This window comes from Calypte anna, chromosome 2 (genome assembly GCF_003957555.1).
Source record: "Calypte anna isolate BGI_N300 chromosome 2, bCalAnn1_v1.p, whole genome shotgun sequence".
Lineage (NCBI taxonomy): Eukaryota > Metazoa > Chordata > Aves > Apodiformes > Trochilidae > Calypte > Calypte anna.
This window is the reverse complement of record NC_044245.1, coordinates 125,885,983-126,030,161: the sequence shown is the minus strand read 5'-3', so window position 1 is coordinate 126,030,161 and position 144,179 is coordinate 125,885,983. Positions and strand designations below refer to the sequence as shown.

General features: G+C 38.6%; 5 protein-coding genes across 7 annotated transcripts; 2 read left to right on the top strand and 3 right to left on the bottom strand.

Moving 5' to 3' along the window:
- Window positions 1-1,888: 1,888 nt before the first annotated feature.
- CALB1 (calbindin 1) lies at window positions 1,889-19,697 on the top strand. The gene is made up of 11 exons (XM_030445191.1): window positions 1,889-2,080; window positions 2,403-2,479; window positions 7,090-7,164; window positions 11,901-11,984; window positions 12,073-12,129; window positions 15,082-15,159; window positions 17,123-17,178; window positions 17,275-17,314; window positions 17,414-17,467; window positions 17,602-17,673; window positions 18,630-19,697. Exons 1-11 carry the CDS (start codon window positions 1,999-2,001, stop codon window positions 18,741-18,743), a joined length of 789 nt encoding a protein of 262 aa, XP_030301051.1. The 5' UTR covers window positions 1,889-1,998; the 3' UTR covers window positions 18,744-19,697.
- Window positions 19,698-25,480: 5,783 nt separating this feature from the next.
- Window positions 25,481-39,738, bottom strand: DECR1 (2,4-dienoyl-CoA reductase 1). Its single transcript, XM_030446133.1, has 10 exons — window positions 39,658-39,738; window positions 35,966-36,168; window positions 34,940-34,997; window positions 34,736-34,822; window positions 32,873-33,020; window positions 30,274-30,373; window positions 28,963-29,035; window positions 26,972-27,118; window positions 26,589-26,651; window positions 25,481-26,491 (listed from the first exon to the last, which is right to left on the bottom strand). Exons 1-10 carry the CDS (start codon window positions 39,721-39,723, stop codon window positions 26,432-26,434), a joined length of 1,005 nt encoding a protein of 334 aa, XP_030301993.1. The 5' UTR covers window positions 39,724-39,738; the 3' UTR covers window positions 25,481-26,431.
- Window positions 39,739-42,538: 2,800 nt separating this feature from the next.
- Window positions 42,539-64,131, top strand: NBN (nibrin). 3 transcript variants are annotated; one of them, XM_030446000.1, is made up of 17 exons: window positions 42,573-42,745; window positions 43,573-44,023; window positions 44,389-44,522; window positions 45,622-45,755; window positions 47,086-47,204; window positions 48,219-48,322; window positions 49,385-49,502; window positions 49,748-49,938; window positions 51,018-51,118; window positions 52,364-52,505; window positions 52,947-53,210; window positions 53,477-53,948; window positions 55,548-55,619; window positions 56,920-57,075; window positions 58,089-58,202; window positions 59,180-59,229; window positions 63,235-63,604. In XM_030446000.1, the coding sequence occupies exons 4-17, from the start codon at window positions 45,659-45,661 to the stop codon at window positions 63,263-63,265; spliced, it is 2,031 nt and encodes a 676-aa protein (XP_030301860.1). In that variant the 5' UTR covers window positions 42,573-42,745; window positions 43,573-44,023; window positions 44,389-44,522; window positions 45,622-45,658; the 3' UTR covers window positions 63,266-63,604. The 3 variants fall into 3 exon arrangements, with proteins under 3 accessions (XP_030301858.1, XP_030301860.1, XP_030301859.1); XM_030445998.1 differs by lacking the exon at window positions 43,573-44,023 and having other exon boundaries at window positions 42,539-42,745; window positions 47,045-47,204; window positions 63,235-64,131; XM_030445999.1 differs by lacking the exon at window positions 43,573-44,023 and having other exon boundaries at window positions 47,045-47,204; window positions 53,477-53,945; window positions 63,235-63,603.
- Window positions 64,132-71,918: 7,787 nt separating this feature from the next.
- Window positions 71,919-86,586, bottom strand: OSGIN2 (oxidative stress induced growth inhibitor family member 2). The gene is made up of 6 exons (XM_030446407.1): window positions 86,388-86,586; window positions 83,231-83,385; window positions 78,704-78,840; window positions 76,582-76,773; window positions 76,207-76,298; window positions 71,919-74,252 (listed from the first exon to the last, which is right to left on the bottom strand). Exons 1-6 carry the CDS (start codon window positions 86,429-86,431, stop codon window positions 73,205-73,207), a joined length of 1,668 nt encoding a protein of 555 aa, XP_030302267.1. The 5' UTR covers window positions 86,432-86,586; the 3' UTR covers window positions 71,919-73,204.
- A 37,792-nt stretch (window positions 86,587-124,378) lies between these two features.
- Window positions 124,379-143,353, bottom strand: LOC103529311 (Y+L amino acid transporter 2). Its single transcript, XM_008494732.2, has 11 exons — window positions 143,229-143,353; window positions 140,669-140,742; window positions 136,770-137,287; window positions 133,732-133,857; window positions 131,045-131,189; window positions 129,976-130,099; window positions 129,126-129,229; window positions 128,694-128,790; window positions 127,187-127,336; window positions 125,317-125,500; window positions 124,379-124,711 (listed from the first exon to the last, which is right to left on the bottom strand). Exons 3-11 carry the CDS (start codon window positions 137,269-137,271, stop codon window positions 124,620-124,622), a joined length of 1,524 nt encoding a protein of 507 aa, XP_008492954.2. The 5' UTR covers window positions 137,272-137,287; window positions 140,669-140,742; window positions 143,229-143,353; the 3' UTR covers window positions 124,379-124,619.
- Between the last annotated feature and the right edge of the window lie 826 nt (window positions 143,354-144,179).

The window sequence follows — 144,179 nt, the reverse complement described above, 5'->3', positions numbered from 1 at the left end:
CAGGAGTAGACTGAAGTCTAGCACCCTGAGAAAGCCATTCCCCCAAAAATAAGTTCCTTGATGGGAAATTGCCCAGCCATGATTTTTAAATTTCTTTTTTACATAGTGAAACACGAAGTGTGATTGTAAAGAGATATTTTAAATTTCTTCACTCCTTTTGCAAGTGTCTAGTGGTATCTGTGGCTGTAAAACTGTCTTGAACATTAGTCTTCACTAATTATTAGTATTAGTCTTCACTAATACAGATATTTTGAACGGAAGTGATGCATAATCATATTCTTGTGTCTTTCATCTTAGCTGCTGCTTTGTTCAGCAGCTCAGAAAACACAGACCAATGGGATGTATCTCTTGAAGAACTCACAGTCAAATAGAAGTAACAGAATGAGAGAAAGCTGCACATGACAGGTGGAGAAATAGGAGAATGGAAAGATGGAGGGAATCAAGTGTAAGGTTTCATGATTAGTTAATTGCTATGCCCACATCTCGTTCCATAATGCATACAAGATTTCAGCCACTCAGTCTACTGAAATCCCTCTCAGGACATGTCAGCCTTTAACTAAGTATCCACCTCTCATCCTACTGAGTTATCCATCTCTCCTGGCATTTTGCTGTCTTCTGTTCTGCGTTATTCCATCATTTGTTTTTAATCTTCATGCTATACACGAATCTAACCTACTATTTATTGTCCTACCGTTGCTTATGTCACTTAACATGCAGAAATTCCCAGGTTTCCCAAGTGTTCTCATCCCCTATCCTTACTATACTACCTACTGTATCTGGCAATGTCCTGTTAGCCAACCATCTTGGCTACCAAACCCTGCTAACTCAGTGTAGCATCTGGGTAGTGCTGATGAAAGGAGAAAGACAGTTACAGTGTTTCAGTGTACCCAGGTAACCTAATGACTAAAACAACCCATCCTAAAAGGGGCTTAGTCATTATTACTAGTACAATAGTACAACACCACGGTACTCTATGTCAAAAGGAGTTTATTTGATAAGCTGTGCTGTCCCCTCCCACCAACCCACTACTATAGGTGGGCAAGTCTCCAGTGCTGGTCTACCAAAAACATTCTTGCCCACTCAGAAGTGACTGTGATAGTATCCCTCACACCTCCACACTGGGAAAGAAAGCACTTATTAGTGAAGTGTTCCATATTTACATGCTGGGATGAAATTACCTGCTAGGTCACTATATTTAAATTTACCATGCCTTTTCCCATGCTCTCTCAATATGGGTAGCTAAGTATTCCATGACATCTCAGATGGAATCTTGGTTTAAAGGGTTGCAGCACTTCAGAGATAAAAGTCTGTGTTGAGCTATCTTGCAGGTCTGGTTTGGGGACAGAGCAGTGAAAAACGGTGTAACCAAAGCTGATTTCATCTACCCCACATGGTGTCCCACATGACTTTTTTGTACTGGGACACTCTGCAGTGCCAGTAACCATGCACTGACATTCAGAACCCTTTCCCAGATGGAAACCCGACGGATAAACTGGGAGACTGTGCTTGCCCTCTGTCCGTCATGTCTCATGGGTACGCTGTCCCATAGCTCGGGACCCGCGACAATTCACGGCTCATACAGCAATGCTCCCCGTGCTCGGGGGCCTCCACCCGGTACCAGCAGATCCCTCACTTCGACCCACACCTAGAGGCTACTGTCCCGGCTGGGCTCCACCCCGAGACAGGCAAAGGTGCCGCCGGACTGGCCGCAGCCTCCGTGCCGCCGGCAGAAGACCCCGGCCCCCCCGCGCAAGGGCGGGGAGGCCGCGCCAGGGCCCGCGAAGACGGAGGGCAGGGCCGGGGGGAGTGGCCGGCCCGGCCCGGCCCCATAAATAGCCCTCGGCGGGGTGGTGGCGGGAGGAGCCGTCGGAACCGTCGCCGCCGTCGCCGCCGCCGTCGCCGCCGTCGCCGTCGCTTCGCCGGCCGCGGGCAGAGTCAGCACCGCGGACAGCGCCCGCCGCCCCTCCGCCGCCCCCCGCCGCGCCCCGCGCCCCCAGCATGACGGCGGAGACCCACCTGCAGGGCGTGGAGATCTCGGCCGCCCAGTTCTTCGAGATCTGGCACCACTACGATTCCGACGGTGACTCTTTGCCCATCCCGGGGCGGCGGGGGCGCGGGGGGCGGAGGGGGGTGCAAGACCGAGGGAGGCTGGGGGGGGGAACCCCACCGCTCCCCACCCGAAAAGCAGCCCCGGCTCCGCTCCGCTCCGCGCCCTCCGCCTCGCAGCCTCGGGGCGCAGATCGGGAGCCGTCAGGGGCTGAGGTCGGTGCCAGGTGACCCCGGTTTGCAGGAGACGCTCGGCGGGAGCGAGCAGACGGGTCGGAGGCATCCCCTGGCAGCGCTGAAGAGCGGAGAGAGTTTGGAGGGAGCGATGACCACAACCGTAACTCTTTCTGTTGTAGGCAATGGGTACATGGATGGGAAGGAGCTACAAAACTTCATCCAGGAGCTGCAGCAGGCACGGAAGAAGGCAGGCTTGGTAGGTTAATGTTTCGTCCCACTTTTCCATCTTCTCCAGGGAAGAAGAGTTTTCTTGATCAAACTACAATGCCCCGGTTCCTTCAGTTCTCTCTTGCCCCCACACAGGTTCAGGCACTCGCTTCACCAGGCAAAGGGAAGTAGCTCGGTTAGAAATTAGCAGGTTGCAAATGAAATAAATCATCTGGTTTGGTAAGATGAGGCCAGGGTCCACCTCCCTGGAGAGCAGGTCCTGCTCACATCTTGCCAGGCTATGATCTGATGCTCTTACAGTGCTCAAAAAGAAAAGAAATGCATGGAAACTATCCTTCGTCTTGGATGTGACCTTACCCCATTGCAATTAATCTTACCCAATCCAGGCATGTACTGACACTGAAAAAGGAAAAAAAAAAAAAAAAAGAAAAAAAAAAAAGAAAAAAGAGAAAAGGAAAACCAGCACTTTTTCAAGTTAGTTGGATGTTGTTTGTTGTTTTAATTTCATACCGAATGGGCAGTATGGGCTGAAATGCATTCCTGCCCCTTGGTGGTCAGTAAATAGATCTGCAGATGAGCTCTACTCACTTTTTGCCCTTCACTGGGAGTAGGAGTACCAGATCCTGGTAGTTTAAATTGCTCAGAGAGACAGCAAAGTTTTTGTCAGTGCTGTAAAACTAATTCCATGCATGAGTTATTAAAGCACTTATTATAAATTTCCTCCAAACTAAACCCCTTAGAGAGAGGAAAAAAAAAAAAAAAAGGCAGAAAAAGGAAGGGAGCAAAGAAAGAGAAAGAATTGAAAGAATCACTGTAAAGAGTTACATAGAAGCAAACTTTTCTAAAAATTAAATTGCCTTTTAACAGGCTGCTTAGTGTAAAACTCAACTATATAACCTAAGTAAGTCTGCTTAAATCAATTTATGCTAAAAGGCTTCTAAAGTACCAGAACAACTGAAGTTATAATTTAACTGGATGGCATGTATGTATTGGGGGAAATAAATTACTACCTCATATAAGAATACCTCCAAATTGAGCAATAGCTTGTCAATAATCACCTTTACTTTAAAAGTTTCTGTATAATATAGAAACAAATGAAAAAAAAAATAATATGCAGTTTAATTTATAGCATGGAAAGTTATATCCTGTAATGTGCATGACTGTAAACTTCACACATCTGAAAATCTGCCTCCCAGCAATGCCTTTAATGTTACTGTAATCTTCGTACCAGTTAACTCTCCTTATTGCCGTTGATGTAGACACTCATTTGCATGAGTGTAAGTTTAAACTAAAATTTAAAACCTAATCAAATAAGAAAGAACCCTACTAGATAATTGGGTATGTTTTGTAGAGGGAAAAAGTATCTTTTCTCTTTTTTTCACAGAAATTATTAAATACAATTTTAATACCTTTCAAATACTGCAACAGAATAAATCTCTCCTCTATATTGAAATGCAGTGAACTTAAGTACCTCCATTACAATAAGGATATTAAAACCAGCATATATTTAGTACCACTGGTATTCTCAGCAGAAATGCTTATATATTATTCAGTATGTAAAAAGTTAATTAGATACTCTAGGAAAAAATATTAGTACGTAAAAAGTTAATTAGACACTCAAGAAAAAAATATTTATCATTCTAAGATCAGGTTCTTCTTTCTCTCAAAGCAAGTATGCATATGCTCTTGAAAACAGAGCCTGCTCAACGTAACAAAAAAGCCTTTCAGGTTTATTATTTTGTTCTACAAATTCCATAATTACGTTTTGGTTTTTTTAATAACCTCTGCCTATATCTAACACTATATTTTAAAAATGCCCAGGTATTACTTAGTTTTCCTTTCCCATTTCTCTCATTCAAACCTACTTTTGGAGTGTTTTGCTGAAAACAGCAATCTACAAGTAGCAACATCAAATTCAATACTTGATCCATTGTCTCTGCCATTGGTAGGTATTACCTTCACCCCTGAAGTCTTTTTCTGGAGTATGTATATATGTCATCTTAGCTTTAAAATCTAAGCTGATGCTTGGATGTGAAGGCTCGTTTGCCGAACAATCATCTCATTAGTTCGTGTCTTGTCACACAGGATACTAATTCAGTATCTTTGAATTTCTATTCTTTTGCCAGAAGGGACACATTGAAAAACTAGTGTAGGTTATATGTAATTTTCTCATCTGTCCTTCTTTTAACACCCCGAAGGTTCTTTGTCATCATTAACTTATGCATTTCAGGTCATTCTCCTGCTCACTATTTTTGAAATATTCAATTATGCATTCTTCATAGCTGGGTTTTACATCAGTCATGCCATATGCATTAAAGAATCACATTGATTCTGTCATTGAATAGGATGGTTTAGCATTTCCAATATTCTACCCAACTACAGAACTGTTCTAATTATGTTCTAATTCTAATCCTTTTATTAATCCTCTCGGTAAGCCTGTGCTTTCACAGTTGCTTTTTCTCAGACAGAGCAGTAGCTCACAGCCTGATTCACGCTACCCCCAACGGGTGGATGTATATTTGCAGGTTTTAGGGCTTGGTCTTTTCTTTGGTAACACTATGTCTTTTTGCTTCATGCATTATGAGAGAAAGGGCATTGATCTACTATACTTCCAGATGTGTTGAAAGACCTGCCTCTTTTTAAAAGAAAAAAAGCTACATAAGTATATAAAAATAGCTTCCTTTTATTGTTCCCCCACATTTTTGCAATACCTTCTCAACTGCCAAAAGAAACCATAGGGTGTAAGTGACTAAAACAAATGTTGATACAAGAGGTGGATCTAAGCAGAGTTATTCCACACCAGTTTCTCCCTTTCTCTGCATATATAGACAATGATAATATTTCTCCACAATAATATATGATTACTAGATGTCATGTAGACGCAGTCATGTGTTTCTCTAGTGTCATAAATCCTTACATTTTCAAATCATATAGAAAAAAAGCTATTTTTTTCTACTTTTTTTGTGTCTCAGGTTTTAAAAGGGAAGACTGAGATGTAGAGGGCTAATTTCTTATTTTCAGACATTGAACACTGCATTTCTCTCCAGTTTAGGACTAGACTTAGGCAATGTTTTTGTTTGAAAACATTTATTTAAATAATGGAACTCTAATAAATTATTGAGCAGTTCAAAAGCCGGTGATGTGAAAACACAAAAAAACCCCTTTTTGTGAATAGCATACTGGAGGACAAGCATCCTGGTTTTGCTTAACTCGTAATCATCTCTGCCTCGTTCAGTGCCTGGGCACTGCTTGGCACTTCTGAGGCTGCTACTGGAAAAATTAGTAAAATATTTAACTAGGACTAATTAAAAGCCAGGCATCTGAACTCTCCATTCTATCTGCTAAGCAAACTTGTCCCTACTTTGGGATCTCTAGATGAAAGGTGACATTGAAGTGCATTGTATTAATAACCACATCTCTAATTAAAGCCATGGCAAATTACTAACCTGCCATGGATGACTTTGACAGAAATAGGATACTAGGCCATGATTGGATCAGCTACAAGGAAGTGACATTTTAGTTAGCTTTGGTGATTGAAATTTGGGACAAACTACGATGGAGTCTGTGCAGTTGAGATTCCCTGTGTCTCCTGTAAAAGAATAATTTAGGTCCTATATAATCAGCTCTCTTAAAGTAACTAAACCTTTAATTTCCAGAGACTTCTGTATTTTCACCTGTTACCATAGAACTGTTAATTGTTTTAACAGAACTGTGATTCTTGCTGCACGGTTTTTCTAGCTCATAATTATAAGAAACACAAAGAAAGCTCAGAAAGTTCTATCAGTATTGAAAGGCTGATGGCAGCTCATGTCAAAGGAAGGCAAGTCAAGTTGAAAGGTGAAATCAAACATTTAAATTTTCACCTCAAGGCTGGCACCTTTGCTGTATACTAAAGCAAGGATAGGCTTTGGAGAACAGTTGTATAGCAAGGACCATAATTCATTTGAAGAAGACTTATACTGGCTTTACTCTTTCAGATTTAAGGTACCATTCAAAGATTTATCCCTCCTAAATCTGCCTCTCTACATTTCAGCAATGGCATTTTAACTCTGTTTCTGTGATAACTAGATACTAAGCAGTGAAAAATATGATATCATAATGAGATCTTTAGGGCTAAAATAGTATCCACTGTTCAGGAAACATCCACTCAAAGCTGTGAAAAGGCTATTTTAGTGTTCAAATCTATTATACTGAAATTTTCCTTATTTTGAATGATTTTGCACTGCCCTCAAGTTACTAATCTAAAAATGAAAACGAAGAAAATTGACTAATAATTGCCTATGAACTTCACTGTCATCCTCTTAAATGAAGGAGCTGTTCTACACATCTTCCAACACATCTGTCTTTATAGGTTTTTTTCATTCTGTAAACTAAAATAGGAGTTCTAAGTATTTAGATGCCAATCATTCACACTGACTCCAATATAATTCCCTAGGAAGTAAAATTTCTCACAACTGCATTATTCATGATTTTTAGAAAAACCTCCAATTTCATTTAAACTTGAGGAATCTACCTGCAGCAAACATGAGTACTTCATCAAATCTGGTAAATTATTTGGCCACTAATACAACATTCAAGTTACTTTACATATACTTCTCTGTAACTTATAGTAATGATTCTCTCATTGTAACTTTGTAGGATTTAACACCCGAAATGAAAGCTTTCGTGGATCAATATGGAAAGACTACTGATGGAAAAATAGGAATAGTTGAGGTAAGACATTGGTTCTATAACAAAAGACTGAAATATTAACCCGTAGAAAATACATTTAATACAGAACAATGCAAGCATAATATGTAGATATTTTGGATTTTTAGTTACACAGAAAATGTCTTTCTCTCTTAAGTTCTTTAGTATTTTTTTCCAGTAAAGAGATTTTTCTCGTAACAAGTAAGGTGTTCCTTACCCCTCTCTTGACATTTCAGTACACTTCATTTAACTTTGCCTGCTTTATTCAGTACATCAACAGCAATTTAGATTTCCTACAAAGAAGCTAGAAGCTCTGTTTTAGATATTTAAGTTGTGAAAGAGAAATGTTACTTATTTCTACCTATAATGTCGAACTAACGTTCTGTCACCATTCCTACAGTAAGGATAACAAACAAGTGAACTCAACTGGGAAATCACTGTATGTGGTTTATTCTAAAAAAATACATATATGGGAGAGCAGGTTAATCATGTTAAATTTAAACAAAATGTTAACAAGAGTTCTCATCCAGCTTGTGAAATAGTAGGATTTCTTATTAATTCCTTTCCTGAACTTTAACAGCACGTCAGGCAAAAAATTCCTTTATTGCTTACTCCCACTTTCTAAAGGGGGCAAAGATAACCAACCCCTTTTACATAGGCAACAGCTCAGCAGCTGTATAATTTAGAGAACTTTCAGGTAAGGGAGGAATCATGGTGTTTTCTCTCACTTTCATTATTCTGTGCTGCAAGTCAAAAAGGAGAGTTTGTTGGGTTACAGCTTGAGAAGGGTCTTTTTCAAGCCTAGATCTGAGACTCATGTATGTCACTCTGAGTGCAGTGAGACTGCAGTTTTATTATTAAATGCTGTTATATATATATTTTCTTCTGATAATAAGAAGTCTGACCTGGAGAGCTAATTAAGAAACAATAGCTGGAAACAAGCCAGGTCTGCAAAATTTCTACAGTGACCAACTTTGGGTCAGTAGCTAAATTTAAAATAGAGGACTAAAGAGGATCTCTAAAAGTCAATCAGAAGTGTCATTACTGATATAATAGGTCATTTCAGGGTAGCCTTTTTTTCTGTGTCATGTGTATAAATTGCATATACTTGTTTAAATGCGTATAAAGCTACAATTAAATTACCATGGACTTATGAACTATTTGTTTCACTTGCAGCTATAACTTATTTTATAAAAATGCATCTTTTGACAATAGTTAGCACTGATCAAATAGTTCTGCACTTAAAAAGTACTAGCCTTTATTTGGGCTAATGAACTGTTTGGACTAGCAAAAGTATATTAATTTGGTATTGAAGAATTCCATTTAAGTTAGTTGTATTGAGCATGTGTAGTAGCAAGCACTGGATGCAAGAAGAATGTGCAGAGAGCCTGAAAAAGAATGAGTTTCTTTGCATAGGGAAGATAACTCAAAGTTTTATCTTTCAAATGGTATTTTTGGTTCTGCTATTGACCGGTGAGTAAAGGGGATCAGATCTGATAGAGCCCGATATGGTGCAGTTCTCACCACCCCCAGTGAAGTGCCAGGCATGCTCAGCATCCGTGGAAGCCCCTGAATAGTGACTCTTATACTCAGTTCAGTGACTGAAGGGACTTTATGCCTTAATATAGCAGTTTTCTCACTCAATTGCTGTATTTTATTCCACTTACATCAGCATGAAGCTTGATTTGGAAACTGCTGATGGGACTCAGATAGAATGTGGTGTGCGTGCAGAGCAGTACGATATTAAAGTTGGTATTTGGACTTGATTCTCCTTCCTTAGAAATAAAAATGCCCAGCAATTCCAGATTGTTCCCATTCACATAGTGCACCAAATAGTTTTTTCTGAAAAAATGTATGAATGTTGTTTAAAAAGAAATAATGTAAAGCCATTCAGATTCTTATCCATCATAATGAATACCTTAGCAGCTGATGGAAAACACCCCAGTGAACAATTTGGTTTCAGGAAAGGTTTGTTGGCGGAGATCAAGAGGAGGCCCGGGTGGCTTCACAGATAAAGGAGTGGATTTTCTGCTCAGATTAAGTTTTCAGTTCTGTCTGTGCACATTGCACTTAGCTCCCTACCTTTCATCCAGCTAAAGGCAAGAGTCTGACCAGGCCACTTACTTGTCTCGTGTAAGGGACCTTTCTCTCACCCTTTGTATTCATTCATTCATTCACTAAGACATGGATGTGAGTTTTTGAAACTCAGGACTGCAATCATTCCACATTCAAATTATTTGAAGCTTACTGCTGCTGTAAAAATAACTTCTTATTAGCCTAAAATTCTTTGTACTCCCATTTTCTATTACAGGATTTTTTAGAGAAAATTCGCTGTGTTAGGTGAAAGGAATTTTAAATGCCGTTAAATATCAACAGAATTTACTTAGAGAATGATTTCTAGAAAACAGTTCTGATAATGTTTTAAGTACTGAGACTATTTTTTCTGCTAGGCAACTTATAAAGACACACCTCAGCCTGCAGCTGAGCAGAGAGGAGTCCAGCCAGTCTCAGGCTTTGTGGTTATCCTCTATTATTCACAATGTGGAAATAGCCAAAATATGCTTTCTCACAGCTTTTCTCATATAAAAGCTCACAGAAAACCTCACTAAACTGCTATTGCTGCCATACACAAACTTGTAGTGGTCTGCACTCTTATACAAAGAAGCTCACAAAGTCCCCCTGTGCTTATCCTCTTAAAGAAGTCATCATTAGAAACAGCATCGGGTTTACATCTTTCCTCTCTGTAGTGATATAACAGAGACTGGGAAGTCAAGCCAGTTTCCACACAATCTCCTCATCCCTTAGTAATGCAGAGCTTACCACAAAAAGCAATGTAATGCTATTTGAGGCAGGAGCTTGGAGGACTGGACTTACCTGTAGCAATATTGTTTCTATTATGAGAACTGAAAGACTTCTTTGTCAGCAGCCTGAGCTGGTGCTGGGTACTGAGCTACTACATCTTTGTAAGGTAAAAGCCTCTGCTTTCCCTTAAGTCTTTCAAAGGATGAGACATACAGCTTAAAATAAGGTAATTTTCTTCTAGAGGAAATTACTAAAAGTTATTATTTACATTTACCTTCACACCTTGTACTATTTTTACAGTGCCCTTGCAAAATTCACCAGAGACAGATGTAGAGGTCCCATGAATGACGTCTTATTTATTATTTCCACACATGTAAACCCTCGCTTATTGTCATAATCAGTCCCTTCCCCTGAACTCTGCTTATTATTATAATCAGTTTTTCCATTCAACATTTGTTGTTGAGTAGGAATGTTGATTTACTCTAAAAATCAAAGTACCCATGACAGGGAGGTGTTTTTCCACAAAACCCTACTAAAGTAATACACATTTAGCTATTGCATACATATGAACACATACTTACTCACACATGTATTTATACTTGGATGGCTTTTGAAAGCTGATGACAAATATAGTGTTTTTAAGTTGATCAGTTTGGCGTTTAGCCATTTAGCAAAAGCACTCAGAACACTCTGAAGAGCCAGACAGTCTGTCATCGGCTGCTCCATTTATGTAAGGAAAGTGTTCTGATGTGTTTTATCTGTTTTACCAATGTTTAAAGGATATATCTGATGCCATGCACAGATAATTTTGGAGAAACAAGAGATCTGTTTCCGTACCCCTTGTTGTGCCTGTAGGGTGAGAGGCAGAGATGATCTCATCCTCGGTGCTGCTGGAACTCAGTAAAAAAGCCTGAACAATTAGGCAGTAGCACTGAAATAGGCAGAACAAGGGATCTGAGAGCATGAAATTAATGCAGAAAACCAAAAACTTTAATCCAAATTTTAAGATGGGGCTCCAGGAAGTCTGCAGATGTCATTTTTCATAAAAGAATGCGGCTAAGAAATCTAGTAAGCACAGCTGGTCTATTCTTCAAGTGAAAAGTTTTCTTTAATCAAAACACATTTCATACACTTTGAGGACAGAAAAAATATTGGGCTTTTGTTAAAAACAAATCCTGATTTTACATTAAATTAGACAGCATATTCTCAATCTTCTACATTTGTCACTTGCCAAAATTGAGTTATAGTAAATGAACATTTTTGATAATCAGTACAATAATGTCTGATTTTAAAAAAGCCTTTTGTAGAGCAGAGGCATTGGAGGAACCACCCCAGATTTTGCACAGCTAAAATTCCTTTTAATTTTTTTCTGGTATTTATAGCTCTTATTGAGCATATCTCTGCGTCTGACAAATGATCCATTGGTTGCTATCCCCTTACTCTTTCCATTTTCTTTTTTTCTCCTGTTTTTTCCATATAATTTCCTGTTTACCTTACACACATGTTCTTCATGTCAGTGTACCTCTCTCCTCTTCCTCACTATCTGTGCATACTCTATTTTCCTCACTTTCTTAATTTATGGTCCTTCATTCTGATTCTATAAACATCCTTGCATTACGCTTTTCCTTCATGCTGATTCCAAGGTTTTCACCACAGAACCTAACTCTGCATGGGTGATTTTTTTTCCCTTTCCCCAGCTGTCCCTTCAGTAAAGTGCTGTCTCACTCCCTTTCTCAAACCTCAGTTTTGTTTGCCCTTGATAAGAAAAAGTTGCAAGCCCAAAGCCTTTTAGAGACATCTTCCAAACCTTTCAACTCACAGGATGAAGATTCGTATGGGACCACAATACTCACAACGAATGAAGAATTTCATACTCTTTTAAGACGTTCTTTTGCAGGCTCAGCTGGACTAATGAAGAGTCAAAGTTCAAAGTCAATCTTCCTTAAATTCTGTTACAGCTTGCTCAGGTATTACCAACGGAGGAGAATTTCCTGTTGTTCTTCAGGTGCCAGCAGCTAAAGTCAAGCGAAGACTTCATGCAGGTACAGTATGAAAAGTTGCATTTTGTAAAATCATCCAAGGCCTGTTTGTCATGAATGTATCATTAAAGCATTCACATTCTGATTGCAGACATGGAGAAAATATGACAGTGACCACAGTGGCTTCATTGATTCTGAGGAGCTTAAGGTAAACCAATACCCGTGAGTATGAATGATGTGAGAACAGGCATTGGACTGCAGCCTGTGCTGCTATCTGCTTCTTCAGATACCCACCCATGCATGTTTTTGCATTTCAAACCTGACTGAAAAGCAATATGGTTAGCTGATGTTTTTATCACCAGTAGATTATTTGAAGTGAAACTCTAATCCAATCAATGTTTTTTAAAGCGTGTTATTGATTCAGATCAATGTTTGTCTCAAGTGGCTTAAGATAGCGGGTACTCTAGGTTAGAAGAAAGATTAAGATAGCAAGACAGGCCTCTGAAAGTTATCTGGTTCTTTTTTTAATTACTATTTTAGGGAAGAGAGCTTCTTTGTCAGCTTTATCCTAAGGTATCACTACCATTAATCACTATGCTGCTGGACAGACCATGCTCTCAGGTATTATGTCACCCTGCAGTTTCTGCTGTAATACTGTTCAGCTAACACAGCTGGAATTGTGTTGCCTCTGCTTGGTTAACTTAGTGGGATTTTGGTATCAGCACTAACATGCACAAATAAGAGCAGAAAAGAGCAGCCATCTCAGCCTTTCAGAATTAAAGAATCTTAAAACTAGTCATAAAAATAACAGAAATTCATAGATACTGAATCATAGTGTCACAGATTCACAGAGTGGTTGGAAGGGACCTCTGGAAGTCATCTGGTCCCAAACATCTGCCCAAGCAAGGCCATGCCCAGGACCATGTCTAGATTGTTTCTGAGTATCTCCAAGGATGAAGACTCCACAACCTTTCTGGGAGACCTGTGCTAGTGGCTGGATCACAGGGAAAAAGTGTTTCCTGATGTTCAGAGGGAGCCTCCTGTGTTTCAGTTTGTGCCCACTGCCTCTTGTCCTGTCACTGGGCACCAGCCTGATTCCATCCTCTTTACACACTCCCTTTTAGTATGTGTATTGACGAGGTTGTTGAAGTGCCTTTGAGCCATCTCTTCTCCATGTTGAACAGTCCCAGCTCTTTCAGGCCTTCCTCATACGAGATGCTTATATACTGCAGACTCTGAGTACAAAGGTACTATTTTTCCACAGTTCAGTTGTGCCTGATACATTACTGTAGCTTCAAATTCAGAGGTATCAAAACAATTCATAGCAAGAGAAAGACCTAATAGTATTTGGACAATCTAATTTGGACTATATTGTCCATATGTAGTAGCTTAAGGAAGAACTACACAAGCTTTATTAAGCACCAGGAGATGAAACTGTCTGAAATCCTTTTAGTTCTTCTTTTGAGAAGAGGAATCCATATCAGACAATTCACATCCTTTTTCCTTTTCCCTTCATCTTTCGGTTTGGTATGTGTGTGACATTTGCCAAGGATCCTACCTCAAGGTAACCATCAGCCAAGCAAGCCCTGGCTGGTTGCAACAGGTTGGTGTATCTGAAGTTGGCAGGACCAAGAGGGGGCCATGCCCATAGCACTTGAGATCTCTCCAGCTGTTAGACAATGTCTTAAGGACTGTAGCTAGCTGCTATTATTTAAAATAGTGTTAAAAAGGTAAGGCTGATTGAGGACCAGCTGAAGAATTTTAGGGAACTGGGTCCCTAATGGACCTATCTCTCTTGTGCTGCAAGATTCTGGCTGCCTCAGAGAAGGAGGTCATTTTAACTTGTAGAAAATAAGACACAAATGTCCAGTTTTATTTTTAGACCAGTATTTCCTGACAAGCCCAAACATTTAAAGTAGTTGCTATGTGAGAAGTACACCCACTTACAACTTTGTAAGAGAAATTTAAGCAGGAAATCAGGGAAACTTTCTAAGAATAGTAACAGTAGTGGAATACTTTGCCAAAGGAGTATTTAGGAAAGGTTTGGCAATAGCCAGAAACTCAGGAAGTTTAGGTGTAGACGATCTTGCCTTGAGACAGAGATGGACTGAACATCCTTTCAGTGCCCTTTCCAGTTCTATCTACCATGAAATCACACAACCTTACACGTCTCCATAATGTCCCTTTACAGTTTTGAAGCATGTTCTTTGTATACAAGCTACCAGGAAGGTCTTGCAGCACAGAGGGGGCCCGACTGGATGAGCTAGAGTTGATATTTGTCATCTGCCTATTGACGTGGTTGCATTCAAATTCAAGAATATCATCTATACACAAATAGATTTTCTTAGGAGCTACTTCTTTTTCTATCTTGAAATGTATCCCAAAATTCCATCAAGATAATGACATTTCAACTGGTGACAGTAATTAGGCACTTCATTGAGCACTGACAGGCATGTAGACATGTCAGGTCTTGCACTGTGTGTGTTTAATTGATGTCTTTCTTTTTTAATGCCACAGAACTTTTGTACAAAAGCTTAAACCGACGAATGAGTGGAAACAATTCTACTTTTTAGGATAAAAAGGGCTCCTGTTTAAAGTCATGTGACACTATATTAAATTCTCATTCAAAAAACCTAATGAAACTGGCTGCACACATTTAAAATAGAAGGTGGGAAGGAGCAACATAGGTTAACATTCACTTCTAGAACCAGGCACTGCCACAGGCAAGGAGAAAACTTAATCATTGATTGTTTTCTGTAAAATTGTTCCTATGTTGGAAGAAGTGATTAGGCATCCAAGTTTTCAAGGTGACTCAAGGTTAATTAGTTTAGTTTACTGATAGAGGTGATTAGGAAGCAGTAGACTTGAAAGCTAAACTATTTTTTCCAAATTCACAACAAATGGCATACAGTGCTAAAAGTTTTATGAGTCACTTTTTCCGAATAAAAACTGTGCAGAATACTTGAGCTGATAGAAGAAAACTATTATATTCTTAGCTGTTAATTACTACTTCTTTTCATACTTACTTGGAACTTCAGCAGTAAATACTAAACTGGTAGGAAAATAGTATTTCCCATTGCTTTAATCAGAAGGTAGTAAGTCAAGCATTTTATACTGCAGATAAAAACTAACCTATTCCTCTTCCATTTGTTTTTAACAGAGCTTCTTGAAAGATTTATTACAGAAAGCAAATAAGCAGATCGAAGACTCAAAGCTAACAGAGTACACAGAAATAATGGTAAGATTATTTAGAGGCATATTTTAACAAGACAGGATTAATCCCAACACTGTTGCTTTTAGCCACTGGTGGGATTCAAATGACTTGGAGCCCCACTAGGCCCTAGTCAGGGTAAATATGTGATCGGAACAGAAAGACAACTGCTGCATCTAGTACTGCAAGTACTTTTTTTTAATTTTTTTTTTTTTTTTTAATAAATAAAAATCCTTAGGTTGCTCCTTCCATCCCACAGTTATGGTGCTTCACAGCAGGGACCACTGCTGGCTTCTGAGTGGATGTTTCAAAAGACTCAGAAATTCTGTCTTCTGTAAATGCATGGCACAAAATTTTTTGTTTTTTCCAGCTTGGTTTCATCCTAAATATTTTTAGCAACCAAAAAGTGTGAGGTAAACCCACTAGGCCTCAAACCAGCCTGAGAATGGCAAATCAAAACTTGTGTGTCTCCTGGAAAAAGTCTGCTGGTTTGTTGTACCAGTACACCTAGAATGTTGTACCATTTACCTAGAATTGCTGCTGAATTCACTGAATTTAATTTGTACATTTTTCATTCAGGAAGCTTTTGGGCCTTTAGATTACTGTGGTCCAAGTTTTGGCCTCTGCAGCAATACACAATGACAAAAAATTAATAGTAATAAGAAAATATATTTAAGGTCAACTCATAATCTTCTCAGAAAGCAGCAGACTAATAGAAAACTTATAGCCCTGAGCAGCTGCAGGCAGGCACAGCCACCCATCAAAATCCAGAATATGTTGACTTCACAGCTGCCACTGCTCACCTCCCCCAGAAACAAATCTCCTTTCAAGGGAAATGCATGTGAGGCAGATGCTGTTATAGAAACAAAAGAAGTGTTAAAAAGAACCAGGGTGTTACGTAGAAAAAAAAATGTTTATAGAATTGGTCTCTTTTCTGGTCTCCTTTGTCATTTATCATGTATTAACTGAGTGGAATTGAGTCTTTTTTCCATGGAATTAATTCTGCCTTTAAAAGAATCTGCACATATTTCAGTAGAGGATATCACCTTCCCTCTTATGTAAAAACTACATCTAAAATTACTGTGACTGAAAGTGATGGGATGGTGTGTCAGTGGTAGTGTTTTCAGTACAATGTCTAACAACATTTTGTACAGTTTGCTGCTTTTGTGAATCTTTTATACAGCAAAGGCAAAAGAATACCTGAAAATAGAAAAATGGGATTATAAAGACATAAATACTGCTCATCTTCATCTACTTCTAATAATAAGTTGCTTGTGCCTCTCAGGCACCAGAAGCTCATCCTTTCAAGGCCTCAAAGAAAAACAAATTACTACAACAGAGTGATAAATATTATTAGAAATAGCATTTACTCATTTTGTCAAGTTACATTAACATATTTATTCCTATAATTTAATTTCCCACCTTCAACAAAATGCGATCATCTACAGCATCTGCCTACTCTTTCCCTGTAATTTATCACAGAAGCAGAAATTATCCTTACTTAAATATTTAGACCCAGTAGCCAATTGAATGAAATGTCTATTGTTTTCTGTCTAAGGAATCAAATGTCTGGGATTCTACTGAACTTCACCTGACTGTTGTTGCACCTTTAAGATAGAGAATAATGATGCTACTGTCAGATCATGACATGAAGTCAAAAGTAAAATGTTGTGTGTCAACATTCTTCTCATTTATAAATAATTACATGCACGTTTCTCATAGGGGACATTTATCACTGTAGTAAGGTTAAGACCTACCTTACAGTAGGTTAATCAGAATTGTTCACTTGGCTTCTTATCAGGCTTTTTCAGTACAATTAGTTACTACAAATTAGTTCTGCACTAGTTTAAATGAATGTACCACACAGCAGCTCTGACAGATTAAAACCTGGGTCCATTATTTCAGCATGAAATAAAGGCTAAGTGTCATTGTATTTAAGGTTTAAAAAAAAATCTTTTGATTACTAATGTAAAGTTATGTATTCTTTCAGCTCAGGATGTTTGATGCAAACAATGATGGAAAGTTGGAGCTTACTGAACTGGCCAGGTAAATCTTCTGTCTCTATTCTCAACAAATACCATGTACCAGTTACTGTTATGGAAACAATTAAATATTTTTCACTTTGTTTTTTTCTCTCCAAAGACTACTCCCTGTACAGGAAAATTTTCTTATTAAATTTCAGGTATGAATATTCACATTCTTAGGGTAATGTGTTACCACCACACATAACTGGTGTCATTAATGGGAGTTTTTTTGGTGTTTTTTTTCTGTTTGCATTTAGGGTGTCAAAATGTGTGCAAAAGAATTCAATAAAGCCTTTGAGATGTATGATCAAGTAAGTCCTAAAAAAATTATTAACTGCATAGTTTGATAGCACTTATTTCCTGAACTTGTGGAAAACTAGCTATAACCTCTAAAATTAAAAAAAAAAAAAAAATGTTTACTATTATCTTTCCTGTTATTTTTCAGGATGGCAATGGCTATATAGATGAAAATGAACTTGATGCACTACTGAAGGATCTCTGTGAAAAGAACAAAAAGGTAATCCTAGGGGGTTTCTTTTCTCCCCTTAGAGATTAGATTTAATTTGGATTTCAAGGACACTTCAATCCATCCAATTAAGATAAATATAGATCTTCTAAATCGTAATTCCTTAAGTGAAAGTACAACTAGAAGTCTTGGCAGAAACCATGGCAGTGTAAATCCTGAATTAGGAGAGTTGTGATTACATAGTGACACTGTCAAACACTTGCTTCTGAGACATCAGCCATCAGCTGTCTAACATGGGGCTGTAACATGGGTAACACACAAATACAGGAATGATATTTGCAGTGTCACTATTACAGAAGCTGATAATTTTTTAATTATTATTATTAATTTCATTTTCTGCAATTGGAAGCAAACTTGTTGTACTCAGCGCTGGTGAGGCCACACCTTGAGTACCGTGTCCAGTTCTGGGCCCCTCAGTTTAGGAAGGATATTGAGGTCCTGGAGCAGGTCCAAAGGAGGGCAACCAGGCTGGTGACGGGACTTGAGCACAGACCCTATGAGGAGAGGCTGAGGGAGCTGGGGCTGTTCAGCCTAAAGAAGAGGCAGCTCAGGGGAGACCTCATAACTCTCTACAACTACCTGAAAGGAGGTTGTAGCCAAGTGGGGGTTGGTCTCTTTTGCCAGACGACTTTCAACAAGACAAGAGGGCATGGTCTTAAGTTGTGCAAGGGGAAGTTTAGGTTAGATATTAGAAAGAATTTCTTTACGGAGAGAGTGATCAGGCATTGGAATGGGCTGCCCACTGAAGTAGTGGACTCTCCGTCCCTGGAGATATTTAAAAAGAGACTGGATGTGGCACTCAGTGCCATAGTCTAGCAACCGCAACGGTGGTTCAAGGGTTGGACTTGATGATCTTTGAGGTCCCTTCCAACCCAGCCAATTCTATGATTCTATGATTCTATGATGCTGATAATGGGGTTATAAAACATTATCTGTTCTTTACATAGGAATTAGACATTAACAACCTTGCAACATACAAGAAAAGCATCATGGCCTTGTCTGATGGAGGAAAGCTTTACCGAGCAGAACTGGCTCTCATTCTCTGTGCTGAGGAAAACTAGAACTCTTCTATCATGTCCACTTAACTAGTGATGTATTCTATCTACACAATAACTGTGCACTATAAGGGAGTAGGCTGTATTTTTAAACTGCATATAGAAATTAGCCAGGATGTGTGGCACATTCCTTTCAGTTTGTTTCTATACTGTTTGTAATGTACAGTTTTTGTAACAATAAGATTGATAAAGAGAATGTCTATGTTTGGGCCAGTCTGTATATTCAAAAAGAAACTAAAATATGTCAGGATTGGTTTTCATTCTTTTTTTGTTTTGTTTTCCTTTTTTTTTTTCTTTCACAAACATGGATGGAAAAAATTAAACCTGCTGACCTGATTGCCATGGTCATCATATCCTTTGACACTTGCAACATTTCTTGTTGAACAAAACAAAAAGGTCTACAGATATCTTTCCCCATTACAATTAAAGGTTGTGGGGTTTTAATGCAAAACATGAGTTCAGATTAAATATGACCTAGGTCTGAAATGGGAAGATATTGGCGTGTCTGATTTCTGAAATTTACCAAGGTACAAAGAAATATTTTCAATTGTCAAACCACCCATTTACAGATCTGTGCTCTGCAGTTTTTCGATTACTCTTCTCATTATGAACTCATAGCACATAGATGAAGCATTTATCAGAGATCTCCATGCAGTAGTTAACAAAAATTTAGTGGTTTCAGTCTAGCTGTTTAACTTTACTGAATTTAAACATGGGCACTTCAGAAATAAATGCCTTTAATCTGTCTTGGAATCCTGGCTAAGTGACAGGTAGTATAGGTATTACACAGATTAACATATGATATTATAAGTGTACCTTTCATGACTATTGCTGTGTCAGAGACTATGACAATCCATTTTCTAAACTATTTTCACATTTTGCAGGTTATAATTATTCTAGTAAATTGCTGTTTTTACATCATATTCTGTGTAATCTATAATTAAATTTAATATCCTAAGTTTGTTGGTGTCTAGTTTGTCTATTTCCCGGATTCTTTTTTCTGTACCATATTAGGACAAAACTATTAACTTTAAAAAAATGTGCCTCCTTGGATCTTACACTAACTGATCTATAATAATAGTATTAAAATTTAACATTAAATTCAGCCTTTATACCAATTTAGAACTTTAGTTCACATTGTGGGCTCTGCTTTCTATTTTCCTAGAGAGGTATTTTTTAAATGGGCTCCGCTTTCTATTTTCCCAGAGAGGTATTTTTAAAATGGAAAATGTCTTGCATCTTTATTTTTACACCTGGATCCCTTTCTGTTTTACACCTGGATCCCTTTCTGTTTTATACCTGCTTTATGCCAGACAACTCCATGAATGTCCAGGCCATTGCTCCCAGATGGACCTGGTGTAGGAAGGAAATTGGACTGAGTCTTAAAGTAAATAAACCTATGCTGCCTCCATGTACACCTGTTTCAAAAGCAATTCCAGGTTAGCAGATTGGTAATGAGAAAATTACAATTTCTCAGATGCATCTGTGTGTCTTATTTAACAAGCAAAAGTAAATGCATTTTATTTGAAACATGTCTCAAATAATCAAGCTCAGATCATTCAAAATTATTTACTAAACTTCCACTGAAATGAATCCTTGAATCCCTTAGGTGAACTTGGGCAACTAAATACCATTTCAGGAATAGCCTAATGGCCTTGAGATCTCTCCAGTCTGAGCCTTGGAAAGTTAAGGTGTAGATGGTGCCGAATGGGGTCTTACTGAAAAAAACCACAAAAAAATTCACAGTAAGATTAAGTTAGCTCTTTCTCACTGCTTTACTCCCACTCAGCGCACAGTGATTTAACTTCTGACTTGCTTGTTCTCCTCTTTTCTCTATGCAATGTGAAATACAATTGTGTATGTGAAGTGAAGGAACAGTGAATCTACCTATCAGTACAATAAATGATTGATATTGTTCATACTGTGCACTTGAAACCCTGGATTTTGCCTTATTTTAACAACTTAGAAGTGTAAAGAAAAAAACCAAAAGCTTGGGTGTAAAAATGTGATGTGACCATTTGGTAAAAATTATTGCAGTGGAAGATAAAGCATCTAAAGTGTTTTGACAAAGAGTCATCACAGAAACTGGAATAAATATGAAAACAGAAAAACAGAAACTTCCTAAATATGAGTAAAGGTACCTGTCACAAGTCTGCTCTGAAGCCACCATTCTACTCCTGCTGCTGCCTACCAGCTGGCTCTGAAGCAGGGCAAGGAGAAGAAAGAAAGTCTCAGACACTCACAGGCAAAATGTTTCCTGCACTTATATCTCAGAAATAAATTTGGATTAAAAGACAGCAATTTACAAACCTGTTTTAGCAAAGGTGTCTATCATGTCAGTGCAAAGCAAAGTGCAGTAAATATGAGTGAGTCAAAACTGCAGTAAAAATTCTAGGTTTTAAAAACCATAAAACACTCCTGGGCAGAGCTCTTAAAAACATCAGGGGTGGGCAGAACAAAACTTGGAATAACAGGAGAGGTGATGATAGGGAAGACTGCAAGCTTCTTCTGACAGACATAAGGTGACCAAAAAAATAAAATCTTGTTGTGCACAAATATGAATTACATGAGGTAGTGCAGGTATGCCAGATTCCTGCTAAACAGAGAAAATGACATGTAGCTACCTGAAATACATTTCACTCAAGCTAATAGTTTTACTGTCTCAAAATATGTATTTTATTCATATATTCAAATAAGCACTCAAGCTGTGAAATGCTCCAAACCTTACAGATTACAAACAAGTATGCTGTAAAAAATGGTAGCCCCTTCCCATATTAGTATGTACAGATTAAAATTTAACACAGTATGTGGTATTCAAATAAAGTGATTTTCTATTAATTTAAAATACAAATATTTTACTACTAGTAGTACTAAATAACCACACACATGCAACAAAAAAACAAAAAACAAAAAAACCCAAACAAAACCCAAACCAAACCAAGCAAAAAACAAATAAATTAATAAGACAAAAGCAAAAGACCAAACAAGGCAGTAACTATTAGGCCCTTCAAAAAACTTAGGTACCAGAAATGCAGTGTTTGCTGATAAGATATAAACCCTTATCAATTACCAGGGGAGGCTGAGTTTGGGCCTGCTTCTGGCTGTGCCCAGAAGCCCATCAGTACACCCCAGGGGCCTCATTGCAGGTCACTCACAACACCCTCCTGGCAGCTATGATACAAACCACACCCCGTTATAGAGAATATCACACAATTTTCACCAATGATTAAATCAAGATCAAGCATGGGCCCTGTAAGGAGCAATTTGGCTTCTGTTCATTGCTGCACTGTTCAGTCCTGGAACTGTTCATCCAGGGTATCACAGCAGCAGTGTAATCCCCCATTTACAACTTAGTTATGCATCTTTGTAAAGATTACTCTCACAAGCTTAAGAAATTTGAAAAGAGCATCTTCAATGTACATATGTCAAATACAGATCAGGATGGTGACAGCATGCAGTGCTTTTAGGTAAAATGAACCTAGTTTCACCAAATGCTCACATGCTGCTGCTAAACTCTGCTTAAACTGGGATTAAGTCTTTGTTTCATGAGATGTTTGCTTTTTCTGATTAATTTTCATTTGGCATCTTGTGCATTTATACTAAGCCCTCATCATAATCATGATTATAGATGGCATGCTGAAATGCACACCTACTTGTGTCTATGAGGAGGCTCAGAAGCTGTATTTAGGCATCCAAATCTCTGTGGCCTGATTTCCTGAAATGCTGAGCATCTTCAAACCCCTCTGAACTTGTTCTGCATCAGCTAAAAGCAGGCCAACACACTGAAATCCCAAAGATCATTTTCTTTTACTGCATATTAAACTATGAAAAGAAAGATTGCAGGTTTTACTTCAGTTAAAGTGGGGTTACATATTTAGCAGCTACAACACAAGACAGAGTTAGATAAAGGTATAAACTTCCTTGAAATTCAGTCTCTTTACTTACAGGTTATCAGCATGTGAAAAAAACCTACAGACAAATGAGCAGTTCATGTGCCAATAAACTTGGAAGCCAGCATGGACATGTAGGAAACCACAGTCCCCTCAAATCACACTATCTTCTGCTTATAAAGCAGATTATGGAATAGTTAGGTAATAGGAATATTCCCAGTGGTAACTGAAATATTCAAGAGGGAATTCCCAGAAATAGGAGAAGCAAAGATTGACAACAGTTCTGTTATCACAGTGAAAGGGTAATAAAACTGATTTCTCTCATTTGCAACCTGAAATGATTTTTATAACTTGGTTATAAGCCTCTACTATAATACACTTTTTACAGCGCAGAATTGATCTAAGAAATGTTAAATGTAATAGATAGAAAGACAATAAATCATCAACTGCAACAAAAAGGGCAATTTCAAGATTTAATCAAGCAGACAAGACCTACTTTGAAGTGGAAAACGAAGAACAAATCCTCCTTTGTGAGTGTCCTGAAGTTGATTTCATAGAATTGGTAACACCTTTGGGTCATGCAGAAGTAATTTCAAAAAAAGGTAATTAGATTCCAGGAACATTTTCCTTGTGATCTATGAAAATTAAAAATGCCTCTGCAACCCTACCAACTCCTTTTGCAGTCTCCAGTGTATACAATCATCTTTTCTGACTCATTCCCCCACTTTCTTGTTCCTCCAGTGTCATATCCATAAAATTATGATGGAAAGCAAAAGCTTCTTCATGCTTCCCTTTCCATGGTGGCTCCCTGACAACCTGAGGTATCATTGTCAGAATAATTATGTCAGTGTGCTTAACAGAGATACTATCTCCTACCATTTTTGCTACATTTGGAATGAAGTAGCTGTGACAACTTTGCTTTATGTCAGATGCATAGAATGTTTATAGATTGGGCACCTCTTGGGACCTAGGGATATTTTATGCCTCTCTCAGGACAGTCTCTTCTTCGTGGGCATTTAGTTATAGGTTATTTTGGGATTTCCAGGCCAGATATGGTCTGGGTTAGGTAAGCTACTTTCTCTTGTACTTTTCCATGTTGCTCCTTTAGTAACAAAAAATCCAGTTGTATCTAAAAACAAACTTAAAATGTTCAAGATTAATCTCTTCATAGTAATATTCCTCTCCTTTACCTAACAAATCTAACTTTTAATGAAGGAAATTAATCCAAGCCAAACTATTCCACTCTTCTGCAAAAGTGGGCAGCCACATCAGAGTTAAGTATTTTCACTTAAAATTAAGTCTGTTATTTGGAACTGTATTATTTAAAAATATATTTTATTATATATTATATAAGCCACCCAGTAACATGTAAGTTTTAAAAACATTCCATTCCTAAAAGCTGTATACATCTTGTCAAGAATATTCAGAATGTGAAAACAACCATAGTTTGAAACTTCCATAGTTTGAAAAGGATGTCATTGGTATAGGTAAGATAAAATAGATTCCATTTTTATTATAGGTGTTCATTAAATTTAAAATGTGCTTTCTAGTTCCAAGACATATGAATATGCCAAATAAAAAACACAGGCTTTAAAAATGTTTTGTTGTCACTTTATATTTAATAATTCATTCAGCTATAGACAGTAAATGGGTAAAGATGTTTCAAAAGCAATACCTGTTTCTGCAAGTGATAAAAGTTCTGTTATTGAATAAATAAATACCCAACAACTATTTACAAAAAAGACTTTGAGAGACCTCCCTTCAATATTCTGACCTTATCAAATAAATAAAAAATCCCAACCCTTAAAGGCCACGTTCCAGTAATTGCTGATGGTTCAGAAAAGAGCTCCAATCTCTGAAAAGTTCTCTATGAATTAAATTGTGTCCTTCCTAAATCTCCAGATCTGAAAAGTAAAGCAAAGAAAGAAAGACAAGAATATATATTTTTTTAATTTTAGGTCAAGAGGCAGTATTCATTGTAAAGTCTGAAATCCCTTGAAATTATTTTAAGTGCTTTTGCATAGAGATCCACTGCTTTTTGCTGTGGAAGAGAAACAGTTCTGAACAGAGCTCTGAAAAGTTTACTATCTAAACAAAGGACATATAGAAGAAAAGCAGCATAATAGTGGTTGAATCAAAGAGTAGTGCATCTGTGTGTTTAAAGCCACATAATGGATTTCTGGCATTTATGATGTCAGTAGGCATTACCTCAAAGCAATGCAGTACCTATTATTACTAGATGATCTCTAAGTAACCTAACCTAAGACATTCTATGATAGATTGATTCATTCTATTGTGGAAATATTTGGGAAAAAAAATTGTAGTGGGCTAGACTTATTCCCCTTTCCTATCCTGCCCTCCCTCAAAAAAAAAAAAAAGCTTTCATTGCCTGAAGAAATACATTAATTAGTAGGTAGAATTCTTTAAAAAAAACTGTTATATTAAAAAAAAAAAAAAGCATTGTTCCTATTATTTCATATGCAGAGAGATGGATTAAGAGATTAAGAGATTGTGGTACCAAACATCATGTCTGAGCCCAAAAGCCAAGTACAGACTTGATCCCAGTTTAATGTTGAGACTGGGAATGTGCCTTTTTATCTTTTCCACGTGTCCCACTCAGGACCTATGTCTTGTGAGTCAGGAATATGCCAGTCTTCCTGCTTCAGATTACCAGTTCCTGAGGGAATGGTGCAAAGAGTATCTGCCCTGCTGCTCAGATGCAACAGAAATGCTCTAAGGTCACACGAAGGCTGTGATACTGTTGGAGACTGAACATGGTTATCTTCCATCCCAGCTGAATACTTTCACCTTGTGACAAACTTTCCTGTAGCAAAAGCCAAACACACACAGGGATGCAAGAGACCAGCAGGAACTTGGTTTTATTGATAGTCCATCTCCAGAAGATACCCTACTAAATACCACAGAGAAATACTTCATCATACCACAGCTCACAAACACATCTTTGAATAATGCCATCTTAACACTTTAGCACCAATTTGTGAATGCAAATGAAACCTAAGGATTTCTGTCTCAGACAACGAGGTTTCAATGCTTTCAGTCCCCATTTAATGATGTCCTTTACTAGTTTTAAGTAAATCCATTTTCACAGAGACACTCCCCTAGTGGCACATTAACAGCAAATGATTTTTAGCTTCTCATTTTCAAAAACATTAAGTTAACCATGACAAAGACCAAGCTCCTTAGGAAGGCACTGCTAGTCCTTAAATGTCATTTTTAAAGTTCAGCGTAAGTTAATTAAAAGACTGGAAATGTCAGCAAAAGATAAGACCAAGATGGTTTTGTTTTTCAAGATTCTGCAAGTAACCACAGGAGATAAATCCTATGTCAGCATATGTAGGCCTGATAACTTGAAAATGTATTATTTGCAAGGTTAGTACTACTATTAGGCTTAGTTTCTAAGATTTTCCTCAGATTAAAAATTATACTCAGCTATGACAGTTTTGAAAAGCTACTGGAATTACAATATTATGAGACATATCTGAGAAACAAACAAAAAAAATATTCTGAAACTTGAAAAGCAAATGTAGACCATGTTATGGATATATAAGACATAATATAAAGAATAATAGCATTTCAGTGAAGAATTGTTGCTCACTATTGACAACAAATTACACTGCAGACAAGAAAAACACATACTATATTTGAAATGTAGCAATTTCAAAATATTTTATTGAAATCAGCATAAGAAGTAGTTTAAAGGCTACTTCTCCATTGGTTATTTCTAAATATTAATGAAAAAGTAGTGGTTCATTTCCAAAGATCTCCACCACAGAGACACCTACTTCAAGAGCCTTTTGTTTTTCTAATCATTGCTTCCATCATATCCCACTGCTCTTTGGTAACCTAATAAAAGAAAAGAGTGTTTTGTTAGCATTCCATGTAATGATTATACATCTAGGTTTTTGTTTGAATGGAAAATAGCAAGCAAGTAGTTTAATACCTTCTTCAAATCATTGAATTCTCCTGCCATAGAAACATATTCTCCACCATCCATTCTAATAACCTAGAAAAAACATCAGCAGTAGATGTAATAATAGCATGTTTTCTGTAGCATTTCCTTGTTAGGTACTGTTTAAGTACTTTTTATTTATTTGGATCCAGAAAACTCAATGTCCAAAATAATGTATTTAATAAATTTAAAAAGTTCTTTTTAAAGGTACTAACTACCATGCATTAAAATTAAAAGGGTAATGATGCTTGTAAATAATTCACAAGTAACAGTTTTTGTTTCATTTCTGAAATCAGGGCTTTAAAAAGTAACAGCAAAACTCAGACCACCATACCATAAAATTAATTGTATAAATAAGATTAGCCAAAACTCACTGCTCCATTAACCCAGCTTGCATAGTCACTGCAGAAATAGGCAGCAAGATTTGAAATTTCTTCTACAGTTCCCAGACGGCCACAAGGAATCCTCTCAATAATTTTCTTCTCAAATGCACCTGTTGGGTCAAGGCGACTAAAAGCACCCTGAGATTTAAGAAAAATATTAGGGGAAAAAAATTAACTATATCAGAAATTAAAACCTAGTAAGATTGACTCTGCATAAGTAATACAAGAGATGGACATTTGTCAGCAGGATGAAAAAGAAGTAGAGAGCAGAAAATAGTATTTATTCCTGTTACACTGATACACATCTGCTGAGGGTGATAAACTGGAATTTAACATGTTTAGGATTGTCACCCACCATCTACCTATGAAAAAAAACAAAAGGAGTTAATAACTTTGCTTCCCAAACACCCTTGATAAACATCTGAGCAAATAAACAAGACTGAAAATTGCTGCAGGGTCAGGTGAGAGGAACAAGGAAACAGAAGCAGGAAAGCAACAGAAAATTATACATGGCACAGAGTAAGCTAACCTGAAAAATAAATAAATCAATAAAAATCAAGTTTGATTAAAATGCACCAACAGCTAGGACTCAACTAAGTCACTGGAAGTTTTAGTACTTGAATAGCTTATGATGGCATGAGAAAAAGAAAAGGGGTTTTTTTGTTCTTCCTGGTTCCTCCACAAGGAAACAGTATCCTCAGGCAAAATCAGAAAAGAATTAGTAACATTTACGTTAACATTATGAAGTAGTAAGAGTTAAAGCACACTGTAATTTATGTAACTATGGCTGTATTCCCACTATTTAAGTATTTTATTGCCATGCTTTTAAATGCCAGTTTATAAGCTTGTACTCTTTCCTTTTTCTACCACAACTTAGAACAGCATTTTTTAAAGACATGAAGTCTTTAGCCTCTGGGACAGAAAGCTTTGATTTTGCAACACGCTGTTTAAAGGAAAGCTGGTCAGCCTTTTTATGCTTTGAGGGATATTTTAACTTGGAACCAGTATGACAAATTAAATATTTTATTAAAAAACAGTAATTACCCTAAGTGGGATACATGCTGTTAGTTTAAATCAGAAAGATTAATGGAATGTAGCGATATTGACACTGAAAACAGTTAACTTGCCAAAAATTATGAGAAGCTATAAATCAACCCAATGTAGCCACATGATATAGTGGATACCAAAAGTTTGTATCAATTTAAAAAGGAACAGGACAAACTGATGGAAGACTAAAGTTCATCAGGATGATTACAATATGAAGAGATAACAACGGTATCAAACTCCCTGTGCCTGGAGATATAAAAAAAAAAATCATAAAATGTTTTGTTTCTACTCTTGCCTAAAAATCCACAAGAAAAAAGGCCTGGAAGACTTGCAGTCTGATCCTGTAATGTTTCAGTGTTCTTCTAACCCTGCTGGTACTGCCACTTTTTTTTTTTTTTTTATATAGTCAAAAAAGGTAAAAGTGAGTTGGTTCAGTGTAGCATCTGCTGTTAACCAGAAGAAAGAAAAAATTAAAAAAAATCTGCACCCCTAACCTCAAAACAACAGCAAATCCACTGTGAAACATTTTACATGTAGTAGTAAGACCATTATTAGCTGTAACAGTTCACAATTTTAATAGTTTGATTCAATGTGAAACTGATTCTCCTCTCTCATCCTGCTGGACTGCTTTCTCTTTTCTTCCTGTTTCAGGTGGTCCAGTCCTCCTTTTCAGTCATATCAAAGCTTCTTTGCTGTTTTTTCTCCTTCTAGTTTTGTGATTTTCAACAAAACTAGTGAGATTCTGTTCTCATATACCTAAAGAGATTGTGAAATGTTGGAACTGATGAGATGTTTTGTTCAAAAACTAGGAGACCAGGCAGAAATAGGCACTTTCACTCCAACAAGTGTTATGTACAGTTGATAAGAACTAACATTAAGTATTTTAATATATTATTTCTTTGCAACACTAAAAAAAAGGTTTTCATGCTGTGTACCTTTGTTTTTATTGGACCTGGTTGAATCACATTGAATCTCATGCCATATTTACCCCATTCAGCCGCAAGAGACCTAAAATTCATTAATATAATGCATCAATATTTTAAACACAGTATTTAATAATCCTATTCAGAAAAAAAAAAGCACAATTGAATCAAATGTGTAAATATTAGAATTTTACTGAAATAAGCATTTCTACTTAAGGGTTTTAGGATTTTTTGTTCTTAAAAACACTTCAGAGAAGAAAAAACATCATGTTCACAATCAGAGAAATACTGAATTAATAGATGCATCATAGTTAAAGATAGATTCAGGAGCAATTCCTCCCACCTCACAAATTATACAGGTGATTTTGGCACTTAAATGCCTCAACATAGGCCTCAACCTATGCCTAACATAGGTTAGGCCACCATCTTTCTCTGGTAATTCAGACTACCACAAATACACATTTCTAACATTTTCAACATAGGTCTCATTTGATGTTTTGAAATAACAGAGAAGTTACATTCTAAAATGGGACCATCTGAATAATTTTTGCTTTATGGCAACATTTTCTCTGCATAAGCAGTACTTCAGGTAGAGATACAGTGAATGAATTAGCTGGGTCATGAAGTCTTTGGGGAGTACACACTTCAGCTGCAGCTCCAAAGAACAGAAATCAAGACCATCGCTCATTCCCTCAATTTTTTAGGATAAAAGGCTTCTACTTACTAAAAGGCTTCCAAAATATTCAATTTCTTCTGCAGAGAAAGATCTATTGGCTATTAAGGACTGTCCCATAGCTAATAATGGTAGAAATCCTTTTGTTTACTGACTAACATGGATACACCACGATACTGTTCTGAATTAAATGTAACTGCAGACTTAATTTAAAATACTGATAGGAAGCATGTTCATTATGAAATTAGACAGGTATATAGCAAAAGAACACTCCACCCAGATATCTTTTTCCTGAGACATAAGAAAGTCACTATAGCTCTCCAACAGTTCTCCTGTTAACTGTCTTGAAATGATGGCTTGCACGTAAGAATGCAAAAGAACCTGAGCAGTGAAACTCTGCAGTTGAAACTTCAGAACTTGCTATTGCCAAAAGTAGTTCCATTTGTCCTTAGTCACAATAATAACACTTAATACTTCCTTCTGTAAAAAGCTATCAGCATACTTTTTTCTTGCCAAGATATTGGAGGCTCGAAGGCTCTTTATGATATAATGGAACAGGAGAACTATACCAACTAGCTTCATTTTTATAGCCCAATTACCCTATCTCAAGGATGTGAAAAGCAGAATACACATTGTGCTTTATTACTCACTTGCACATTGCTTCTACGCCAGCTTTGGCAGAGGCACTTGGCAACACAAATCCTGAACCGCTTTCTGCATAAATTGTTGTAATAGCAAGGAATGCTGCTCCTGGAAGGTGCAAAAACATTTTTTAAAAACCCACACAAAACCAACACAAAACTGCACAAAGATCAAATTCTGAACTTACGGTACAAAGTAACCTCAATGGTACAGGAGTTTGCAAAGATAATTTGAAAAGGTATTTTTTTCAAAATAGTTACAAGCTTTGCTTTCCAACCTTTTTAATTCAGTTCCCTCTTTTCCATGAATGATGAGTTGCTCCATTAAGTGTAAACGACTCCTAATTAGGCTCCAAAAGATAATGTGCAAATCAGTCTAACTGAGTGAAAGCACAAGATCTTTCAGTCTTAGAAGCTGTCCCAGCCTCGTAGTCACTGAACAGGTAATTTGCCCTAATTTTATTAATTCCTGACTCAAAAAAAAAAAAAAATTAGAATTAACAACTAGGTTTGACATAATCTTAAAGTGGCATAGTTTAGGGGTTTGAGTTAAAAGTTTATGCAGGAAAAGATGTTTTTTTGAAGAAGCTTTTCTGCAGTAGAAGTTATGACAAGATATAGCTGCATAAATTTTCCCAGTTATTATCGCAAAAAAACTGTACTACAAAAAGACCATTTTCTATGTTAAAAAATACTGAAGATTCAGCAAAAATGTTATGGAAAATAATTCAAACTGTAACTGTTGGATCTTTCTTTTATAGAAGGCTGTAAATGGCTTTAAAGTGGAAGAGGTAGATTTAAGGCTAGACATTAGGAAAAAATTCTTCATTATAAGGGTGCTGAGACTCTGGAACAGGTTGCCCAGGGAAGCTGTGGATGTCCCCTCCCTGGAAGTGTTCAAGGCCACACTGAGTGGAGCTTTGAGCAGCCTGTTCCAGTGCCAGGTGTCCCTGCCCATGGCAGGGGGGGTTGGAACTATATGACCTGTAAGGTCCCCTCTAACCCAAACTATTTTATGATATGGTATGAACTTACTGTAACTGGGAAATGGAGGACAAGGGACAATGGTTCACTACTTACGCCACAGTAACTAAAATAACTGTTCTACATATTGTACTTTAAAAATAATTTAATTAGAAGAGCTACCTAAGGGATCTTTCTAAAACAATGTATCTTAGAGATATAATGTACTTGATGATGAAGCAGAGACGCAGCTCAAAATTACAGTAATGTTACACAAGAGAAACTAAAGAGAACCATAAACAAGCACTGACAGAAAGGCCAGCAGATATCCAGAAACAATGAACCTTATTTTTAAAAACGTAGTCTGCAGTTAGAGACTTCAAAAAGAAAAAAAACACACAGGCAAAACCCACAGAACTACTGTGAAGTTATCTAGAGCTGATTGTTATTGTTAATTATGGATTTCACAGAATTAAACCAGACATTTTTCAATAGAGATGAGCTGGGTAAATGTAACACAGAAGCACCACTGGTAAATTTACACCTCTGAAGTATACTTCAGTTCATAAACCATTTTTATTTCCTAGGGCTTTATTCATTAAAATGACAATATGTAGCAAATTAATTCATCTTATTTTATAAACCTTTAGCATATAATAAATAATGCACTAAGAGATTACAAATCCCTTTCAAATACTAGTACCAACAGTCTTAAAGCAGAGTACTTTTCCTATTTACTAGACTAGGTTTAATGTAGGTCATGCTACAGATTTAAAGGATACACCAATCAAAACCATAGCATACCACACCACTTTAAAATGCTATTTGAGATAATTCTGATTTAAAAAATTAATCTCAATGTTTTTCAATGCATAACTAGGAGAATGTAAAATGAAAGCATTTCTTTGGATATAATATATCATACAGCACATAAGGGAATATCTTATCTTTCTTTTAAAGACAACAATCTGGTAAAATAAATCTTTGGCTAAATAGTGTATCAAAGAATTCCCATATTGTTAAAGTAAAGCCAAAATATTTTGATTAAACTCCTACATAGTCTAGAATGAAGAATTACACCTGCAAAAAAGAAAACCAATTAGTGATTTCAATTTCTAAACTTTTTTTCTGACTATCTCAAAGGTATCTCTATAGCACTATTAGTCGAACACCACAACTGTGAATTTTATTTAAGTGTAGGAGGAAAATTAAAAATTACATCCTGACCTGCTGTTCATTTAAGTAAATATATGTTCAATTGCTCAATGAAACCAGCATAGATTCAAAAGCCTCAAGTGAAGTAACAGCATATTTTAAACAAAGCCATATTTTCTATATTTTTTAAAATGTTTTACTATCAGTACAAACTGTAATCATATTTTTATATTCAATCTCATGGCCTCTGGGTCCAATTTTAAGGGCAGATTCTACAATGAAGTAATTGCTATTCATTTCTACTGTGTCATATTTAAGTATGGCTTTACTCAAAAAAAAAAAAAAAAGTTTCTTTCTAGAAAAGACAGAGTTAAAAACTGTGTTTCTTTTCAAACTCTCAAAACTAGCCATAATAATAGTAAGGCAAGGAAAATAAAAATTTTGCATCACAGTATGGGCTCAGTTGCCATTTATCTTAAACTTAAGATACCTTTTTGAACCTTAATGAGCTCCTTTCCAATCTCCAGAGTTACAAAAGCAGTACCATTAAGCACAATATCAGTTATTGTTTTCCATGCGTTAACAGAAAGTCGCTCAGAGGGGGAAATAAAGTTTCCAGCTGCATTGTTTATGACAACCTGAAACACAGGAAGAAAAATCTAACTAAAATCAATTCTTCCTAAGAGAGAAGCCAGGTATTTGCAAGGAACTTTTTAGTATTTTCAGGCAGAAAAGTAAAAATACCATCAGATGAGGTGGGGAGGAGGGGGCTGGGGATGGTGAGAGAGAGAAAATAATCCATCAGCAATTCTAACACTTTAAAAATCATAACAGAAAACAAGCTGCATTTCAACACTGCTGTAGTTACTGATCTGGTACTGAGGAAGTCTAAATGTAGAGGGTGACTTAAGTCACTATTTTTCCATAGTATCTCAGGTGCCTCATAAGCTTGTCCCTACAAAGTTCCAAGGTCAAATACCATATTTAGCTTAATGGATTCAAGAGAATAAAAGCAAATGAATTTCATGTAATCTGATGATTTAAATCTGGATTATCTGACTATTGCATAACAGGAAGTCTAATCAGCCATGACAAAGACAGTGTTATGATTTAGTGAACTGCAAGCAAACTTTTCTTTTGCACAGACCTTTCACTTATTAGTCTTTCTACCATCAATAATTAGGCAGAGAATACTTCCAATATTTCATCTGCTCAGCCCTTTAATATAGCAAGTCAGATGTATTTTTTTAGGAGACTACACATCACATAAGCATTTTTTAAACCAAGACTTATGTGGTTAGATCTTGGGTATTTAACAATATACAATATTGAAGCAACAAAATGGTGTACTAGCTGTGGAGTGGCACCTAGGTTTGTATAAGTATGCACAGAAAACAATTTTTGTTCTGAAGGACTTCTGGGCTCAATTAAGACATTAGACCTTTCAATAGCAAAACACAGCACAGCAGATACTGCATGAATACAAAACAAAATAAACCAGCTGCAACTTATACATAGAGATGGCAAACACAGTTTAAAGGCCTCCCTACAGTCTGAAGAAAACAAAATCCAAGCACCTCAAGATACTGAGCAGGTTAATGGAATCACTGAATTAATATGGCAAAGACACAGTAATGAAACTAGTGAACTGCATGATACCATTTTTGAGGTATGCAGATATATACAACTGCTAAAACAATGCACATGAGAACAAAATCATTGCTTTCTGTTGCTTAGAATCCAGGTTGTCTCTCTAATGATCAAATCAGGGTTTGGTGCCCATCAGTGTTCAGACTCCACCAGACCACAGTCTGATGTTAAAGGCCCTATTAAAAAAACAGATACTTTGCCTGACCAAAGATTTTTTTCTTGGTTTTATTAGAACTTAAGTTTTCAAGCTGAAACTTTTTTTGTGTATTTCAATATTCTAAGCAAGAACCAAAGAAGATGTTTATGATTACTTCCAGTAAGACATTCTATTAATAAGCAGCAGGTGTAACATGGTACCAACACAGGTAGGTTAGCTTTTCAGGAAGATTTAAGAGCAATATTCTGTTAACTTCAGTAATTCAAAGTATTCCATTATAATTATCCCACTGTTTACAAAAAAATTATAGTTCTTGCAGTAAGGACAACAACATTTTGTCTATTTGGCCACTAAGTACTTTAAGAACCACAGAAAAATAGTAACCAGTCTAACTGTAAATACCATCTTACCTTGAACTACTGCCACTTTTGGCTAGTGTCTCTTCAGATTCCATTAACTTTCTATCAGATATTTTCTTCGTACCTACTATGCAAAGTATTTTCAGTAATGAAGACTGAAGTTCTTTCCTTTCCCTAGACCACTTACATCAGGATGTCCTGCCACTTGGATTGTTTCAGCAACAGCATTCTTAACTGAAACTGGATCTCTCACATCACACTGGATGGCATGAACCTATATAATAATGAAGAAGCAGCTGTAATACTTCAAAAGTGTATCACTCAAATTAAACAAGACTGCAGAAGCACATAAATGTATAAAAATCCTATAACCATTTAAAGTATAGCTTACCTTATGTCCTGTTTTAGAAGAAACTTCTTCTGCTGTTCCTTTCAAAACATCAAGCTTCCTAGAAGTAAGTACACAACACCCCTACATTTCAATTAAATGTAACCAGATTAATATAAATAAAATCAGATTAAATAAAACCAGATTAAATAAAACCAGATTTCTCTTTCTAAGCAAATATGAGCTAAAACTTAAGATGCGTGTACGCACATGTGCATGTTGCTGATTTTCATGAAAACTGAGCTTTAATATAAAAACTGCCATTTAGTTACTAACTTGCTGGAAAAAACTTTAACTTCTGGTTAGTGCTACTTCAAAGCAACTCAGAAGTGACTACAGGAAGAGATGAACTAATCAAATATGAAAAGGTAGAAAAAATATTTTCATTCTGAGTACATAATCATAGCAAACTTAGTTTTGGCTACTACTCTACCAGTACTTTAGAAGGGACATGAGTATTCTGAATAAACATCCCAACCACTGTCTAGATGAATGTCACATCATTTTTGGTTATTTTGATTAAAAATGAGACTGTTTTTCTGGTCTTTACTATAGTACTACTTATGAGAACTGTAGAAAGACAACTAAAGGGAAATCAGGTGTGTTTTTAAAGTAATAAGAGTTAAGAGAAATGGCTTTAATTCTTTAGTGCAGATCAGAACTGTATGAAGAATGTCTGCAATAATTTAAATTTTTTAGTAATGGCCATTTCATTTTTTTGTCCTCTTTTAGGCTTTATTTGAATTTACATCTAATAGTCAGGCTTGTTTATTTTGCTGAGGCATTTCAGGAAATACATTTAATTTCTTTTTTCCTAGTGCTAGTTATAGCATAGGACATCTGCAAATAAATCTGCAGGTTTCTGGTATTTGCAATATGACATAATTTAAAAATGCACAGAAATAGAATATATATATTTATCCAGGTTATGAAGAAGAAAGCAAGACACATTATGAAGAAGAAAACCAATATATTCAGTACTCAGTACTAAATGAAAGCTCTAAAACATCTTCATTAATTAATATTTACCGGCTTGCTATAACACACGTGGCACCTAAACTGGACAAAGCTGTTGTCATCCCTTTGCCAAGCCCAGTACCTCCTCCAGTTATAAAGGCCACTTTCCCTTGAAAGGAATTTGCTGGCAACATCACTTTTTGAACAGGTGAAAAGAATGAAGCTTGTGGGGCTTTGTTGTCCTGATGCAGCACATTTGGCCCACGGCTGAAAAACTGGAAAAAAAAAATTACTTTTTTTCCCATTTCTGTATACAGGACTGTTACACAAGATTAGATTTAGTTAGGACAGCAGAGGTAACAACCACAACCACCTCGTTACAAGCAATGTAAGAATTATTAGATTGCACTGTACTAAAACATATGGACCTTCACATTTAGACTAATGCTAGACTACGGAATCATAGAATCATAGAATTGGCTGGGTTGGAAGGGACCTCAGAGATCATCAAGTCCAACCCTTGATCCACTACTGCTGCAGTTACCAGACCATGGCACTGAGTGCCACATCCAGTCTCTTTTTAAATATCTCCAGGGATGGAGAATCCACTACTTCCCTGGGCAGCCCATTCCAATGCCTGATCACCCTCTCAGTAAAGAAATTCTTTCTAATGTCCAACCTAAATCTCCCCCAGCACAACTTAAGAACGTGCCCTGTTGTCTTGCTGAGAGTTGCCTGGGAAAAGAGACCAACCCCCACCTGGCTACACCCTCCTTTCAGGGAGTTGTAGAGAGTGATGAGGTCTCCCCTGAGCCTCCTCTTCTCCAGGCTGAACAGCCCCAGCTCCCTCAGCCTCTCCTCATAGGATCTGTGCTCGAGTCCCTTCACCAGCCTGGTTGCCCTCCTTTGGACCTGCTCCAGGACCTCGATGTTCCATTCCAACTAGAGAACTACTAGAAAAAGTGATTTTATCATGACTTTTGTTATTCTGAAAGTTAGTTGTTCTTATAAATGTCACTTATCTCTCTACCAAACAGCTACAAACTCCCGGCAGGATGTGGATCTCAGTTTCATATAGGTACTGTAATTCAGATATTAAATTTAGAAATTCAGAAATTAAATTTACTCCTTTAAATCCATGTGATTTTGAGATTACACATGTATATATTTACAAACTCCAAAGATGCAGTAGTAGCTTCAAGACTTTGATTCTTCACTACTGAAGAATGAGATGGAATCAAACTCCATGAGACCTGCCTCAATCACTGTGGGAGCTATGCAAACCAAGACCATCTCCTGAACAAAATTGTGCAAGGTTTGGTTACTTGTGTAACACTCTGCCCCAGAAGAAATACTATGTATTGAAACTGAGGCCTTGATGAACCAGTTCTTGCTAAAAGACATGGTTGGTACATGTTTAAAAACATACATGAAGAAAGAAGACAATCCAGTGCTGCATCTACTGATCCACATTAATAAGAAAGTATCTCCTTAATGCACCGGAAATTTGTGATGCCAGCAAGAAAGTTGCAGCAAAAATATGCAAGAGGTATTTCTAGAATCCTAAACCACTAAACTCAGCCCCTAAATTAAATACTGAGTTAAATGCTCTGCAAATTCAGAAATCCCTAAACATTTAAAATACTAAAATTACCTCAACCTGAAGCTGCAAAACTTCAAAGTGTGACAAAACTGGACTATTTTAATTTTTTTTTCTACAAAAAATTACATGAATACAAGTTATAATTATTTTCTCTAATAGTAATTTGCACTTGAGCCTATAATGTCTTTATTTGAATACAAAAAACTCTGGTATAATTTTAAGAATGGCAGAATGGTTACTCTTGTATGGTGTTGCAAATGATTACCTGCAATTGTTCAACAGGTTGGCATGAAGATGATTATTTTAAAATAGTAAAAATATTACACCTTACTGTTGTATGTACTAACATTTCAACATTACTACCATGTACTACATTTTCAACATTAGACGTCAATGTTAGTAGGAGCTGAATAATCTGTACATGCCACAGCTATCACAGAGATGAGGATTTCACAGAGCTTAAAGCTGGCTTGAGAAAACATAAATGTGAATCTCTGTGGTAATGTATTTTTGCATATGAGTAACACAGTTTAAAACAGAGATAATAATTAAAGAACTACACTGCCAATTTACTGGAGAGTCTGTTAGAAAACAAAAACAAAAAAACACAAAGATAGAATTATGACAAAAGTAAAGTAATTAAGCAAGTCCTATAGCATTAAAGTGTTAACATCAAATATGCACTCTGAAAATTCTTTCTGGGACTTGGACTCTTCGTCTACAACTTTTCACAGAGATAAAAATAAGCCAAAAGTAGTTCTGAGGAAGGCAAGTAGTTCTAATGAATAATATTATAATATTTTTCTGAAACAGCAAAATTCTACAACTCAGATCTGCTGTTAAGTATCTGTAGAATACTGATTTTTTTTTGTTGGTTGGGTTTTTTTTGTTTTGTTTTTCTTTTTATTCTCCCAATGAAAATAGTATTTGCATATTTTCAGAGTACCAGAATACTACTAAGCGCCGAGGAAACAAATGCTTGAATATTCTCTTTTGGTTCTTAGTAGTCCCCTAGTTATTTCGTCTCTCTTCAGGTATACAGAGAGATAGAAGGGCCCCCTCTGGAGAACTTCAGCTCACAGCAGGCTGGAAATCACGCCGGCATTTGGACGCCCTCCCGTGAAAGGAGGAGATAAGCAGTGGCAGCACCGACGCAGTTTGAGTCTCCCTGCTGGGGTTCTGCTAGGGAGGGAAACAGCCCCACTCCTCTTGATCAACTCTACAGAAACCGTGTCAGTTGCCTTCCTCCAGCTCGGGGGAAGATGATGAGGAAGCAGGTGACAGAAGGGGCAGGCAGGAAGACTGCACCAAGGCTCATTAAGTACTGTAGGAATATCAAGCAGGCCGTAAAGTTGGGATAATTCAGCAATCTTTTCATGAGAGTGTCATCTCATTACTCAGTTTAACCATTTAACCACCACTTAAGGCCAAGGTTTTAAGTTAAAAATCAGGTGTAAAGAGGGATATAAAGAAGCCAGGGAACAAGGATTTAAAAAACAAACCCAAAGCTTGATCAAACCGTAAAATAACCCAACCCCAGGAGGTGGGAGTGAATCATGAAATTACTGCAGAAAGCCCTCCTGGATGCACCCAACTTTACACTGGTAAGAAGGAAACGCTGTGTGCAGAACTCACTAGAGATGTACTCCAGCAGCACCCACAAGGATCAGCCCTGTCACTGCTTGGACGGCAACATTCAAACCACTTTACCTGCACTGCATAACTTTGCTACTGGGATCAAAGGGCGATACCGATGGCCCCAGTACTGAAATGGGATTTATCCAGCGGTAGGGCAGTGGTCACAGAACCAGGGCTCCAGCGCGGAGAGGGCGTGGGTGGCACCGGGCGCTGGGGAGAACCGGGGGGGCTGTCCCCGCCCTCGGGGCATTTCCCAGCTGTTTCCCCAAACCCCAGCAACGGGAGCTCCACTCAAGCCTGGGCCGCTCTTCGACACCCAGAGGGCGAGAGGGTTTTCCCCGTGGCTGCGGGAGGGAACCGGTGAGGCTGCCGGGGGTATTCGGTCCGGCGGGCTGCACCGCCCCGCAGGGACCCGCCCTGAGCTCTGACACGACAAGGGCACCCAGGCAGCCCCGGGGGAGGATGTCACGGAGCAGCCCCGCGCCGACGGCCTTCAACCCCACCACAGCAGGCAGCGCCTTACCCGCCCGGTGCCGGAGAAGCGGAGAGCTGCACTGCCACAGCGGCCCAGCCGCACAGCCACCGCCATCTTCCCCCGCCGAGCGTGCGTGAGGGCGGTCGGCGGGACGTGCGCCTGCTCCCTGCCGCGGAACAGAGCCCGCCCAGGGGCGGGAAGAGGTCCGACCGCCCGGTCCACCTGTGCTGCCCGGGCCGGCGGGGAAAGAGGGGTCTGGAGAGTTCATTTGGCCATGAGGAATGTCAGGTAGGACGGTAGCTGTGGGAGCCCACGGATTCGAAAAATTTGCAAATTCTGAGGAAAAAGAGAGCACAGGGACTAATCTGCGCGGTGACAAAACTCGGGATGAAAGACAATAAACGTATCAGTGCGTCTGTACTATCAGCTTTTAAATTAGGAATTTAGGAGAAACCTAATACTATGGGACTTCAGAGGCATCAAAATAAAAATCCTAAGGCACAGTCATGAGCCTCCTGTACAAAAATGGTCAAACAAGTCCAAGACGAATTTTAAGGAAAATAGTGTTGGTGCTCTTGTTCCTTGATCTAGTAACATGTAAAAAATGTACTTATTTGTCCTGCTTACCGTCCAACAGCCATTGAAGCAATAGTGCCACCCCGCCAAGCAGTGGTTGCCACGGTATCATTACAGCTGCATGTCAAATATCTGGAAGGTATTAATAAACCACTTTGAGATTTAGATGGTAAGATTTTATTCAAATCGGTAAATTTAAGACACACTGAGTATCAAGAAGCATAATCTGAGCAAGCAAAAGAAAATTGGAGAAAGAAAGGGAGTATCTCTTGAATTTAAGAGATGTTTCAAACAAATATTACAGAATTTAGAAACCTTCATTGGAATGAGGCTAACAAGAGGAAACAAACTTCAAAAGCGAACTTTTTGTGCACTGGAAGATACAAATGTGCCAAACAGCACATGATTCTCTGAGAGGATCATTATTTTGTCACAATGAAAGTGACGGGGAAGACATGATTTCAGATATCTGAAAATTTCAGAAATTGTTTTTCTGAAAATTTCAGAAAATGTTTTTCATCAGCTTTCATAGATGAGGTGCAATTCTTATGCCAGACTTGTTATTTTTTTTTTATTTTTGGGAATAAGAAAGTGGTCTCCCAGCCTAGGAATCAGAAAAATTTTTAAAAATGCAATAACATTTTCATGTCTCCCCATCTGAAAACTTAATTGAAGGTTGACTGCCTATATCATAGAAGGAAAATTAATCTGCCTAATAGGCTATTACTCCACTTCATAAATCCTACTTCAGTTTGGATGATGCTGATTTACAAATTTAGGAAGAGCTTAAAAATAGCTTACCTGAAATATTAAATCATCTGATCTCTTATGTAAGCTAAGTCAGGTTTACAGTGTAGAAAATACCTGATTTTTAAACTGTTGTGCAGCATGAGAAGCTGTAAGACTAATATTTGTAGAGAAAAAAGTAAGTGAAAACCATATGATCTGGAAAAGCACGATCATTTCAGCTCCACGGGTTTTCCATTTCTAAAACATTTTAACTGGAGGTATCTTCAAAAGCTTTCGCTGTTTTTCCAAAGACAAAGGGCAAGCAGTTACCACTATTCATGACTCGAGAAGAAAGCCGATTGCCCAGCAGGAAATTTACATTCCAGCTGCGGGTGGATGCTGATGTAAGGGTTAATATAAAATGCCTGCTAGTAGTTGTCTAGGGGTCACATTGACCTGATAGAAGCTCACACAGAATACTTGTTTAATAGAAGCTAAGAAATTGTTTAGGTAATCATCACCTTGTAAGGGAAATATATGTGCTAAACTGATAACTATAGCAACCTTTAGATAAGAAAAACGTCTAGTCAGCTTGTCTGAAGACTGAAGAAACACGCATGCCCGGAGAAGAGGTGAAAAAATTAACCCAGAGAAGGACCTTTGCTTCATTTTTACTTCATCCCTACGACCACCAGCAGGAGACACTACGAAACCGCAGGAGGGTTTATGAAAATGATCTCTTGAGACTAATTTTAATAACGAAGCGGGACTAGGCGATGCATATGTATCGGCGTATTGCGAAAGCTAATGAGTATGTAAAACTTCAGTGTTAATGACAAAAGCCTAATTGCGAGATCGGTGCGCTATCCCCTCTTGCGCCCAGCGCTGAATAAACATACCCCTCTCTATAACTTTCCAAGTTGTAGAGTTGTTTTCCGCAAGTCAATGTGATCATGGACATCAGGAATTTGATGCCCCTGCTCCCTCTGAGCTGTAGCACAAGGAGAAATGGGTATTTCGAGCTATACCTCCAATGTTCGTGACTGGAGTCGCGGGGTTAGGGCTTCCCCACAGCTGTTCTCTGTGGCTGCTTTCCAGAGCACTCAGTGTAAGACTGTAGCAAGTCTATGGTAACCTTCCGAATGGCCTCTAAACTCCTGGGCGCGAGTTTCTTTCTTTTTATCAAAAAGCTAAAGAGATGAATCTGTGTAACATTTCCTGTTCTCCGTGCAATGCAAGGGATATTATCCCGCTGTGAAGGGCAGGGTAGAAGGACACAGCTGTTGAGCTGGATGGGCCTCCTCGGGCCCCACTGTCCCCGCTCAGCTTTACTTGGGGGCTCCACCCGCAACCTGCCCCCGGGCCCAGCAGCGCCGCCTCTGCCTGGCCTGGGGCTCTCAGTCCCGGCCTGAGCTGTCACGGGGCTTGGAGGGACAGCTTCGAGTGCGCTGCCACGCTGTCCCGGGCGGAGGGCAGGTTCAAGAGGGCCGGTCCCGGCTCTCGCCAGCCCCATGTGGGGCGCCGAGGCCGGGCAGGCCCCGGATCTCCCCGCTGCAGATGCGCGCTGCGACCGGCTGCACGGCCTCCCCGTGACCGGCAGGCGGCGCTCCCCGGCCCTTCCCCTCGCACGGCGCGGCCTGGGCGTGGGCGCGGGCCTGGCCCGGGTCTGGCGGGCGGGGGGGCGGCGGCGGCAGCAGCAGCGGTGGAACCAGCGAGGGGGTTTCCCTTCCCGGCCTGGCCCCGGCTCTCCGGGGGACGCTGTGAGGAGCCCCACTGAGGTGCCTCTCGCCGCCCTCCAGGATGTGGAAGCTGGTGCCCGCCTCAGGAGAAGGTGAGGGAGCGCAGACCCCACCGCCGCTCGGGAGAGACTGGGCCTGGTCACCGCGGGCCCTTCTCCGGCCCAGCCTGCGCCTGCGCGGAGCCCTGGGGCTGGCGCCCGGCTTCGGGCTCGCATCCCGCCCTCGGTCTCGCGTCCCGGCGCTGGCCGAGAGACCGAAAGTTGCCGGTCCGGCCGTACCCCCGCACGCTTAGGGTGCCGGCGGCGGGAGCGGGGCTCTCCAGGCGGGATTGTCAGTGTGTGCTCCCCGGGCGAAGCTGCCTTGGCCCGGTGTGGGCAAGATGAGACAAGTCCTCGTCGGTCTGGTTGCTCGTCCGGGGCTGAGGCTCCATTTTTCCCTCGAGCACTTCGTACCGCAGCTTCTGTCAAACATAATGTGAGGCTTTTCTCTTTGCGAACCCCGGGGGGGTGCGGAGCGGTGCGCAGGCAGGCGGTGAAGCCGCTCACAGGGAGCCGCTTCCGCGTAGCACTGAGGCAGAAGTAGCCTCGGGAGAGTCTCTCCTTTCAGAAAAGATTTCAGAAATTTTATAATAAAATAAAAATTAGGACCAAGTGTTGAACTCAGCATCATGTTGTTGCTTGGATGCAGAGTTTTGATACTGAATTATCAGTGTACTTTTGCTTGGATGCAGAGTTTTGATACTGAATTATCAGTGTACTGTTTGCTTATCCACAGGAGCTTTGGCAATTTGATAACTTTGATAATTGGTATTATATATCATATCGTATCATATCCACTTTTCTTCTTGACTTAAGGTGTTTTCTGTATGATGACCATTCCTATCACAGCTGAGTCTGATCTATATTTCTTTATGCATTAGGAGTGAATTTTGGATGTTCAGTTATTACCTAGTGACAACAGTACCTGATCCTATTGAAATGGACTGAGTGATCTCTGACTGCCAGGAAATCTCTGTAGCAAGAGCCAAAGCACTGGTATTGTGAAAAGTATTCTGCCCAGTGTTGAGAATGAGTATTTAAAATGTCATTATTGATGCATTTCTGTCAAGAAACATTTCTGGTTCTCTTGACCAGTAGGTAGCACACCCTTTGGACGTAGTCAAGACATCAGCTGAAAAGCCACCAATACACTCTAAATCGTGGATATTAAGAATGAGCTAAAGCATAGGTCAGAGACTGACCTATCAGTTTCATTACATTGTGAATCCTCCAACATTCATGAGGAGGATACTTGGCTCTGAACCTGCTAAGAAGTTATATAAATAAATTATGTACCCTTAGACCCAGTGTTTTGGAAAACCATCTTATGTTGTAAGTATTTTTCTGTATGTAACAATCTTCAACAAGTATTATAAGAGGAAAGTTGAGAAGCAAAGCATTAGTAAAAATACTATGTCCCTGAAAAGAAATGCTAGCACTTTGCTTTGTTTTGCTTTGTAACTGCTTTGTTTGTCATAAAAAGTGTCGGTTTGTGATGGGCAAAGCAAGGGAAAGGGGAAGAGAGAGATTTCCTCTGTAAACTTAATGCAGAATTCTAGTCAGTCTAATAAATATGCATGACAAAGTTGAATTTCAGTCCCATTACAAACTTGGATGTTTCTAAGTGCTTTGAATATTTTGGCATTTTTTGTAAACTGATAGTTTTATGTCTTTTGGTTTGGTTTTGTTTTCTTCAGGAGAGCCTTACCGGCTTCTGAGTGGTACAGAGTATGTTGTTGGTCGCAAAAACTCTGCAATTTTAATTCAGGATGATCAGTCCATTAGTCGAAGTCATGCTGTCCTCATAGTAAGTTGTCCTGAAACAACCACTGTAAGTATCCAGAATTTTATTGAATTATCAGTATGCATATACTGATATGTGTGGATAATTCAGTCTGCCATGACCATACCTATTTTGCTCTGTTTTCTGTCAAACCATTGATCATCTGCCTTTTCTTAATCTTGACTGGTGTTTTTTTCCTCAGGGTTGCTTGCCTGTGTTGCAAAATTTAGCAGCATAATTCTGCTGGTCCAAGTTCCTTTTTAATCACACAGTGAAAATTCATTAGTAATTTCTCTTAAAGTAATCATAGCAGAAATATTACACAGTTAAATGTCATTACATGGACAAGTTTTAGCTCTCATTTCTGAAATGTGCTTCAGTTGTCTGCAGTCAGACTTAGTTTGTAAGTTCCACACCCTTAATTCTGTATTTGCTTGGGGAACTGAAAATGAAAACATCCCAAGTAGAATAAGCATGCAGCAATTTACTGTCACTTGTGTGTTGAAATGTTTACAGACATTTCAAAGCCAGTCAGCAGAATTTTCATTTATGTAACCCTATATATATATATATATATATATGCTTGAAATTAAATATATAAAATGTATTTGTCCTTTTAATACTGCAAATAGCATAAAACTGAGGGGGAAACCAAGTCATTAAGACAGGCTGTGTCAGTGTTCTCACTGGCTTACAAGCCATTTGGGATATGTGACAGTGTCTATTCTAGAGGCACATTGGTGCCACCATGCTCTGCAGTTTGTGGAAGGAACAGAGAAGGTGACTTGGGTACCTGTGGCAAGGTTGAATGGTAAGTAAAAACATCCACAGTAAAACTCAGAGCTTTGCTAATTTTCATTACCAGAGGCTTTGGGGGGCAGTGAATGTCTTTCACAGCCTTCAGAAAGACTGTGAGAAGTTTAGCTTCAGAAGTCCTGAAGCTAAAAATGATGTCTTTCATTCCTGCACAGTGAAAACCTAAAGATTTTTTTGCCCATAGCCATCCTCATTGCCCAGTCTTTATTTAGGATGGTGTTTTATGGGCTTTTTCTTATTTATCTCCTTCTTTGATCCATAATGGTAGTCACTAATGGTAGTGAACTCGCATTCTGATAAACCATAATGGCTTATTTATGTTTGTTTTCAGACAGTCCCTGTATTAACAGTAAGAGATACATCTAAGTATGGTACCTTTGTTAATGGATCAAAACTTGATGGCACTTCAGTGTCTTTGCAGTCTGGTGACAGAATCAACTTTGGAGTCTTTGAGAGCAAGTTTAGGTAAGTGCTTTAATTGTGAAATACCAAGCAGAAAATAGCAGTTTTTTACAACAGTATTTTAGAATATCATACAGCTCAGCAAGGCATACTGCAATTTTGAGTTTTTAGAAAGCAAAGGTGATGAGTAGTGTATCTGCTTCTGCAATAGTTTTCCATTACATATTTTTATAAATCACTTATTTTGACACTAAGATATTAAAGTTGTCCACAGTGAAGCACTGGCATTTTAGAAGACGACGTATCATGGATCATGCACAGAGAGAGTTGTCAGGCTATCTTAGGTGAAGAACAAAATCCTAAAATATAAATTGCAGTGAAGATGGGAGGAAAGTATAGGGTTGGGAGAGAGCTTATGTGAGCCCTTGGTAGCTGTAATAGTGTAAGGAGAAAAGAACTGAGGTAGCTGGAAAAGGTATTGTGCAGCATTAGGCACTGAATTTATGTTGCTGTGGTGTGTTCTCTTTAGTGAACCCACCTTCCAGATTTTTCAAATTTAGCATGTTATCCAGTGCTGTTTGTTTGAAACACTGCTTGAAGTGACAGGCAAATAGAACAAATTCTCATGACCATTCAAGCAACCAGAAGCTGGCTTTGTCTCTTAAAATTTGGCTCAGTTTTGTCACTGCTTCTGGAGTCACTTGATAGAAAACATGGCATTCCCTTCCACTTATTACAGTAAATGATACTTCGTATTTTAGATAAGCATACCTGAAATGTGGTAAAGGAATTGTAAGACAAGGGCAGATACATCATGACTGTGGTACCAGAAAGACTGTCTCTAAAATTCTTTCTCCTTAGCAGACTAAAACAAGTCAAATAGCAGAATTTGATATGCTGTAATTTCATATGGAAAAATGCAAATATAAATAGGCTTATGGTCCAAGGTGACAGCAATGTAAGGAAAAAGTTACTTGAACTTACGTTCTACAACACTTATGTTTTTTAAAATACTAATCTGTGAACTGTTATGTTGAGCATACTTGTGCCTTTGAAAGCCCACACTCAATTTCTTCTGATATTTACTGACCCTGCAGTATTTTTGAAGCACTAATGCTGTGTGATGCCTGTGATAGACCCAAAAGTCCTTAGCAACATCAAGTCAAAATGTTATACTTTCTGAATAAAAAACATCAATGTTCACTTTTCTCAGGAAATCTTTATTTTGATCTGAGTAAAATTGTGAGTCTCTTTTTTCCTTTGGATTTCTTTGAGACAAAAGCATAGTTAAGTCACCTCTGTTCATCGTAGTAATTGGCTGAAATAAATCCTCTTTTACTTGTGCTTTGCAGAGTAGAGTATGAACCTTTGGTTGTCTGCTCCTCGTGTTTAGATGTAGCTCAGAAAACTGCTTTAAATCAAGCCATCCAGCAGCTTGGAGGCCTTGTGGTGAATGAATGGACAAAAGACTGTACTCACCTTGTAATGGTAACAGTAAAAGTTACTGTTAAGGTATGTTGAACTTTTTCATATTGATGGCATTCCTTTGCAGTTTTCCTATAAATGCAAATTCAATTCTAGATCTGCTCAAGGTTTTTCTCTATACAGCTGTGAAGTCAAGTCTTCCCTTTTCCAAGTTTAGAGGTGATGATGATAGGAGATTGGAGGGAAAGAGAATGAAAAGAGCCAATTTTAAGACTGTTACTAATTTGAATCACTTCCCTTATACATTTTCATAACTTTGGTCAAGACAACAGTTAAAGGTTGGCTGTTAGAAGCAAAGCTATCTTGGTTTTCATTAGCAAAAATCGATATTGTACTTTTTGTTTGTGTGATTTTTTCCACATCCAAGATCTTAAAAAACTAATATCAGTTTAGTCTAATTTCATCTTGTCCTGGAACAGGTAATTTTCTGGAACAGAGGTAATTTTCTTCTAAGCAACTAGAATGGCACTATGTTTTGAATTTAGTATGGGATTTGGTACGAAGAGTGTTGCTAGTGCATTGATGTTTTTAGCTCTTGCTAAGGAATCAAGGACTTTTCAACTTCCCAGGTTTTCCTAGTGCATGGATGCACAAGAAGCTGGGAGTGCAGCTAGAGCAATGGGTCTGAACTGGCCAATGAAGTATTCCAAATCATGTAACATCATGCTCTGTATGTAGATAACTAACTGGCTGGAAAGTCGTTCTGTGTTCCCAGATTACAGTTTTGGGATTTTTCTCTCCTGCAGAATTGTTAGTCAGGGATGGGATGGGCATTGGTCAGCGAGTGGTGAATGGTTGGACCATGCATCATTTGTTTGTATGTTGTATTATTAGTAGGATTACTGTTTTTTTCCCAATTATTAAATTGTTTTTATGTCAACCCAGAAGTGTCTTTGCTTTTACTTTTCCTATTCTCTACCCCGTTCCCTGGGCTGCAGATGAGAGTGAGTCAGCTGCTCATTTTTTTAACCCTGACAGGTTAAAATCATGACACTGGTAAACTTTTGCCACCCATTAAATATAGCTTTTGTGTCTTTTCAGACTATATGTGCTTTGATTTGTGGTCGACCAATTATAAAACCAGAGTTTTTTATTGAATTAACCAAAGCTATTCAATCCAGGCAACAGTTGCCAAATCATAAAAGGTAGGTATTACATTTTAGATTCACAGAATTAAATTTCTAAGAGTTAAAATACCACATGGCTATGAATTTATCTGATCTTATTTGACAGAATGGTATTTCTAGAATTTTATTTGTGGAAGAATGCTTAATATGACACACTTTATTATTCATACAATTTTGTTTCCCTCACCCCTAGAGCTATAAAATGAGCTTTTGGAATTGACTATATGCTAGGAGATGTTGCTGGCTCTAAATAGGAACTGGATTTGTTGACAGGTTTGAGGCAACATTTGAAATCTTCTGGGAGATGATAAATTAAAATAGAATTATATTTTTTGTAAAAGAAATTGCCAAGCTGATTTCATTATGTAGACATATTTTCTCAGTATGCAATTACTGAATTTACTGTAAACTTCAGTCAGAAAAGAGTTAGCCTGCCAGCTAGTTGTGTTCCCTGAGACAGCAGGGGTTTTTAATTATGTTTTAAGAGATGAAATAAGTGTATTTAGCTTCTGTACTGTGAAATGAGGAGAGGGGAGCTTTTGAATATGAATAAAGCTCCCACACACACCCTGGCTGTAAAGCATCCACCGGTGGTGCAATTACTCTGAGGGTGACAGAGCACTGGAACAGGCTGCCCAGGGAGGTTGTGGAGCCTCCTTCCCTGGAGACACTCAAAACCCACCTCTTCTGAGGTCTCTTCCAACCCCTAATTTCTGTGATTCTGTGAGACTAATGTGTATTAGCTTCCACTGTATGCAAATAAAATTCTCATTGTTTCCATGGCAAAATGAACTTGAAAAGGGAATTTTTACTGTGTAATAAATAAGTACTGCAGAATATCACTTTCGGTTATTTTGTCTGAAGAAAAGTGTAAATTAGCCCCATTATTGTATGTGAGAATGGCATCTGAGCCTGTGTTGCTAGTGTTTTTTACCTTGAAAAGAGACAATTCTGGTTTGTTTGGATTTTATTTTTGGTTGGGTTTTTTTGTTTGGGTTGGGTTTTTTTTTGTATGACTGACTGGTGAATTCACTGACCAGTGAATCTGAATTTTGTAACTTCTATTTTCTGTTCTTGCAGCTTTTATCCTCCAGTTGATGAGCCTTCCATTTGCACTGAAAAACTGGATTTATCTGAGCATCAGGAGAGGAGAAAGATATTCAGTGGGAAAACTTTTGTATTTCTAACTGCCAAGCAGGTAATCAGGCTTTAAATTGCAAAAATATTGCAGAGGTAGCTAAGTAGAGTATCATTCTGGGTTCATCAGTAAAGAAGGATTTCTGTGCATTTATATCTTACAACAAAGGGGAACAAACAGGAAACGTGTATTGGTGTACCAGTGATAAGTATTAATGCTGATAGTTCATTGTGTTAATACTAATAAACTGACTGTATTTTAAGATTCTTTTTTTAATTTTTTTTTTAATTGTCATTATCTACTAGCACAAGAAACTAGGTCCAGCAGTTGTTCTTGGAGGAGGGGAAGCAAAGTTGATGACAGAAGGCAAAAAAGAAACATCTTTGTTAGTTTCTCCTGAAGTCTGTGTTGTTGATGTGGGCTTGACAGACTCTCAAATACCAGGATGTGACTCCGTGAGAAACTGGGCTGATTCCATTCTGACCATCTTGCAAAGGTGCTGTGTTGTTCTCTTGTACAGCAGTAGGGTAACCGCAAGATTTCTGCAGTGATTTTAGTCATGGTATTTGTGTAAATATTTAAGCAATAAGATGCTTATATGGAGGGCATTTTCTTCACCACTTGAAGGCATTTAGTAACTAAAATTTCAAGAAGCAGGAAAGAAAGGACTTGGCACTTCTGTGAAGATTTGATGAGTTTTTTACTTGGTTTTGTGTTTGGTTTTGGGTTTTTTTCCTTTTTTGGAGGATCCAGCAATTCTACAATAATTCATCGTAATGATGCTGTTTTGAAATTACAGACAGCAAGTGTTTTTTCTTCTATTTACAAGACATTAAAAATTAATATATTATAAGAATGGGAAATGAATATGATTTTTCAATAAATATATGTATTTATTTCAAGGTGAAAGGCACTTTGAGATTGTACGGTTCATCGCTGTCTTACTATTTGCACACAATTTTTTTGAAGAGAAGCTTCTGTTTATCAGCTTTTGGTAGTTTTTGTTTGAGAGGACAGACTGTGTGTTTTATGTATGCTAGGGTTTTCATTATGCAATTTAATTAAAACAGTGAAAGAAAAAATCCCAACCCTCAACCTGACACCTAAACCTTATTCCTCTGAATCTTCCTGCTAAATAGAGAAAACTGTATTTGATCTCTTCTCATGTCTGTAGGACAGAAGAGGTGTGTGTGTCTGTGTGCCTGACTAACTTGTAGGAAGTGCCTGAATATTTTTAAGTCATTTTTCCATTCAGACACATTTTTGAATTAGAAGCAGAGCACAGCTGGTTAAGTGCCCAGAAATCAGGTGGAGAGAGATACATTGGCCAGATTACAGGGATTCAACAGTGGCTATAGCAGCAGGAAATGTGGAAGCTCATACCTATAGGATGGGGTATAATGTTGGATAATCAAACTGATTTACTTTGTTGTGAAAATTGTAGTTTTTGAAAGGGTAAATGGAACGGTTTGTACTTTGTCATGACTGTGCCCCTTTGGCTGTTCATCGTGGAATCTGAGAACGAGAAACGTTTATTTTTCTGTGTGTGTCTTAATTTTATTTGTATATTAACAGCAAGGATCTCAGGGCTATTCCTGAGGCAGAAATTGGATTGGCAGTTATCTTCATGTCTACAGAAAAATACTGCAACCCTCAAAATCAGCCTGGCAGCAAAGGTAATTGGAAGAAGGGTAGGAAGAAATTAACATTAAAGCAGCAGCATTTCTTTTTGTACAGGGGAATCAAGGGCTAATGTTCTTATGTTTTGTGTTGCAAGACCACTAAAACAGAATTGGACTGTATGCAAGTCTGAAGAGGTAATTGTTTTTTAATTGTCTTGCAGTAAACTGCATTGAAAAATACAATTTAATAATTATATCAATTTTAAAGGCTTGGTTTTATTTTGTGAAAAAAAGAATTTGATCTAGGAAAGTTCAACTGCCTGTTAATAAAAAGTCGCTTGTCTCTACTTACTAAAAAATGTATTTTGAAGAGAGAAAGCTATGTGGTAGTGGCAGATCTCTGAAAAATATTGTGCCTGACTAGTATTCTTGTATGAATAACTTATATATGATTAGTTGTTTATCCAGTTAGTTTAGAAAACACTGCAAAATAAATTGATTTTCATATTAAATTTAAAGATATTGACCCTGTAGATTTCTAAATAAATCAGAAAGACTGATTCTTGTTTCCATTTTGAATTATTCAATTGGATTATAATCAGATATTTTTAATGAATTGTATAAAAGGACTGTATATCAGGCTTTTAAAAGTAACTGTGTTTACAGTTTATGTGCTAAGAAGGAACAAATGCTATTGTTCAGGAGTTATAAAAAAATAGATATTAGTATCCTTTGACTTGGAGAAGACTATATATAGAAGACTATGAAGACAAGTGAAAGGGTGGACAGTATAAAAAAATGCATGTGGTCTTCTTTCTGTTTTACAGAAAAATAACTAAGTAGGGAACAGCAAACACTGTTTTGAGGCAATCCCCTGACAGTGGGGATTATGAGAAATTTGCTATAGAAAATGTGTATTCTAAGGTTTTTTTGATAGCAAATACTGCTTCTTTGTTAATGGAAATAATCCCAAACATAATAATCCCATGATAGAGATCATCACAAAGCTATAAATATGTGCTCTGATAGGTTTGCATATTGCATGGTCTATTAATTACATTATGTCCATATTAAATTCTATCAGCAAAATTCCACGAGTTAAGATTCAGAATCCCAGAATGTGGTCTTTTAGAACAGTTTTTTTCTAAGAAGTCTGTCTATATTTTTTATTAACATTGAATTAAGATCATTTTACAATAAGATCATCAAATTAATTACTGTTGGGTGAGAATATATGCGAAGAAACACACATTATTATTTTTTTTTATTAACCTCTTCTTCTCTATCTTGATCTTGCAGCTCCAACTAAAAATACTCCTGCACCAGCTGCTTTAGGGCGAGCAATTTCTCAGAGTTTTGGTGTGGATGAAACCATAATGCCAGCTGATGCAGATAACAGCACAGCATATGTAGCTGATACAGAAATAGGAGAGCAGACATGGTAAAGTATTCATGGACTTAGTTTCTAAGCTAATATTTACAAATAAAGCAATTATATTGCAGAGGAACTGTATCGTTTTCATGGACAAAGATATGCAGTGTTTGAAATGGCAGTCATTGAAATGTTGTCGTTTGTCTGCAGTGAGAGAAGTTCTCTTTTTGAGTGGTAGATTAACAGGCAACATCACAGGACTTCAGTTAAGATACAAATGTAGATACTGCATATCTGAATTGACTGTCTTAACTATTAAAAATTTGTAAGCTCTTTCACAATTACAAAAACATAGTTATAGTGGATTTTGTGATTTGTTTTCGGTACATCTACATTGCTCATAAGTATGTTCAAAGTACAGATACAGCTTTTTTAAAAAGTGATATTCTGCAGTGTATGTCTGTGGTAACTTTGTGTCTTTGCTTAATTTTTTTTTTCTCTTTGATGTAGTATGGAGATAGAGAATACTCCTCAGATGGACAGAAGAGGGAAAGTGGCTCTCCAGGATACAACTGCTCTGAAGAAAAACTCTAGCACAAGTGGCAGTGTAAATGCAGGGACATCAGTATCTAGAATAAACAGAACACCTGGGTTTAGTCAAGAAAGTCATCCTGTCTCAACATCCAAATTTTCAGAAGCTGTGAAGCATAGTGAGACCTCCTCACGTCACCAGTCCAACTCAATTACAAATTACTTCCAGGTAGCCAGAAAAAGGTACATCAAAATATTCTTGACACTACTTTTCTAATTGTGATGGTACTGTTTCTGGAAAATAGTTGTACGTTTAATTCAAATCATACTTAAAAAGGTAATTTTTAGTTCATCATCCTAGAATGGCAAACTTTTCCTCAAGGGTACTTAAATTCAAATTTCAGAATGCAGTTACTAAACCCCAGGAAGCTTTTATTTTGTGGGTGTAGCTAGTCCTATTCAAAAATACTTTTGTAATTTGTTTATTTTGTAATTACTTTCTGGCTAAGGGAAAGAACTGGAGAAGAGGAAACATCTGTACCAAAAGCAGCAAAACTGGAGAAAAAGTCATTGCCTGTTTCCAAATGCACTGAACCCACAGCTTCATCACTGTGGGACACTGGAGCAGAACAGCATCAAAAGGAAAATAATGTCCCAGACCCAAACCCAAATTCTGCATTAGAAGACTCAGGTACAGAGTTTACAAGGGAATGTGGCAAAGCAGCAAGTCATAGAACAGACACTAAAATTATTTCTAGTGAAAAGCATGCATCAAAGAAGAGAAAAGAGTTTGATGACTTATCTGAAGATACAGAGGCACTAGAAATTGTGTTTGGAAGCAGAGACCTAGACTGGGAAGATCAAATGACAGATCATGACCAGGAAGCTCAAGGAAATACACGAAAAAAAAGATGTTTGGAAGCCAAAGGAAGCAGAGTTCAAGAAGTAAATGTAAAGCAGAGAGAAGAGAATAAAATGGTAGTAAGTTACATTCTTTCTCAGGTGCCTGATTTGAAATGGATAACTGTGTTAGAAGGATGCACATAGCTTCTTTAAGGATGAGGCTGCCTGCATACCAGAAGTGGCTTTGTAAAGTTTGTTTGCCCCAACCTCTTAAATCACTCTGAGCTAAAATTTGATATGATGTACCTACTACAGGTGAACATTGTAGTGTTATACCTCTCTAATTTTTTTCCCTTCTTCAAGACATTGTTTCTTTGTGAATTGAAAGCTGCTTGCAATCTGAAAGCTTTCCTCTCTTTTTGCTTAAAGTACTATGGATAGAACAGCAGAATATATCTATCCTTGATCTAAGAGTAACGTGATACTGCAAGTTGTGTTAATTATCATGTTTATCCTTTTACTAAAGTAATTCCCAGTTGTATTATCTTTATGTAACAAGTTCTCTGAAGAAACCCTTAGCTGACCTTGTCTATTGAAAACCACAGCAAAACTGTTATTTTATCAGATGTGCACTTAAAGATTTTTGCTGACAAGAACTCTCTTAATAGTTTAATAGTGACCTATTTGGGGTTAGTGTGTTGGGGTTTTGGTAGCAGGGGGTGGGAGATAAACGGGGGTGGCTCTTGTGAGAAGTTGCTGGAAGTTCTCCTGGCTCAGCCAAGGCTGAACCCATTAGGGAAGCTGGATGGGCCTCTGTGAGAAGCATATTTAAGAAGGGGAAAACAAAACCAAAGGCAGAAAGGCTGGAGAGGGGAGGAGAGGGGAGGAGGGAGGAGGGAAGAGCGGGGGAGAAGGGGGCTGAGCAGAAATTTCCCCACATCTTGTGGTTAGATCACTTTTGTATAAATTTGTAAATACTTCATTATTTCCCTTTTCATCACTGCTGTTTTGTGAAAGCTCTGTAGTTCAGTTTTTAACCTGTAAGTCTCTCTCCCTTATTCTCTCTCCTTTCACTGTAGGGGAGGGGAGAGGGTTAATAGAGTGCACCTATCACCTATCATTTGTTTAATTGCCAGGCCACTCTTAGACTGTGACACTATTTTATTCTGGTAAATTATGTTTCCAGTAGAATACAAACAAGGGAGTCTTCATGATAAAGCTCCACGACCATATTTGTTACCTATACTTTTAAGTTGAGATGCATATTGTGTATCTAGCAAGACAAAATGTGAGTAACTGACTACAGGGTGCATAAAACTCACCTGATTTTTTTATATCTTTCTTTTTTTTCATCCACTGAAAATAATTTATGAAAGGCAAATTAGGTTTTAAACTTTAGGAGGAAAGCAACCTACAGAATACTTACCTGTCTTAGTGACAAAATGTCCTTTCTGTGTACCTGTATATGTAACTTCTGATTATAAAAAATAGCATTTTCAGTTTCAAAAGTTTTTACAGTATTTTTGAGAGTCTGACAGGACTTTGAAGACAGGAGCAAAACTTTCTACTGATACAAAGTCATATGAATTTAAAAGCCCGATGCAGTTTCTTTTCTGTCTAAATATTTTTATTGATTTTTAAATACTTATTCCACTGTAAAGAACAGAAAATAATTTCCTCTAGTTATATTTGCATTTAATTTCAATGTTACATTTTAAATAATTTTTAATTAAATAGAATGAAGAGGAACTTGAATCTATTCAAACTTCAGAAAGGAAGAGAGAGATCAAGCAAGAATCTCCAGTCTTGGTAAGAAGTTAATTTTAAGTTTGAATAGCAAACTTGGGGAAGCATTAAGAAATTGAATCAGAATTTTGCATTTAAGAACATAGTATTTGCAGATCCTATTTCCAAGTAAAGGAGGTTTTGAATATTGTACTCTTTAAGATGATAATAGGTAAATTTGAGTAGTGCAATTCTATTTACTGGTTGTGAAAAGGCAGAAGTGGAGTTCATCTGCACACTTGTGTAATGGCACTTGGGTGGATACTTAAGATGACCAAAACTATAGAAACCTCATGTGATTCTGTTAGCCCTACAACATCATAACAGACACAGCCAGATGCTGAAAACTGCAAGCACCACAGCTTCTGTGAGAGCATCATGGTCACAGCAAAGAGAAGAGAAGGCCTTGAGGGGCAGAATGACACAGGAGACCCTCCAGGGGCAGCAGCCATTGAGGAAGAGCCCCATCCCCAGCTAACTTCCCAATTCATAGTGAAGAGTGATGCTTATGGTATGGAGTACTTCTGTTGGCCAGCTTGAGTCAGCTGTCCTGGGTTTCATTGCTCCTAGCACCTGGCTAGCTCAGAACTGCAAGGGACCCTCACCACTGTGGAAACCCACATCCTGTGGATGGCCACAAGCTAAAACCATGTGTCTTACCAACTTTGTTCTCTCAGAATCATGTGCTGCAGTCTGCTCAAAAATTGCAACTTCCCTAAACAGAAAATTGATTTTGTAGCAAAACTAGGATGCTCATGTATAAAAAAAGTTTTTTCATTGATCAGAAGATGAAGTTTACAGCCCTAAAGTTGGCCTGAATGGTAAATGTGCAGGCTAGAGTTGAGCTGAAGATGTTCAACTTTGTCTTCCTTGGAGTCTGCTGGAGTTTCTGTTAGAGTAAGCATTCTTAGTTAAATTAGTTCAGGTAAGAAACAAGGTGGACGGGAGGAAAGATGCAGTATTTAGATAGTACCTTTTGTTTTCTTACTTGAAGCTTTATTTTGAAATAAAATCCTAGTGAAAATGAGTTACACTGACTTAATTACTGCAGTTCTTAAAGATCCTATTTTTCCAACAGATGTAAATATGTGATAAATAAATTAGCTGAACTTCCACTTCTAGTGGTAACATATAAGGAGGCCAAGAAGTACATCTGTCTTCCTGGCTTCCAGCATTGCTACTGCTTCTCTCTCCTCAACCTTTTGGAGTCCTAACTTTTGCTTCAGATGTGCTCATGATAATTTCTCTGAAGCTTATGCTGTCAGGTATGCTGTGTGTCTCTCTATACATTTGAAGTGTTGCTTCCTTTTTCTTCCCACATAAGAACAGCAATAAACTTGAAGATGACTCCAGCAATCTTCCTAGCAGACTTCTGTTGACTGAGTTTAGATCACTGGTTGTCAGCCACCCAAGACAGAACAGTGAGTTTACAGAAAATACGAGCTACAAGGGGAAGAAAAATTTCAAAATGTTCCAAAAGGTTAGTGTGTATTTGAAATGGTCACAAGATGGCAATGTATCAAAATAATAAAAAGTATTCTTTAAGGTTGTAGAAATATCTTATGAAAGATTTATTTTAAATTGATAGTAATTACAGAAAGAAACAATTTAAGTATGTATTATACTATTAACAAATAGTTTGCTAATTGATTGAATTACCAGGCTGAAAAAGGCTTAACTCATGCTAGAGAGTTTACCTACTTGAACTCTGTTCTAAGCTGTTGCTTGGTATAAGTTGTTAAGTGATGCCTACCATAACTTCTGGTTCTGCCTCCAACAGATAGCAATTTGACTTCTCCAAAGACCTATATAAAAAACATAGGCTAATTCAGAATCTTGCATTTTATCTTAACAAATCTTTGGTTTCTAAATAGAACTAAATCCAGTATCTTAAAAGTAAGATTATTGCTTGCTTGGGTTCAGTAGATAATTCCAAGAAGATTCTTAGTGTTCAATGTAAAAACACCATTTAAGCTAATAGAAAAAATATTTTTTTAATATATATGGTTTAAGATTACTATTAATGCATTTCAGTAAAATATTATATAGAGAATGTGAGTAATATAATGCAACTTCCAGCTTTCCAGGATTATGCTCTCATATTTAGATAACATTTTAAGTTTCTGATAATATTATCTTTTCTGCCACTGTAAAAGTTTCTTATGCATTCTGTTGATAGAATAGAATCTCAGTAAAAATCAGGTTATAATGTTTTCAAAACCCATTTAACTTACTGTCGTATTAATTCAGCATGTGTAACGAGTCAGCTATGTTTTTTTATTTTTGTAAAAGGAGGGAGTTAACAGTTTTCTGTAAATGCTTTTTTCACTTCATTGTCTTTAAAATATAGTCTCTGATAAATGTTATTCAGAGAAAGAAACACCAGCTTTCTTCTGTAATACCTGAACATAATTTCTGAATTAGTTAAAACAAAGCCTTTACTTGCAGTGTTCTTGCCTTGTATGGTAATTGGAAGAGTTTATTGTCTGACAGGTAGCTTATCCAGGGGCTGGACAACTTCCATACATTATTGGGGGATCAGATCTGGTTGCTCACCATGCTAAAAAGAATTCAGAGCTAGAAGACTGGTTAAGGCAAGAAATGGAGGTATGGAATTATTTATGTTAAAGTTGACCAAACAAAATTTGACTTACATAAATGGTCATACCAACCAGTGGTCATTACAGAAATACTTCAGATTTATTTGGTCTAAAATAAAACCTCTGTTAGCTGTCACTCATGTTCATAGAACATCCATAGTGGAAAAGTTACTGAAAGTAATAGGTCAGTGGTAAAGCTCATTTTTGGTTGATTATTTTGTTTCATTTTATATGCAACATTTATATAATCAGAAATATGAAAAAATCATAACCTAAAAGAGAATGGTTTGGCTTGGGTTTTTTTTCATAAGCAAAATAAGCATTATAGAAACTTGTTACTTTTAAAAATATGAAGAGGAGCTGGGAAGAACTTTTATGTAATTAGATGTGTTCCAGTTGCTATACAGTACAATTGGTATTCTGCACTTAAAACAGAAAACACCGAATTTTGTTGGAGTTTACTAAAGAGAGTAAGAATAAAACTAGTGGGTTTTTTATTATAAAAGTCTTCACCTTATATAAAGTTCTAAAAAATACTTTATTTTGTCATACATTTCTGTTGCACTTTAATTTTCCAGCAGTTTCTTTAAAAATATTTACTGGTGTGTCATACTCAGTTTCCACATCCTGGTCAAGATCCTTCAAGATTACTACAACACTTTTGATCTCTTATTTCTTTAATCCTCATCTTTAGATAATGCTAACTAGAATTCTCTTTACATTTCTTTAGTGGTGTTTAAAGACAAAGTTATTTCTAATAGAAAGTTGTACCTTGCACAAACTAATTTATTCCATTAGTTGGGAGCAATAGTTAAACTGAGTAGTGAAATGTGTTATCTAAGGTGAATATGCACTCAGTGGAGTACTTAGAAAAAGCTTACTTCTTCAGGAAAAAACTGTGTTAATGCAGGATTATATTGGTCTTCTAGGTTGTTCATTAGCTTCATCCTTAACATCAAATATTCTATAAACTTATTTTCTCAGGAACAGAATCGCCATGCAAGAGAAGAATCACTTGCTGATGATCTCTTCAGGTAAGAGCTTTATCTTTGCACTTACAAAATGTGGTTTTTTTGCACTGCATCCGTTTTTTGAAGAGATTTCAATTTTGTAAAAGAATTCCTCGAGTATTCTTTTCAAAATTTCATGTGTGGAATACACCCCAAATGACTCATCAACTATTCAGAAGGTTTTTTTATGCTTTAAGCTTTCAATTTAATTCACACTTGCTACAATTTTTTATTAAGAACATTCTCAAATAATGTTGCTCTTTTGATCTTTGATCCTAAGTGAAGCACTTGAACTCCCAAGAAGAAATGATGAGAGTCTAATTTTTTTCATTCTGGCCACAGCACTTGTCTGTCCCTGTACAGTCACTTGAGGGAGCTAAAACAACAGAATACTAGTTCTGTGAAAAGGTGATTGACAAGGCTGCTTACTATCTTTCTGGTCTATGAAGTAAGGATTCCCAGAATGTAAATCAAAAATTAAAAAAAAAAAATTAAAAAAAATATCCTTAAGCATGGTCCCTTTGTGTACCCTATCTTTGAGACCTTAAGCTGCTTTCAAGCCAAATAATAATGAAAAGATCTCCTGCCTTTTTTTACTTGTTAACAATCTTCCTGAATGCCTTACCATCTTTCCAGTTTTCAGACTGAGAAGAAGAGGCCTTTTTACACCAAACATTCTGTTCTCCTGGCAGTGTAGTAGAGTCACTCATTCTGTCTTAATCAGTGGTTATGTCAATGGAGTTCAAGTGATTTCTTTGGCTGGTTCACCTTGGCTGTTTGCAATTACTTTTTACCATAACTCATTATATTTGCCTGTAAAATACAGTCTCTTTCAGCAGTTTTCTTTCAGTAAGTCTCACTTCAGATGTCTGTTGCTTTTCTTGATCTCTCATCTCAAGAGAATCATCCTATACATTTCATTTCCTATCTTATTACTGTATTACTAATTTAATTATTTAATTTAACTTTCTAGTTAAAAAACAGTACTAAAGCAAGTTTGCCAGTTTCTGCAGATGTAAAAACTGGGTACAGCCTTCAAGTACATGTCAGTTCTGAAGACACTTATCAAAACATGGTGCAGGTTTGATTGCTGTCCTATACTATTAACTGGTTCAAAATAATCTTGATTAATTTTATCCTTCCAAAACACGGTAGTGGAAACTTATATGCAAATTATCTATTCATGCTTAGAAAACTTTTTACCTCCAATTTGTTTTGCATAGTTGCACTTACAGAAGTTTCCACTGACAAAAATATTAAAACCACACAATTTCATGTTCAGTAGTTCGTAATTTACTTCTAATTTGGTCCATAATCCTGGGTAAAACTACTTGGCATAATATTAAGAGCTGCAGTTTCCCATGAAAATTGCATTTGAAGATGCCATTAGAAAGCATCCTGGAGTACACCAAGGTAAATAGCTTGAAAGAAAAGCTGTGCCCTGAGCTGCTGCTGAGTGCAAACTGAGGCAGAGGAGGAAGGGAAGGCATATCAGACTGTCTGTAGGACTGGAGATAAAGGGGTTATGTTCAGTACTGGCCCTTTGTATCCTTCACTCCCTGCTCCCAGCAAGGTCTTTTGTTTCTTTGTGCATTCACTCACAGTAGTGGAATCAGTGGAACCATTTCAGGCCACGGGCACTGTACAGTTTGCTTTTTCTGATAATGTTTGATTTCTTTCTGTCTGGAAAACATCATCCAGGCTTCATTTAATAGGGAAAATGGCTGGAGGTGAGGTGGGGGAGATTACATAAAAAGATGTTCATGACTTTCAGTCATCTCCATAGACCTCTTATAGACAGTAACAAACAGGGTTGAAGCTGTTTTGGTGTCTTGATGGCAGGTTTTTGTCATGCATCATCCCCTTCTCCTGTCTGCCTATTTTTGTTCCCTGTCCTTCCTCCCACCCCCAAAAAAGGATTTGGGTTTCAGGACATAATTGAGTGTTACAGCTCATGTGTTACAATGCTGCAGCAGTAAATTCCAAAAAATCCTTTGAGATTTAAAGTAAAGATCTCATTTTCTTTGGGAAAGACTTATCTTCATAGTTATTATGTGAAGAAACAAGCTGTTTGACTTCTCAGCTACCATGCATTTGGCTTACACTGAGGTACAACATTTAGGTAGAAAAATTTGTGTGGTGCAAAAGGATGTTTTAGTCCAAAACAGTATCAAAGAAACATGATACGTATGTTCATATGCACTAAGAGTACTTCAGAAAGAGCTTGCACTATTAGCAGTTGATAAGAGAACATTTCTTTCAAAGGGTACACATTTCATTTTTGCCTGAAGTCCCAACTGTGTAGCAACAGCAATGACTTCTAATGCCTTTCTAGCTATGTGGTGATGTAATTTGGCTCACAAGTTGTCACATTTTCCTGCCTAAGCAAATAAAGTCTTGATGAATGAGAACAGAATTAGTGGAAATAAAACTGCCTGATCATTCAGTTGTGTCCATAAGTTATTAATGCATGAATACAAAACACATCAGAATTTCAGAGAAGTGACTCAGAATTATGGGAGATGAAGCACAAATGGAGAGAAAGAGAAGGCAAAGGGGTAGCAATGTCAAGCTGTGTCAGTATAAGGATATTTCAGTAAACCAGGTAATGATTTGGTATATCATTTAACTGCTTGGTATATTTGGCAGTCTGGTTAAGTTCCCACTGACTGGAAAAGGGAAATGTAACCCCAGTTTTTAGAAAAAGTTTAAAAAGGAAGACATGGGGAACTATAAATAGTGCCTGACAGATTTGTGATGAGGTTACAGCATTGGTGGAACAGGGAAGAGCAGATGATGTCACCTACCTGGACTGGTGCAAAGCATTTGGCACTGTCCTGCAAAGCATCCTCCTGCTGTCTAAAGTGGAGAGAGATGGATTTGACAGATGGACCACTTGGTAGATAAGGAAATGGTTGGATGGCTGCATGCAAAGAGTTGAGGTCAATGTCTTCTTCATGTCCAAATGGAGATGAGTGACCTTCCTCAGGAGTCAGCACTGGGACCACTGCCATTTAACATCTTTGCTGGTTACATGGGCAGTGGAATTGAGTGCACCCTCAGCAAGTTCTCATGATGACACCAATCTGTGTGGTGGGGTCACCATGCAGGAGGTAAAGGATGCCATTCAGAGGGACATTTACAGAGTTGAGAGGTAGGCCTATGCAAACTGGATGAAGTTCAACAAGGACAAGTGCAACTTCCTGCACCCTGGGTCGTGGCAATCCCAAGCAAAAGTACAGGCTGGGTAGAGGAATGGATTGAGAACAGCCCTGAGGAAAAGGACTTGGGGGTGGATGTTGGTGAGAAGATCAGCATGAGCTGGCAATGTGTGCTTGCAGCTAAGGAAGCCAACCATATTCTGGGCTACATCAAAAGAAGTGTGGCGAGCAGGTTATTCCCCCTCTGCTCCTCTCTCGTGAGAGCCCACCTGGAATACTGTGTCCAGTTCTGGAGCCCCCAGCACAAGAAGGACATGGAGATGTTGGACCAAGTCCAGAGGAGAGCCACAAAGATTATCAGAGGGCTGGAGCAGTCTTCTTGTGAAGAAAGGCATTCCATTATTTTATATCCAGAAGGTAGATGTAAAATACTGAAAATCTACTGGGAGCTAAGTAAAGAGGGAACATAAGGCAAGGAACTGTTTTCTGTGGGAATAGGAAGCAGCCAGAAGGGTTTTGTTTGAATGAGTTGCAGCCTTTTTTGTTCATCTGTTTTTGGTTTTGTTTGGGAGGAACCTAACATGATACATTAAAGGCCTGGAGAAGCTTGCTCATGTATCAAATTTGAAGTTTTTAAGTAGCTAGGAAGTCAGTGAAAATGGTAGTCAAGGTGAGCTCTAGTTCATGCCCATCTTTTAGCTTATGCATCCCTCAAATTGTAGCACCAGGAGTTAATTACAAACTGCAGGCAGGGAAAGGGCTGAGCTCTCACCAGTTGCTTGCTAGGAATGTATAATAAAACTATTTGCATCACATTGTTATTTTTGAATATTGTTAAGTTTTACTTAATTTTTCTTTTTTGCTGCAGGTATGATCCTAATGTGAAAAGAAGAAGATAAACTGTGACCTGAACTTACAGATTTTCAATGGTTGTCTAGCAAAAGCTGCTATTTCATAGATTTGCTGATTAAAGTGTGTAACATGCACCTACGTGCGACCATTTGAGCAATCTGTTATTTTAAGACTTTTTAAGTCTTACTGTCATTAAAGAAAAAGAAATATTTCTTCTCCTGTTTGGGGGAAACATAATTTGCTTCACAGTAATGCTCTGTAAAATACCATAAATACTTTGGGTTTCATTTTAGGTCACTGGTCAATGCTGTTGTGGAGAAAAAAGGAAGCTTGCATCAGGTTTTTTGTCATTTCAGAAAGGCTTTGTTAATTAGATTTTTTTATACTGTCAATTTTGTCTTGAGGTGTAGGTTTTTGAAGGCTTCATGAATAAGTAAGACCAAACTTTTTGTCTTAGTGAACAAGAAGTATTTAATATTGAAAAGGTCGAGCTTCTTTCTGTTTTTGAAGTTGGTGGCATCCAATTATTTGTAGCCAGCAACCAGTTTTGTGTGATGGCAGATTTGAAGCAAATGTTTAAATTCTAAAATTCAGTTATTTTTGCACTATTATGTCTTCAAATCTTCAGGATTTGTTTAAGCAACCTACAGTTATACTATAAACACTCTTACAAACTCAGGAAAAGATACCAAGACTTTTGCAGCAGCAACAGTTTAATTTTGCTTTCTTGGGAAGGGAGAGAGAGGCAGCTTTTTTCTCTACAAATTCCCTTTCCTTTGCATATAGGACAGACCTATGTTTGAAAATGGCTGTTTAAGAAGAAAAGTTACATAAGGAAAACCCATAAGCTGCATGATGAGAACCATCAGATTGTAAAAGTTTGTGTGCATTCCTCAGAAGTATAAATTCTGTTACAAAGATGTCTCATCTGTAATTTTTTTTATTTGCAGTGAGATTCTAGTTAGAGGAGGACAAGATGGAATTTGGTAGTTTCTTGGAGGGAGAGGGGGGAGCCAAATCCACCCCAAAAGTTAGGCTTAAAAATGAAAACTGGTTGTGAGGTGGGGGGAATTGCCCTAAAAGATACAAACTGAAAAAGGAGAAAGCTCCAGATTGGGGCGTTGCAGAAAAGCCAAATGAATCCCCTTGTGTTATCCATACCTTTGCTCTTTTTCAGTCACTGTGTAAAAAAAGGTGCCCTTCAACATTATTCCATCATCTCTGTTGGCAGTCAAAACTATGCAACAGTTACCTGGTTTGGGGTTAGGAGAACTCATCTTAATGATCTGAAAATCTGGAATCTGAAGTCTTCTTCTGGAAGCAGTGAGAAAAGCCTTCCAGACTATTTGCTCAGCAGTATGAAGCCATCAAATAGAGATGGACAGTGGCTCCATTGCATCCTCTTTCAAGAGGCAGGATGATAGGATCTCCTCTCTTATCTAAGAAATGTGATTTGGTTGATGTAATTGAATTTAAATGCTCAATAAGAAAGCTCCTTCCTCTGATGAGAGCTCTGAACATGCAAGTGAGATGACCAGGGCTGTTTCAAGCAACTCTGTTGTCTATCAGATTTGAAGAGCAGCAGTCTGAGATCTATCTGAATATCGAGACAGCAGACAATGCTGAAGTCAAAATGGTTACATGGTCTAAGAAAATACTTGGTCTTCAAAATCGAGTGTTTCCTCAGGTCTGTTTTGGTATCTTCTTAATCATTTGGTCAGGACTCTCTAGAGAGATCCACAAAGTGCAAGACCACTGCCTTGGGGTTTGGTTCATCAGTAGCCATGAGAGTATTTTGGTATTCTAACTTTGCATCAAATCTTGTCCACCAAATACCTATAAAAAGACTGTTGTTCAACAGTTAAAATGTTTGCTGAAGAAGGGGTAGGGACTGCTGTTTGCCCTCTCAGGTGAGTTTTTCTAATGTCTAATGAGAACCTTTGGGTTTTCCTGTTGAAGACTCACTGGTTCAATGGGGCAGCTTGTGTAGAGTGCTGAGTATGACCTTTTACTGCTTTTATTTAATTAAAGCAAACAGAGTGGATAGCAGATATCAGTGCTTCAGAAAGGTGGTTTTACGGTTGCAAAAAACCACCAAACCTTGTCATTCACTTCATAAGTTCTCAAAAGATACCCTGTACAGGGCCCTTCAAAGTCTACTTCCATTTTAGCATAATTTTATCATGATTTTTGGCTCCAGCCATTAGAGGAAACAATGCTTGTCAGCTTACTGGTAGGAGCCTTCTGAAATAGATGATAAAGGGCACAATTACAACTCTGAGGAGCCTGAACATCCACTATAAATCAGTATTTGCCTTTACTCTGGAGTGATTGCATTATCTTGACCTGATGTTTCCTTTATATCTTAAAAGATGCTATGTGTGTTAACCTCAGCCCTGTGCAGCTGCTCACTTGCTCACACCCTCAGTAGGGTGGGGGGAGAGAATGAAAGGATGAAAGTGAGAAAGGTGATGGGCTGAGATTAAGGGTTTTACAGGTAAAGCAAGAACTGTGAACACAAGCAGTGGCCATTAACTTGGCCTTCTGCACTTCAGAACTGCTGCCTCCCGCTCCCCTTCCCTGCTGTGCAGCTCAGCCCCTGTGGTTTCAGCATTCAGTTCACGCAGTTTTCTGAGAGAATTTGTGTGGTGTTGGTTTTCTTCAGGTTAAAAAAAGTTCAGTCACTCAGATGTCACATAAGAGGGTTTTGTTTGCCTCAAAACCAGGCTGCAAGTATACTCTCCTTTTTGACAAAATGATGCTCTTCCTCTAAAAATACATCCAACAGCACTTCAGATGTTTCTTGCATTTTTCTATGTAACACTAAGGGTTGGTTGGGGCTGGTTTTTTATAGCATATATTACCAGGTTCACACTGCTCACAGGAAGGAGATGGCACACAATACATAAACTAAATATACTTTTTATTACCAAGGCTTTGAAAATACAGTCTTGCAATCAACCAGCAACTTAGCTGAACACAGTTTGATGCAGATTGAATGACTCTGCACCACTGAATAGAGGATGGGTGGTGTATTCCTGCAGGAACATGCTTAACTTTCAGTGTAAGCCTAGTTCAGTTGACTTTTCTCTTTCCTGCATCAGCTGTGGAAGCCACTGCTTTTTTTTTTGACAAGACTACCAAGATATTCTCACTGTTGACGTTTGTTTTCTGTTTCTGTCCATTTCCATCTGGGAGTCTGCCTCTTCTCCCACCTTTACTCCATATCACCTCCCAGCACATGGGCTGGTGTGGCAGGGTCGGCCTCCCCAGTGTTATTGCACCACTTCCTATACACTGAAAATGTTTTGTGCAGTCAGCTTTGGTTTCCTTTGCCCACTGACCTCCCTGTGGACCTCCTCCAGAGTGCTAAGCCCCCTTCATTACCTCAATTCCTGACAGAGAGGCTGTGTTCCATGTTACCATGAAACATCAGCTGGTAACTGAGAGCATCTTTGCTATAGTCCTACCTCCAGCCCCCTCCCAGCTCTCCTGTTACCACTCACTTTTGAACAGGTGACTTCTCAGTCCTTACTTTTCCCATCTTTCCCCCTCCTCCTATAAAACTTGCCCTGTTACATTTGTTGAATCTATCCCTGGTCATGTTTGGCCACATCTAGTGTTTGTTTTGCAAACTGGTTACATCTGACTGCATTCTGCCTGTTCTGGTGTCTCCTTAGAACTTAAGCCAAATGTGGCAAAACCTGAGCCGTGTTCCATTATTCCTCAGTCTTCCTTTGATAACCACCATCACCACATTCCAGTGAGACAGTTATAAAAATGTTAGACAAAATCAGAGCTCCCTCACCAGCAACTTTCCCCCCACATGCTTTAGCATTCTGTTTGTATCACAATGCTCCAGCTTTGACTATCAGAATTTCAAACGTTGGTTACAGCACTTGATCCATGCAAATCAATACCTTTCCCCCCTGTCTGAACACTGCAGCTCTCTGAATGCCTCTTCCTCCCTGTATTTTTTTTTTTCTGGTTTAATTTTTTAAAAAGTTCCTCACCTCTCCAAACCAAAATGATTTGCTTCTAGGTGAAACTTTTAGTATTGCTTCCATCTGTCATTAGTTTTCACACAATAAGATAGAGCAAGTTTAGCATACAAGCCTCAGGTAGGTTTATCATCTTATCAAAGCTGAGGTTTTGCTCACAAGTTGCTTGCAGCTCAGAAGGAAAATATATTTCAGCTGAGAGCAGATGTTCTGTACACATTTACATTGCTCATCTAAATAAAAAAACCTAAGGGTATGACCCAAGCATACTCCATCAAAAGCAGAAATACTGAGGCACAACAAACAGAAATGGTACATAACAGAGTATCACCAAAACATAGCATCACCGAGGCCAGGTGTATTGTGTGTGAACAAAAATATAATTCGAGGAATAGAAACCTTTATCTCATTTACAACTGCAATTCCACAACCAGACTAACAGAGAAATGGGCAGAGTATGGACCTTCCAGATTCTGCCAGGCAGATGTAAGGTAGCGGGGTCAGTTTGCAAACAGGACATAGAATCTGATCCTAGAATCCAAACTGATGGGAAAAAAAAAAAAAAGGCATGTAAGGCTACAGAGGGTGTTCAGGAATATGAAGATGAATTACAGTTTACTGAAGCACCCACTGCAGGCAATGTAGGCTGATAACTGCACATTACCAATGATCTCAGAATTAAGAAAGTGCAAATTAAACAGTCTCCAAAACAAGTTGTTTCAAAAGGACAGGAGAGATAAGAATATGAAGCATATTTTTTTCTGGTTCTGATGTCTAGTGATGACCACCCAGTTACAAAAGTTAGTTTAATAATATGCCCTGAAAGTACAAAATTATTGTTAGAAAATTGGGTAGCATGGAGACAGGTTTAATGTGAACTCAAGTTCAGGGTTTGTCTTAGCTGAAATGTTCCATAATGTCTGCAAAGACAAAACCATCCTTAAAACAGTGTGATTACTAAATTACACTGTAACATTTCCCCCCCAGTAATCATTGTTCCTTACACCAAATTCATCCTTGACCTCACACTTCCTTGTGTAATTCAAGCTTCAGAAATTAGCTAAATTCAAACACCTCAAGTGTACCATATTCCCCAAAGCATAGTATTTTTCAGAGAAACCCCAGCTTTTTATAATTTGATATCCTAGCTTCAAATTTGTACCCCTCATGTCACCAAAGGCTTTTCTTCTCTGTACAAGAATGTATCAGTTTCCACTGTTTCTGAACAGAATCAGGTTATTATGGTTATTTCAAACAATGCATGACTTCTGTTTCAGGCTGGGCAAGGGAAAAAGGGAGGGAGTAAATGTCCAAAACCATCTCACAACAGTTGAGATACCACGCTCCTATCTTGTTCTCTCCTCAAAAAAAAGAAATCAAAATTCTGAAAGAAAATTGTTAAGGTTCAAAAATACTATCTAAACTGAAATGTAACAGTAAACCTTTTGGCATTTGTTTGTTGTTGTTGTTCTGTAACTTGTTCCAAATGAAATCATTACTATCCGGATGATAATGAAAAGGCATAAACAGCTGCCTTTGTGGAAGATGTATGTTACCTCTTGCTGTTTAAAAATGTTTGGGAGCAGCACTGCTACAGCACAGATTCCAGTATTACATGAAAACACCTCCTGGCTTTCTCAGCAGTAGAAAATAGCATTACCAGAGATCATAGAACCATAGAACCATAGAATTGGCTGGGCTGGAAGGGACCTCAGAGATCATCAAGTCCAACCCTTGACCCACTACCGCTGCAGTTACCAGCCATGGCACTGAGTGCCACATCCAGTCTCTTTTTAAATAGCTCCAGACACGGAGAATCCACTACTTCCCTGGGCAGCCCATTCCAATGCCTGATCACCCGCTCCGAAAAGAAATTCTTTCTAATCTCCAACCTAAACCTCCCCCGGCACAACTTGAGACCGTGCCCTCTTGTCTTGCTGAGAGTTGCCTGGGAAAAGAGACCCCACCTGGCTACAACCTCCTTTCAGGTAGGTGCAGAGAGTGATGAGGTCTCCTCTGAGCCTCCTCTTCTCCAGGCTGAACACCACCCCCAGCTCCCTCAGCCTCTCCTCATAGGATCTGTGCTCGAGATTACCAGGTCTCATCTTTTGGCACACCACCTTATTGATCCACTCCTACCACTTCTGGAGCAAACACAACTGCTACTACTTTGTATTTATGTGCTGCATTTCAGTTAATAGCCAATTAATAATAAATGGCAACGTGTTAAACTAACAGCTCCAGCAGAGCTCTGAAGTTATGGTATAAAGATCTTGACAGAAGAGGATGGGAGACCCCCAGCCCATCAATGCCATGGGGAAGCACTGCAGCAGCTACAGAGTTCCAGTTCATACCTGATTCTTTGCTGCTTTTTGTCTTATTGTTCCTCACTGGTCTCTTGTTATTTGTGAGGACTCATTACAAGTTTCCAAGTTTTGCACCCTCTCTTCCTCTCTCAAGAGTAGCTGGCGTAAAAATGGGCTTTGATGAGGTGACCTCTTTCTCTCAGCTGGCCATTCAGGTCAGGCCTGCCTCAAAGTTTGGGTCTTATTTTAATTTCCTCCAGCTTTGACCAAGTACTACTATGGATTTCTGGCCCCAGCCTCCTTTTCCAAGATTTTGAGCTGCAAGAGAAAGATGCTACAGCCACCACCCTCCATAAAATTAGTATTTTTCTTTATGCAATCACACCCCTATTAAATTTAGAATTAAAAAAGGGTGCCCACACTCACCAGTCCAGAAGGAAAATACACACTACTACAACAGTTCCCTAATCCTGAGGACTAGGGATCTGCTGCTGGGAGATGCACTTTGGTGCCCCTTAATGTATAGGCTCTGTTTCCCAGACCTATACTCTTCCCATACGTTCACTGGCAAATCAAATTTAGGAAATTACTACATAGATCTTAGTTCCAGTTCAACACAACTGGATACTATGCAAAATTTTAGCTAGGAGATGCATTCAGCATTAATAACCAAACCCAAATGTAAGAGACATTTTCCCAGCAGCCTATTAGGTAATAAAACATACCTTTACAAATTCTTTAAATCCAAGTTAAATTATTTTAGCTAAAAATTATATTCTTCATGTCTGTATTTTAGTAATAAAGCTTCAATAGTAAGCATCCTTTTTAAATTCATCATGTTTAAAAGCCTTTCTTTCTCTTGGAAAAAAGTGCTGAAAGCATTCAGTCTCCCCTCTGGCAAATATTGCAATATACAGGAAATCCAAATGTGGGGCTTGGGGTTGTTCTGTTGTTTTTTTTTTCCTTGAAATGAGAGCAACAAAGTATTTCCCCAAAAGATGACTCTTCAGTGCCAGTATTTAATCCACAATAAATACTGTAACTATAATATAATGCATTAGGTAAAACTATCCTAAGGGAAAACTTTGAGTTTTTACATCTCTTAATTCTCTATAAATACCTAAGAGAAACAGAAATGTCTCTCAAAATCAGGAACCCAAAAGTGCAAAAGTCCAGCTACAACTTCAAAACTCACAATTCCTACAAGAAACAGGCTGATTTTTTAGTAAAGCTTTTGTTGAAAAGAAGTGGGTTTGTGCTGGCTTGATAAACAAGACGACAGTGAAAAATCTGTCTGCCAAACTAAGGGGTCACACATGCAATTTTTTTATCCCAAACTGGCAAGATTTATAAATGAAAAAAGCAGTTAAGCCTCAAGATGCTGTAATACCACAGAGGGGAAGATGCCTGCGTGGTAATAGGACAAAAATGTCTGCTACAACTTTGTCACTACAAAACTGTGTGTGAGGAGCTGCAGCAGTTGAGGTGAGAGATTTGGCTGTTTGAAGCTTTTTCCCCCTTTTTTGCAAAGTAGCTGTTTTAAGTAAATTGCCTTCTTTGTTTTGTTGGTATTTAAATATTTCACATGACAAATTACAATGCAGTAACATGCCACAGTATGTTCCATTCGGACATTTATACTGACACAAAACTGTCAGAATTTAGCACTTATAACACAGATTCTCAGCTTAAATTATTAATTAACAGAGGTTTAAGGTAGATCTATATACACAGAATTTCTGCCAAAGGTGGCAAATCACAGAATCTCAATTCATATATGCAGAAAATAAGCTTTAAATTTTAGCATAGGTAAAACAAGCTCAGATAGAAGTACAAAAAAGTATCTTAACTAGTATTGTCAATGCATGGTTAAATCCAACCATGTAGGCAATGCAAAAATTAATATAAACTTTACCTCAGTTGTGTTTATTTTTATGCAGTTAAGTTGGATTTAAACTAAAATTTCTTACTATTAGTAGCATCATTTCATAAATTACTTTGGACTTCCATTGAAAATGCTGTCACTTCAATCCTTGCATACTTCACCTTTTCAACTTCTGTGTCCAAAGCCTGAGTAATGTACTCAGGTGCATAAAGGCCTGTGGCCCATAATTCAGTAGGCTCAGTAAACAGGCATTTGTTGCATACAGGTATCTACAAGTTAGGAAAGATAGCTGGGAAACTAGGAAGCACTTGCAGTTTCACAAAGTCTAAGCCTAATTTCCTTTTTAAAATCTCTTCAAGTTCTAATATGGAGATTTTCATCATGCAAATACAATACCTTAAACTAACATGATGTTCTTCAACACAAAAACACCTCAGACAAACAAAAAGTAACACCTATTCCATCACACTGGACCTGAATTAAAACGTTTGGTAACAAACAAGTCAAAACCAAGCACTTGGATGTAATGAGCGTTCTGGAAAGGAACCTAAGTTTTCTAACTAGCTATTGCTTACCTCACTATAGTGAATAACCCAGGAGTGTGGTTTTGGTAAACTAACTAAACCCTAAAATCCAACAAATTAAATTTAGGTTTTACACTCCAGAGCAGAAAGGTGAAACTTCCATTCAGAGGTAGGTACAAGTTAAGACTCTGTCTTTTGTAACAAGCTTTAAGATTTATAGGAACTCTAGTATGTTTGCTTTGGGTTTAGTTTATTTCTTTTTAGCTGGCTGTGAGCCTCTTACAAGTTTCAAAAAGTTGAAGCTAAAATAATTTTAGTGTTACATGCTGCTCCAGAAAAAAAGTGATGAACACCCAACACTTGGTGAAACAGGAGATGAGAATATCCATCACCCACCTTCATCAGTCAAGTGATCCCATTCAGTCTTCCTGAACTAGGAAGCAAGCAAAACTTTCAGTTTTCTCATGTACTTATTTTGTCAGTAGATAGATACTCATTGTATTGACACTGTAATAAGAGCACTTACATCAGCACTTTATTATGTTAATGAGTATTCTCAGAATGTACATAGCACTGTAGGGGAACATCTCATGTTAGTCTTTCTGCACTCACCCAGCTCTAGGCATAGCGTGAAAAAACAGTAATGGATTGTGTCAAATAATGTGTTAAAGATTAAAAGGGAATGCTTAGTCCTTTATTCCAATTATCAAATAGGATATTTCTTTAACTGCTGAGCAATACTTCTTGCTTACAGAAACCCTCCTTACAGTAAAAACCATTTTACTAAGTGCTCATTCCAAGTATTACTGTATTACTATGGCAAATAAATAAAATCCTTGTTTCAAGCAGAAGGCTCCAAATTTGCTTTGGGGCCAAGGATCATTTTATACTAAGCAAGCTTCTGCTTTTAGAAGTTATTTTGTCATATTTGACACTAAAATGTAAAGCCACTCTGGTAGGCATTGCTTTTCCCAGAGGAAATCTGCTCTTTTTAGCTGAGCAAGAGATGACAGGCAGGTCAGTGTAAGTTAGTCTCATTTTCTGTTTATCTGGAAGTAATTCCAGTCGAGTAGAGATTACTTGTAATAGCAGATCAATATTTTGTGTTTTGAAAAGGTGAAGCATTGTATTATCAGCATCCTTTACAAGCAATACAAGCGCAGGTTACTTGTATACAACAGAAATGTGACTGCTATCAACTTTCGCTGTCAGTGAGTGTTCTGTTAGACTGTATCAGTAATCCTGTCTGTGAAAGTTTCTAACGCCTCAGTTATGGTACCCCATCACTTCTTCCATCCCCACTTTCAATCAATTCATGTTTCTTTTTCTGCCTTATTGCCAAGCATCTTGCAATGCCCAATGCACCTCCTTTTAAAAACCGTACAAAGTTGTCTCCCACCAGAGGACCTAAAGCAAAGAGGTTTGCTTCTTTAGTGCATTCGTAAGTGTAGGGATCAATCTCTATAGGATTCCCCTTGCATGTGATGGGCTGATTAGAGTGCTGACCTATGCTATGTCCTTGGTCCTTTAGAAAGAAAAGATTTGGGTGAGAACCAATCAGAACTAAGGCTACAGAAAACTTCAAAATTTTTTTCAGTCCAGAGGCACTCTGAAGAACACATTTCATTTCAGGCTTGAAGGAAAGTACATTGTGTTCAGGGAAACTTGTGTAAGCAGAATGCAGATTAGAGTCCACAGTGTGTGACTGAGTACACATCATATGATAGACCTTATGGTATTCAGGGTAAAGCTTTTTAGGTAACTGCTTGAAAATTAGACTTGTATCAGTAACTCTTCTACGAAACACATGGATTACTGGGATGTTGTTGTTGTAGGCACATAGTACTGCATCAGCTGCTGTAAGTCCAGCACCCACAATTAACACAGGGTCTGCCTTCCCACGTAATTTTCCTTTGCTGATGGCAGCTCCAAAGTCAGACATGGAATGAAGCACGAAAGGAAAGTCTTCTCCTTCAACTTGTAGTCGGCCAGGACAATCAAAGGTTCCTGTGGCAAGAGCCACATTCTCAGCAAAGAGACAGAAGGGCACATGAGAGCCATCTGTTGCTCTCTGGTATCCTCTGACTTCCCAGTTTCTCTTTATCAGTGATGTTTGTCCATCTTCCATTTGCAAATGCTGTGTTGAAATATTTTCATTTAGTTGACTTCTATCTTCATCCTCTTTTCCTCGGTAAAGCCTGGATACTGATGTTATGTAAACATTATCTCTGAAATTCTTTTGAAGGCCCATTACTTTAACATAGTGTTTATAATAACAAGCTATTTCCTCTGGCATTACTCGGTCACTCTTTATATTTCTGAAACAAAATTAAATGGTTCCAGTTAATATTTACACCTTATCAGTAATCTGAATATCATAGGACATATTCCTTAAGTGTCGAATTTAAAAGGTCTGAATCTGCTCAGTGTAACTGACACTGATCAGTATCTTTAAATGCATTCAATTTATTTGTTCCCCTGGTATACAAGAAAAGTTAACTTTTTTTTTAATAGTTGTAAATGTTTGCAACATAAAGTGCTATGGTGATTAACAAATTGAGCATAACAAAATGGCAGTGTCACAGTAGGTCTGTATTCAAGTGTTTTACCAAGCCAGTTTAGCATCATGATGGCCAACTATACAATACTCAGCAAGAATACACTTACTTATGATATAAATAATATCATAGTAATGGGTAGGTGCTGATTTTGAAGCTCTAGGTTTGATATATTATTTGAGTCAAGTATTATTTTGCATTATGCTTTCAAAAGGCCTCTTCCTGTGGTACAGGTAGGTTCAGTAAGTATCAAGTTAAGTAGTTCCACATCACAGGAATGAAATAAAGCAAGAGTGAAATAGAACCTTCATGCAACTATATACATAAAGGATTATAATGCCTGAGTGTCCAACAAAAAGCATCTTTACATTGCAATACTGAGATTACAACCATGCTTTCCCCAAGTTTATAGCATTCTCCTTTATGAAAAAAACATAAGCTGAAAATGTCATTCTGAGCAGCCTCCTGAATTTTGCTGTTTCTTTAGCAATAACCTCTAGGAAACAAGCAAAAGAAACAGCAGTAAACATCAAGACTGCCACTGAATTATGTTTAAAAGCATCTTTACAAGAAATCAGACTATTCATTTACACAGATCAACATGGTATTGCATATGTACTTTTAAATGTCCAAGTTACTATGAAAATCCTGGTGAGAAACTTATTGAAGAGGATGATGCAAGTGTCACATCTGTTACAAGGAAATTTAGGAAACTATTTCACATGAATATAGCTCTATAGCTTTTCATGATCATCAAAACTTTTAAATATGTCTGCCTAGTTGTAGCATAACAGGTCAGTATTTCTGTTTTTAGTATGTTGAAAACTGTAATATAAACAAATTAGCTTCAGATAATAAGCAGCTTATGGGATTTCAGTTAATAAGCAGGCAAGATTACTGCTGTTATCTAAGAAAGCGATTACAGAACAAAGGTAGAGTTTCTTTAAGTGTTGTCCTGAAATGACTAACAGTCTGCCCTTAAAAATATGCACAAGTTGTTCTACTTCTTCTTTTGCTAATGTGGTACAAGAACAACTTCTATTAATTTTGCTCGAACAAACAATGAAGATCAGGAAAACTAAAATTTTGGGGAAAAACTATGTAGAGTGTAGCTGGGCTCATCTGCTGACACAGACCTTTATGAACTAATTGTGCAACTGAAGTAAAAATAGGCAGCTGGTACAAGACTAATTTTTCTTCTCTAAAATTTTTCCAAGAAGCTCATTACTACTAGAAAATAAATTTTGGAAATGCTTAATTATGTTTTTAAAATTAAAACTCAGAGAACAAGATTTCAGCTTTTCCTGTGCAATCAAATACTGAATTCCAATAAAGCTGGTGTGCACAGCAACTTAAGTTGCACCCATGTTGAAAGAGGAACTTTTGATACTTCCACAGATTGTAAATTCCTCTCTCAATCTTTACTCAACTCTGATCAAAACTGGTTACAGTAACAGCATGTCTTTGGGAAATGCTGCTAGAACACACTACTGGAATTATATATGCTTTCCATGCACTCAAAGCAATCATTCTGGCCAACCACTGTCCATTTTTTTTCCATCAGAGTACACAAAGCAGAATAATTTCTAGTGCCATCAGGCAATTTAATAAACAAGATCTCCTCTGCACAAGGTAGTTGGAATGTTCTTAAAATAATGTTATCTAGATTCTTATAGCAACTACATTTCCCAAATACACTATACAGTGTCTTTACCTGCGTTTGCTTGCTGCCCACTCCTTGAAGGTCAGGCCAGGCAATTCCATCCAATCTCCAAAACTAATTGTTCTCATAGAGCCTTCCATGGACTATGGAGAGAAAACCCTAGATGTATGACCAGCTGAATTTCAAATGGATACATTAATGTAAAACACAATATTGTTGGTCTCATTCTACTAATTTATAGCAAGTTACTTAACATTAAAAAAAGAAAAAAAAGAAAAAAGTGTGAAACCAACAGCATATGAACACATTAAGATTCAAGATTTTGTATAACAGTACCTGGAAACAATGCTTACTTAGATAGTAAGAAAACCCCTAAACCACAAAATGATCAAGTTATCATGGAAATTATATGAAATATTTACTCACATGCCAAGCCCCACCAGGTGGTCCTTTACCAAGCACTATATGGGGAATGTAATTATGTTGTTCTAGCTTCCAGTTCAAAACTGGTGGGTAGTCATATCCAAAGTCAGCATCAGGATGAAGCAGTGTGTCAAAAAGCACTGCAACTGGGTTTGAAGAACGTCCTTCAAGGCCTTCAGAGAGATACTCTAGATCCTGAAGTATGAGAGAAAGTTCAATGTGTTCATACAACTTTTACTGTTCATCACCCCCTTATGATATACAGAAAGTGAATTTTGAAAGGAAAGACAATTACTTCAGGTTGTATTTTAAGTAGAGGTAAATATTCAACGCAGATTTCAGTAACAACACTTTGAAAAATAACTGCCCATGATCCAGTTCCTCTGTAATTCTGAATAATACATCTCACTCATTTAAAAATTACATGTTAGTAGCACAGTAATAGCAGGACAGTACTGGAAATTCATTGTAGAAGAAGAAACACAGGAACAAATATTCAGAGATCAGAGCAGCTTAGTAACATCTACATTTATCAATAATGGACTGCTTTAACATTGCTACTATTTCTAGAAGTCCCATTTTGATAAAACAAAAATGGAATTTAAAACCATCAAATTTTAAAGATCCACCTTCTTTGACAGCTCTTGGGTAGTTCCAACACTAAGTTTATTATATGTTACGTTAATGGAGATATTATAAGTATTAATTTTAAACATTAAAATTAGGCTTATTTTCCATTGCAATTAATATTGAGACAATTTTCTAGAACTTTTAAAATGTTCACATTTCAGTATCTATGAATCAGCTGTGTTCCAAAAACTTTGCTCTGCAATGGCAAAGATGGAGAAGGTAAGTTCGAAAAAAGAACTAGCCATAAGGCAAATTTTCACTGACAAAGACAGGGCAGTTTAGCTTCCTAAATTGGGAAAATCTCAGAGACTCATGGGAGGTTGAAGTTCATAACATATGTACCTAACAGCTAAGGCAAATTACTCTCCTGCCAAAAAAAACCCAAACCAAGCAATAAAAACCCAAAAAAAAAAAAACCATCTGAAACTTAAGGTCAGCAATACATGGAAACAGCACAGAACTACCCCTACTTCCCCACAACAAACACATATTTATATTTCACATAGTGACACCCACAATACAGTTAGTGACAGCACTGTGGGTAATCTATCAGGAGTATAGCGAGGCGAGTAGAAAACAATGATAAGAGAGCAAACAAATAGACAACTGGGGAGGAAAATAATGGAGAAGATTCAACTGATTGCATGAGGCAGAAAAACTGGATGTATAGGAGGATAACAGATACAGCACAAGAGCAATTCTAAGTTCAACACAAACACTGAAGGGTGCATACTGTTTAGAAAAGAAAAATGGGTTCTTTTTATAGAGGATGTATGTCCCTAATTTTACTAAAAATGAAGCCTTAATGAGATTTGTACTATTTAGGAAGATTTTAACTTGAAGTATGTTTGTATCATATGTTTTTCTGATGACAGTGCTCAAATATGAAAGCTGGAATTCCTGCATCAGCCACTCACTGACCAGGTGGTGCTTTAAACACTTCTGTCAAGTAGTAAGAACTCAACAAAGGGCAGATTGTATCAACAAAAAACCATCTCAAACAAAAAGACCTCAAGAACTGCAAAACCAGCTAGCACCCCAGGACTGGATCTAGCAGTCACGAGTTGCTTCTATTTAAATTAGCAGAATAAGAACTTAGTAATGCATTAGAAATATGATTAGGTAAGTAGGCTGGTTCTTCAAAATACAATCTGTAGAATTTTTTTTGATAAGCAGTTATTAAAATAAGTTGCTTCATCTGAAGTACCTTGCACGTAATTTGTTACAAGCAAATGAAGCAGGTAAATGCTGCTCTCTTATTCTACAGGTAGGAAAAAGAGAGGCCAAGAGATAAAACTAGTTGTTTGAGGTCACACTGAGATACTGAGTTTTACCATGGTCCACCATTGAAGTGAGAATATTTAGTCTTTTCTTGTTTATGGCACTACTTAGGTAAGTTGCAAAAGCCTTTTAAATAAGATCTTTAGGTCTACTGTTTCATAACCCAGCCTGCAGTAGGAAAAGAGCAGGACAAGATGTCTACACCAAGGCTTACTTGATCAACAATGGAAAGATGTCGAGCTTCTTCTAATTTCGTGTGTAGAACGGGGTTGGGGTGTATAGCTTCAGGAGATAAGTAAGGTCTGTATCCAGAGAGCAGGTAAGAAAGACAAATTCCTGAAGGTCCATTTCCTATTAAAGAAAAAAGTTACTGCTTTATTAAAAGTGTCAATGATGTAAAGTTTTAAAATCACTAAATAAGCAGCAACAAAATCATATTAATGTAGTATACTGCTATACTGGCCTGATGCAAAGCACCTTATAAACTGCACAGTACAATAAAACCTGTCATAGGAACTTCCTGCAAGTAAATTGATCAAAATCTTTCTCAGAAAAATAAGAAACGTGCATATGACTGTTTACACCATGGAACAAAATGCATATGAAAGAATTCCATAACTTAGTATGTCCAGTTCACTATTCTCGTGTGAAAATGGTCCCGTGGCTATGATCTGGTGTGCCTGTCAGTCACAGTGACATCTGAGTGTTATTGCCATCTTAGGACTGTGTGTTCCCAGTTACACTGGGAACTGTAAAACAAACAGAAAGACTATCTAGAGCATATGCTCCTCAGGTTTGCCCATAAAATTAAAGGAAGAAAGAGAGAAGCAGGAAGTTGAGGCTTGCAGGTGAGGTGAGAAGTTAAAGACACAGCACAATGGCAATGTAAAAGCTGAGTGAAGACAAGGAAGTACACAAATTGCAAAGTAGAAGAAACTCATGTAAGACTACCTTAATCCTTCAGTATCAAACACCTTTCTATATCCTTTTTGTAGCACTTTAGGGCTCACAGATGTGCTTTGCTGCAACACCAGCAGACTAATTTATTTTCAAATTGTTATTAAAGATATTAAACAAATGTGACAAAAATATTATCCATAAGGCAATTATTTCTATTTATTTCACTAGAATTAGACAAAGTAATGGACCATATTTATGACATGCAAATACAGAGGTTATGGTCACATTGCAAAGTCAGGTATCAAAAAGCTAGGGAAAGATAAAGTCAGAAAAGTATGTGCTATGATACATAATTTAAACATGTGACTATGTATTATTTCTATAGCTTCTCTTTCTTATTAACTGAGAAGTACAGTGTTCCCTTAATGAGACATTATCCAGTATTTTGTCTTTGTTTTCAAACTACAGTGGCACACATTTACTGCACAATATTCAAATTCTAGGCTAAAGATAAAGTTACTGATTTATTCATGGTTTTATACAGCACTCACTCTTAGGATGTCAGCTCTTAATTGCTACAGTTTCAAGTCTTGATTTCCAGAGTTCAGCTGTTCTCCAGAGTAGTATCCTGTTCCCCATCACCTCTGCAAATGCTATTTCTATCACCTGTTAACAATCCCACTTCTCCAATGCCTGTCTCTTCTCCCTTTTCTGATTTCCCAGTCTGTAATTTCCTCATCAGTTTTCATCAGTCTGTTCATTCACAGTCTCTTCTTACATTGGAACTCTTTTTCCTACCCCACCAGGCTAGTTTTATCACTCTGGTTCCCAGTAGCAACATATACCACGTTTAATCACAACATTAGGTGTGTAGACTGATCATAGCCATGGGCTACAAGAGAATCATGATCTCTTCAAAGGCTAGGACTGGTAAGTTGTAAGAAATCTGCAATAAGTACATTTTCTCCAAAGGCCTACAACCTGAATATGCATGTGAAACTGCACGATGGCTCCTACAAAACAATAAAGGCAAAATTTAAGTCTTTAGAGTGCCTGTGTACTGTAAGGACCATAAAGCCCTGGAAAAAGGCCATCCAAACAAGCCACAGATTACCATCACTGGGAACTTCAAGAAGACTTAAATCAAAAGTCTGTATATACAAAGGTGTAATATTGGTGATCCTGCTGATATTATTTCTCAAACAACTTTGTTTCCTATTTTGCAGTTCACACAAACAACTGTAAAGAATCTTTTAGAGAGTGAAAACACACACTCTCACACTGTTCTTCCCTCCCACAGAGTAGCACAAGATAGGCTGGTATTCTGAAGAATTTAAAGCTTAAAACATATGCCAGCCCCTTGTCACATGGGGCTGTCACCCATTTACCACAAGATGGATTTGAGAGAAAGCTTCAGCAATGTATTGAAACCACCCATAACAAAATCACACAAAGTTGTGAAGAGACTCTTTCCATACCATAAGAACTCCCAAGACTGAGCAAATTCTCAATTATTTCTAGAATTATAACTTGTGCACAGTAGTACACACAAGTGCATAGCTACATTTTTTTCCCACTGGGGAGTAAAGGAAGATAGTCCATAATGGAAAGGGAAAATATGGGTGCCATATCCAAGGATGCAGAGTTAAATATTAGCCCTACTGGATAAGACTAAAAATGGATAAATGGATAACATGGATAACAAAAGGTGCAAAAACTGAGAAGGGCCAAGGAATTCACTGAGGATGGGATTATGTTAAAGTGAGTTACTGTCACTGAGCTCCCCTAGCCCCTCTCCTGGGACCATCCAGAGACCTGATTCAAACTCAGTTCCTGTTCTTTGAGTCCCAGGGAAAGAAGCTTCCTCAAAGGTATGTTCTCAAGAATGCATAAGATGAAGTCCCAGTTAATACTCTGAACAGCAGCAGAAGCTTCTGCTGATGAAGAGTAAACTACAATACAATCATCTTTATGCTGTGTCTACACTTAAAGCAAATAATCAACTCCATCCTGACAGCCTTACTATTTGGATGAAAACTTCAAAACATTAAGTTTACTCAGAAATTATCAATACTAGAGCAGCAGATGAAAATGTTTAGCAGAGATCAGCCTCTAGACTTCAGATCTATAACGTGAAATTCTTGAATCCCAGCTCATTCAACTGGGATGCATACATTTCATTCCAGCTTCCTGAAGACAAGAGGTACAGCAGGGAAGTTACTTAATATTAGCACAGTAGCTTAGTGCTTTATACAGAACTGCAGTACCATATGCAGTACAAGCTCAGAATCAAATTTAAAACTGGACATCATAGAGGAAAAAGGGGGCTGATGAAATAAAGGGAAATGTAAGTTACTGATCCATCATTAACTCTTCATACACGTGATAACTTTTTCTGAATAATAAATCAATGCAATGAGAAGACAGTGGCACTAGGAAGCTGAATGTATCTTTAACTCCAGCTAAAGAGAGAAGATTAAACCAGCAGATAATGTCTGTGCGTATGTGAGTGGGGGTTTCCCAACTACTTTTTTATTACTTTATGCAATTATTAACTCTTTTTTAGATCCTTTTTAAGACTCTTCATAAAGCCAGTGAAACAGTGATAATAGGCTAACAGTAGAGGAGAAAGCTTGTGAAGTGTTTCAAATGTATCTGTGAAAAATCATTTGGACAACTAATTGTTTTTCAAGGAGAAACAGCCAAGGCATCTGTGTTTGGTTTCAGCACACAGAAAGGCTTCTAGACAAAATAAGTATTGAGCACAGGTATTTGTATAGCATGTATCTGCAAAACTAAACAGTGGAAACCGAGTCATTAACCATATGGCAGACCTATTCTAAGGTTGACAAAATCACAGGAAACTGTTGCTCTTCAGCAAGTGATTCATGTCTGTCACATCCGCTCAAGTGTACTACATGAGTACTATTTTAAGATATCATGAAGAGAGCTTTGAGAACACACACCATATAAACATCAGTCTTTGAAAGCTCTGGAGATGTACTGCAAGCACATTACACTTCATCCTCTGGAATCTCTGGTTGTTTGCAGGTACAATTAAAACTGTTGCGTTTGCTGTAGTTCCAACAGCTTTGGACTAATTACTGAAAACCTCCTTTACTCCCTATCTTGTCTTTATCCCCTCATCAAGTCATGGCAGAAAGAAGCTGCTGGCCACTGCTGCTGAAATACCCTGGGCCGATACAAATCATCCTGGGACTCTCAATTAACCTGTGTACCTAAGCAGCCTGCCCCCTGTGCTCTCCTGTCATTCAGCAAGATTTTATAATTATAACCTTTAACTATTTAATTGACTAAAATGTATTGTTTTAAACTGGTTTAATTGACTTGGATTAATTTTGGAAAATACAGAACAATATTCAGACATTAGTGATGGATGCAACAAAGAAAAAGGCAATTACTGAGAGAGGTTAATATCTCACCAACACACAGCACACATTTTACATTATGTTTCTCAGTGCTCCATCTCTACCCCACAAATTTCTACCAGTGCACCATCAACAACCTTCATGCAATCTGAACCAGACATGGCACATTAATCAACACCAGAATCAAAACAGTTCTTCCGACTCACGTAGGTGCTGCCAAGTAATGAATCTCACTGTGCCAAAGCACAATCTGAATTCAAATATAGCCCAACAGCAAGTCCCTTAATGTAATTTTATGGTACTGCTACTAACCATAGCAAATGTATTATTCTAAGAAACATCTTCAGTGTAAGAATGCTAAGCATTAGTTATTTAATGAGAAATTACTTCATGCAGTAGGTCTAGAAAGGCAATGACAGTGACAGAGAATCTTGAAAACTGAAAAAACTCACCTATTATTACTACAGGCAGAGTAAGAGGGGAGTCCCCAGGCAGAACAGTTTCTTCAATTAGAGGCATTCTTTTGACCTTCCTTTCAAGGCTGTCACCAAAATACTGGACGAAGGAATTCAAAAGCTGTCCTTCAGTTTCAGGGCTGCTGTAACTTCTAATTAAGGACAGATAGGAGAATACTCAAATGAACCAGTTCAACTGTTGTCAAAACTGCCCCTTCTAAAACGAATTTCCTTTTGATGCTCTACTTTAAGAGCTATGGAATTGTCAAGACAGGTATTTATAAAATCTACAATTTACAAAACTTTACTCTTCAACACAGCTTTTCTTGGATTTTTTTTTTAAAGTCCACTTTCTCCTATAAAGTAAAGAAGGTTAACAAAAAGGCACAGATGGCTCTGCAGAGATGCATATTTATAATTTCAGTTTATACAAAGCCAAAGGATAACCAGCAAGCATTGTTTTGATTCCTCACACAGTAGAATTCATTCCTCATTATCCTTATCAAAAGAGGAGAGACACACACTGCCTAGCCAATTAACAACATCAAGGCCAGCCAAAGGCTGAAGGTGCAGCTAAAGCAGAACAGCAGCCATTCCCACCCCTTCCCATTCCTTCATACTGAGCAGCACAGGGGACTTTGCAGCAACAAATTTCTACTTGAGTAGAAGTAAGGCTGGTTAAAGCTGGAAGTGGTGTGAAGATGGAGAAAAGTGTGATCCCTGTAAGCCCTAGATTTAGCCCATTTTACCACTGTTGAAACTTTTTATAAAAGGAACTGCCATGCAGCCGGGTCATCTACTGACCAGCAGATGGTTTTCACTCCTGACTTTTTTCCTAGACTTCTCAGATCTTTGTCTGCAACATCCACTTAGGTATCTCTCATAGCTCCTCACAGTCTAAATGTGCTTCTAGACTATGAAGACATGGTTTATATTGTTTGATGTTTAATTATTTAGGATCCCTTTTCTGAAGCCTTTCCGGGTCATTGAAGAGGCATGCACTATTTGTTTAGCTAGAAAAGCAGGGGGAAAATAGCAGGCTGCTATTAGCTGTTATTTTATTAAGTTTTGAAAATAAAAACTTATCAACTTTTTTATTAAAAATACCCCAATCAACTGATCTAAGCACTCTTCTCTTTACAAATACAGTTTTAATAATCAACTTAATAAATAAAAGTGCTCTTACTCATTTCCTCCGAATCTGGGTATCTTAAAGCTCTTACAGTATTTCAGGGATTAATTTTCTGCAAAGGACCAAAAGCATACAACACTGATTCTATTCCCAGGGCCTTCAAGAAGCCACATAAGTTAAATGATGTCTCAATTCCCTCAGTACTGAAGGTTCTCCTACGTATTTCAAAAGCCCTTGCACAATGGGGAAGTCTGAAGTAACACTAGAGACAGAGCTGTACAGTAACAAACAAGCACTGGCACACAGTGTAATATTGCTCTCTGACGGTTATTTCCTTGTTAAAAAGGGCAGGGAGCTGTTCTAAGGCTGTACCTATTTCAGAAAGCAAGCACTTCACATCTGTATTTCCCACACTACAACCAAAAAGTTTGCAAATAATGTGCTCACTGTTTGACTACAGCTGTGCATTAGCTCTTTGTCATCTTGGAGATGTACAGCATACAAACAGTGTGAGTGAGATGAAGACAACTAGAAGGCAGAGAGATGATAACTAATTATCATGCTGCTTTTTTCATCTCAGATTTTAGATAGGCACAGGTAGACTGTGTAGTTTTCCAGCTTTTGCTGGAAAGTTAAGGCAATACTACACAATGCTTTGCAGAAGACATTTTTAAAGAGAGCATGCACATTCCAGTGTGGTCTTAGTACACTTGCTGTGCTAGATGGAAGATAAAAGAAACATTTCAAAACCTCTTTTATGGGATATATGCACAGTGCTGTAAGCTACAAAAGAATCTTTAACAATAAAAACATTCCTTCCCTTTAGTGTAAAGAGTGTATCACACAGTATCCAGCACAGAATCTAATTTTGTGTTAAAAAGTCCGCATACAACAGAGTTTCTCAGCTACTGTATATGTGAAGCAGATGGACTACAAGAACATTATATCAGAACTCAAAAAGATCTTAGACCACCATCTTCCTAACCTCTTAAAAACACTGAAATCCACCAAGTACCAGAGTTTTTATCTTGATAAAAACTCGTGGGAGACAGCTTTGTAGTGGAGGGGATTGGGTAAAAATATCTATGGCTGTAGTCATGCAGAGGAGCAAGCGGGCAAAGATGAGTCAGTTCCAGACCTAGTGCTTGGTGTACCTTATGCTGGCCATACCAAATAACCCCGAGAATTACATTCAGTAAGACACATGGATTCTAAACATCTTCACCTTTCTTTTTTGCATGTTAGTGCTTTTCAGTTAATTACTTCTACTTGTAATTGTCACGAAAAACCCATTAAATGAAAAAACACAGCATATACATAAAACGATTTTCTCCCTTTAAAAAGGACAAGAGTAATTCTTTCATAATAACTGCCTTAATTTAGTGCAAGTTATTTAAATAAGCAGTGCCTTTATCAGGTAGCAGTTCTGCAAGATCCTATAATTCCCTACATACCTTCAGCAAAAAATAATGTACTACAGTGGGCGGCTAACACAAAATTGGTTACATAAAAGGAATTTAAAATTGGTCTCGATTGACACTTTGGGAAGCACATTTAACGTCGCCCAATTGGCGGGGTTTTTCAAGCAACCGGGAAGAGCGATGCCCACCCGGACCGGGATCCCCGACGCTGTTCCCCTACCAGCCCTGAAGCCAAACCGAGCATCAGCCCGCACCGAGTTCCTCCGAGCCCCGGCTGCGCTTCAGCGCTGCCCAAGGTCACAGCGCTCCTTCCCGACCCGCCCCCGCTCCATCCCGCACCGCCGGCCCCGCTCTTCGCCCGCCGCCGTACCCAGGCAGCGGAGCGGCAGATGGGGCGTGCGGGGCCGGGAAGCGCCGCGGGCCCCCCGGCAACAGCCACGCAGCAACCCCGCGGAGGCCGCGGCAGCGGGCCGGCGGCACCGCTCCCCTCCCGCCGGTGTCCCCGTCCTCCCCGGCACCGCCACACCCGGCCCCCTCACCCCCGCAACCCCGGGCGGCCTGGCTCTTGCACCGAGGAGGGTACGGACCGCTCTCCCCTCACCTGAAGTGACCGGCCAAGGCGCAGCGGCAGCACCACACGGGCATGGGGGGCGCCGGCGGGCTCGGGGCGCTGGCGGGGCCCGGGGATGAGGCTTCGGGGAGACGCCGCGCTGCGCCGCCCGTTCCTCCTCTTCTCGCCGCCGCCGCCGCCACACTAGGGCCCGGGCGGCGCCGTCCCTCCTCCCCGCTCACATGCGGCGGCGGGTCACAGGCGGGAGGAGGAGCCGCCGCCAGCACCGGGAGGGAGGGAGAGACGAGCGGCGTGAGGGGAGGGGTAGGAAGGGAAATACGCCGCTTCCTTTTTCCAGCCCCGCCGCGTCCCCGTGCGTCGAGGCGGGGGAGAGCGCCCGCCCGCTCCCCTCAGGAGGTTGGGGAGTTCTCCGCCACCCGCAGCAACGGCGGGAAGGGGCGGGCAACCCCGGCCTGGAACCGGAGTGGGGGAAAAGATGAACAAGGAAGGCGGAGGAACGACGGTGAGGACACACCTCCTTGGGCCAGGGGCGAGGCAGCAGGAGGGGCCGCCCGTTCCTGCCGCTCCCTCTCGTATCCACAAACACACACACGACCGCACGCTCCCCTGAGAAAGGCGGGGCCTCCCGCCCCGGCCGCAGCGCTTTCCCGCCCCGGCAGAAGCGCACCTGCGGCTTCGCCTCGCCCGTCGGCTCGGGAAGGAGGACTGCGGTGCCGGAGGTGGGTGACGGGGAGGCTGCGGTGCCAGCAGCGGTGGCCCAGCCTTCCAGCTTCTACCTTCCACCCCGCCCGGTCCGGAGCTTCCTCCTGTGCACCGCCAGGTTTCGCGTCTGAAGTGCCCGTGAGGGAATCAATAGAAATCCAACTAGATTAAAAAGCTCCAAGGCATTGTTTGTTTGCCCCACCTATATAAAAATAATAGTTTGTATCGGCTAAGTACTTCCAATTGTGCTTTGTCATAAATAATTTGCAGGTGTGCGTTTTGGGGAGAAATAATTTCTTGCTTGGTCTTGCCCTAGGCACTGGGCAGTTGAGGTTGGAAGGGCCTCTGGAAGTCATCTTGTCCTGGCCACCTACAGCAGACTTGTCCAGGAGTATGGCCAGTGGTTTTTGAGTGTCTCCAAGGATGGAGCCTCCACGCTCTCCCAACAGTTCCTGCTCCATGTTTTGCCACCCTCACAATGGAAACATGTTTCCTTCTGTTCAAGTGGGACTTTGTGATTTCAGTTTGTGTCTGTTGCTTCTCGTGTCCAAGGGCACCAACAAAAAGAATGTGGCTCTGTCTCCATTACCCCTTGTCGAGTGATTCCCCCTGGCCCTGCCCTTCGTTCTCAGCTGTGCCCACAGCAGTGAGTCTGCTGTCCCAGACACCCATTTCTTACTCTGGTTTTCTCTGTATAGGAGCAATAGCAGAGAACACCAATAAAATACGACTGTTAAACAATTACAATTGTTCATACTGAGTTAAACTTGACAATTTGAAATGTTTTCTCTGTGAATCTATTCTGTACGTCCAAAATACCAAGACCCTACAAAGTTGTGGAGTTACTGTGTCTGAAGTGGCTGCTGGTCCATTTTACCTCTAGGTTGTTCATTTCTGACTTCGTTACTGTAGTCAGCAAATAAATTCCTTTTTTAGTAGCGTCTATCTAGTTCCCACTAGAAAGGATGGCTTTTTATTTGTTAGATACATGCACTATTAAAGCCTAAGGCAAAAGAGCACAGGAGCAGAGTTGTACCAATAAGGAAATACATAATATTGATACAAAATTTTCTATTTAGAAAGGATAAAACACAAGTTAAACACACTGTTCTTCAAGTATACTCAACACCAGGTGCCATGTGTCTTTAGACCAAAGTCAACAACTTGAGGCTGCTTTTAGTTTGCTCTTTTATTGGCTCAAAAGATGTTAAACAGAGACTATCTCCAAAGCAATTGCCTTCAGTTCAAGAAAGTACATTATGTTGGCCACATATGTTGACTATCCTACCCTCAATATTTGTACCATTTTACTATTTTTTTTTCTTCAAACTAACTTACAGAAAAGTAGAACGAAAATCAAAATGCGATTTTAGAGGTTTTTCACAGAATATTTCTTCTGATAGTCAGAGCTCATTCTCTCCCCAGATACAAAACTGCAGGGCTGTGCAACCTCACCCTTCAAGGAAACTAGCAAAAGTTTTGAAGGTTTCACTAGCTGTTTGGTGCCAGAGTCAGGTAAAAATGACTTCAAAATCAACACATTAACAACATTCAGCTTTAAGTACCACACAGACTTTAGTCCTCTTTCTTTTCCCCCCATCTGCAAATCTGGTTGCCTAGAATACAACATAGGACCTCAGCTACACTGGTACTATTATTAGTTTGTGCCCTTATCTTTGTGGACATAACCTTGAGCAGAAGAGAAAAACAACCACACCTGTGTCCACACCTACCATCAGGACATGTCATTCCCTAGCACACTTTGCATTTAAAATTGAAAAAATTATACTGGGCCTTGAGTTTGTGATGCAAAAGAGGTTAATGGAAATACAGTATTTTATAAACTTCTCTGGAAATAATAATTTGCATAAACGGTCTAAGTTAGAATTCATTATATGCTTCTTCCAGAAATAAAATTTTACATTCCCTTGAAGTTCTACACAATAGGCTGACGTTTTTCAAACGTCTTAGTTTTTTGTTGGGGATTTATTTCAAACCCATGTGTCAGGATGAAACATACTGTCTTCAGATGTGCCTTTGTTATATTGACTAGGGATTTAATACTGCGGAAGCAAGAAGATAAAGAGGAATAAAACACACCAAACATTTCATCTCACGTGCAAACACTGATGACATTTTAAAAGAATTTATATTATTCTGTTCATTTCTGTTAGCAGATTCAAGCAGTTACTGGCTGCTAGATATATTTCAAATCTTTAAATTTTAAACCTTGCAAACCAGTCAGTCAGTTTAAATTTCTTCCATTTTGTTAACACTCATTATACTATTTTAGGTAATAAAATTATGCATTTGTTCAAGAAAAAATTTTTTAAACTCGTATTTTTTTTTTCCTAAACTATTCTGTAAATCATTATCTTAAACAATGATTTTGGAAGACAGGTGAAACACAGTTCCTGTGGGTCACAAAGGTCTCTAATGGCATCAGTAGCATAATCTTTCTCCAGATCAACATACTGGTAACTAAATAAATTTACTACCAGCTTGAAACTGCAGAGTTTCTAAAAATCCTGTGGACATGTAAGGTGGGATCATCAGAGCAGGGAATTGTTGTAGTAAGAACTGGTACACAGCATAGGAAAAAAAAAGGGCTTCATCCTCTTCCATAGGAGCGGCACAGTCGGTGACTAACTGGAGAATGGCAACAACTGTGTGCTGAATACAACCTGCAACCTGTTGACATACAGCATGGGAAACACAGAAAATGCCTGTAACATCTTGCTGAGATTCCTGTGCCTCCACCCACTTCAAAATGAGATTAAAGAACAAACAAAGTAGAGGACAAACCTTCAAGGCTTCGAGTGTCACTACAGGGCTCTGATCAGCTGTCTGGATGAATAATGCAGTATCTCAGTACTGGAGTTCAGCCAGCACAGACGTCTCATCAAATTTGTTGACCTGTAACTTTAAACAACTCTGAAATATATATGAACCACAAGGCCTGGTAAAGTGACAGTGTAGTGAAAGTTTTCCTCAGATGAGCAAACAGAAAGTTTGCCACGAGCCCATGGCACTCAGCCTGAAATAGGAGATGCTGAGGAAAGGCCAGGAAAGATTAGGATGGGTTGATGTTATTTACTCTCAATACTTACTGTTAAGCAAGGTGGCAACTAGGAAGTCTAGCTGCAAAAAAACTTTCTGCCTGGCCAAGGAAAAAGATTCATAAAAATGGGAGAATCTCACCTGAACAGTTCTGTCGCAGTTACAACAAATTCTGCCAAATAGTCAAGATGGTTGCCAAGAGGAACAAAGAGGAGGAGCAGGTCTGTCAGGTTCCTGGGATCTTTCCATCACCTATTGAAGAAAAATTTTTAAAGTGTTTCTCTTCAGATGTTTCAATCATACATGCTTGTAGAATAAAGATGGAATAAGTTATGTCTTACTAGTATGGAAGAATAAACAGGAGGGTCTTAGCTGTTGTTCTGTACTTCAAAATAAAACTTGCCTGAGTATCAAAAAAGGGGTCTATGTAGTATTCTGTTGTGATAGGATAAGAGAAGAATTCTGAAAAGTCAAAACTCCCAGCCAGTGGTACACTGCATACACTGAACTAATACTGTTAGCACATGGAACAAAAAGGTATTTCTTAACTCCACGCTACTCTTTGACAACAGAGGGATAAAATCACATTGGAGAAAGCCTGAAATACTATGACAGATGGGTAGAGGCATAGAAAAATTTCTGGAAGACAGTGCATGTGGACTCTGCTGATGGTGTCCATCTTCTAGGCATTTGGGATAAGAGTTTATAGATCCAGGTTTCCATGCAAGCACTTAGTGTGTTCTTCACATTAGTGAAAACAAATCAATGATAATTGTCTTTTGCAAGGTAGAGGAAGAGAATTCCAAATAGACATTAGTTAGTGGCAAGGTAATTGGTGAGTTGTGCTACCTGACTCTGGAAGAAAAAGAGGGACTGATGCAGAACCTGCTTTGAGTTGCTTGACTGCCAAGGAGTATTGGGGCATCGGTTTCCTGAGGCATTTAAAGGTATGAATAGTGACCTGAAGACCTGCTGGTACAGACATTCATAAAAATACATTAAATCGTAAAAAAAAATATCCAGGGTACAAATATGTAGAAAAGGATGAATAAAAATGCAGAGCACTTCATTGTGAAGATAACTGCAGGTTTTCCAGTTACAGGACGTATATAACTTTGTTGGTCTCTTTTTTTGGGCAGAGTCAAATGGCATCTTTTGCCTTCTTCTCATGGCCTCTGCTGAAATGCACGGAGGGAGCTGGCTGCAGTTTTACTGAGGTTGGAGAGGAGTGGGACAACTTCAGCCTGACAAATCACTTACAATCAAACTCTACACTTATTATAATGAAAAGATGGATATTTATCAACCTTGAGCATTCAAAGGTTTTTTTTTTTGTTTTGTTTTGCCACAACTAGGAGTACACCTCAAGTGTGTTTGAAAGATGATGTTACTGGGAGAGAGCATAGCTAACTGGGATCCAGTTGCCATCAAGAGAGATGGAGAAAGTCCCAGAAAAGGAGATGTAAAGGATCAAGCAGTGTCCAGTGCTTAAAAGGCTCATGAGATGTGGTAGGGTCACAACTTACAGATTATGGGAACTGTAGAATTTGGTAGCTCCAATATATCTGTGGAAGTAAGCATGTTCCAAGTCATGAAACTAACTTCATGACATATCTCTGAGTAAAGCAAGAAGCAGATACACAGAATTGCCATGTATTTGTTTGCAAGAATGTGTGTAGAAAGATCTGGGTGAGGACATGGCATGTATTAGACCTGGATGTAAATTCAGTCAATTTAATTCCTTAGATAAGAGGTTTAGCAGTAGAACAAGTGAGCCTTTTGGACAGTTTAACTTTGGATTTGTGAACTGCTCTGGTGTTAGTGTACAAAATATCCACAGTAAAGTAATTACCAGTAAGTGTCTCCAGGGATATAAAGAGTGTGTTCTGCTGTGTCTTTTAACAGGTGCATACATTTAACAAGCTACAACCTCTAATGAATTTGAGGTCTTATTTAGAGAATTTTCTATTTTTAAAAAATTTTTTTCAGCTGTTAGATTATAATAATAAATAAAATGTAGATAAAACATGAAAATAGCATTTTTTGAAAATAAATAACCTGACAATTCTATTTTCTTTGGCTATTTTGCAGTAGTGTGGCCTTTGATTAAACTTTTACCTCTATCTGCCAGTATAAAAATAGGAAGTATTTATGAAAAAACATACATGTAAAATACCTGAAAAATACTTTAAATTACTCTGTGAAAAGATATTGTCAGTTTGTTGCATAATGTTACATTTCTATTTTATTTACCTGACCGTGACCAATTGTGTGTTCTAAACCTAAAATATAATAAATTAACAGTTCCAGCAAATCTACCTTTGTTCTTGTAACCTTTTTTTTGTTGCCTTTATTTTTATGTGAGTTATTTGGCCTAGATATAGTTAAAGGCCTAGTTGTCTGAGAAAGAATTCAGAGAAAATATTCAATATGTGCATTATTTTACAAATAAAAGCATGCTATTTCTGCTGGCAGCCAGACAGCTCTGGCTCATTCTTGGATGTAGCTGTAACTCTAATTGCCTTTGTTAATAAGCACAATATACTGTTTGCAAGAAAAAAAATTAGACCCATGCCAGTGCTTACATACACAGATGAACATCTGCTCCTCCAATTCTAGGCTGTTTTGTACTATGTTAAGGAAAAATGACAATGACAAAACATTCTGCACAGAGACATGAATTGTTCAAAAATGTTTTGTATCTGATCTGAAATACAAAATGCTGCAGAGCAGGAGCAGATTAGAAAACCACAGAACAGAGTGAAAGTGGTTATGGATTCCAGTAATTTGAAACTTGGACTGGCAAATTGGTTTTAATCAATTTGCTATCAAATAATCCTTACAAGATGCTTATAACAAATGTGTTATGTGACAAAATAGTGAACCAGGCCACTGTGCTTCTGGGCCACTGAAGCATTGGGAAGCAGCCTTCCTCTGGTATCATCCCACTGATAGATTTCCAATAGGGTTCTTTAAATAGGTACTATAGAGAATATATATTTGCTGCTTATTTGATAGTTAGTCTTTATCTCTGTCTTTTTGCACAGTATGTTTTATTTTGACCAACCTGATCTCCTTTTATGATCAGGTGACCCGTCTGGTGGATGAGGGGAAGGCGGTAGATGTGGTTTACCTGGATTTCAGCAAAGCCTTTGACACCGTCCCCCATAGCATTCTCCTGAAAAAGCTGTCAGCCCACAGCTTGGACAGGAGCACCCTGTGCTGGGTTAGGAACTGGCTGGAGGGCCGGGCCCAGAGAGTGGTGGTGAACGGGGCTGCATCCAGTTGGCGGCCGGTCACTAGTGGTGTCCCCCAGGGATCAGTATTGGGCCCAGTTCTGTTTAATATCTTTATCGACGACTTAGACGAAGGGATTGAGTCCATCATCAGCAAATTCGCAGATGACACCAAGCTGGGAGGAAGTGTGGACCAACTTGAAGGCAGGAGGGCTCTGCAGAGGGACCTGGACAGACTAGAGAGCTGGGCCGATTCCAACAGGATGAGGTTCAACACGGCCAAGTGCCGGGTCCTGCACTTTGGCCACAACAACCCCATGCAGCGCTACAGGCTGGGCACAGAGTGGCTGGAGAGCAGCCAGGCAGAAAGGGACCTGGGAGTCTGCATCGACAAGAAACTGAACATGAGCCAGCAGTGTGCCCAGGTGGCCAAGAAGGCCAATGGCATCCTGGCCTGTATCAAAAACAGCGTCACCAGCAGGTCCAGGGAGGTGATTCTGCCCCTGTACTCAGCGCTGGTTAGGCCACACCTCGAGTACTGTGTCCAGTTCTGGGCCCCTCAGTTTAAGAAGGATGTAGAGGTCTTGGAACAGGTCCAAAGGAGGGCAACCAGGCTGGTGAAGGGACTCGAGCACAGGCCCTATGAGGAGAGGCTGAGAGAGCTGGGGCTGTTCAGCCTGAAGAAGAGGAGGCTCAGGGGAGACCTCATTGCTGTCTACAACTACCTGAAAGGAGGCTGTAGCGAGGTGGGAACTGGACTCTTTTCACAGACGACCTTCAACAAGACAAGAGGACACAGTCTTAAGTTGTGCCAGGGGAGCTTTAGGTTAGATATTAGAAAGAATTTCTTCACGGAGAGGGTGATTAGGCTATGGAATGGACTGCCCGGTGAGGTGGTAGATTCTCCGTCCCTGGAGACATTTAAAAAAAGACTGGATGTGGCACTCAGTGCCATGGTCTAGCAACTGCTCCGGTGGGTCAAGGGTTGGACTAGATGATCTCTGAGGTCCCTTCCAACCCGGCTAATTCTATGATTCTATGATTCTATGAAAAGCAACATGATTCTGAATGACTTCTGTAAAAGCCAGGTAGCCTGTGGGAAAAGCAACAACAACAACAAAATAATTAATAGACTTGACCCTCACTGCTGAAAACTGCTCTCACTGAACCAACTCAAGCATGATGCTGGGGTAGTGTCTTTATGCTGATCTGTGGAGGAACTGGGATGGATGGAGCTCAGTACTCAACCAGAGCAAAATGAAAGCATGATTCCAGCTTGTGGCAAAATTCCTGTAAAGATACCATCCACAGACATCTAGTAGTTCTTAGCTCATTTATTTGAAATGTTTTATTTTGTAAATAATCCCATCTGAGCTTACTGCTGATGATGTTACTTTATATGATATATAACTATCCAGATACATATTCATTTTGGGGAAGCAATTTTGCAATTTTTAATGGCTTCCCATTACCTCAGAGTTTTTTCTGTATAAAAATTTTAGGACATAAGCTTTTATTTATAAATAAGTATTTTTAAAAGAGTATATTTTTCTTTCTCTGTGCTCAATATTTCACCAATGTCCAACTCCTGGAGATAAATTATAGAAGCTGCATCTAAATCTCTGTCACCCGAACCCTGGAAAATAAGACTCAATCATTCCTCTGATTATGCAAAAACTTTGTCAAAAATAACTCCTTAAATATAAATTAATTTTGTAGGTTTGATTCCTCAGTTCTGAAACACTCAGGGCTAGCTCTGTTGTGTTGCTTTTATTTCTTTTAGATATAAAGCCTTGATGCAAGCAGCATTTTTATATAAATCTAAGAATGTATTGCTTGTTCCTGACAGTATCCAGTGTGTGTTTCATGCTGATTTCTCAGTCAGCAGTGCATATTGTAGAAGAATGAGGCTTGAATAACGTAACTCTAAAGATGTCAAAGTTGCAATAGAATTGATCATGAACTTCATGCTTGTCAGTTCTTCTGTTACGAAACAGAGATTATTCCCAGTCAAACCTGAGCCCTCTGGTTGTGAAAGTCAGGTTACACCTCTAAGGGACAGTGACAAAACCATGGGGAAGCTTTGTCTAGTTCCATGGATGTTTGACAAGGGAGAGGAGAGGAATATTGTGTACAAAACAAACTGGTCAGGTCTGGCAGATGGGAAGGCAGAAGGGATTTGAAGAATAATATAAAGAATGACAACAATTGTTTCCAAGACAAGGAGAAAATCTCAGGAGCTGAAACAGCTGAAATCCTTTAGTTACAATATTTTCCAGAATATTGTAACACAACCAACATTTTGAGCTGTGCCTTCTGCATTGCCCCCTCCTTTAATCTATTCAGAATTCCAGCTGTCATAAGCATAATGTTGCTTTTGCTCCTTCACACTTTGATTCATACTTTTGTTGTGTTGTTCAAATGGGAAGTGAAGGAGAGAGTGGGAGAGAAACATCAAAACAAGGGTGTCAAGTAGCAGAAGAGAGAGCATTTAGGAATAGCTCTTAAAGGTATTTAATTAAAAACAAAAGTAAAAGCTTTCAGTTATTGAACTGACTAATGTAACTAGAGTCACAATTAGTCTTTCTTTCCTCCTTTTCATATTATCTGCCATAGCATTATATTTTTGATTTTCTTTTTAGGAGAGCAATGCGTTCTTGTGTGTTTGGGTGGGCTCTGCTGTCCTGGAGCCTTGATTCTGATTAGGCCTTTCAGCATCTGCTGTACACAAAGCTCATTCAAGGCAGAACGGAAAAAAAAACAAACAAAAAGCACACATACACACACACACACACACACACACAAAACCCTCAACACAAAAACCTACAGGGTCATTATATCTTGATGAAAAATATATTTACTGTTTTCTGCTGATTTGGCATTTAATGAATCCTTGTAACCACTTACATGGCAGTCAATGCCACTTTTAATATATAGTAGAGACTATATAGGACTATCACTGCATTTTATTCTATTTCAAGATCATCAAAATGTTTGGCTCTGTTTTAATTCTGACACTCTTGTTTCCTAAAGCTGCCAAATAATAATTAAAAGTGACAAATGTTGGGTTGTTTTCCTCTGTTGCCAGTGCCTTACCACTGTGTCATGGAATGGGAGACACAATTACTGAAAGTTAAGGGAAATAATTTTTCACAGAATCCACACCCATCATGTGTCTGAAACCTTCCCGTTTTCCTTTCATTAGGCACAAAAGGAAACCAATAGAAGAGCAATACAAATGGTTTTATCCCTTTAAGTATCAAACTTTTAAATTTTAAGAGTATAGTACTCACAGTTTAGTTACAGCTGCACCCCCTTAGCAACAACGCTTTGACCACACTTTGCAATGTGTATGAGCAGGATTTACCATTTTAAGTCACAGTATTTTAATTGTCACAATTATTAACTGCTTCATGGCTGTAAAAGGCAGAAGACTGAAGGGATCTTGGAATTTAAGTAGTGAAACAAGATGTAACCAGTCTGTAGTGGGATAAGGGGGTGGAAAGCAGAAGCTGCAGGTAAGAGGGGAGGGAACCAAAAGGGAGTTCACATCATCTATGTGCACATCAGTGCTCTTTAACTACTCACAGGTGTCCTGAAAAATTACAAAATCCAGTCCAAAAAGCAAAGTGACCAATGAAATACTATAGCAGAAAGCTCTAGAAACAACAGGATTTTCTATTTTGCACCAAATATGTGATCAAGTCTGCCTAATTGTAACTTTTACCTTTTTTTTTTTTTTTTCCCCCACAAATCTTCTGTTTTGTGTCCTGTCCTGTTTTTCAGACCACAGGAATGGGCTGCAGCTTGCACTTGGTTTAACATTTTATATGAGGTTTGACTTGGGTGGTGACTTGGCAAAACATTTGGAAACATTTGCCAGTAATAACTGTACTCACAGCTTGTTTGCTTTTCTAAAGGAAGTATGTAGTGAACTACATGGGCATTTTTAAGGACCAGTGTGAGAAAATGTGTATCTAAAAGCACATAAATAAATATATACTGACTATATGTTTTCCTAGCTGAGATTAAATGCATTATTCCACAATCCACTGAGGTAAAGTTTTTTAAAGCAGCTCCATGGAGAAAGACCTTGGAATCCTGGTGGACAGTAAATTCTCCGTGGGCCAACAATGTGCCCTTGTGGCCAAGGGGGCCAATGGTATCCTAGGGTATGTCAGGAAAGGTGAGTCCAGCAGGCAGAGGAAGGTTCTCCTCTGTCTCTGCTCTGCCCTGGTGAGACCACACCTGGAATACTGGATACAATTTTGGGCTCCCAAGTTCAAGAGAGACAGGGATCTACTGGAGAGAGTCCAATGGAGAGCTACAAGGATGATTAAGGGACTTGAACATCTCTCCTATGAAGAAAGACTGAGAGAACTGGAGCTGTTTAGCCTTGGGAAAAGGAGGCTGAGAGGGGATCATATTAATGTCTATAAATATCTCAGGGTGTGTGTCAAGAGGACGAGACCAATCTCTTTTCAGTGGTGCCCTGTAATAGGACAAGGAGTATTGGGTTAAAGCTAGAACATAGGAAGTTCCACCTCAATATGAAGAGGAATTTCTTTACTGTGAGGGTGACAGAGCACTGGAACAGGCTGACCAGAGAAGTTACGGAGTTTCCTTCTCTGGAGACTTTCAAAACCCACCCGGATGCCTTCCTGTGTGGCCTGCCCTAGGTTATCCTGCTTTGTCAGGAGGTTGGACTAGATGATCTCTAGAGGTCCCTTCCAACCCCCAGCAAAAAAAAAAAAAAATTGCATATTTGAATATGCATAATTTGGATATAAATATTGTCAGGTTCCCACTTTAGATTTATATAGTAAAATTTTCCATAGCAGTTTCAAAAAGAGAGAGTCCTGCATATTTTTTTAAGTCATGAATACATCATACGTGTTCTTGTATAGATATGTTTTGCACTTCTGTTTCTCTGGTGGTGGTTTTCTTTTTTTTTTTTTTTTTTTTTGCTTTGGTTTGGTTTTGTTTTTTGTTTTTTGTTTGTTTTGATGCAAAATTTGTTTTGTCCAGTATTTTTCCAATATTTGTGATCATACATTCTTTTACCAAAGTGCATTTGATATAGAATATGAGGAGTGGCAAATACAGCTAAACTAGAGAATCTATAGGACAAAGGAAAAATAGAACACTAGGCAATATTTGCTAAGCTCACATAACACTGGCACGGAATATTCACCACTATACAGGCTACCTGCCATAACAGTGAAAAATTCCAAAAAATAAAGCCTGGAAAAAACTGGTCCTAAGAAACCTTAATGTCAGTATTACACAAGGACATTCTTTCCTGGAAGAGCATTCCAGCCTGTCAAAATCAGCAGTTTCACCACTGAAAATCTTTATTTTTTTCAGCAGGTTATTAAGCAAAGTCAAACATTTGGCCACCTCCTACTCATGTTTTGGGACCGAAATCTGTAATTTCAGTGCTGTGAGTCTTCAAAAGTGGAAGTGCAAACAACTTTGGAAGAAGTGGAAGAGACCTAAGAAACCCCACCCTGAACGGGCTCTCTGATTTTAGCTTTAAATCACAGTAAGTAACCCAGTGATGGTGAAATTACATAAGAAAATTAAAATTGGCAAAATGAAATGGCAAGCATTACCTACACCCAGCACTAAGATCTGATTCACCTTAGCAGCTATGTCTGAAGGCAGTATTACACCTGACTTGGCATTGTGATGCTGGGAAACACAAGGCCATATTTATAATTATATTGTAAAAGAATAAGCAGCTTTCTATAGCAGAAAAAAGCAGATGCTGTTCTATTCCCCAGACTGTCTTTATCTCAGGCAGTCAAATAGAGCTTGCTGGTGACCAGATGTACTGATTTGCATCTTCAAATAATATTTTTGGATGAATGCATGATAGAAATAAAGTCATCTAGCTCCTCAGTGGGACTGCAGGGAAATCTGCTGGGACAATTTAATGGGAACAATTTGCAAAGAAGCAGACAAGGCTCTTAATTTTGCATGTTACTTAAGCAGCTTAGTGCCTCTGGAACAACTTTGTTTGGGGCTCAGCTTTCAGTAATACACATAAGGTCTCTGCATTTGCTTAAAAAGCCCCACGCTCTATTACTGAAACAACAGATGAGAGTCTCACTGATAATGGCTTTATTCAACCTTGCTGAAAATGTTAAGTCTGGTACCACTAAAGGCTTAACTGTTCTACATGCCAGACAATTGGCCTTTGCATAGTACAGCAAACAATTGCAAGCATTTAGCATTGCAGTAGGCATAAGCCAGAAGTACTTGGGAATTCAGGATTGGAGACATAATCCTGATGCACCTACTCTGCAGAATGGCAGAAATACACATTGCTGTCATCACTACTGGTAACCTCATTTTTGGGAAACTACACGTTTTTAGACATTGCACTTTTGCTTTCACACATTCAGATGAAAACTGAAGAGATGGTTTCAAATTGCCTGGAACTCTTAGAGTTTAGGCTTGATCATTTTGCACTGACCTGGCAGAGCAAGGAAGGTTGGAGACTTCTTACACCTTGTTCCAGCTCCTGGACATGGAGCCCAGTTGGGTGCAGGATGCATCCTGGAGCTGGAGCCTGGTGGGTTTGCTGTCATCAGCTGAAGCCACTGGTTTAATGACAAGCAGGCTCTTTCCTATCAAGTGGTGTTGCCTCATGCAGCTCTTTTGTAGAGCAAAGACATTGGTGAATGAGGAAAGGATTTTCAGAAAATTGGAATGTAAATAGTGGAGGCTGTTTATTTGCAGCTGTAGTAATTTTGAGGCCCTGACCTACACATGCTTGTAAATTTACACATAAAAGCTGACATAAAATAAAAGCAGGGTTTTCTTTGTTTTGAATTTCATCTTTGTGGGTTTTTTTTTTCATCTTACTCATCTTGATAATTCACAGTATGAAAACCAGATTTTTTTGTTGCATTTAGATTCTTGTTTACTTGGTTATTATATGATTATATGCTACTTGCATTTTTATTTTCCAAAAGTTGTTTCTCTGATACTAATTTATTGTCACTCCTAAGATATTTTCTTTATAAAAAATAGTTTTCACTCAGCCTCAGCTGTTCATGACTTTGCTTTAAATACTTGAAGATATTTAAGATACTGTTTTAATTTTGGATGTCAGATACACCCTCCTCTCTTCTTTAAAACTTCTTTTATTTTTCCAGTCTCTTTCTAACCTCTCTTCCCTTGGACCACTAGGTTACTTCTATTAAATTCTTATTTTTCCTACAGAGTTTCTTTTTCCCTATTCTTTGTGTTATTACCTTTCATTTATTTGCTTTTTTTCACCAAGTTTTATCTAGCATACCCTTCAGAAATACTTCAGCTGAGAATAACAAAATTTAATCAGGTTAGGAGATTCTCTCTTTATCTTGACAGAATATAATTAGGCACATCATTTCAACTACAATCAAAACCTAGAGGAGTCTTTCCATTAATGCTTAGACTCTTCCTGTGAAGTTTAAAATCTATCCTTGGAGATCTACCAGCCAAATTTTTGCCTTATATGCTGTGGTGCTACTGACAGGAGTAATGGGTTATGCTCAGCATGGAATCATAGAAAAGTTTCATCACAGCCATTGACAGAGAATAACAGAGATTTTGAATGAAAGATCACCATAGCTTTCAGTTCAGGAAAAGCAATCTATTTCCATATTTTCCTCTAGGAAATTGCTGAGCTATGGACTATGTCTCTTGTTCTGACATTCACTTACAGTATCTACTGACTGCATTGTTTCTTGGCATCCCTTACAAAGGCTCTGTAGCTTTGGCCATCTATTATTTCCACATATATGGAAATAATATACCAGCTCCCTGGTATCTTACTATTTTCAGCAATTCAAAAGCTGTTTTAACAACCTTTCAGTGATGTTATAAGGGTAATGTTATGCCAGCAAGTAGCTTGCATGGTTGCCTTTATAATAATATTTGAACGTGTGGCAACAATCTCTCTTTGGAATGTGAGGCTCTTTTGTCTCTGTGTTATACAAATTCTCTGCTACATATTTAGATAACTAGTTCAGGGTCTTTGGGGGGTTTTATTTAGTTTGAATGCTTTATTTCTGCTTTGAGTAAGCCATGAGTGTTTCTGTTACTAGCTTCTGTGGCATTGCTGATTAAAAGCTTTCCATTATGTGAGAGGAAAAAGTATTGCAGGTGCCCAGGCTAGATTAATCTAATCTCCTAGGAAAAAACACTCCATAGCTGCATCACGAAGAGAAAGAATGCTTTGCTGAGGCTGGGATCACATGCTCTGTGCTGCCAGTGTCCTAATCCAAGGCAAACTGCAATGTTTCATAGCATCCATGAAAGACGTCACAGTGCTTGGGGCAAAGAGGCATCCAGCCAATACTTCTAAAATCACCTTTTCTGTGGCAATTTCTTTGTGGGAGGGTGGCAGCATTTTCACTTTTTGAAGGATATGGCAATATTTTCAAAGGCGTTTTTGTTGGTCACTTGAAAAATGAGCTGCAGGCAAAGAGTAAGTCCACCAACATCATTCCCTTAAATGGCACCCATTTGTAGCATTTGGGACACATCCTGAACAGCTCAGCTGCCTTGTCACATCAAATGATCAGAAGGCATTTTAACATCATTTAGCCTCTGACCTTAAATCACTCTCAATGCGCAGAAACCAAAACACACCCCACAAAACACGGAGAAAATAGAAACTGCGACTGTGTCATTCCAAAACGAATCCCCATCACTACAGATGAGACATTTCCCTGCTTCCAAACAGTAGATGCCTTTATTTATTACTATCAAGACTGGAGCCAAACGGAACAATCTCTCGTTGTGCACAATATTTCTTTTAATTTGTTAGGGAGTTGATCCTTTTAAAATTGCTAATTAGCTGAGCTGCTATTAATGTGACTCAAATAACTGGAAAAGCTCATAGTCTTATGATCACAGGGCTTTTCAACTGACTGGTCCACAAGTACCACTCATTCACTTCATAAGTGAAGTAGTGTAAGAAAAAAGAAAAGTAATGAATATTGTTAAAATTGACAATAAGAGTTCTCAATAGAGTTCTCAAAAATTTTAACTTTCCATACTTGATTAAATGCTCAATTAGAATCTTTAGCAACAAAAAATTACATTTCTTGCAAAACTAATAGACAACTTTTAAGCAAAGTCTATAATTTCCAATTTTCTTGGAACCTACTTGGAAACATCTTCCTTGCAATGGATGTCCTACTACAGAACATCCTTGTCCATGTTTTGTGGATTCTATTACATGAATAACTCTTCCAGTTCCCTGGTGATGCTCAGCATACCTTTCTTTTCAGTGTGTAGTCATTGTTATTACACCTAGGTTCACTTAATGTTTTTTTCTGTAGTAATTTGCAAGTAAATAGTTGCCTACTTTGCTCCAATTACTGTTCATTTGTATGTTAAATCTCTTTTCTTTTTGGAGGACTGTGCTAAAAAAACACTGGCATTCCTTCTCCTTTCCCTTCCCTCTCCCTCCTCCAGGTTAACAAACCAAAGCATTGACTCTGCTTCAGTTGCTCACTGGCCAGCTGGGGAGTGGGGAGGTGTGAGAAATTTCTCTTGCCTGTACATCATTTTTTTGTTTCATACAAGTCAGTTGAGTTCACCTTAAATTACCATATCTGCAGTTAGTAGTAACTGGTGTTTAGTGAACACTTTTTTTTTCCCTGAAGCCAGACCTTCTTTTGGCAGAAACAGTAGGAATCTGTCTGTTTTCTAGAAATGCCATCTGCTGAGAAGAGCTATCAAATTGGAGCAGAGGGCAATAGGAAAAATATGACATGCAAGTGCAACTTAGTGGCAAATTATAGCTTCATAACAAAGCTAACTACCACTAAAATATAATTTATTCTGTTTAATTCAATCAGATGATGAGTGTATATGATACCAAGTATGTGCTTAAAGTGGTAAGTCACTGAGGCTCACTGGATCAAGTGAAAAATATCACCAAGACTTCATTTATTTGTGGGAAACTGAGGGATGTTATAAAATTGTGTCCATGTCAGATTTGCTAGTCTAAGCAACTGCAACTACATTTTTGTAAGGATTATCAGTCTTAGTAGCCTTCTTGGCCCCCAAGTCTTACTTTTTATTAAACATACAAAAAATATTCTTATTGCAGTCACGATATTACTTCGCTGATTCTCAGTTTTAATGCTTTGATAAATATCTGGGGGGAAAAAATCAAAAAAGCACATGCAAGTGATGTAAGAAAATTACCATGGTATATTCAGATGAATGGGGGGAAGCTGGTGTGTGTTTGCTCTGCTCATAATCCATGGAGGCCAGATTTTAATTCTGCTCTGCTTTGAAAGCAGGACACATAAACTGAAACCAAGTCCACAGAGGTTGGACTTTGCCTATAGCAAAGCTTTTTTGATACATTTCTATAGAAATAGAGATTTGTTTCATGCTTTAACTTTCTGGAGTTTGGGGAAGCATGAGGTGTATCAAGAGGTGAGATTTTTGAGTTTCTTCAGAAGTTTCAGACATGCACAGCACAAAGCTTATTTGATATTAAAAAGGGAAGAGATTTAGTATGGATTTTTTTAGAGGCACTTAAAGGACTCTTCTTTCCTCTGGGCCATTTTTTTTGCTTAGACCTGTCTGCAGAGACCACCACATGTAGACCATGGGTTTGTATACCCTGTGTTGTGGCATCATGTAGTTTCAGTCGAGGTCTATAAATGACCTATGGATATGTATATTCACAAACTACACCATTCCAAAACAGTCTTATTGAAACCATTTAAAAATTACTGAAATCTGATATTCACATAATAAATATCAGTAGAGAACTGCATTAGGAAGCAAGAAATAGTAACATTATTTTAGGAAATCAGACGTTTGTCTGTGACATGCTAGAATCCAGAAATTTAAGAGCCCCTTGAGAAATAGCTGAGGAGTTTGTATTAACCCAGCAGGGTAGTTAGATCAGCACTCTGTAGGGATGTGTGAGACTTACTAATAAGCATAGAAAGAGTGACTGTACACTTGGTAAGGTTTCAGCAGGCCCTCTCTTGATGATTATCTGTGCTCTGAGGGAATAAAACTTGGGCTCGGTAGCCAGAGAGGCTGGTGAGGTTTCATGAGGCAAGACTGTGATTGAAGTTTGCTGTTTCATAATAACAATACTTAAAAATTTCAAATCCACAAAGTTTGGGGGACTCTTAGTATATGGTTTTAGAGTGAGGTGGACATTGCAGTTTCTTGTAAAAGAAAAGAGTGAAAATTGGGGAGGTGAGAGAAAAAGAATTAGATTTGTGACACCAAGGCTGAGGTGTTCTGTATGGTTTGGTTTTTTTTTTTTAACATGAGAGCATTAAATGTAAAAAAAGTAATTGGGATGCTAGAAAGTGAACAAATGTGGGTGTGGTAGAATGTATAAAAACTTTGAAATATTAATGAGAAATGAAAATAAGCTCCTAGCAGTTCAAAGCAATATTTGAGAAGGAACATGATCAAAGACAAGGGTTACTGCACCTGAAACAGAAAAAAAATCCCCTATAGGGCAGCTGAGGGGAATTACTTTGTGGAGGAAAACTATTGCAGGAAATGTTAAGATCATCCTGTACTCTCACTGATCAGTTCAGTGTCTTGGTGTCTTTTTCAGGACATGCTCCCTCCCTGCTGCTCAGGCAGCATCAGGGGGCTCAGGACTGATGCCTCAAATGCCCTGAGGAAGAGCACAAAGTACTCTTTGAAATGCAATAGGTAATGCATATCTCAGAACTTTTGTTTTGAGCTCTGTGTCTTTATGGAGTGAGGCCCTGAAAAAGGCATTTTTGGTCCTTTCAATTAATCCTTTTTTTTATAACACTGACAAAGCTGTGAAACTGATTTTTCCTTCCCTATTGAGTACAGCTGCATCTAGGTAAAAGATGATGCTCAATACAGATATGTGCTTATGCTGGAACTCAGATATCTTCTTGTTACAACTCTTCTATAAAGAAGGATGAAGAATTAATATATGAATAAAACTCTGAGGGATCCAAGATGGATATTTGGAAATATGTGTGAATATCACCCCACACATCTCTTTAAATAGGCATCTTTATCAAGGAAATAGTACTTGTGGAACTTACTGCATAAAAGTGAACTACTTTTGTACTCAATGAAAGAATTTTGAAGTACTCATGTTTGCTTTGCTTCTAGCAGATCAGGCATTTAATAAACTGATCTGGAGATGTGTCTCAGTTAATAGGTCCAGAAGCACCTGAGATTTAGAATATCCACTGAAGCTTGATATTAAATTTTAATATTCTAGAACAGAAATTACATAAAAACAGTGTTTGAAATCACCTTTCTTAAATTTCTGTTTCTGAAGAGTATTATTAAAGCTTTTTTTCTTTTTTTTTCCTTTTTTTTTTTTTCTGTTTTTTTTCACCAGGACCTTCTGAACTACATCACATTTTTAAAAGTCACCATTTTTTTGTCTTTATGGACATCAAAATATTTGCATGTCTTTTATTTCCTCCTTTTTCCCTTGGCCCAGTGTGTATTTATTCAAACACTCCTACCAGTCTTATTTTACGTATGTCCTTTTTCCCTCTGTGCTGGTATTCTCCTCTGGGTTTGTTTGATTTCCCCCTCTTGTTACAGCTGAGTTTACTCTTGTTTCTCCTTGAAAAGACACTCCTCACAGATATCAGCCTTTAAAAGAAGTAAAAAGAAGCAAAAAGTATTCAACCCTATATCCACTTTATTATTGAGCATCATATTCAGTTTTATTCAACACTGAAATGAGTTTTCCCCAAACTGCAGTCCATGAGTTTATTTGACATTCAGTGTCACTCACTGGTTGAACTCTCTGTTCTCACCTTTCCCTGTTTCTTATTTTAATTTTTTAATTCAGATGGTTGTGTATGTCTTTTGAAACCACAAGTTCCCCCACCCCTGCCCCTTCACTGCCCACACACACCTTCTGTCTGAATTCTGGCTCTGCTGGTTGGAGTACTGTTTGGAGTGCTCTTTCCCTCTGTCTCTGAGCCATCAGTCTAAAAAACAAAATAAAACAAAACAAAGCAAAAAACCCAAACAAAAACACCCCACCAAAAAAAAAAAAAAGAGTGCCTGAATTTATGCCCTGAGTGCCTAAAAGAGTTTATTTTAGATTTATTCATCACTTAAGGAAACACAAAGAATAAAGTATCTACTGATTGCCTGTGTCACATGGACAAATATGGTGGTGGTGCTGTTGTTATGGCAGCATAAAGACAGATATTGTTGGTGGAAGCAAGATCTTTTATTAGAACAGCTTGTACCATTGGCAAATTTGGACAAGTTTTCAGGCATGTGACTTGTTCTTCAGGTCTGAAATAGAAGCAGTAGGCTCCAAAGTACAAGTCGAGAGCATTGTCTCACAGTTATTACATTGGTTGTGTCTCAAACCATCTCAAAGAGAAAATAGCTGATGTTTCTTTGAAAGAAAGAGGATGCTGGGGGAAGGAACAGAGCGAGGAAGAAGAGTCTGAGTAAGAGAGACATCAAGGTGGTGGTGGGAGATTTTAATTGCTCAGAAGAACTCTGTAAGTTCATAGTTTTTGCTATCTAGTAGATCTGTGAAAGCAACCAAGTTCTTCTTTGGAAAATGTTGTAGGATTCCTTGAGATTCAGGACTAAGACATTCAAAATGCAGTGCTCACTTTCTGAGGAATGGATCCTCCCTGACACAGAGGCAGTTCTGTCCTTTACAGCTTCTCCATGGAGCACAGCAGTTGCTTGGTTTCACCTGCGTAGTCACCCTGGGAGTTCTTACACTCGATGGAATGTGTTGTATCCCCAGAAGTACTGGAAGAGGAGTTGACTGCTGTGTGTTATTGTGCTGGTAGTAGAGAAATGTTGGTTACATTTTGTACTTGGGAGGGGCCTAAATCTACTTACTTATTTTGACCACAGGACTCTTACTTTACATAGGGGTTTAGTGAGGTTGGGGCCTGTTTAATTAGAGGCTCCGGAGAGTGTGATTTCAAAACAGGATTGTCTTCTAATAAATCTTACAATGATTGCATGTCTGTAGGCTCCACTACATGAAACTGCAAGTGGGGAAGGTGTCAAAGAGCACGATGCTATCATTACACTGTTTAAACACTGTGCATACCCATCAGTTTGTCTTGCTTTTCTACTTGTGGCAGTCAGTCTGACAAAATGCATTGTTAATAGATCCAAACGAAAAGAAATATGTCTTTGCCTTTTAAAAAATAGGTCCTAATGGCAAACCTAGAGGATAAACAATGCTAACATTATCTTCTGTTCAGCCTGCATCACCGTGTGTTGAGTACATTGACTGCACTGTAGTTCAAACAATATTTATGCAACTGATTGAATCACTCCTGTGGGGGAAGATTTGCCAACAGTGTTACATTTAACCTACTCCCTAAATTCTTTTGTTTAGTTTGGAGCCCAACATGATAATCTGTGTATGATCATCATTAACATTTGTTAACCTCATCTCATATAGACCTTTTTCGCTTTTGTTACTGATTATCATTCTTGGTGACTACTTGCAAAGCTTCAATTCAGTGTCTACCATCTACATTAACAGCCCACAGTGTCCTGTTAGCTGTAGAGAGTCTGATCTGTGTCTAACAAAACAGACAACTGTATACAGTATTTTGGCCTTTTCCAAGATATGCCTCCTCTATTTGGGCAATGATTTATAATCCACTTCTCTTTGGTTTGTCCTGAAACAGGTCCATGTTGTTGTCTTCCCCTTCTGCCAAAAGTATTCCTCCAATTCTTGTACTTTGAATCTCCAGATACATGTTCTGCCCTTGTGTGACCAAGTCCTCCACAAGAGGGAAGTCTTTAGAGTTTCAATGAGTGCATAGTAAAAGTGGGTGGTTTCCTTATGTGAAGCTTTTAACATCAGTATGAAACTGAGTTATAATAACAGCATTATTTAGTATTAAACCTTGGAAGATTTATTGAAGTGGTGCTGTAAGCACTTGTAATTTTTCAGTGTTTGGGGCTGACAGCTCTTTGCAGGAGAACTTCCACAAAGCTGCTGTAGGCTTTCATAGAATCATAGAATCATAGAATTGGCTGGGTTGGAAGGGACCTCAGAGATCATCGAGTCCAACCCTTTTACCACCGTTGCGGTTGCTAGACTATGGAACACAAGAGAAAAGAGCTAATAGTTAAATTGCAAATGGCAAACGGAGAAATAAGATTGTTACAGGAGAAGATACTAATAATGAAAAATATAATATAGGGAGCTGCAGCAGTCCTTAAGCTCTAGTGTCTCCTGACCTTGTAGTTTTGTCACTCTCTACTTCCTACAAGAAGTATACCAGTTACAAATCAGTTTATACTGTGGAAGTTTCTTACCTCCAGCTGGGACAATCAGCTCCCCAAAATTTTTCTTTTTTTTTTTTTTTTTTTCTCCCACCCTACAATATGAGGAACATGGAAAAGCCTGAGGATTTTTATATTGGTATTGTAGAGTGCTGCTGTTCTCAGAATTTATAGAATACCCATTTAAGAATAAAAGTTCTTGTGAACTGTACTTTATAGTCTGATTTCAAAATATGGACTCTGAGCAGAAATGTTTTGATTAAAATTATGTCTTCATTCATGACAAAACTTCCCACAGTATTTTTTGTATTTTTCATCTAGCTCTACCAGAGACTTTCCATTCTTTCCAAGTAGAGACATACATTATGGAAGAATATTTGCAAAGCTAACAAGGTAACAAGGTATATTTAATATAGCATATAATTTGAGGTGCTCTTTCTTAGTGCTCTTTGGAAGACACAATCTCTGGAAATGAGCATTCTTCCAGCTTATAGCTGCAGAGGCTCTCCCAAGGTAACACCTTTGAGGGTCCTTCTACCACTCATGCAGGCCAGCAAGCTCAAAGCCTGGGTTCTCACTGTGGAGGTTTGCCCAGACATCAGCCAGATCCCAACCTCGACAGATACCAGGGTTCACATGGAAATTCCTGCATTGCACAGATCCTGTGCAGGACTCACCCCTGAGCTCAAGCTCCAAGCACAGTCTGGAGGATGCAGGCAGAGCTTTGCTGTGTGGGATGTGTGCCCGGCCCATCTGGTTTATCCACCTCAGACCTCAGCAGCTCTCCCTCAATCATCACTGTGCCCAAAGGCTTTGAGATGGCTCTTCCCAGGTCCACATGGGGCTGTGTCTGCTGAGATTTGGCTGAGTGGATCAGTGTTTTCTCTCAGAATCTCTGGGAGGCTGAGGTTGCTGGTCCCAGAGCATCACGGCACTGGTAGACTTTATCTCACACTGATATAATGCAATGGCTGATATGGTTACATTGCTCATGGGTGCAGCTGTACTGATGATTTTTGGAAGGGTTTTATGGGTTGAAAATACCCAGTAGGAAAATAAAACATAATATAGACATATTTAGTGTTACCATGCAGCTTTTAAAGTTTTGGGGCTGTTGAAATATTACATAAAGACTACAAATATTTGACTGAAGAAACATTTCATCTTGTTCTATTGCAAATAAATGTTCTAATGAATCATTTAGCCTAGTGACAAAGTGCAGATTCTAGTCACTTGGCATTTTTGGTATCCCCTCCCTGACCATAAGTTGTCTTTGGGTTCTGAAATCATGTCACAGAATATGTCTGGGTGATTATATACTGAGATACATTAAAAAGGTGTAATTCCAGATGACCCTTATAGGCTTATAAAGTGTTTGGATTTGTCATCTAGAAAAGAGCTTTTTTATGTTTAGAAAACTAGAGAAAAAAGGTAGCTTTTTTATTATCTGAGAGTACTATACAGTTCTTCTCTAGTAAAGAAACAGCTCTAAAGCTATTTACTATAAAAGTGTGATTTACCATAGCACTTTCCCCTTATTAAAAGAAGGACTTGATAATAATTCTTAATTAGATAATGGAGTACTAGTCATCAGTTTTTAATGAGATTTTAATGAGATTTAATAGACAGAGATTAATTAAAAAAGGTAAGATTACTGTTTTGGTTTTTGTGTTTGTAGCTGTGGGCTACATGTATTCAAATATGGGTCAAACACATTGCACAGCAACCTTGTTGACAAGAGAAGAGGGTGAAGTTTTTGATACAGAAAAAAAAATCATCAAATATTCCTAGACCCAGTTAAAACTTAGTTCAAAACAGAATGGGGATGATGTAGATGGCATTGACTCTCATGTACCATTTTTGTTCTAAGAAGACACATTCAGCTTATTTACTGAAGATTCATCCACTTCAGTCAGCATGGATCTTAGCAGTTGTATTTAGTTTAAGTAGCTCAGAAAAATCTCCTTAAAGGCAGCAATCCTGAAGTGCACTGCAGAAACACAGCACTGTGAATGGTTTACCTAAAGCATCCAAGTGTGCTCAGAGCTTTACAGCCATAGTAAACCAAGGAAAATATACCTGATCATCATGTTTTAGGGGAAGCTGGTGACTCAGTACTTGATTTTTAACAGTATTCATATACCGTACACCTCCATGTGCAAGTCCTCCACTTTTCTTTTTAATCAAGCAAGTTTGTATTGCCTACACACAACAGCCTTACTGCAAGGTACCTTAGTCATGGGGCTTTAGACCCCTTTTATCACTTGTGCATTTTTATCACTTGTGCGTTTTTATCACTTGTTGCTGAATACCTATTGTAACACACAGTCTTCTGGCTACTTACCCAGCCACCCTGTTTATGCTCACAAACTGCTCAGACTAATGGCAGTGAGGAAATAAATAAAACTAACACCTTTTTCTCTGGTACCTTTTTTTTCAAATACTAGGAGAGGAACTTCTGTGTGTCTGGCAAGTGGGAAGTTTTTGCCTTCTCTTTACAGCAAAGGAAGTCTAACAAATCAAGTCTCTTGTCAAGGACACTCCAGAAGAAGGTGAGGTATCTGGGAAGAGCTATTTTCTGCTGCTGAGCTCCTGTGCTTTAACCCCCAGATCATACAAATGAACGCAGGCAGAAGCCTGACCTGAAAATAGTAGATTTTCTGCTAAGATCACTAATGAGGAATTTAATTAGTTGAGAAGCCAGTGTCAATACAATGAGTAAACCAGACTCCATGACCTAGCAGCCTACTTCTTTTGGAAGGAAACTGTATGTAGACATTTGGATATCAGATCCCTCCTTTTTTTTTTTTTTTTAGATTTTTTTTTACCATTTATTGGCACAACTCTGGCTTTTTTTGTTTGATTTGAAACAACATGGCTCTTCCATTATGGCTCTTCCATTCTGGCTCTTATTTAGACTCAGGCAGCCACCCATTTCTATATTTTGCCTTTTGAGCTCTTGCCTGAGTGGCTTTGAGATTTTGGGGTGTTTGCAGGGGGATTGTTGGAGCAGAGGGTAGGTTGCTGATATTGGGACTGGTCGTATGTAGAGCATATTCCTGCTCTGCTTCTTTTCCTATGTATTTGTACTCCTGGAGCACTATGAGTATGGGGGTGCTGAGAGAGGGAAGGACCAGCTGTAGGTTCTCTCATTTGCTGGAGTCACACCTGGATGAGCTTCTGCAGCCAACAATAAACTTCAGGCTAGTTTTGTGGAGAAAAAAAAATGTATACCACCTCCAGTACATATTCTGAAGTCCAAATAGTAACTGGGAAAGGAATGCAACAGGCATATTAAAAATACAGGTGAATAAGGTGCTTTGCTGCTTAAGCAAAGCAGAACCTTGCAAAGTTTGAGGCCATGTGGCTTACTTGTGAGGATCTGCTAGACCAGGGTCTTCTTCCCCACTGTCAGGCTGGGGTCTCCCCAGCCAGCACTCTCCAGGCTGCTATCCCTTGCTTTTCATCTGGTCCCAGCAGTGTCCCTCCCTGGGCTGCAAAGGGAACTTTCTTTTCTGTGCCAATGTTTGGGGGAAAGTCCCCTCCCCAGCATTACTGGGGTTTCTGTACTCAGGACCTGGCTGCCCCTTAGGTATCAACAAGTAGAATAAGCTTTTCAGCAGACCCCAAACCCTACTCTCTGATTTTCATTATTTTAGCAAGTTGCCCATTGTGAAAAGCCTGGCAGTGGTTATATTAATACAGGTTTAAATGAACACAGACCATCTACACATATTCTGTGATGCAACGGGGTCTCTATCCTTTAGAACTAGCATCATTTAACTGGAAATAGTTTGCTCCATTGGGATGATTTGTTATTTCTGTGCTGTGAAGTCCTGGTTACAAAAAAAGGCATACTTTCTACCTGAAAGTTTGTGAATATACAATCAAATAGGGAACTTTAGTGCTTGCAAATGACTTAGGATGGCTGCATGTGTGTTGCAAAAAGTAGGCTTGCAACAATCACCAGCAATAAGACTTGCAACATGTTGAGCAAACACTGAAGAGAAGACTTCTGTATCCCACAGAGCTTATAAACAAGACTGGGTGAAAGGGAAGGCAGAAATTGGGTGGGAGAGGGAGTAGTCTGGTAGCAGTCCTTCAATTCAAGGAGGAATTAGCAAACTGGGAAGGGAATGGAGCGAAAATCAGATAAAGAAATCTCCTTACCAACTCCCCAGGAAGGGGGAAATAGATGGAGATGTGGAATGTGAGAAATAGAATAACTTTGCTAGACTCTGCTGGATGAGTTGCAAAATGTCCCTGTTCTGAGTGCACTGAGAAAGCTGTACTGGGAATGTGCTGCAGAAAATGGCCATGGGGCAGAGTTAGTGTTGGTACCAAGGACTGTCTCACCATTAGGATTAATTGCCATTCCCCACAGCAGTATGTAGGAAAAAACCCTGGATGAATCAAGGCTGTATAGGGCTAAGTAAGAGAGTTCTGCTGCTGGAAATGATGGGTTGGTGGGGGCTGTAGGAGGCCTCTCCAGCTCTCTGTTCCATTCCCAAGTGGGCACTTCCTATGAATGAATTCAAATAGAAATAGAAAATACAGACATACTGTTGAGAATGAGAATGCAGAACAAATTTGTCAGGTTAGATCAGATAGAGAAAAAAGGTTGGAATTAAATCAGAGCAAAATGTCTACTGACTATTGACTTAGGTCAAGAAAGTACTAGAAGTACAGACACAAGTCAATAACCTTTTAAAACCTCTAAGCTGGTTTCTAGGGGCTTTTGAGAACGAAATGTTAAATGCACAAGAGATACTGCAAGCAGTCAAAGACAAAAATAAAATATGCTGTAAATTACTTCCTCATGCCATGGTTATACAGACTATTAAGTGGTGATAGAGCAGTGTCAATTTGTATTAACTTCTGACATCTATAGCAAATGAGACTGGGGTTCTATTTTTACCCAGCATCAGTGGTGTGCTGGTAATTAAAAATATCACAGGTTCAAATAATTTTCTAATTTAGTAACTTTGCTTCTACCCTTTACCTGAATTCAGAGTGAATGAAAGAGAAGCAAATCCTTAAATGCTCACCAATTAAAACTTTAATGAAGTTCTCTGGATATTACTAGATTTATTTTTTATGTCTGAAACTTTTTTGCAGAAGCATGAATTTTATGTAAAAGGAAAAGCAGTTTTTAATGGTGTTTGTTAACCAGCCTTGCAGGGGCAAGAAGTTTACATGGTTATCCAAAATCTATGCACCGTCCTAAGCACAAAACACAATATTTGGGAGCCTATTTTGAGTGTTCTAGAGCCTTCTTTCACTTTCCTGCTCACCCTTTCCTTCCTAAAGCAAGCTCAGATCAACTGGGTTTGAATTTTATCTGCATTGCAGGGCAAATAATTGGCTCAGCTCTCAAATGCCTCTCCTCATCATATGGAAAGCTGCAAGGAAGCTAAGTTACTGCAATGAGACTTGTACCATCCATCACTCATTCCCATGAAAAGGACTGGATTTACTAATGCAATGATGAGGAAGAGACACCTCTTGAAAGTATATTTGGTCAAATTTTCATCTAGAATCATTCATTTTGACACCACAGGTATCGGTTTGATTTTTGGACAGTTTCTAATATGCTGAAAAGTATTGGTTTAATTTCAAACTGTGGTCTAAGTCTTATCACACTCAACCAGATATCACTCAGTGGATACTCTTCGTAAAAGTTAAACACATTATATAGAAGCAATATGCATTTGGAAAACAAGCACTGTTCTTCTAGGACAGTGTATCCTGTTTATTCATAAAATGGAACTGTCAGCTTCCTTGAGTCTGAAGCTATATTAAAAACTAAAAGGAAGGTAGCAGGTACCAATTATACTGATCAGTCTGCATGGGAACCAAACCTGCAATTGTAATTTGCGGGTTAAGTGATCACACTGCAGAAAATAATGATTAAAAAAAATTTGTTCAAACTTAATTAGGACAAGTCATTACAGCAGTTTTGAGGGGGAGGAGGGGAAAGAGCCAGCAGAAGGAAATTGCTGTCCTTAATATTATAGTATAAAATAAAATCATGCTAAAATGAATCTGGTTGTGGACATGAAAAAGGAAAATTAGGCACACACAAAAAATAGAAAAACAACAAAAAAAAACAAACCAAAAAAACCAACAACCCCCCCAAAAAACCCCTAAAAAACCCAAGAGAAAGTAATTGAAAAGAAATAAACTGTTGGTATATAAAGGGAGAAAGGAAGAAAACAGGTACATGCTTTTCTTAAATGTTGTTTCTTAAATGTATGTTTCCTGCTGGCGTGGCTCTTGCAGAAAGGTTGATGTCATTCCATACCCCTTTTTTCCTTGGTTCCACATCAGTTCATTTATTGTTGGTTCTCTCTGTGCTCCTGTGACAGCATTTGCAAGGACTTTAATGAGGAGGTGAAGGGCAGTGCTGAGAAGCTAGAGGCAGAAGTTGCCCATCAGCCAGGCCAGAAACTGCAGGGCGACCACAGCTGCCCTCAGATTGCTCTCCCTTCTGATTTTCAGAACTGAGCTGCTTGTTAATTGTATTTATCACTTTAAACTGTTCCACATTTCTGATTAAATCTGAAATTGAATCTTCTGATTCTACAGTACTCTCTCTTTTTAACACACAAAAAATCAACTAATAAAAAACCATGCCTACCCAAATAAATACCCTTTCTCCATGCCTCATTATCATGGAGAAAAGTCTGAAATGCAGCTCAAGTTTAAAGACAGACATTGAAAGACCTAACAAAAAACAATTTAACACTAGTTTTTTAGATCTCATGGTGTTGGGTTCTTTCAGGTTTTTAATTTGATAGCCTGATTTCTGACTTTTGAACGATAAACTAAGACAATTCCAGCAGTACTTGTGACCTCCCCTTGTCCCCCACTGCCAGCCCTGCTGACTCTGGGAGCTGAACAGCACAAGCCCAGAGCTTACACTGCAGAAGAACTATCAGCCTCCAGTCTGTCCATGCAGAAATTACTTAATTGGGATTATTTATATACCAGTAGATGTCAGGCTGTGTCTATTGTTTTGGTTGTAGGATTCTGAGATTCTGTCCCACTCCTTGTGCCCATCTTCATATCCTCAGCACAGCTGCTGCCTGGCTTACCTGGATGTCATCTTCAGCAGTGCTCTTGCCCTTTTCATGTATCCTCAGATGCTTCTGGCAACACTGGACTGCTCTGGTGCTTAACCCCAGCCAGAGTGCACTTAGGAGAGCACCATATATATCCTGACCCTGCTTCACACAAAGCAATTGTTCCCAGCTGATTATTATGCTCTAGCCCAGGGTGTTGGAGGCATAAAGGTGGCTCACTGTCACAAGTTTTTGCTCTAGGCCTTGCCTTCAGGGGCCTCATCTTCAAAATTAAGTTGTTTGTACCCTGCTCTGAACCATTAGAAGAAATTCCTGTGCTCTATTTTGGAGGCTGAATTACTCCACCTTTGACTGTGCTGTTACATCTCAAGCACATGAGAAGCTGAACTGCTGTCAACCTCCATCCTCTCTTCTGGTTAGAAATGCCATGGGCATCAACAGGAGGTAAAATCTACTTCATGGGAGGTACCAAATCCCAATGAGGGCATTTTTGGAGAGCTCTGAGAAAATGTAGGACTATAACCAATGCTGGTGGTGAAACCTGATAATGCTTAGCCTGACCTCTTTATCACTTTTCCTTTATGAAAAATGGAAGAAGAGTATAATTAGGGAAATGAATGTGAGGGCAACACATGGCTTGGGGGGTGCATGGAGGAGATCACAGAGCTCCTTCCAGGTCCTGGTACCCCTGTGGCAGTGCAGCATCATCCTGCAGACAAGCAGCCTCCACCCCCTGTCTCACCCCACACTGACCAGGCTGTTGCTTCCAGAAAGTGGAAAAGCTTTCAGCCTGTGACTGTCTGTGTTTGTCTCTGTACTGAGAAATATCTGGTTAGGTTCTTCTTCATAGTGACAGAAGGAGGCAGAATGGGTACCAAATGTGTATGGGTACTGAATTACAGCTGCCTTTCTAGGTGTATCAAACCTCATGTTCTTTCTAGAAAACTCAGCAGGGTGAAATAGGAGTGCTGCTATTCTAAAAACCTTATGAAAATTAGTATAATTTGTAGCCTTTCCATAATGCAAAAGACAGTAACCTGAAAAAAAACATAAAGCTATATCCTTACTATTACATGAGGGTTCAGAAAAGTCTGACTCATATATCACAGACTGTGGAATCTAAAGAAAGGACATGTTAAAATTTCATTATTGAAGTATCTAAGAATCATCCTATCTTTAAGATAAATACTTGAACACGGTCCAATATGTCTGAAAGTTTGAAAGAAACAAATTCTGGAACAAGAATCAGATTGTATAGATTATATAGATTACTCAGTAAATCTTACTTTCCAAAAGGCCTCAAAGCTCCTAGAAAGCTGGATCACTTCTCTTGTACCAAACCCCACATGAGGTCTGGTAACCCCTCCTGTCCCAGAAAAGCAGAAACACCTTAGTGACTTGTAGGTCTCAGTATTGGGATTATGATCTGCTACAGTAAATGTTAGGAATAAATCTTCCTCACTAGCATTTGTTGCTAAATAGGAGCCAACATAATATCTGAAGCTGGGGCTGATATCTTATGGTCAAACTCAAACTGAAGGTGACATTTTGGGTCAAGTGCACTTGCTTTAGTATCAGTAACTTCCTCCTCAGATGCAGTGGGGTACAAACACTCCCACCTACATCTGTGTGCCACAGAAGAGGAAGAGGCAAAGCTCATGCAGTGCAAAGGTGTAAAGTGATACTGCCATACATGATACTCCCCCAGTAGTATCTACTACCATGCTGGTAGCAAGAAACTTGAGAGCACTCAGAAACTGCACAGCTGACAAACAGGCACAAATGGAAAGTGGGAATAGTGTCAAGTCTGCTACTACTCAATACATTTTGGAAAATGAATAGTTGAGATGTATGAAGTGAGGTCAGTAGGTCAAAATATACATCTTCTTATGTCTGTAGGAAGCAATGCAACTAATGCATTTGCTCTGCCTGAGAGTAAAATAGGCAATAGGAAGGAAAGGAATATGAAACCTGCATATCCTTCTCCACTTGCTAGCTTTTGTTGACAACTGCTTATAGGAATCTCTCCCACTCTGTGCATATTATTGATTCGCAGCTATTACAAGCAGGAGCTAAATCAGAGTACCTTAATGTATTGAGAGAATTATTAGCAGCAGATGGATATCATAAGCTGAGATGAAAGGCAAGGACAAGTTGGTATTCCATGCAGTAGGCAGAGCTAGGGGATGACTCTAGAAGGCAGTTAAAGCAGAAGTGAATTCAAGAAAGTGATATAGAAAAATAGCAAACATATTTATTTATAAAGAACAAAGGTCATGGACTGACATCTTATTAGCAGGAGGTCAACAGGCTAATGATCTGACCTATGTGTGGTGGTTTGACTCTGGCTGGATGCCAGGTGCCCACCAAAGCCTCTTTATTGCTCCCCTTCTCAGATGAACAGAGAAGAGAAAGTATAACAAAAGGCTTATGGGTCACGATAAGGACACTCACAAATTAATATCATGGGAGAAATAGACTGTACTTGGTAAAATTTGAATTTATTAACAATCAAATTAGAGTAAGGTAATGAGAAATAAAACCAAATCTTAAAACACTTTACATCACCACCCCCTTCTTCCCAGACTCAACTTTACTCCCAATTCTTCTACCTCTTTCCCTGTTTTCCTGCACAGGGGGAAACAGAAATGGTGGTAGTGGTCAGTCCTCAGGTGGAGGACTCCTCACCCTCTTTTCTGCTCCAGCATGAGTCCATTCCATGCAGTGCAGCTCTTCAGGAACAGACTGATCCAGCATGAATCCTCCATGGGGTCACAAGTCCTGCCAGCAAACCTGCTCCAGTGTAAGCTCCTCTCTCCATGGGTCCACAGGTCCCATCAAGAGCCTGTGCTGCCTCAGGCTTCCTCTGGGGTCACAGCCTCCTTTAGACATCCACGTGCTCCAGCATGGGGTCCTTCACAGGCTGCAGGTGGATAGGTACTCCCCATGGAGTATCCATGGGCTGCAGGGGGAAAACCTGCCTCATGATGCTCTTCACCATGGGCTGCAGGGGAATTTCTGCTCCAGTGCCTGCAGCACCTCCTTCCCCTTTTTCTTCACTGATCCAGGTGTCTGCTGAGTTGTTCCTCTCACCTATTCCCACTCCTCTCCAGCTGCAGTTACTGTTTTCAAAGCAACTTTCCCCCCCTCTTCTTTTATATGGTGATACCATCATCACTGTCCTTGGCCTTTGAGCGGGTTGGCACTGGTTCTGTTGGATATGGGGTATTCTTCTAACAGTTTCTCATAAAAGCCCCACCCTGTAGTCCCCCACACCTCCCTTGCTACCTAAACCTTTCCAGACAAACCCAGTACACCTCAGCACTGGAATTTCCAAAGAGCTATAAAAAGCTCTTCACTACCAAATAACAGAGAGACTTGGAGATTTTGCAAGTTTTACCTGAGAAAAAGATGAAGAAGAAAAAAGGACAGTTTGAGCATAGAGAACTGCTCATTCAAACAGAACAATGTTTTTCTAAATTATTTCTATAACTTAGATAATTTTTTACCATAAAATATCTAGCTTATCTATTAGCTATTATTAGCTCCTTTATTATTTATGCTTAATGTGGAAGTGCTGAAAATGATATTAATTTTTAATATCATTTTGATATTCAAATATTTAGACTCATCCTTCTGAATTAGGTACTCATATGCTGTTCTATGTAGGAACCAGGAAAAAAATGGCGACACGAAGGCAATCCTGGAAGTGAAGAGGCATGTCTGAAACTTAACCTTCTCTTCATTTGAATTTGCAGCAGAACTTTTCAGAATTTGCAGCTCCCACTTCTCTGGGGCTCATCCCTTCCTTGCCAGGAGCTGTGCAAGTTCCCAGAACAAGGGGCTCAGATTCCTGAGAGCAGCAAAGTTCTCCCTCTTGCGGCCTCAAACCTAACTCCATGGATAACTTGAAATTCTGCTTCCATGGCTACACACACGCTGGGCCTGACGAGGCCAAACTCCTAAAATACCAAGAGAAAAAGTGAATTTCATTTGCAGCTTTCTTGACCTGATGGCGTGGGAAGGGCGAGAGCGAAGCTACTGGGAAATAAGGTTAATGTCAGACTAATGAGGATATTTTGATCCCAGCACACTCTAGGTTATTGCAACCAGGTTCTGAAATTCTTTTGTAGAAGCACATGTAAATAGGCCAGGCATCTTGTTCAGCAGCTTGTCTTTAACTTATGGTCATTATCATATTTTTTTTCTATTTCTAAACGACTCCCTGCACATCCTCTCTAGAGGAAGGGTTTATTCCACTGATAAATCTGAGCACTTTCTTTTTATAGGTAGAATGTTTTCAAACATCCTCAAGAATTTTTTTTCTATTTAGATTCTCTTTGTTCTCCCTACAGCAGGTGTGACTCACAGTTGGTTTTGACTGTGTGAAATGAACATTTCCAAGCACTAAGTAAATATATTGCTGAGTCAGTCTTTGCTCTGTTTGTTTCCTGAAGTGTACTCAGATCCATTGCCTGACATATAGCACAGTTTGGGTGACCAGCTTTTTAAACACCTACTAATATCTACTGTGTTTTTTACTGAATTGTAGCGTGAACAAATCTCATATATTGCTCCTGTTAGAAGAGCACTGACTGATGTGTCAGACAAAGAATTATCATGTGGCATTCTATGTAGGTATTTTATTTTCCTCATTCACTTTTTTTTAATTTTTTTTTAAAGCATTTGAGACACTTGCAAAATTATAGCACTTCACATAGTTGCTTGTCTGCTACTCCCTATAAGTCAAAACTGAATCCTGCCAAAACCAAAAACTGGTAAGATTTGCAAAACTTGCTAGCTTATCTACTAGGGAACAGGGACTTGACAGAGTGCTCCAGATTCACAGGTTGTGCAACAATGCTTCTGAAGTTCCTGTTACACAATGAAGGTAATTTCAAGAAAAGATCTTTAGGAAGTGTCTTCAGTTTCAAGTCACACATGTGTGTAAGGCACTTCTGTCTTGTAACAGCTGTGACATGGCCCACTGTCAGGTCATGAATCCATCAGCTTGTTCTGTGCTTCAGCATTCTTGTCCTGCCTAATACAAAGAGATTTCCTCACCCCTACAGCATCCAACAGTCCTTATGGCTCTCCAGGCTCATGCAGAGCCCAGGGATCTTTTGCACTTTCTGGGTCTGATAATGAGGCTTTCCCCTATCAACAACTTCTGGTTTTGTTTGCTGGCACAGAAATGCATTTATGTCGTCTGTTGTTATCCAAAAATATGTGGTTCTTCAAAAAAACTACAATAATCCTGTATTTTCTTGACTCCTAATGAAGAGCTAGTACTATTAGAATTTCTTTACTGAGAGGGTGATCAGGCATTGGCATGGGCTGCCCAGGGCAGTAGTGGAATCTCCATCCCTGGAGATATTTAAAAAGAGACTGGATGTGGCACTCAGTGCATAGTCTGGTAACTGCAGCGGTAGTGGATCAAGGGTTGGACTTGATCTCTGAGGTCCCTTCCAACCCAGCCAATTCTATGATTCTATTCCCAAGTACTGTATTGCCCCAGCTTTTGAAAGATCCTTTCTGAGCTCTGCAGGTGGGTTGTTCTCCAGGGTTTCTTGCTCCTGAAGCCTGCCAGGCTCCCGTTATGTGCTGCACCAGGGTAAGAGGTAATGGGCACAAACTTGAACATAGAAGTTCCATCTAAATGTGAGGAGGAACTTCTTTGAGGGTGGCAGAGCACTGGAGCAGGCTGCCCAGAGAGGTGCTGAGGTCTCTGTAGACATTCAAAACTCACCTGGACACCATCCTGACACCTACTCTAGGTGAACCTGCTCTGGCAGGGGAGTTGGACTCGATGATTTCCTGAGGTCCCTTCCAACCCCTGGCATTCTGTGATTCTGTGATTTCCTGGGCTGTGTCTTCCAAAGGCTTCCAGCATTATCCAGACCACAGTCCCTTCCACTGCAGAGATGTGAAAACACCTACTCTTTATATTTTGTTATGAAACTACAAGATACTTATCTTGATGCCAAGACCATCTTTAAAAAATTGACTTGTTTATTATTTGCATAACTGAGCATCTATGAATAATGTAAAAAACTGTGTTTACTTTTATCACAAGAAAGTCTTTGTGTAAAGAATTGCTCATAAACACAGCGGGAAAAAGTCACACTTGAAGTAACCAGAAAATTTTCCTTCCATAAATGCCTATCATGTCACGCTACAGAAAACATAAATGAGTAAGAGTCTCATTGTTCTCTTCAGAAAACCTGTGAGCCATAAGGCAGGGTAAATTTCTATTTTTATGCTTTAAAACCAGATAACTACAGTATTTGCCAAGGATCATATGTTTATTTATTTAAATACTTCAACATCTATGACTTGCTTTAGAACTTTGACAATAGTTTACATACATTACTTTTAAGGAGTGAAAAATCAACAAACACATCAAGATTTCCTAGATTCTGAAGTCCATAACAGCCTGGCTATATCATGATGTCCAGTAACATGATCCACATCTATAACCATGCACCTGACTACTACTTTCTTTCTGCCCAGAAAGAAAATGAAGGCTTTTGTGTCATGCCCAGAAAGTTAGCAGATTCATGTAAAAATAGCTTTACCAAAACACCAAAAAAACCCCAAACCAGACAAAGAAATAAGTTTCTCAGCTCAGAATTCTCTGTGGAAATTGTCTTAGTCCATAGCCCTTGTTACACTACCTGTAGTGCCTGTTACCTTTTACCACTCAAGAGGTCACCTCAGGTGCCTCAAATCACTTAGGAACTTTGGTCCTGCAAGGAAAAACTGCAGAGGATGGTGGAATGCTGCCTTGGTGTGCCACACAGCTCAGCACCAAACATAAAACTGAACTCCTGGAGCAAAAGCTGCCATGTTTATTCTGGTACCTGCTTGTAGGGTTTGTAGTCTCTCTGTGCCCTGATACAGTCTGGGACCTGTGGCTCTGTTGTTAAATAGTGCTTTAAGAGATGGGACAAACCCACAATGTTTCTGTACAGTACTAAAGCAGGATCCAAACTGGTGCTGTACTGCAACAGAGGCGTGGGTTGTGTGTGTGAAGAGTATGTGGGGATGCTCTGAGCTGCGTGAACTCAATTCCACTCTAGGTCTTCTTTCCTCTTTGTGTTTTATGATTGAGATGGTTAAGTTTAGTACTCCAAAGCTGTGGCTTCCAAAAAAGAAAGAAATGTGCATTTCAATTATCTTCATGTTTGCCTTCATGTTCATACTTTTTATCAAAAGTAAAGCCCTCTGAAAGGAACTGCCACAGCAGATGGCATTGAAATGTGAATAGAAGGTTTCAGAGGAGCTCTGTCACTCAACAGTGCATTGGAGATGCAGGAAATTTCAGTCCTGCAAATGTCCTGAACAATGTGGGGAGGGAATGAAGAGATGTTCAAGTAGCAACGATTGCCTTCTTCCTTATTCCATTGCTCTTTCTCTAAGCAGACATCAATAAAAGACAATTATGCTAGAAGCTACAGGGACTTGAATAAGACTAAAATACCCTAATTGGTGTTAATTGAATAGGAATGATGAAACTCAAATTAGAAACCATGTGTGCTATATTCAAAGATAATTACAGAAAGGAAGTATGACTTGCAAACAAGGATAACTAAAGGTACTGCATATAAACAAAGCATATTAGAGCTGGAGAAGCTGTTTTTATGATCTAGGCTGCAAGACTGATAACTTTTTTTTTTAATGACAGTTATTATCTTCCATTTCAGGAGACTGAATTAGGACTAGTAGCACATTCCCATGTGCCACGCTCTAAAACTTAAATGTTCAAGAGAAGAATCCTAGATTTTAGCTGCCCTTTCCTTTCATGGCACCCACTGGTGAGTGCACTTGTCCAGTGAATGCATCTGCCCTGGGTATTGTGCAAGTGACAAGATGTGTGGACATGAAGACCTGGCAGTGAGTGCTGAAGGCTCTCTGCATGCTAAGGAGGAGACCTGCAGGTTACCTTGCCAGCAGGAACTTGGTGAGGCACGAAGGGGTGGGTAGGGACCCAATGGAATTTGTAAACATCAATAGTTTTCCCTGACTCCTTGTGAATTCCTTCAAGAAGTTCCAATGTGGAAAAAGTTTGTATGATTTATAGGGTCCCACTTTTGATACTTCTAGGCAAGCAATGGAAAATATGGAGAGGTGAAGTGTTTTCCCTCAATAAACTCCAGCTAGAACATGACTCAGTCCCTTACTGTGCTCCATGGTAGGTTGTTCTGCTGTAAAACAAAAGCACTTCAGATATAATTTGTTTACTGAAAATACCTTTTCTGCAACATGTTAGTGAATGTGGGCTATAGTCAAATGAGAATTTCTAATAGAATTAAAGTGACCGGAAACCTTGGTTTTCTCATTTTGGTACAATACATATGCTGAGAATTATGCATTAGAACAGTTTACCACTAAAATCACATTGATTCAAAGAATGCTTACCAGTTTGAATTATCTAATTTTTACTTTGGCTAAGAATTTAGTTATATATTTAGAAGTACACTGTGGCTTCTACTTCCTGACTCAGGTTTTCAGTCTTGCAAGTGTCTGGTCTGTCTTTTGTTATATTTATCTTTGTGACAAGACCTGATACTTGTTATTACAATTTTACAATTCATCTAATACTTAGCACTTATTTAGTAATAAATGTTCGTTCATACAGTGCTTTATAATGTTACATGATAACTCACTATTAGCAGAGTTGTTGTTTTTAAAAAGTATCTGTAAAACAGAGTGGTTTATAAAACAAACACAAATTAACAGACATCAAACTGATAGTACATAGTACTATCAGCATAGTTCAGTGATTAGTGCTTTGGTATAACTGAACACCTGATGGAGAACTTCAGATGATAAAAATTGCTCCAGATAGAAAATGTCAAGGTGCAACTCTCAATGTCAAGGCAACTCTATTTGCTCTTAGCTGCTGTAGGTTCCATGTCTATGTCCAGGTCTGACAGAGAACAGTAAAAGAGCATCTGAACATATTTTGTTGTTGTAGCTGTAACACATAGCAAAAATATGTAAGACAAAGTAAGACAAACATATATAGATATCGAGAATTTAAAAGCACTACACAGATACTAGGAAAATTACAGAACACTTAAATCACTTGGATTAAGCACATGTTCTAAATAGCTAAAGGCAAAAGGAGCTCAATCATTAAACAGAAAGTCTTGTTTAATTAGACTTTCATCAACATTTTAATTGAACTGAAGATCGATAGTTGACTTTAAACTGACCAAAAATGTTCCACAATTTGGGCAGAAAGTGAAACAATGTTGTCCTGCTCTTTATGCCTTATGTGCATTTATGCACATATTTATTTATCTTTATGTGCATTTAGCCTTCACAATCCCACATGACTTTTATTGAGCCAACATCTTAAGCATATTAGATGACCACACATGTCCACATACCGGACTGTTCTGTACAGGTGTGCATGGTTTTATTTTTAGGGTCATGTAACAATGCAAATGACCTCATTTGCAGTACAAAGCCTAGTGAAACTTCATAAGGAAAAAGCATTCTAAGTTATTCTTTATGCCTTCTGACCAAGCATTCAAGATTTTGGCACACTAACTAGGACTAGATGATGATGCTTACCAGAGAGCCACTGCAGATGCTTAGGTCGCTTTTCAAATGGCATATAGACCCCCAAATAATAGGCAGGAATGCCTGACAGGGCAATACCAATACCAATAAGGGAATTGATTGTGTCACTGTAGAGAGGAACTATGACCAGGAAAAGGGAGCATAAACAGTATACCATAGGGAAGAAGAGGCTAAGCTGTGGAGACAAAAAAAAAATAATTCCAGCATTTATTAAAAGATGCAGTAAATATTCTATTGTCAAGACTTTGCAGATTAAAATTAGACAAGTCAATAATAAAAATATAACTATTTACTATATGACTGCTATGTATTGATTCTTTTGAGTGCCTACAGTCAGTACAATTGTCTAGTTTCTGTGTATGCTGTCAGAGCCTCTTATCTGGTACACGTCTGAACACCTGAGCATTTTTTTTTTGTTGTTTACAGATCTGCACAAGCTCAGTTTCTTTCCACAATAGCAAGAGATCAATTTCTGAAAGCAGTACTATGAAACTGAGAAAGAATGGGTAGTTTTCCCTGTAATTTCACTTGCAAATTTTTAATTTTAAATTTGATTGGAAACTAACTCAGCTTAGACTTTCAGTTACTGTGTTGATGCTACAGATCTAATGGATGGATATATATACATATACATACATATATATATATATAAACATAACCATTTTGCCTGTGCACTTAAATGTGTCACTAATAAGAAAAGATGCAATAACCTCTTTATGGATTTATTTTTCACTGGCTGTAGTAATAAGCCTTTTCAGGAGAACAGGAGCTGACATTTGAGTACTAGCTAAAAGTCCTCAGGGCTTACTTGTATTTTTTTTTCTTATAAAGATTAAAATTTAAGTTGATTAAAACAAACTGTTACATTTCAGAAAAGGAAAAAGTGTATGCAGAGTTGTGATGTTGACTAAGATGGCAAATGCTGATAGGAATTAAACAATCATTATCTATAATCTGACTGTAATCCTTGCCTTAGCAGAGTCAATAGCAAAACTGCCAGTAAAACAAGATATAATCTTTATCCTCCACATATTTTGTGGGAGGGTTTGGAAATGACGTTTGAACATGCTTCAGGAAAACTTCATCTACTCTAGAAGTTTCTCCAGCTGTAGGTCCTTAGGATAGTTCACTCCTTTGTTTGAAGCATGCTTTTTTATAATCAGGGTTTTGCATTTAAATGGGAAATAAAGTGTATTGGTAAAAATGGTGCAGGAAGTTAGGAAGAGTGAGTGAGAAATATTTAGATAGGGTGTTAATTTGGATTTCTCATAATTTTTACTGCATCACTGCAGAGCTGAAATACAGGTCCTGGAGACAATCAACCTCAGGGAAGATGGGGCCAGTGTGTGGGTTTTTTGTGCCTGGGGGAAGCTGGAGGTTTGTGTCCCTGCTTCCTTGGACAGTCACTGAATTAAAACTGGAAACAAGTTTTAGGTGCACTTTGTTTCTGTGCATTCTCCCTCTTTTAACTGATAGCCAGATGCTCTTCTGTAATTAGTCAATAAGCTTCTATTTTACTGTCTATGACCACTGCTACCATTACTATGGGGGTAGTTCCAGGATGGGCATGTATTTATTCCTTATTTATTTTGAAATAAAGATAGTTATAAGGTTGAATGAAAGGAAAAAGAAATGGCAAATATAATTTCAATCTCACAAAAAAAGTACTAGAACAGTTCTTTTGGAAAACTCAAATGGGTTTTGCTCCTTCATTTCTTATCTTGTATGTTGAAAATATTTCTATGGCTGATAAATAGTCTACAATATAACTAGTAATGTTAAGGCTGTGGTATTAAGGTATTAAGTCATCCATGTGCATGACCTGTTATTTTGGGGCTTTTTTCCTCTCTTTCTTACTTACTTTAACAGGCCGTGGTCTGTGTGGCTGAGTATATCTCAAATATATCAGTCCTGCAATAGACAGACCAACAAAGAGCCAGTAGTTGAAGCAGTAGTAATTAATGAGTAGGAAAACATCTTCCACAAGGAGATAAACCAATGTCATGAAGCCCTAGAGACAAAAAACCAAAGACATTTTAATGTGGAAATAAAGACGTCTTATAAAATATTATAAGAGGTAGTAAAGTCATAAAACATCCTGTTTACAACATATTTATCTGGACTTAGGAGATCAGGTCATTGCAAGAAAGATGTGCCTAAAACTCTGAGAAACCTGCAAATATGCTGTGTGAAACACACTGGTATCTCTTTTTTAAATACAGCAATGAGACCAACCCATTTGGTTGAAGAGGCTTTGGGTTTGTGAAGTTATGTTCCAGCATCAGCAGGAAACTCTCCTAAGAAGAGCAGGTGAAGACACCCAGACTTTGCTGTGTTATGGAGAAGGCTGCTGAGAAGCTTTCTGTAGGCAGTGGCTTTCTCTGCTGCTCTGGCTGCAGCTGGAAAGCAAACTTTTAATTTAGTTTCACTGTTGGAGGCTCTCACAGTCCAATCATACACTGAGACCATTAAAGCACATTCTGTGGTATGCAGACATGCTGTGTTGCCTTTGTGGAAAAAGGTAAAATACTAGGAATTTACTGCCTGTTTTAACAGGTGAGTAGGAATAAAAATTCACTCTGAAATCCACTCTGGTGGTGTATTAATGGAGTATGGCTCTCCTTACTGGTGTGAACAGAATCCCTGTAAGGAAAGGGATTATAGCGAGATTATAACTTCTAGTAAATTATTTGGTGATAAATATCATTATGAATAAATATGTAACACAGGGCAATGGAAGAATCCATATAAAATTAATTTTGAAATAGAAAGCAGTGAAATGCTTTTGAATGATTCCACCTTTTCTGTTTGTGCATATCCTTCCCCTTATTTTAATTGCTATATTTAGGGATTATTTATTAAAACCATTTGCAGTAATTCCATAGCTTATTGGGTCTTGTGTAACAACATTTATTTATATAGTGACACCAGGAAAAACTCAGTATGACTATGGGCACTCAATAGTAGAAATTACATTTTAAGTGCTTTGTCGTTCCTGTTCTAAATAGCAAATCAGCCTGTGGCAAAGTCTGTGAGATGTTCCTGCTGTATTCTCCTCCAGTTATACTGTGAAAACTCACATAAAGACTTAACTCCTGTCTATACTGTTACATACTTGGCCATTCTTTAAGTAATGCCATACTTATCCTCCCTAATATTGTTCAGGAGCATAGGGATGTGAATCAAGCCATTCTCTTTCTACCAGTAGCCACCAGCAGCACCCTCCTCAATGAGTTTTAGAAATGGTGGCTTTTGAGGAAGATGTCTCCAGCCCAGAAGAAACCCTGGAGGGATTGTGAGAGTGGAGGTGAGCCAAATCCCTGTCTGCCCTGGCAAGCATGGGGCTGGGCTGTCATTTTGTCACTTACATTGAAGAGGAGAGCAGGGACTGGTGTGAAGCACCTCACATGAATCAAGCTCAGACTGTCTGGAAGGTGTCCTTCTCTGGCTCCAACATAAAAAAGCCTGGGGAAAAAAAAAAAAAAAAAAAAAAAAAAGAGTAAGAAAACTTAACCAGACATTGAGCCACGGAACAGCTTGTTGCCTTCTGACAAAGGCAGCATTATTTCTTTTATTATTCCACTGTAAATGCTTCTCCTTTTTTCAAGTGGTTTTAGTTTATTGGTTGGTTCTGACCATGAGAAGACACGTCAGGTCATAACAATCCTTTCATGCATACATGAACAACTTGACATGGCCAAAATCACCTGTGTTGCTTTTCTAACACAGTCAGTAAGGAGCACAGAATGCTAAGAAATTATTCCGTTTCAATTATTTAAAATAAATCTTATATTTCATACCTGGATGCTGCAATTATTGATGAGTTTAAGCCACTATAGCAAGACATGGCCACTGCTATAGGAATTATCCACTTTCCATAACCAAGGGTTTCGCTGCCAAATGTCTGCAACAGAAAAAGAAAATTATAGTGAAGCCCATCAAATTAAGCCTTTCATGAAAACAGACTAGACAAAACATAGGGTGAGAGCCCACCCTTTCTTATGACACCTGATAATGACTTGGGCAGTTAGAATTTGGAAAAACTGATCAGTATCCAAATAAAAATGGCAGATATGTTAAAAGAATAACTTTTAAAAAAGAATCTAAGCCTAGATCAAGTCATAGAATCATAGAATAGGTCAGTGAAGAGAAGATGATGTATTGGCTTTATTGTGTTCTGAAAAATCCTATCTGCAGTAATCTAAGAGTTATAATTGTACTTTTATATAAAATATTGGTAGTGTTTTAAAAAGCATTTCACTGCACATTTTTGTGTTGACAATATTGGTGTGATCCTGCAGCATTGAACATCACATACTGTACATTAGAATGATAGCAAAACCACTCAGAGTTTCCATAGCTCTTTTTCTGTCTGGCCTGGCAAAACCATCATTCTACAATCAAGTAGTTTTAGTAGCACATAAGAGGATTTTACAAGAGCAGATTTATTTGATATATTCTTTACATGCATTTTTTAATATACATTTTCTAATATACTGGTACTCTTACATGAAAATAAGCTGTAAAACAAAGCAACAAACTTCAGCATGAAAACATATCTATTGTTTTGCCAAGATGTATGCTACCCAAGACTCTTCTGCAGTGTCATTCATACATCAACTTCTAATTTCATTATTTTATGCAACTTACCACAGCCACAGCATCACTTGTGAGGAGATCTGACATGTCCAACACTACGTAGTATGCTACATTAGTCAGCAAGTAAATAATAGTCACAACAGGCATTGAAATTGCAATAGAAAGAGGTAGATTCCTGCAAAAGGAAAATGGCAAAACTATTTCATGTCCTTTGATTAAGATATATTTAATCTTTTATTGATCCAAATTCAAACATTTCTGAATGGATGCCTCCACCACCACTTTTTGTCATCTGTCATTTTGTAATCACAGGGTTATAAAGTACTCTGCAGACCTGTGTAAGACAATTCCATAGGCAGCTTAGTTGGCTGTGATTTGACACACGTTTTAGAGAAAAAAAAACATTCATTTATACCTGTAAATTTTATAAATCATCTTTCCTATGAAGCAATTTTAGAGAACACTTAAGCAATGGGATTTAAGTGCACATTTGGGTGTTTTCCTGATCAGAGTTTTTTTTCCCTGACTCATAGGCTCATGTTCCAAGAGGAGGTGGATTCAGTCTGAGTAGATGAGGCAGACCACTCCCCCAGGGCATGTCTCACTACAGAGGGGAGGAGAGGATATATCCAGTGCTCCTATGGAGGATTTTATTTTTTACTTAACATTTCATATTTAGCAAAATGGGCTATTTTTTTCCATAAACAGTAATGCTGAAAATAGAACAGTCATAAAATAAAACAGTCTCACTCTACTGGTGGAAAATAACTGTTCTATCTGACTGAAAAGAAACAGGGAAATTTAGAGAGCTAGATGGAGCTCTGTTTTTCCCTGCTTTCAGCTGGGATTAATTCTCCTCCTATAAAAATTCTGGCCTAAAGTGGGAGGTCTAAAATACATATAGGCAGAGAAAGTGATTTATTAGTGTGATACAATTGTCGAGAGATGACAGTAACCAGGACGAATTTGCACACTTACTACTATGGAAAAATAAGAATTTCATTGCAGAGAAAATAGTAAAGTAGTTCCCAATCATAAAAACAAATACAGAGGGGCTTGTCCTGCTGTTATCTGTTTTACCAGGGCACTTCAGCAATTCAGAGGAAAAGCAGCCATTTACCTCTGGGGGTTCTGCATTTCCTCGGTGACGTAGTTGAGTGTGTCCCACCCCGAGTAGGAGAAGAGTGCGGAGTAGAGAGCCAGGGCAATCATTCCTGGGCTTGTTGCTGAGCCCTCGAATGAAGCTCTCAGGTTTTCTGTTTCTCCTGTACAAACAGCAGGTACCAGTTGCCTGTCACATTTCAAGGACATTAAACCCAAAGTCTCAGCTAACCAAAAGGACATAAAATCCTAAAGCATCCAGGTTTCATCACTTTTTTCTAAAAGTGCGCAGCTTCCATTTTCACATGACAAAGAGGAAGGTTCCAGTGAGACACTCAGACAGCTGCACTTGTACAGGGAGACAGAAGAAGATGTTTTCCCATGTTTGTTATATGGATATGACTTGTGTAATTCTTCTAGAATTCACAGCATCCTCACCTCCTTGCATCTCCATCTAACCTACTGAAGGAAAAAGCTGTACTGAGGTCATGCTATGCCCTGTCAGCCAGGCAGAGGCACTTGGAAACCCAGTTTCAGTTCCCGGATCTGTCTATTATTTCTTCCTCATATCTGTACTTTTGTTTTCACCAGAAAAATTAGTGGTTACAGGAGGGGGAACTCCTGAGGCAACATTCTGAGGCAACATGCCCAGTTGGATGCTCAGCCTCACTAAAAATTAGGACATTAAAATGAAGAGACTTGAAAAATCTCCCATTTCCAAATTTTCCTGTACCTTAGCTCAACCTGTTGAGATGATGATGTGCAGAATGCTGCATAAGAGGTGAAATGTTAATGAAACTGCATGAGCCTCCACTGTGATTCTGAAAAAGGGGAAGAAAGGCCTTAGTGAGTTTGCAGAATGGAAGTCAACCATCTAATATAACTGGAAGTGAGTTTAAGTGTTAAGGAGGATAGAAACATGCTGAAATCTCTGTTAGGGAAAAAAGGAAGGTCTATGTTATAAATGAAACAACTTCACCCTGTGGTTAAGCTAAGGAGTTTATGGATACCACAAAAGCAATTCAGTCTTTGAAGAGCAATAACTACCAGGAGACTGAACTGAGGAAGGTGAAAATGGTGGGAAGGAACAAAACCCCAAAAAACCCAAAAACAAAATCCAAAAGGAGCAAGACTAGCTTTTAAAACTAAAGGCAGATAAATAATTTGCAGTGTTTTGAAAAAAGAGGCCTATCTAAGTCCATCAGAAGGAACACAGCAGAGCTAAAACATTCTGGCTGTTGTCACTGACACAGCTGCTGAGTTTAGAAGAGTGCATTGACCTGATCACAGCTTCCTCCAGAAGTCTACATCATTCCTCCATCCTTCTGTAACTGCATGCCTGGTTCTGCTTAATAAAGCAGAGATGAGAACTTTACTGTCAATAATGTTTCCTCTTCACCTGTACCCTCCCTGACCCCAAAGAGGACCTGGCATGGGCTGACTGGATGCAGGAGCAGAGGGAATGGCCCCTGGGCCAAAGTACATCGTAGCAGCTGCCTGGAAGTGAGTGGGCTGGGAGTTCTGAAGGAGCCACGGGTCCATTTGTGACTGTGGGGACAGGGCAAAGCTCTACAGGGTGACACCACTGGCATGCAGCTTTCTGAAACTGCAGCTTTATGAGGGAAACCAGTCCTTTGTGTAACTGTGGCCCTTAGAAAATGCTTTTTCCTCTACATTTTGCCCTACTCTTAGGACTAGGTTTGTTTGTTCAGGTTTCTTCAGACTTCAATGAACTGACATGCACGGGTAATGGTTAAACAAAAAAGATCTCAAGGTCTGGTGTAGCTTTACAGCATAAGAGCTGATGCAACTGCAGCCAAGAAAAGAAGAGCAGCAAACATGGAGAAGAAAGCATGCAGATGAGGTTTTATAAGCTAGCTTCAGCAGGAGAAAAAGACAATCTTTAAACCAAAGAGGGAAAACATCTTTATTTTAATTGAATGGAGATATAATGGCTATTTAGGACTTTCATAGGAAAGGAAAATGAAGAAACCTTAGAAACAAAACAACAGAGCTAGAGGTGGAAGAGACTTCAGCATACCAGATACCCAGATTAATAAAATCAAATTTGTGTCATATGCAAAGATCAGAGGTAGCACCAGAATAAACCAGTCTCCACCTTTTCAGTGTATTCAGTTCAGTCCAGTTACTGCTGACACGAGGTGGCTCATCTGTCCTATGATGTCTTACAGCACCACAGTGATTCACAGGACTGCACACTTAATCTCCTCCTTTGTTTCTAGGAACAAGGCCCTCCCTCACCATGGAAAGAAAGGGGGTATTCCTCCCCAGTCCTCTCCCCTCACCAGGCACTATGAAGGACATGTCTGGTGATTTCTGTTCTGCTCTCCTGTCATAGGAGAAGTAGCAATGTCAGCCTTAAGCAAACATGAGTCAGATACACTAAGGCTGACTTTAAAATAGCACTAAACTGATGCCAATTCAGCTGCTGTCTGCTCTTCAGCCTGAAAAAGGCAGAACTCATTCTGTGTTGGGTTTGCCACACTAAGCATAGAAGAATAATGAAACATCTGTAGTTTAACAAGCCATAAAGTTCCTCTGATCTTCCTATGGCAGACAGTTTTTTCCAGAATAAATAACATTTCACATGTAAGCCCTGAGAAGTCTGATCTTCCTTAGAAGTCTGATCTGAGATTTTGAAACTCATACACAGCAAGAATTTAAGTAAAGGAAAAATATTCTTACCTTTACCAACTTTGTACAGGCCAACAGCTATCACCAAGATAAGCGCCATAACTTTAGCATATGTGAAAACATCTTGTACACGGGTTCCCCACTTCACATTAACACAATTAATAAATGTTAAGGAACCTGTAGAGAAAAAGACTGCATGAGAGGAGCACAGATAGTTTCTATCACATAAAAGCACATTTCAAATACATCCTTAGAAATACAACCCCTCTTTTAAGAAATAAAGCAGAATTAAATTTCACCATATCAGGAGCACCTAGTTTATTAAAAGAAATTAAAGACCTGATTTAACAGTTACCCAGTATTTTTTTTTTTTTTTTGGTGAAGATGCTATTTTCTTGACAGTAGCTAATATAAAATACATCAGATTTTGAATTTTAGCACTAGCTCCTGCTCCTTTTGAATAATCTAAATTTTATTAAAGTCAGCAGAGTTCCTCAGATGCAAAAGGTGAGATTTCTCTAAATATTTTTTTGTGCTGATCTTCTTCCTGAATTTCTCCCTGCTGATTTAAGCTCTAGTCTACATACAGAGTCAGGACAGCTTCTGCACCAGAAATGAGATGCTGTTGACAAGATACTGAACTGAGCCAGGCCAGCATGCTGTGACTCTGTGCCCAAGGGTCAGGAGCTGCTCCATTCACGCTTTGACCCCAAGCCTGAAGGTTACAGAAGGACTTATGTAGAGAGCCTAAATTATGACCACATCTAATAAAAATACCAGTTGCAGAGAGTGTGTGGGATCATTCAGTTCTCCTTTCCTCCTTCTGCCATATTCTTTGCATTCAGTTTTGGAGCAGAAGGCTGGTGGCAGGTCCAGCCAGGGGCTAAGACAGCTCCCCACCTCCTCTGGCTGTAGCAGCACCCTACCCACACAGCATCAAAGGCATCTTATCTCCCTCCCCACACAGAATCAAAGGCATCTTATCTCCCTTGCAGCTCTGCAGTTCAAAAGAGCGGTAGATGAGGAAAGGCTTAGATGAAGGTGTACGCACTGGCAGCAGGCATGAAGCCCAGGTGCTGGAGGAGATAGCAGGACAAATGCTGCCTGGGTGGCCCAGAGTACTCTCTCAGGGTACCCATGGATCAGAATGGGTGATTTCTTCTCTAGGAATCTTACTGGTCTTTCCTTTCTGCATCTTTGCCCTGCCTATAACCTGCACTTTGGTTTTGAAAGGAAGAAAAAGGGGTTTGTAATGTTGAAATGAAAACCATTTAGAAGCCTTTCTATATGGCAAGGAAATTAGCATCCAACCATAGATACCCACAGGAATCACCTCCATTATCATGAGCAACTCTGCATATTTGACAGTGTCCTCTCACCTGTCAAGGTATTAATAGACATATTTACAAAAATGGGATCTAATTTGTCCCTGCTATTTCCTACTAATATACCAATGTTTGGTAATGGGGGCAGAGTTTTGTTCAAGACCAGTATCAGATTTGAATATAATTTAAAACCTGTCTGTAAGTATTGTCGTCTGTAAACCTTTCTCTAGGAAATGTGGTATATACACTCAAATAAGATTTTATGCTCTATAGCTGAAAAAAAAGTAGAACTTAGCCATATACTTCTTAAAAGTACAGTATTTATCACTAACTATTAGAATTAAAGGTCTAGGTCTTGAAAATCATAAAGAAGTGTTGACTGAAGTTTTTAAAACTGAACATTTAGGAGTCATTTGCAATACTAAAAAGTGGTATTTGAAATAATGAAAAGGACACGTTTACCATATGTGATAAGACACGTAACATATACCATGTGCTGCAGAGTGTAATTAAATTCAAGACAATGAGATCTTGCCATGGCATTCCCAGTAAATTCTAGTAAATATATACATGTTTACATAAGTTCTCTTCGCTACACTGGTGAAGTGCCAATTAAATCCATGATCCTAAACCTTATCAAAAATTTTCAAGCTATGAAGAGATTTTTCAATCTGACACTGCTGCTGTGCCTATCACAGCAAATATAAATGCCCTCTTAATTTCCCCTGCCAGGTGGGCTGTTACTCAGGCTGTTACGCCCAGTCAGTGCTGAGGAAATTACTCTAATATCTAAAAAAGCAGCAGCCACCATGCACACCTGGGGCATCAGCTCAAAAATCAGAGGTGCTACAGCACACAACTCATTCACAGGAAGAGGACAGCAAGAGGAACTAGGAAAATGAGGAATTAAAGAAACATTAGGATTTGAAGACTGCTTCTCTTAAGTGTTAGGATTTCATGAGGTGCACCTAGAACACCTAGGAAAAGCATTTTTGACTTAGTCAACAATTGGTTTCTTATGCAAGTAGAAAATTTCAGCTGGCCAAGTCTTTTGGAATAGGGTTAGTTGACTTTTAGACAGCTCAAGTTCCACCATGCAGCCTTTTTCAGAAATGAAGTTCCTCTGCACCATGGTGGCAAGAGTCAAGGCTACAGAGAAAACATCTTCTCAGAACTGTCAGTATACATGGTATTTTCTTAAGTTAAAATTACATGTTCTTTTGGAAGCTTCTGTTGGGTTGTACAATATAAGCAATTTTTAAAAAAATGTGTGGTAGCACAGTCTGAAAGGTACACATACTCCATCTTGACAAATCCAGAATACAGCTTGTCTACTGGAGGATAGATTTGTAATACTTAGCTCTCTGGTCCCCAGAGGCATAAAGTCAGTAAAAAGTCAACTCTGCCTGATTACATGCCATGATTTTTCCAGAGATAAAACTTGTATTAGAGAGAATATCTTTAATTCCATATGAATGTTAAGATATTTGTTCATTTTTTTTGTAATTTGCAAGTAAGAGGGGGGAGGGGACATCGCCCAAATGAGGGCTGCGAATTCGATTGATGATATGGATCTTTAATCTCTCCCCTCTAATGATCTTAGATCCAAGTATGATCCATCTGGACAAAAGATTATTAGTTCTTAAGATGTTTTAGAGATGAAATAATTATTTTCACAGAAGGTGAAGGAATAGAGATTTAGATAAATCCTTTGGGTACCTACAGTTATAGCTCTGAACTTCTAGGAATCATAACTTTACTTACAAACACAAGCAGCTGCAATCAACCTCACCGCATCATACGGTGGCTGACAATGAGGAAAGATTGGCTGAACGATGTAGTTAGCAAACGTGATTGCTATGACTGCCTGGTTTGATGGTTCAATAATTAGCAAGGAAGACCACAGTCTGATGAAGGCCACAAAGCCACCAAATGCTTCAAGAATATAAGCGTAACTGCCTCCAGATTTAATGATGGATGTTCCCAGTTCAGCATAACACAAAGCTCCAAACAGTGAAAACATCCCACCAAGTGCCCAGATGACTAAAGAGAGTCCATAGGAAGCACTGCACACTAAAACACCTTTGGGTGATACAAATATCCCAGAGCCAATCATGTTCCCAACAATTAAAGAAACTCCATTTAGTAACGTGATTTCTTTTTTCATCTGCATTTTTTCTCTTGTGCCTTCTGTAAGGTCCGTTTCAGCTTTTCCATTCTTGCTTTTGGATTTTTTATTGCAGCATATTCTCCAGGGGCGTGGCATCCTCAACTATCATCACCTGAAAAAAAAAGAGAAAAGAACAGATTTTGTAACATACATGGGATCAGAGACACACATGAGATAATTAGCATCCAACCCATGTGGTACAAAAAGCATTTTTTTTTTTAATAATTGTTTTTATCTTCCTGTCCAGGAACTGCTTACTACTGAATAACAATTTATTACTTTCCCTCTTCTACCCTTCTAATGGATAAATGTGAGACCAGTGTCATTGGTTATAGATTCTGAAACTTTCATAAACTCTAAGCTCACTTTTATTATTTATCTTGAATTGTAATTCTACATTAGCTTATTGAAGTTATCTTAGGAAAGAAGAGACACTGTACATGGGAACATTTTCCAATACAGCTGGAGTGCCTCACGTTTTGCTCCCAGGAAGAATTTTACTTCATTATTATCTGTTTCACCAAATCACATCCATCTGAAAATTATCTGCTGAGGAACACAAGAGAAAAAGATACTAAAGAACTCCAGCCTCAGGAGGTTAATGTTAATGAGAGGATAATGAAAAGAGCTTTAGCTGGTTTTAGAGGTGAGATTCCTGCTGCAGTGAATAATGCAGCTTGTTTAGTTATTAGCCTCACTTGACTTCTGGGGAGAAGCCACTAGCATACATAGGGACTGAGTTTTGAACACCCTGTTCCTGGAATGCTTTTGTTTATGGGAGTCCAACAAAATACAACTGTAAAAGCCTCCCACTCCAATCAGTGCTCACAGGGCAGGATCCAAGTACTCTGGGAGCTGGGGAAAATTACCTCCCTTGTTAGCTGCATCTATAAATCAGCCTAGTACACAAATCACACCCCTTGGAGGCTGAGGTCTCCAGGGATGGAGAAGGGAAATGTAAGAGCTGGGGAAGCAAACTGTAAGAGCTGAGACGGCAGAAACTCTCCCGATTCTTTGGTCCTGCTGACTCATAATGATGCTTACTCAGAACAATGACTTTTTCTGGGTGGCTGCCTCAAAAGAAAGTTATTTTTCCTTCCTTCCCCTCCTCCTCCACACACATTCTAAAACACTTCCAAAGAAAACTTCCTCAAAATCCTATGAGTCAAGTTCTCTGAGTTGAACAAAGCTCTTCCATGTGACATGGCCAAAAACTTGTGATCACAGATTTATGTTGTTAAAATGTGGGTCAACAGACAATTTAAAAGAAACAACCTGCCCTCCCAAAACTTCCTGAAAGGTTTCCTTTGAAAAATATACCTGTTTTAGCAGCCCTGAATAATTTATAATTGCACGTGCTCTTTTCCATTTTCTTCTGGTGAAACTCAGTTTCCTAATTGATCAGATAACTAACAAGGCCTGATGAGGATTAAAGATTAAAAGATGTCAAAATCACTTTAAAGATTAAATGCTTTTCTCATCCCAGTGGCACTTCCTCTAACCACAGAAACACTGTGGGAACAGAGGGCTAAAGTTAAATATTAATTCTTGCCATAGGTGTTCAAGAATCACTGCTGAGTTTCCCAATTTCTGCTCACCTCTTCTTCACCCAGAGGAGACTCCTCTTCTCACTTTGTCTCCTTGATTTAAGAGAGAAATTTCAGTCATGAAATCAGCCATGCATCTTCCTTAAAATTCCTGCTAACATTCCTTTTTCTACCACTAACACGATTTTTCTGATTGTGTGAAAGAAAGGAGGGGGGGGGAACATTACCTATCCCTCCCCACTTAAATCAGAGCTAATACTTCCAGAACCTCCTGGCTCTGTTTCTGCTCTTGATGGCTATGTGAAATGTTGGCAAAAACCTCCTGTGATTGCAGTTGTCTGGAGAGCCAAATCAGAACAGAAATTTGGGCACAACTCTGTATTATTACTACTTTGACAGCAAAGCTGAAGTTTAAAAATTCCCTTGTGCTTCTTGAGCCTGATGTGGGATTTTAACTTTTTTTTTTTTCTTAATAATTTTAAAATGTGGTTTATTCAGAGCTTTGAGCCAAAATGCACAAATGCTTAAGTGTTACTGCTTAAAGAGAATACCAATTTAAAATGCAACTGTTACTGAGGTGATGTGTATGTAAAGCTTTGCAAGTAGACATGAAAAACATGGTGATCAGGTTTCCTGAAATGAAGTTGCATTGATAAAGGAGATAAGGTTATTTTCCTGTAGAGTACACAATGCAATTGGTAGGCTTACTACCAATTGCAATGTGTATTTTCTTGTGTAATACCAATTACTAGTTTTCCAGTTTCATTAGTACAGGTAACTTGTACACAGGCTGTCAAACCTGAATTTTGATGTCTAGTCCAGATTACCCAGTAGCTAAAGGGAATTTGAGCATTTGAACTGGCAATGCTACCTAAGCCTAGTAGAACTTTTACAACCTATAGATTTCATGAGAGCATGAGGATGAAGATTAAATTATTTCCTTAAGTAACACAATGTTTTCTACGTATTTTTCTTCTCCCTTGTACAAACAAAAGATTATTTCAGATCTCTAAAAATGTGTAACCAGAGCAGTGTAGGGAAATACTTCTTTCATAACTAAATGACTATAGACAAAACCACTTTGAAAGTAACAGAAGAAACAGTACAAACTTCTGTACTTTGAGAGATGTCACATCAGCAAAACTTTTAACCAGACCCTGAATCACGTCTATAGCTAGGTACAGCCTGAGAATCAAAGGATAAAAGATTGAGTTTCCACAGCCAAGCTGTGGAAGTTAAGTTACCAGAATTTGCTGCAGCTGAAAATCTGCAAGAAACAGGAATTAGAGAACAAAAGTTTTTGAACAGCTTCTGCCTCTCCTGTTGGCCTGGTCTCTCCCCAAGCCAAAACCAATATTCCCACTGGCTTTAACAGAGCACTGGTTTAATTCAGTGGAGTCACAATGTTGAAGTTGTTATTGATTTCTTTATTCAAGACTACATCTTCTTTAAATAAATAAGTTTTTACTGAGGAAGGATTCACGGTAGTTCCTAATGAAGTCTTCATGCTATTCAGAAAATCAGCAGCATATAGAAGAAGTTTCCTGTACAGATCTTCCTGCATAATTCCAAAAGGAGAGGAGATTTTCATCTAATAAATAAAGAATCTACTGCTGTAAAAATTCAAGCAGCAATGAAAATAATTTGAGGATAAGCCCAATTTATGTTGCCATGGTCTAACTCCCTCCTTTGCAGCTTCTGCTGTTTTGTTCCTACTGAACCCAGCCCATAGCCCTGACCTCCTGTTACCACTGGCACTTTATCCTCATCAGTCCATCCTCCCTTTCTGGGACCAAGACTGTCTTGAACTGGCATGCCAAAAGGCTTAAGCAAAGGAGCCCAGCTGTTCAAGCGTGACTGTTCTCTGCCAGTCCTCCCTCTGGGTCACATTTTGAGGGTGGAGATAATCCAAGTGACACCCAGTACTAAGGTCTGGAAGCACTTACACGCTGGGGTCAACTGTCAGAGCTGTAAGAAGTTGAGTCCTTACAGGGAGGTGGCCATTTTCAGTTGGAAAATCCTGTATTAAAATAGGCAACAAATCAGCCCTCTAGCAGAGAGGAATTCAGAGAGGCTTCCTGGGTATGGAAAGATTTAATAATTTATATTATATATATAATTTATAAAAGGACATTCTTTGCATACTAGCATTCATTATGCTTTAGCATGACTTAGTGTTCAAAGGTTAATCCTACTGCAATACTAAAACTTTAAGGCATCAAAAATACAAGTAAAGTTATTTTAGTAGCTCTTGTGTATGAAGTCTGAAAAGTAATACTTGGAAGCTTCCTGACATGAAGGAAGCTCTCTTGGTTGTCATAGACTGAGATAAGCAGAAAGAGCCACTGCTCTCTGAAAATCAGAGATTCAGACAGGCACCAACATGCCTGTAGCAGGCTCTATGAAACAGCTGAAAACACTCTCCTGTGCTTTCTGTCAGCAAGTGATCTCTACTGCAGAACTTCAGAACCCTGTGTTCATAACAGGCTCCCTCAACAAATGTGGGAAAATTTTCCTCTGAGAGCACAGGCAGACATAACAGCCCTAAATCCTTTGAAGTCTTGTTTATACCCCAGCTGTGTGCAGAAAAAGCAACAGAAAAGATCCTGTAGACAGACACCTGAAAAGTTATGGAAAACAATTATACCATACAGGTAATTCTCAGTAGCTCATTTTTAAGTCAAGCTAGTGCCAGATATACAGAAAAGTGAAGGAAGAAGGACAGCTTGATAGTAGTTGAAAACTCAAACTGAAATCAGTTTATCCATAAACTAGTGCAGGACTGGTTTGGTAGGGCAAGATTTCCTCTGACACTTCCCATCTTCAGGTATTTACAGCTCATGAGTGATTGCCACCTACTTGAGGAGGTAATCAACCTTTGCCAAAAGATTGAGCAAGGCTTGGTCAGGGCTTATGGAAGTGTGACAGTGATCTGCTCCACAGGTCCCCAGAGGGACCAAGCCGTCTCTGTTTATTAGGACATTTTTAAATTCTCAGCTCTTAAATCAAGAAATATCAGTAAATAAACCAGAGGATCTCTCAGAGAGATCAAATATTGTTCACTTCAGCAGATTCCCTTGGAAACTGAGCATATTTAGAAAGTCACCTCCCATCAAAGCTGATGGAATATATTGGGCATCTAATTCTCTCCTTAGTATTTTTTTTATTGGAACATGAAACCAGATGAGACAGCAGTTTCCACGGGACCAAACCGAATGGATTAATCTTCAAAACACTGTTGATAAGCATGAGCAGGTCTTAAAGGGAGTATACCTGGCAGATTATACTGTTGAACATTTTCCAGTGTGAGATCAAGCAAACAAAACAAGATTATGCATTACAAAGGAACAGCATGAAATGCTATTAGCAGTAATAATAAAAACAACAACATCCACTTTGATTTCATCTGAAGATGACATAACCCACCCAGTTGGAAATGACCAAATTTCCTTTTTGTCTTTAAATTTTGTTTATAAAAATCCTCAGTGAATTAATGATTCACATGCCCTAATCACATTCCTGTGGTCAGAGGCTAGTTTTGCCATAGGAGGGGCTTCCCACCCCAAAGTAAATCACAGAGGACATTTGAGAGAGAATATACTGTCGTCCAAAACTAAGAAAGGTATTAAAAAAGGAAGACAGCAGCTTACCAGAGGGTAGGTGATGTAAGTGCTTCCTTGAGCAGAAAGACTACTGCAATTGAACAGTGACTCTTTGGCTGCTGCTCTAACCAAGCACACATCTGTTTCATCAGGATGGGTAAGTTAACACTAATATGAATAGCTTCTTTCTCTCTTTTTGTTTAGCTTTGCCTATAGCCTCTATTTTTATTAAAGTAGCATGAATACCAAAACCAATGAGAGCTTTCAGGAAAGAAGATCCTAGACTCTCCTGGAATGTGATTTGTCCAAATTTCAACAAAAGTCATTAGCAGGCAAAAGCAGGCAAATATCAGCTGGTCTCTATTTCTTCAGAACAGAGAAACTTAGAAACTTGGGATACAAGTAAGACAAAAGGAACGTTGGTAAAAATGAAACAACCTTCATCCACGTGTCAGTGAAACCAAGAAGTTAACGTGAAAAAAATTCAGTCTAATTCCTTCTTGTTAACTTAGAAAGCCACAGTGAGAGCTTTTAGTAACACAGAACACAAAGAAGTGCTTATTCTTATGGCATAACTCACCAAAAGACAAAGATTTTCAGACGGGGGAGACTAGCAAAGAATCATAGATGACTGAAAATCATAGACATAATTTTGATCAACCTAGGTTTTTTTTTTTCTGTTTACTTTTAAATTTTTTTTCTTATTTAATCTACTCATTATTAAATATTTATCAACTCAATTGTTTTTCCTAACCAGAGAATTATAACTCTGTGGCTTTTCTAATAATTTATGACATGATGCATAATATGCAGAACAGGCTGATCTAGTGTTAAGATCTTACTTTATTAAACAAGCTTTTTAAAAAAATCACAGGTAAAAAATAAGCAAAGAAAAATTACTTACCCAATATATTCAGCTTTGACTTCTGAAACAATTATGTTGCTGCTTACAAAGTACTTTTGGAAAGCCAGTATGGTACACAGCACAGTATCTGCTGAGACAAGTAATCATCCAGAAAACAAAGTCTTCTGGGCAGAACAAGAAGTTAATGAATGCAGAACACTAACCTGGGATTTTTGTTTTCCAGGAACAGGGCCAATAATAAGGGAAAAATTTGTACCATGTCAAAGGGTAGGAGCTGATCCAGCAGGTCAAGAGTCTTAAGTCACTGGACTGAGCTGAGGCACCAGATAATAGGACTTCATCAGAATTGGGTTCTAATCCACACAGGAAAGTGAAATAATTGAATTCAAATGGCCTCAATAATCCAACTAGAAAACAAACAGGAGAGTTGAATCGTGTTGCACATTCCCTACTGTAACCCACAGTGACCCAAAGGAACAATAAAAACAATGCAAATCTTTCTATTGCAAGTCAGTGCTCCTCCTCTATCCTCCTTTTAAAGTAACGTCTTGTAAAAACATGTTTTCCTTGTTAGACAGAGACAGGTCTACAGTTAATGTTTACACAGAAATGGCTGTGCTTTTTTAAAACAGGATTCAGGTACATGTATGGCATGAAGCAAGCATTTTGAATAAACAGCCTCCAAGCTGATTTATTTTTATCTATGAAGGACAGTTATTTATCCCTGAGAGCTCCCTTAGTCTGCCTGAAAAGACTGCACAATGTCAGCTGCCTGCAAGCCAGTGGTTACACACATTATAACATAGCAAGAGACATTTTGGCAACCAAATTGTTTTGCAGGGATGTTCTCTGCTGAAAGAGTAGAGGCTGAGCAGGAGATTCTTTAATCAGGGTCTCTGTCATCTTAAAATCTTTTTTCTTCTGTCAGGGCAAAGTTAACAAACTGCAGCCTGAAATCCAGACTGCATATTTTCAAGAACACCTAATTAC

Excerpts from the sequence above, each read along its gene's own strand:
- CALB1 (XM_030445191.1), top strand. The coding sequence starts at position 1,999 with ATGACGGCGGAGACCCACCTGCAGGGCGTGGAGATCTCGGCCGCCCAG. Across the intron at positions 7,165-11,900 it reads GAAAAATAGGAATAGTTGAG|CTTGCTCAGGTATTACCAAC; the intron begins GTAAGACATTGG and ends ATTCTGTTACAG. Across the intron at positions 17,468-17,601 it reads CCTTTGAGATGTATGATCAA|GATGGCAATGGCTATATAGA; the intron begins GTAAGTCCTAAA and ends GTTATTTTTCAG.
- DECR1 (XM_030446133.1), bottom strand. The coding sequence starts at position 39,723 with ATGGCGGTGGCTGTGCGGCTGGGCCGCTGTGGCAGTGCAGCTCTCCGC. Across the intron at positions 34,823-34,939 it reads CTTCTAAAACAGGACATAAG|GTTCATGCCATCCAGTGTGA; the intron begins GTAAGCTATACT and ends ATTATTATATAG. Across the intron at positions 33,021-34,735 it reads AAGTGGCAGGACATCCTGAT|GTTGTCATAAACAATGCAGC; the intron begins GTAAGTGGTCTA and ends CCTGTGTTTCAG.
- NBN (XM_030445998.1), top strand. The coding sequence starts at position 42,715 with ATGTGGAAGCTGGTGCCCGCCTCAGGAGAAG. Across the intron at positions 49,503-49,747 it reads TATTTCTAACTGCCAAGCAG|CACAAGAAACTAGGTCCAGC; the intron begins GTAATCAGGCTT and ends ATTATCTACTAG. Across the intron at positions 52,506-52,946 it reads GAAATAGGAGAGCAGACATG|TATGGAGATAGAGAATACTC; the intron begins GTAAAGTATTCA and ends TCTTTGATGTAG.
- OSGIN2 (XM_030446407.1), bottom strand. The coding sequence starts at position 86,431 with ATGCCCGTGTGGTGCTGCCGCTGCGCCTTGGCCGGTCACTTCAG. Across the intron at positions 76,299-76,581 it reads CACCTGGTGGGGCTTGGCAT|TCCATGGAAGGCTCTATGAG; the intron begins GTGAGTAAATAT and ends TTCTCTCCATAG. Across the intron at positions 74,253-76,206 it reads TGGGCAGCAAGCAAACGCAG|AAATATAAAGAGTGACCGAG; the intron begins GTAAAGACACTG and ends ATTTTGTTTCAG.
- LOC103529311 (XM_008494732.2), bottom strand. The coding sequence starts at position 137,271 with ATGCCACGCCCCTGGAGAATATGCTGCAATAAAAAATCCAAAAGCAAG. Across the intron at positions 130,100-131,044 it reads GAAATGCAGAACCCCCAGAG|GAATCTACCTCTTTCTATTG; the intron begins GTAAATGGCTGC and ends TTCCTTTTGCAG. Across the intron at positions 127,337-128,693 it reads TCCCTGCTCTCCTCTTCAAT|GGCTTCATGACATTGGTTTA; the intron begins GTAAGTGACAAA and ends TTTTGTCTCTAG.